A 142,526-nucleotide genomic window follows, 5' to 3' on the forward strand; every position below is an offset into this window, starting at 1 on the left:
CCCTCAGTGTGTCTGTCCCCCAGTGTGTCTGTCCCTCAGTGTGTCTGTCCCCCAGTGTGTCTGTCCCTCAGTGTGTCTGTCCCTCAGTGTGTCTGTCCCTCAGTATATGTGTCCCCCAGTGTGTCTGTCCCTCAGTGTGTCTGTCCCTCAGTATATGTGTCCCCCAGTGTGTCTGTCCCCCAGTGTGTCCTGTCCCTCAGTGTATCTGTCCCTCAGTGTGTCTGTCCCTCAGTATATGTGTCCCCCAGTGTGTCTGTCCCTCAGTGTGTCTGTCCCTCAGTATATGTGTCCCCCAGTGTGTCTGTCCCCCAGTGTGTCTGTCCCCCAGTGTGTCTGTCCCTCAGTATATGTGTCCCCCAGTGTGTCTGTCCCCCAGTGTGTCTGTCCCCCAGTGTGTCTGTCCCTCAGTATATGTGTCCCCCAGTGTGTCTGTCCCTCAGTATATGTGTCCCTCAGTGTGTCTGTCCCTCAGTATATGTGTCCCCCAGTATATGTGTCCCCCAGTGTGTCTGTCCCTCAGTGTATCTGTCCCTCAGTGTGTCTGTCCCCCAGTGTGTCTGTCCCTCAGTGTGTCTGTCCCTCAGTGTGTCTGTCCCTCAGTATATGTGTCCCTCAGTGTGTCTGTCCCTCAGTGTGTCTGTCCCTCAGTGTGTCTGTCCCTCAGTATGTGTGTCCCCCAGTGTGTCTGTCCCTCAGTATATGTGTCCCCCAGTGTGTCTGTCCCTCAGTGTGTCTGTCCCCCAGTATATGTGTCCCCCAGTGTGTCTGTCCCTCAGTGTATCTGTCCCTCAGTGTGTCTGTCCCTCAGTATATGTGTCCCCCAGTGTGTCTGTCCCTCAGTGTATCTGTCCCTCAGTGTGTCTGTCCCTCAGTATATGTGTCCCCCAGTGTGTCTGTCCCTCAGTGTATCTGTCCCTCAGTGTGTCTGTCCCCCAGTGTGTCTGTCCCTCAGTGTGTCTGTCCCTCAGTATATGTGTCCCCCAGTGTGTCTGTCCCTCAGTGTGTCTGTCCCTCAGTATATGTGTCCCCCAGTGTGTCTGTCCCCCAGTGTGTCTGTCCCCCAGTGTGTCTGTCCCTCAGTATATGTGTCCCCCAGTGTGTCTGTCCCCCAGTGTGTCTGTCCCCCAGTGTGTCTGTCCCTCAGTATATGTGTCCCCCAGTGTGTCTGTCCCTCAGTATATGTGTCCCTCAGTGTGTCTGTCCCTCAGTATATGTGTCCCCCAGTATATGTGTCCCCCAGTGTGTCTGTCCCTCAGTGTATCTGTCCCTCAGTGTGTCTGTCCCCCAGTGTGTCTGTCCCTCAGTGTGTCTGTCCCTCAGTGTGTCTGTCCCTCAGTATATGTGTCCCTCAGTGTGTCTGTCCCTCAGTGTGTCTGTCCCTCAGTGTGTCTGTCCCTCAGTATGTGTGTCCCCCAGTGTGTCTGTCCCTCAGTATATGTGTCCCCCAGTGTGTCTGTCCCTCAGTGTGTCTGTCCCCCAGTATATGTGTCCCCCAGTGTGTCTGTCCCTCAGTGTATCTGTCCCTCAGTGTGTCTGTCCCTCAGTATATGTGTCCCCCAGTGTGTCTGTCCCTCAGTGTATCTGTCCCTCAGTGTGTCTGTCCCTCAGTGTGTCTGTCCCTCAGTGTGTCTGTCCCTCAGTGTGTCTGTCCCTCAGTGTGTCTGTCCCCCAGTGTGTCTGTCCCTCAGTATATGTGTCCCTCAGTGTGTCTGTCCCCCAGTGTGTCTGTCCCCCAGTGTGTCTGTCCCCCAGTGTGTCTGTCCCTCAGTATATGTGTCCCCCAGTGTGTCTGTCCCTCAGTGTGTCTGTCCCTCAGTGTGTCTGTCCCCCAGTGTGTCTGTCCCTCAGTGTGTCTGTCCCCCAGTGTGTCTGTCCCCCAGTGTGTCTGTCCCTCAGTGTGTCTGTCCCCCAGTGTGTCTGTCCCTCAGTATATGTGTCCCCCAGTGTGTCTGTCCCTCAGTGTGTCTGTCCCTCAGTGTGTCTGTCCCCCAGTGTGTCTGTCCCTCAGTGTGTCTGTCCCCCAGTGTGTCTGTCCCCCAGTGTGTCTGTCCCCCAGTGTGTCTGTCCCTCAGTATATGTGTCCCCCAGTGTGTCTGTCCCTCAGTGTGTCTGTCCCTCAGTGTGTCTGTCCCCCAGTGTGTCTGTCCCTCAGTGTATCTGTCCCCCAGTGTGTCTGTCCCTCAGTATATGTGTCCCCCAGTGTGTCTGTCCCTCAGTGTGTCTGTCCCTCAGTGTGTCTGTCCCTCAGTGTGTCTGTCCCCCAGTGTGTCTGTCCCTCAGTGTATCTGTCCCCCAGTGTGTCTGTCCCTCAGTATATGTGTCCCCCAGTGTGTCTGTCCCTCAGTGTGTCTGTCCCCCAGTGTGTCTGTCCCTCAGTGTGTCTGTCCCCCAGTGTGTCTGTCCCTCAGTGTGTCTGTCCCCCAGTATATGTGTCCCTCAGTGTGTCTGTCCCCCAGTGTGTCTGTCCCCCAGTATATGTGTCCCCAGTAGAAGCCCAAGAGCTGCCAATTCCCGGGCCACAAGAGTCTCTGACATCGGACTCCCTCCCGTCACTTCCTACTGACTCCTCAGTTTCCCAAAGCTTTCCTTGCCCCGCCCCTCTCCTCTCCCGGCCAGTCAGAGAGCGGCAGCAGCAGCAGCAGACGGGAAAGAGGCGCGGCAGAAACTACAAGTCCCGACATGCCCCGCGGCAGAGCAGCAGCAGCCGACACAGGCTGGGCTTGAGTAAAACAAAAGAGTTTCCCGCACGCTGGTTCGGTCCAAGCTGTGGGCGTGGCTTGGGGGCCGGGGCTGTGTCTGGGGATCGCGTTCCTCGGGCCTATGGAGGGCGTGGCCAGGCAGGAGGGGGCGGAGCCCAGACTCCCCATTCCCCCGTCTCTGTGTGTGTCTCTCTCCTGTGCTGGTGAGTGTGTTTCCCCTTCTTTGTTCCCCAGTCTTTGTTATTAGCCATGCCGAGCCTGCTGCTCTCAGGGATGATGGAGAGGAATGGGACGGTGCAGCTGATGGCAGATCTGGCCGGGAAGGAGCGGGTGGTGCTGGAGGATGAGCGGGCTCTGCAGATCGCGCTGGACCAACTGTGTCTGCTGGGACTGGGGGAGACCGAGGAGGAGAACAATAACAACAGTAACAGTAACAGCAGCAACACCGGCAGCAGCACCGGCAGCAACGGCTCCGGACACCCCCACAAGGGCGAGACCAAGTTGTGTTCCCTGTACAAAGAGGCAGAGCTCCGGCTCAAGACTTGTAACACTACCGAGTGTGTCCCGGTGCCCAGCTCCGAGCACGTGGCCGAGATTGTGGGGAGACAAGGTAAGTGGCTGCTGCTGCTACTGCTGGGGGAGGGGCACCTCTCTTCTCTCTTCTGTACCCCCAGACTTGTACCCTCCCCCCCATACTTCTACCCTCCCCCCATACTTGTACCCCTACCCCCCATACTTGTACCATCCCCTGTACCCCCAAACTTGTACCCCCCATATTTGTACCCCTACCCCCATGTCCCCTCCCTCTACCCCTGTCCCCTCTCATACTTGTACCCCCATATGTACCCCTCTACTCCTCTCCCTGTATCAGTATCTCATGCCCCTCTCCCCTCCCCATGTCCAGCTTCCCATTTCCTGCAACATAATTACATTCTTATTATTATTCTTATTATAACTCCCTCTTGTTACATTGTCCCCTGATGTCTCTGCTCTGACATTTGGGGGCTGCATTCTCTGCTGTCTCTGCATCTCCCAAACAAAGGAACCAGACTGGGGGGAGCCCCGACTACTTCAAACTTAACCCCCACCACCTCCTCCCCACACTGCGCTGACCCCTTAACCAGACCCCCTTTTCTCCAGTCTCGGGGTCCAACTCCTTTTCTTTTGGGATGATGAGACTTTATTTTTTGTCCCCCCCCCAGTGATGGATGTGAGGACTATGACAAATCTCACATGTGCCAGTCCCTTTGTGTTCCAGGGGGGGGGGCTCAGCCGCTGATTTTGTCTTTTCATTCAATCATTTTGATTTTATGGCAAATCTCTTTATTTATATTCTGGTGTCTGAGATTTGAGTTTCCCCTTTAATTCCTTGAAGTCTCTGCAAAGGGTTAGTGTTGTGTATTGTTGTGTGTTATTGTGTGTTATTGTGTGTTGTTGTGTATTGTGTATGAGCGAGTCCCTTTGTCTGGGGCGCATGGAGCAGCCGATACTAAAGTTTATATGAGGATACAATAAGCACAATATCTGCTGCTCTCACATCTCTGCACAGGGACCTCTGTGGTCTATACCAGAGACGGGACATTTATTATTATTATTATTATTATTAGGTAATTGCAGAGCAGCTGCTTCTCTTTGTTTAGGCTGGGGGTCTGTAGGACGGGGGGCTTTGCCCGTAGCAACTTATCATGTGACTCAGCAGGACTCGCTGCACTTCGTTACTTGGGTTGTGTCTCGGCTCAGAATTCGGCTTTGTTCTCGTCTCCCATCATTGTGCCACTTACTGTAGGTTTGCAGAATAGATGCCACACCCACTTTCCCCCCGAGTCTCTGGACTGAAGACTCTCATGCCATGGGGAGCCCCGATATCCCCGGGAATAGCCCCCCCCCTATGCAGTTGGAGAGAATAATGTGTTTTTGGTAACCCAACCCCCGTGGGATGTGCGGCTTTGTTCAGCCGTTCTGTCCATGTACTGCCAATGTCTGATACACGAGATGCTCTAGAATTATGTCTGATACGTTTTATATCTTTCCTGCTGTGATATGAACCATGACCCACAGAGCTTGCAATCTAACGGCAACATCTGACAGAGGTCACCATCAAATGTTTATGCCTTAAATCGTGAGCATCAACGGTGACCTCCGGATAAACTCTCCCGAGCTGAGGGCGACATTGGGTGCCCGGGGGGTAAATATTAAAATAATAAGGGTTTGTAGGAGACTTTTTCTGTGGCCCCTTTTATTTTTGGACTTAAAGGCAGAAGGTCCCTATTCTCCGCATTGCACGCGTTCTGAAGTTTGGTGGGCGTGTGAGCAGTACAAAGAAGACCACGTTGTTCCAAACATGCTGCTCAAATACTCCTTCCTCACACCCCAAATACTCCCTGCAGCCTCAGCCCTCACACCCCAAATACTCCCTGCAGCCTAAACCCTCACACCCCAAATACTCCCTGCAGCCTAAACCCTCACACCCCAAATACTCCCTGCAGCCTAAACCCTCACACCCCAAATACTCCCTGCAGCCTAAACCCTCACACCCCAAATACTCCCTGCAGCCTAAACCCCTCACACCCCAAATACTCCCTGCAGCCTCAGCCCTCACACCCCAAATACTCCCTGCAGCCTCAGCCCTCACACCCCAAATACTCCCTGCAGCCTCAGCCCTCACACCCCAAATACTCCCTGCAGCCTCAGCCCTCACACCCCAAATACTCCCTGCAGCCTCACACCCCAAATACTCCCTGCAGCCTAAACCCTCACACCCCAAATACTCCCTGCAACCTAAACCCTCACACCCCAAATACTCCCTGCAGCCTAAACCCTCACACCCCAAATACTCCCTGCAGCCTCAGCCCTCACACCCCAAATACTCCCTGCAGCCTCAGCCCTCACACCCCAAATACTCCCTGCAGCCTCAGCCCTCACACCCCCAAATACTCCCTGCAGCCTAAACCCTCACACCCCAAATACTCCCTGCAGCCTAAACCCTCACACCCCAAATACTCCCTGCAGCCTAAACCCTCACACCCCAAATACTCCCTGCAGCCTAAACCCTCACACCCCAAATACTCCCTGCAGCCTAAACCCTCACACCCCAAATACTCCCTGCAGCCTAAACCCTCGCACCCCAAATACTCCCTGCAGCCTAAACCCTCGCACCCCAAATACTCCCTGCAGCCTAAACCCTCGCACCCCAAATACTCCCTGCAGCCTAAACCCTCGCACCCCAAATACCCCCTGCAGCCTAAACCCTCGCACCCCAAATACCCCCTGCAGCCTAAACCCTCGCACCCCAAATACTCCCTGCAGCCTAAACCCTCGCACCCCAAATACTCCCTGCAGCCTAAGACCATCACACCCCAAATACTCCCTGCAGCCTAAGACCATCACACCCCAAATACTCCCTGCAGCCTAAGCCCATCACACCCCAAATACTCCCTGCAGCCTAAGCCCATCACACCCCAAATACTCCCTGCAGCCTAAGACCATCACACCCCAAATACTCCCTGCAGCCTAAGCCCATCACACCCCAAATACTCCCTGCAGCCTAAAACCATCACACCCCTAATACTCCCTGCAGCCTAAAACCATCACACCCCAAATACTCCCTGCAGCCTAAGCCCATCACACCCCAAATACTCCCTGCAGCCTAAACCCTCATACCCCAAATACTCCCTGCAGCCTAAGCCCTCATACCCCCAAATACTCCCTGCAGCCTAAAACCATCACACCCCAAATACTCCCTGCAGCCTAATCCCTCACACCCCAAATACTCCCTGCAGCCTAATCCCTCACACCCCAAATACTCCCTGCAGCCTAAGCCCTCACACCCCAAATACTCCCTGCAGCCTAAACCCTCATACCCCAAATACTCCCTGCAGTCTAAGACCATCACACCCCAATACTCCCTGCAGCCTCAGCCCTCACACCCCATTAGTGGATCAGGCACCTCAAGAGACCAGAGTTCACCATTTCGGGGAGATGTTGGGGAATGTGGAACATTGGTGCCCCCAGGGCCGATGGTAAAGGCTTGATATGTTGGCTCCATGGAGGGGCCCTATTGGAGGTTAATGGGTTGAGCAGAAAGAGGGGGGGAATGACTCCCTGTGGATATTTGTAGAAGGGGGTGTGTGTGACCCTTCCATTGCCAGTGATGCCCCCCCCTTGTTGAAAACTCGTCCCCTAACAAACCCCCTGATGCACAATTTTACTTCTATTTGCCTTTTGTGTGACCTACGGCAAACCCCTAATTGGGGTCCAACTGTGTTTGTTTGCTGCACCCCCAATTAATCTGCTGCTGAGTTTGGAGTCATTTCCTATGAAATAAAAAGCAGATGTTTTATTTGGGGGGGGTCAGGCTGCAGGACTTTAGCACACGGCACCAGATAAACTTGAATTACAGCCCCCACGACCTGTCAAGTTGAGTCTTTGTTCAGTCCCACGTGCGCCGCGCATTGTTACAGACTCCTTATAAATAAAAGTGATATCACCGTGGTGATAAAAGCCCCCCCCCCCCACTGCCCCTCTCTCTTCTTCTTTAATATAATAATATATATAATAAATCTGTGGAGACTCCGCTTGGGCAGGTGGGGGGGTGATTGACATTTGGTTGGAGAGAGAGTGGGTCTGTGCCCAACGCGTTCTGAGCGAAATAAAGCGACTTTGATGGGATGTAAGAGCCGATGCTTCTCACTCTGGTGTCACTTTTGGGGTTTATTATGTTGTGTTTTTTGGCAACTCCATCACAAAGCGACCGGGGGGATTTGTTTGTAGTCTTGTGGGGGCAACGTGTCCAATTGTTTGACAGAATGGACTTGTTCAATAATCCAGCAATGTAGCGAGGGGGGCAGGAGGGAAGGCTGGGGGGGACCAGACAGTGTAGTGGTGGTGGGGTTTTTGTGTGCCGCGTGCAGGGGATTGGTCATGAGCTACCTGTGTGTGTCTGTGTATATATATGTATATATATGTGTGTGTGTCTGTGTATATATATGTATATGTATGTGTGTGTGTGTGTGTGTGTGTGTGTGTGTGTATATATATATATATATATATATATATATATGTGGGTTGTTAGTGTGGAACAAGAGGCTGCCGCATGTGTCGGTGCAGGAAGTGATGTTTGCAGGTTTCTTTGTGTAGAACGACACAGACTTTAGCTACACCATGTGCCACAGACATGTACAACCCTCTGCCTGCGCTTTGTCTGCAACAACAAAAACAGACCCTCCGTATCTGCCCCCCTCTCTCTCCTGCCCAACGGCCACTATTTATTCCCCCTTCTGAGTGAACCCCCTTCTCCACTGATCCAATTTCTTAAACAACAACAAAAATAAATGTCAAATATTTGAAATTCGACAAGAAATGTGAAGGTTTAGAAGACAACGGAATTTAACCCTTTCCCGCTATGCTTGGCGAGGGGGGGGCATTTTGGCGCAGAATAGATTCCGCAGGGTTCGGAGAGGGACCATAAATTATCTTGGCTCCCCAATTATTTCTCAATGGGGGGGGGGGAGTGCAATGGAATTGAAGTGCAGTGCCAAGGGGGTTTAACTAAACCGCTTCTGCCTGCTGCTTTTTTTGGGGGAGACTAAGCCCCTCAATGATCTTAATTTTTCGGTAATTTGAATTTTTAAACACATTTTTTTTTTTTAAATAAATTTTTGTCTGACTTTTTTTATTTTTTTATTTTTTGCGAATGAAGCCAGGGGCAAACAGGGTTTTCTATAACTTGCAGCAGAAGAAGAAGCAGCAACTGGCATGCGAGCAATGGTGGCCGTATGTGGTGGCGCTGGCGCAGGCAGAGATGCGCATGTTGTTGCAATAATAGTTGTTGGGGGGTGTGGCCCTCCGTTTTACTGTCTCCTCAGGAGCGTGCTCGCTTTACAAAGACTGCAAGACAGAGGGTCAAATCCACAGACAAAAAGAATTCATTCCAACCCCCCCAATAAAAAAAAAAAAAAAGAAAGAACTGTCTGCATTCAACATGTTACTGAATGTGGAATCGTTTGTGCGCCCATGTGCCAGTCTAGGCGGCAGCGTGCTGATTTGGGAGAAGGTGGGCGTGACGCGGGCATCTCCTGCACCCATTAAATCCGAAAATTATGATTTTTACAAAAAGGTGATATTATTAAAAAAAGATTTCAAGGTGTTATTGACGGCGGGGAGTGGGCAAAGGGGGTCTGTCAGAACCATGTTATGTTCTGCTCAGATTAGGGCCCCAGTTTGGGGTCCCGTTTCAGTAACCCCAGCCCTGGAATGTATCTGGAGAGGGTATTGTGCGAGCGCTTTCAACTGCCGAAACAGAACTGGAGACGCGGAATGACTTGAGCAACACACAAAGCTCTTTCTAGGAATTTGGGGTGGCACCAGCTTGTAGAACGTGCCCAGAATCCCATACCACCTTGGGTATTTCAGAGAGAGAAGATGGAGCTGACTGGCAGCAGAGCTGCCAATCTAAATATGCTGCTAAATCAGAAACTTTTCCGTTTCGAAGGGCCACTCTTTTTAGCGACCCGCACACACATGCACAAAAACACACACACGAGTGGGCACTGCGTCGGCACATCTGCAGCTCTTCTAATAAATCTGGGAGCAATGCCTGCCCCTGTCATCTCCCTGCTTTTATTGGTGCATGGAATGGGCGGTGGCTTTGTGGGGCGTGACGGGCCGATGGCAGAGTGGGAGCCTCACGCGTTTTTTCCGAGCAGGCGCAGTGTTGGTAAACACACGGCACGCTTAGTGGGGACCAGGGTGTTGGTAACGGGAAGGAGGGACGCTTGCTGCATTTTTGGTTAACTTGTTTAGCTGTGCTGGAAAGAGATGCCGCTGGCTCAAGTGGGACTGAGTATCCACAGCCACCCCCTGAGTGGGATAGCGGGGGACTCCATGGACACAATGTTAGGGTCCCCTTCAGTCTCTAGTGTAAGAAAAAAAGCCCTTTCAATACCCTCACAAGCACTTTATGGCACACAGCATTTATTCTTTATATAGCATTAGCATATTCGTACCTGCCCCAGCAGAGCTTACAATCTAATGTTAACCTCTTCATCCCTAGTCAGGTTTAAAAGGCATTAGCCTGTTCCAAATGGAGGAGGGGGGGTCATTCCATCTCTAAATCAAATCATTATTATGTACGACGGGTGCTCAAGGAATTATGGGTAGATGTTCTTGCAATTAAAGTGAAATATTACTGTTCCTATTGTACCATGTGATAAGTGATCCATTCCCCATGGGGCAAAGTGATCTAATTTGTGTTTAAATTCAATTTCAGTTCAGGCAGCGGATAATCACAATGGCAGCTCCTACAGCTCTTCCACGTGGGCATTGCAATTGGGACCATAGTGTGGACGACTGAGCTTGGCGAATATAGATACAGAATCCCATATATACAAAGTATATGTTTGACCAGTTATCTTTTCAGAAGTTGAAGGTCAAAAAAATATTTTTGAACTGTCCCCACCAGGGTAATATTCTTCCCTTACACACGCACCACCATTCTATACACAGGGGCCATTTGTATGTTACGTAAATGCTTTCCAATTAAAGGGAAACTCCGCCCCAAAACTCTTTCTTTGCCTGATGAAAGAAAACATAATTCTGAGCAACTTCCCAGTTTCCATTCATTAAAAATTCTGAATGATTTTAGAGTTACGTGCAAATACAAGTGCAACTGCCAGCAGCTTCTGTGCGGCCATTTCTCTACTCCCGGCTCTGACACAGCGAAACAATGTTGCAAATCTCCGTTCTTCAGCAAAGACTCGGCTGCTGCTGTTACATTGTTGCCAAAGTCACCGCGGGGGAATAGAAATGGCCGGACAGGCAGAGCTTTTAGTTCCAGTTCCATTCACAAATAACTTTCAAATCATTGGGAATTTTTAATGAATGTATATTGGGAAGTTGCTTGGAATGATATTTTCTTTCATTGGGCAAAAAAGTTAATTGTGGGTGAAGTTCTCCTTTAAGCGACTGGTTATATATTTCAACTGAAATTATGTAGAGCTTGTCTACAAGGATCCCCCCATGTCTAAGAGAGTATTTGTGCAGAAGTCATTGCTTGGTGACCTTGGAGAGGGATAATTCTGCCCTTTTTTTGTAGTTCTTCTTCTCCCACACTAAACAGGGTGCAGTTTCCTTCAAAATTTTGGAATGACTGTTCCTGGGTCCTCACAATTGTCACCACCAATGCCTGCTGGGCTCTGTTTCATCCATGAGAATTGATCAAAATAAATTTATTGAGATAGGGTGATCCTAAGCCCCTACTTGTTTTTTTTTTTTTTAAGTCTAACTTATTAAGGGCCTCAAATTTAGAGATTTCTTTCACCTTTCCATAAATGCTTTGTGTTGGACGAGGGGAGTGGGTGCTGCAGTGCTGGTGCTCAGGGCTGGGTGCGTAGGACATATGGTGGATGCGTCATGTGTTGCCATACAAGAAGTGTGGTCAGCTGGAGAGTGCGCCCCCTCTAGCGCCCGCTGGTGTATAGTTACTTGGGCCCGTGCCATCTCTACAGCCCGGAGACCCATCTCATTCCACTGTTGGGCCTTCTGGCTCTTTCATCTTCTTGTACCAAAAGTTTCTCAAACCCACCCTTGAGATTTGGGGCAAATTACTTGTTTTAAAAAAATGCTGCCGGTGATGCTGATACATGAGACCTTCTCCCCTCGTCTCCTGGTGAAAGGGACCCTTCACGTTTTTGGACTTGCCTTCTATTTATTACTTTTTTTTTTCTCCCAGCTCATTTGGGAGTAAGAGGAGATTAGGTTACGGAGCTGGAGAGACGGCGATAGTTTCAGACAAAGGGAATCCCTCTGAGAGAACAAGGCCATGTGCCCAAATACAAGAGGCAGTTACCCACCAGCACCAGAGGAGGAGGAGGAGGGATGAGAGACAGGAGGAGCGGGTAGGTTAAGATTCCCAAAGGAACGGGGCAGAAGGTAATAAGCTTCTTTATTTTCCCCTTTTGCTCTCTATTGGAGGACCCCACCCATTCTCGTCTTATTCCCCTCAGAATCCTCGTCTTGTTGATCTCCCCTTGGCTGAGGTCCAAGGCCGCATTAGGCCAATTTTAGCATTTAGAAACAACACGATCAGGAGCCTCCTCTCTGTCTCTGTGCATCTGTCAACTTGAAGGCTCCAAATCCCCTTGGTCCCGTCCTTTTGTTCCGTTCAAGACTCTTGGAAACATTTCCCATGGCGTTGAAGGCTGATCAGGCCCCCCCTATGGTTTATAAAGGCTGATCCCTCTAGAAGGCAGAAATGTCCTCCCCAAACCTTCCTTACATGCACACCCCCATATTCCTGTTTTTAAGATGTCCCCGAAAATCCAATTCTAAATTGGAAGGGATTGACACCCAGAACACATCAACGTGGTGTAACGATTTGACTCCTCTACTACATTTGTTGGGTTGAGCCATGAGGTCTCCCTTATACCCGTCCATGGAATTAATTTGTGCCTCACTTCACCAACACTTCAGTGTCATATATTCTTGGCCATGTGCACTCAATAAATAACTGTCCATCAAATCTGTCAATTGTGGAGAAATCCTTTATACCCTTAAACTCTCATTCTTTTCTGACTCTTGCCGTGTAGAACAGCCCTGGCCCATCTTTCCTTTTAGGAAGGAATACTGTATATTTTGGGGCTGAATTTGGAGTTGGAAGCACCATCATTTAGGTTGGTGTCCATTGTTCTATAATAACTCAAAAGAATTATGGAAGAATTCTGAGAGAAGATCTGGCCACCCATTGGCCGTACTCACATAGAATAGGGCTAAATCCTATGAAAAAGGTCAAAAAGAACTGGATCTGTCCGATGTTCTTCATGTATCAGAATTATAGAGACCCCCCATTTTTTCCTGGAAATAAGACTTCTTGGCTGTCAAGTTTTTAGGGAACATATCTGAGCCGTGAGCGCATAGGAAGGATCTAATATATAGAAGAGTAATAAGAAGCTCGGCTCCCAGCGTTAGAACAAGAATCTGAGAAAGGCTTTTGTGAAAGGTCCGTGCCCCTCGCTCACTCTCCCCAAGAGAATGGGGCCTTTTCAGAAGGGATTATTACAACCTCCTCGCAGCAAGTGAGACCCACAGCCCATTAGAGTTAACACCTTCCTTGCCTGAGCTCAGGCTTCTCTGCCGAAAACTCCAGCCTTTCCGACCATTTTATACAGGGACGCACCACCTACTGGTCCAGCTCCCCAAAATGGTAAAACCTGTGAGGTGCAAACAAAGAGAGTCAGAGTAGATTTTGGTTTCTTACATTTTGTATATTAGATATTAAGTGTTTTAGATGTTTCATTTATTAGTATAAAATATTTTTATTTATTTTTTACCACCAAAAATGAAAACATTCCTCTAAAACGGAAATTTGAGTTGTGCCGTGGTTGGTTTGGATAAGGTTAGTGAGCTCTATAACATATTGGGCCTCAATTCAGGGCACATTATTAATAATGATATTCTCCAATAGTTTTTCCCACTCTCACAGGCTGATCTTGTTCAGGAGGGACCAGCCTTTATAAAGTATAGGCACACAAGAGCTTACACTCTAGTGGTATAATGGGAGAACTGCATAACTGTATAGTGGTATAGTCCATTGTCTGTGCCGCAAAGAAGGAGTCTCCCAAGAAACTTCACATATAACTGAACTATTTCAGATGTGTTATATCAGAGGAACCATTCTTATAATCTGGTGGTGTAACAGGGGTACCTGCTCCAAAGAGCTTACACTCTAGTGGTATATTGGAACACCCTGCCCCATAGAGCTTACACTCAAGTGGTATAATGGGAGACCCTGCCCCAAGGAACTTACACTCTTGTGGTATAATGGGTGACCCTGTCACCGAGATCTTACATTCTAATTTTATAATTGGAAACCCTGACCCAAGGAGCTTACACTCTACTTCTCTAATGGGATACCCTGCCCTCAAAGAGCTTACAATCTAGTGATATAATAGGAGACCCTGTCCCAAAGAGCTTAATTTAGTGGTATAATGGGAGACCCCGTCCAAAGGAGTTTACACTCTAGTGGTATAATGGAAGACCCTGACCCAAGGATTAGTTCTCTAATGGGAGACCCTGCCCCCAAAGAACTTAAAATTTAGTGGTATAATAGGAGACCTTGACCCAAAGAGCTTACACTCTAGTGATATAATGAAAGACCCTGTCCCAAAGAGCCTACACTCTAGTGATATAATGGAAGACCCTGTCCCAAAGAGTTTACACTTTAGTGGTATAATGGAAGACCCTGATCCAAGGAGCTTACACTCTAGTTGTATAAAGGGAGACCCTATCCCAAAGAGCTTAAACTCTAGTAGTATAATGGGAGAACCTGACCCAAGGAGCTTACACTCTAGTGCAATAATGGGAGACCCTATCTCAAGAAGCTGAAAATGTAATGGTATACTGGGAAACCCTGCCCATAGCAGCTTACACTCTAGTGGTATAACGGGAGACCCTGCTCATAGGAGCTTACACTCTAGTGGTATAATTGGAGACCCTGTCCCAAGGAGCTTACAATTAAGGCCTTTTAGACTTCTTTAGTAGCCTAGTTATGGGGGTATCTGTCCAGTTTAGAGCTATAATGTAATGCATCAATGTCAGCTAAACACCTGCCCGGATCTTTGCCATAAATCATGACTCAACTGCCGTTTATTGTCAGGAGGGAAGAGCCCAAAAGTCATGTGACTGCAAGGAAATAGTTTGCTGCGTTGCTGCCAGGAGTATCATATCATTAATATACTTGTGTGAGCGCATGGAGATGTCCCTCGTTTGTATTGCCAATTCTGTTGGACCAAGTGATAGGTGGAGCCGATTTTTTAAGAACATAAGGACAGACATTAGGAAGGAGTGATTGTGGTAACAAAGTATCTTTATAATGGGTTATATAGGGTTAAATAGTGCTGTAACCTTCCCCCCGGGAGGTTAATCCTTTTCTGGGCATTTGGGGCAGAGTGGAACCCACCTGTGTCCCCCCTATAAGTGTCTCAGGCCCCATTATTGTACAGGAGAGTGAATGCGGGTTTGTATGGGGTATTGGGGGGTCTGCAGATTAACAGCAGAGTGGGTGCTGGCACCTTACAGTCACAACCCTCGGGTGCAGCTTTCATGTGCAAAGGCAGCAGGGGCCCTTGTGAGACTCGGGACAATGGGCTCTTTGTTTGGCACTTTCTGGCCAAGGGGAGGGGATTCGTAGCCCCCTGGGGGCAGGTTGCACTCACCTAGTCAGCTGTTAACCCTCTGTGTGCCAGGCAGCGTCAGTCATCATGGGGCTGCCAGCAGTGCAGAACTCAAGTCACACACCCCATGCGCTGCTCTTATAAAGGATCCACTCCCCATAGTTACTTGTGTTTGTCCAGCAACTGCACAGAACATATTCTGCCTTAGGTTATTGCCATTATTTGCTGTGTAAATGTGGGCCCTAGAGCCCCAGTGCAAAGAATTCGAGTTTCTGGTGGAAATTATGCATGGGGGGTACCAGTATGGTCTATTCAAATACAGCCCTGTCAATGTGAGGCGTTACTGGTCCTTTAAAACCAGTTATATGTCAGGCCCAGGGCTCGGGGTACAGATTGTGGGAGTTGCATATTCCCTACCCCTCCTCCTGTAAACTACCATTCTGTTCTAGTCCCACCCACTACTTGATCTACAGACTCTCTGCCCCTCCCCCTGGAACCTACCATAAAAGTGTTCTAGTTCCACCCACTGCTTGAGTCACAGACTCCTTGCTCCTCCCACAAACTTAGGGACTGTTCCTGCTGAATTGTGCTTAGTACAGGGAATACCTATGCTGCCATAGTTTTATGGGATCTCTCTGTACAGACTATGAGCAAACTTAGGGGCTGTTCCTGCTGAATTGTGCTTAGTACAGGGAATACCTATGCTGCCATAGTTTTATGGGATCTCTCTGTACAGACTATGAGCAAACTTAGGGGCTGTTCCTGCTGAATTGTGCTTAGTACAGGGAATACCTATGCTGCCATAGTTTTATGGGATCTCTCTGTATCCAATGAACAAAATGAGTGACCTGTTCCTGCTGAATTGTGCTTAGTAGATTTTGTCTAGACAACTGAGCGACAATGGTTGCCTTATTCAAGGTTTAAACCAAAAGATGAGCAGGCAATGCATTCATAGAATGTGAGTGAAGTGGTGTCGCCCGCTCTCCTTCAACCCAGGGCTCAATGAAATGTATAGTAACTAGGTAGGGATGCCCCTGAATCTAGGAGTTTGCCTTTTTTAGTAGAATTTAGTACTTTGCTTGTGCGATATGGTTTAAATAAATTTTTCTGCTGTGATGCCACCAGCATGTGTGGGGTTAATTAAATGTTCTTAATCTATTTTCTGTAGTGATTTTACTGGTATGTGTGGTAATTAATTCATCTTTATTTTCTGCTGCGATCATACTAGCATGCCTGGGGTTAATGCAATGCAGGGGGTTTTGCAGTGATATTACTGATATGTGTGGGGTTAATGCAAGTATCCCAATCCATTGCTGCAGTGATTGTACTCGCAAGTCTCTAGTTAATGCAATGCTCTGAATCCATTCTCTGTAGTGATCTTAATGCCATTTGTGGAGTTAATACAAAGCTTCTTATCCTTTTTGTGCAGCGATCTTACTGGTTTGTCTGGGCTTAGTGTTTATTATCCATTTTCTGGTGTGATCTTTCAGGTATGTCTGGGGTTAATGCAGTGCTCCAAAGTTCTGCAGTATATTTACTGGCATGTCTCTGGTTAATGCAATGCTCCGAATCTGCTTTCTGCTATAATCATTCTAGCAAGTCTGGGGGTTAATGCAATGCTCTGAATCCATCATCTGCAGTGATCACACTGGGGTTAATGTGATACATTTTGTACACTGATCGCTCTATGTTTGGGATTTATTTATTTCTCTGAATCCATTTTCTGCAGTGATCATACAACCATTCGTGGGGTTAATGCAATGCTCTGAATCTATTTTCTGCAGTGATTATAATATCCAGGCAGGAGTTCATGCAGTGCTCTTAATCAATTGCATGCACTGATTGTCTCAGGTTAATGCAATGCACTGAATTAATTTATATATTTGCAGTTATCTTGCTGCCATTTCTGGGGTTAAGGCAATGCATTAGTCATCTTACTGTCATGTCTGGGGTTAATATAATGCTAATTATGTATTTTCTGCGGTGACCTTGCTGGCATGTGTGGGGTTAATGCAAGGATCTGTCTCCATTTCTGCAGTGTTTATACTGGCAAGTATAGAGTTAATGCACTGCTCTCAATGCATTCTCTGAAGTGATCTCAATGGCATACGTGGGGTTAATGCGATGCATATTTTCCTTCTTGCGGATATGTCTGAGCTTGGGATTTTACTCAGATGTGTAATCAAAATCTTTACTAGCATGTCTTGGGTTAATGCAATGCTCTAAGTCTATTTTTGTGCTTATCTTAATGGCATATCTGGGGTTCATGCAATGAAATGTCTGCAGTTTTCTTACTGGCATATCTAGGGCTAATGTGCTCTGAATCTATTTTCTTCAGTGATCTTACTGGCATTGTTGGGGTCCTTATGTCTATACTGATAGGGTCTAATATATTTTTTTGGGGTCCAATAATTGTCACCTTGCCCCTAATACTTTGCTGAGATGACCTTCCTTCGACCGAGACTCCATTTCCCCAATTGGTGCACATTTAGCCGAAAACCAGTCCGGCAAACTGAGGAGGGGATTGAAATTTCGTTTGCCAATGACTTTATAATCATTTTGAAAATCTTGACTGTATTTCGGAAAGTCGTTTAGAATTTTTCTTTCCTTTATATAAAGCGCGGCATTTTGATGGCGTTCCCCCTATGTACATTTGACAAATACAAAGAGCAAATAGAACATGAAGTCATGGCGATACTTGTAAATGAAGCAATTGGTGCAGGAGAATATAGTAGAGACACTAACTGGTTCTTCTCTTTCTCTCTCCAGGTTGCAAGATCAAAGCACTACGAGCCAAAACTAACACCTACATCAAGACGCCGGTACGAGGTGAAGAACCAGTGTTCATGGTGACGGGTCGCAGAGAGGACGTGGCCATGGCTCGGCGTGAGATTATCTCCGCCGCTGAGCACTTCTCTATGATCCGAGCATCTCGTAACAAGGCCGGCACAGCATTCGGCAGTGCCCCGGCCCTTCCCGGGCAAGTCACCATCCGCGTGCGAGTCCCTTACAGGGTGGTTGGCTTAGTTGTAGGACCCAAAGGAGCCACCATCAAAAGGATTCAGCAGCAGACAAATACTTATATAATCACCCCAAGTCGGGACAGGGACCCCGTGTTTGAGATCACTGGGGCACCCGGGAATGTGGAGAGGGCAAGGGAGGAGATAGAGACCCACATCGCAGTGCGCACTGGTAAAATTCTAGAATACAACAATGAGAATGACTTCTTGTCTAGCAGCCCAGACTCTGGGATGGAAAGTCGGTACCCGGAGAACTGGAGGGTGCACGGAACTGCAACTGGGTGCAAGCCCCTGTCCACCTTTCGCCAAAACAGCCTGGGCTGCATCGGAGATTGCCCAACAGAGCCCGTGTACGAGACCCCGAGGCTAAATGATCAAAATGATTTCAACTACGGCTATTTGTTCCCCAACTACAAGCAAGAGGTATACTACGGTGTGACCGAGTCTGGGGGGCCGATGTGGGGGGGACAAGAGAACACCAACCCGGCCCCTGGTATCTTTACAAAGCAACAACGTTCTGGGAGCACCGGCAGTGTACAGACCACCACCACCCAGCGTTCACCAGAAAACAGCCTTAGCACCCTGCAAAGGAGAAGCCAAGGGGAAGCTCTGCCCGGCTTCACCAAGCTCACCGCCACCCGGACCTCTGTCTCCGAAAGCCGGGAGTGCATGGTGTGTTTTGAGAGTGAGGTCACGGCTGCACTGGTGCCCTGTGGGCACAACCTTTTCTGCATGGAATGTGCCGTGCGCATCTGTGAAAGGAACGAGCCTGAATGTCCAGTTTGCCACTTGTCGGCAACTCAGGCCATCCGAATATTTTCTTAAAGAGAGACACAGTGGGTGAGGGGGTGGGAAAATGTGGACTCTTGGTGCATAGAGGTCAAAAGACAATATCTCAAAATTCCTCAAAAAAACAAGGAAGGATTGTCCCCTTCCGATGGGAAAGTCTTGCAGACAGAACCTTTACTTTGGCAAGGCCATTGGGGGGTCCTAGACTAGAACACACAGCTGTTTACTGGACATTTAGAGGACTCCACTTTACCCGCTCTCATTTTGCGGTCTTGCCGCCCGTTGATCTGGATATCGAAGTCGCTGATCAAAAACAAAAAGTGCTTTTCAAGAATATGTTTTTGGCAAGTTTATCGAAGCCTGGGAAGAATCAACTTCAGGGAAGAACCAAGGAGGATGGGTTTGCTCTTCAGATTTGGGAAAGAGTCGAGTCGCTCCAGTCGCCAACGTTTTAGTAGCTGCCGTCTCCCAAACAGCCCTCTGTGTTTTTGTATGTTTTTGTGTTACGGTTGTTGGTTTCATGGACATCGACAACGTTTTACAAGGGAAGGAGAGAATAAAAATAAAAAAAGTTCAGAATTGGTTGCAGTTTCAACTCAACAAATTTAAGAGGTTCCTGTAGACAAATGCTTAAAGTGAGGCCAACTTTGGCCTTGTTCCGGTCACATTTCTTGGTGCACAGTTGGAGATAAGCCTCTCTGAAAGACGAGAGGGTAAGAAGGCAGAAGGGCTATATCAAAGGATATTATCTGCCTCTCCTGATGGCAACATGGTGGGCACTCAGGGTTCAATTCAGGTCTCTCAACGCTGGCATCAGCCGGCCTCCTCTTCCTACATTCATCACTACCTGGCTAATGAATAATAGGAATCTGTCTTTCATCAATAATTGCAAAAAAATAATAATAATAAAACACAAACTGTTTATCAATCTCTGGGAACCTTCAACATGAGGACACAACGATTACCTCAAACTCAACTTAAAAAGCAGCTAAATCAACTGTGTGCAGTTACCATGTCACGTGCTGTAATGTTTCATATTCAAAAACAATCCTGATGGGTTTTAGGACCACAATGAAAAAAAAAAAAATACAATAATCAGGACTATGTGCATGTAGGACATTTTTGGTTATTTTTGTTATTTTTTTTTATGTGGCTCTGACTTTTAATTTTACTCTGCACTGCAGTGGGGGGCGCCCTTGCTTGACTTCCTCCACAACGAACACGCTTCCCTCCAGAACCAACCGATTGCATATTTTTTGGTGGGAGGGGATGCTGACCGTCAACGTTCCACTTGTGACTTGAGAACTCTTCCTCAAAATGCAGAATATTAAAAGAAAAACTACAAATATGAATAAAATACGAAAGTTATTTTGCTTCCTGCTAAGCTGGACCAGAACATTTTTACTAGAAAAAAAATAAAAAAAACAAAAATGTTGAGAAATGCAGATGTGCTGGACCAAAGTTACACTCTCTAGGGAATGTCTAGTGGGCATCAGGTTCACTAAATCTGCCCTTGTGAAGATATTTCAGAACATTGTGTTGGAGTTGGGACTGTGGGGTTGTCCTATTCCCCATGCACAACGGATGTCATCCAATACTCTGATAACATTGGTGAGAATTTGGGATATTTAAGGACTGCTCCATGTACACAATTAACACTCAGATTTTCCCCCTTTACTCCAATTGGGAAAAAGAAGTTTTTAACTTTTTATTTTTTTTAATTTATTTCAATATTTTGGTGCTTCCTGGATATATAAATTTCCCTCTCTGCCCGAATTATTTTGAAATCCCCATGTCCATGAAATAATATTTCTTTTTCGGGGGGCTGTTGGGATGGGTGGGAGGGTTTTATCAAATATCCAGTTTCCTGGTTCAATATCGAGACTATTGTCCATTTGCTGAATTGAGAGACATGTTAATCGCTTTCCAATGAAGATGGGCTCAAGTGATCCCATTCCTAGCAGAAGGCCTTTTTCCCCTCAGAAGGCCTCGTTCTCCTGATTTTCTGGGAGGAAGGAGCCCATCTTGAATGCACCTTGCCCAGAGTGAATCCTGCTTCCCTAGCCAGTGAAAAGTGGGTGCCCAACTGTGATTCCCACCATTCTTCAAAAGCTCTCCTTAACTGTGAGGTTTCAGTCTTGCTTTTAGAGGAGACATATTGAAATATTTTTGAAGGGTGGTGGGAGGAAGAGTTTGCCCAGAATGCCTTTATTTTATTGTCATGGCTTCAAACGATGTAGCATCCTTGTTACAGTTTAGCAGTATTTGAAGTTTCTTTTTATTTTAGTTTTTATTTAAAATTTTATTATGCTAAAATGTAGCGATTAACTTGAGAAGAAGGGACCTTAAGTAAAAAAAAAGAAAAAAATCAGGTCAGATTTTTTTTGGGGGGGGGGGGCTGCTTAGACTGTGGCTGAAAGTCTTTGGTGGGAATGTAACCCTTGCACTGAAGCATTCATCTCAGCAGTGAAGTCCTCAGACGCAGCAGCCCTCTCCAATGGAAGCATTGCTTTGGGTTGATGGCCTGGGTAGTTATCTCAGCACCCTTTTTTTTATCAAAGAGATCTTTCCATTGGGTTGATGGTCTGAGTAGTTCTCAACACCCTTTTTTCTCCAAGAGATCTTTCCATTGGGTTAATGTCTCAGCACCCTTTTTTAATCAAATAGATCTTTCCATTGTGTTCATGGCCTGGGTAGTCATGTCAGCACCCTTTCTTCTCAAAGAGATCTTTCCATTGGGTTGATGGCCTGGGTAGTTATCTCAGTATCCTTTTTTCTCAAAGAGATCTTTCCATTGGGTTCATGGTCTGGGTAGTTCTCAGCACCCTTTTTTCTCCAAGAGATCTTTCCATTGGGTTAATGTCTCAGCACCCTTTTTTAAACAAATAGATCTTTCCATTGGGTTCATGGCCTGGGTAGTTATCTCAGCACCCTTTCTTCTCAAACAGATCTTTCCATTGGGTTGATGGCCTGGATAGTTATCTCGGTATCTTTTTTCTCAAAGAGATTTTCCATTGGGTCGATGTCTCAGCACCCTTCTTTTTTTTATCAAAGAGATCTTTCCATTGGGTTGATGGCTTGGGTAGTCATCTCAGCACCCTTTTTTCTTATCTAACAAAGGCAACAAATTTAGCCAGCAATGTGGCTCCAAGCCAAGCTCTAATTTTTTTCAATGGGAATTACATTTTCTCAATGTGAACTACCCTATATTTTAGCCCCTCTAGCGGCTGTAGGGCACGGCAACATATTGCTGGTTTCAGTTGGCATGAGGAGGACTGGCATTATAAATCAACCAGATATTATTGCATTGTGTTCTAACTTGTTCACTGGCAGAGCTGTCTTTAGAGGGTCCAAATAGTATTCTTAGGACCCCCACACTGGTGACTAATGGCAATGTAAGATGCTAAGAGTAGAGCAAAACAATGTATCCGTGTTGCCCAACCTCAGTTCCTTGTTTATTGTTGAAGTGCAATTTCTGCCACTCGCTCATGATCAAATGTGTTGGTAGTTGAACCTCAGTAACAGCTAAAGGGCCATAAATCAATGTAGTCATCTTTTATATAAGGGACTTGAGCCCTGCTAAAGACAGCTCTGTATGTTGGTTCCTCTTCAGCCAAGAAAGCTATGTTTGCCGATGAGGAAACTTTAGAGTGGAGGTATCAACTTAATCAGCATTGCAATGGAAAGATGGCAGGCTAAAAATGTTGCCTCTCTTTGATCAATTTGATCTTTGCATTATTCATTGACCTACTGTAAACTGGCTCTTCTGACCCCCACCTCCCCCCAAAAATGCATTGTTTTGCCATTGCAGAGGTATCCTAATATATTTATCTATGAGAAACCAAAATGTTCTTATGGTATCATCATTAGAAGCAACCTACGCTGAGCCAGATTACTTGCATGGTATTTGTTGGGGGTGGTGGGAACTAATTTATTTTAAAGTTGCCTGACATGTAAGGAACTTTGCCGCCCATGAACCAAAATGGGGTTGTGAAGAAGCAGCATGTTAAGGGGAAAAGTAAGCCAATGGATATTAAGCTCTGTTGGCCACGCTGAGCTCATATATATAAATATATATAAGGCACCTTTTATGGGGTCTCTCATGACCCATTGCTGATCACCACTTAATCTCTATAACGCTTCGCCTGGGAAACACAATATACTATGTCAATACATTTCAGAATTATATGTGAATCTAGTAGGGGACGTGGCATTTTGGAGTGTCTGTTACTGTTCATCCCAGTCTTGGGAGGGGGGGGGCTCATTCATTAACCCGAAAAATAGGGGGATGTCAATACTATGTCCCAACACCACAATGGAATATAGGCGTGGAGGTGAGAGCTGTCCACTCAGAAAACGGATGGCTAGTTCTAGTACGAAATACTTTGTTGACTCTATGAAGATGAATGTAGATAGAAGGGTAGACAACCGACATATTGGGGTGTCTGATTGGTCCATGTGTCCGTGCTAGTCCTCATGGATTGAGGTTATCTGCAAATCTATGGGAAGGTTGGGGTACAGCGGTAAGAATATGTGTCGGGCACCCCAATCATGGGATGGTTTCCAATGATGGGATCCTTAATCCAAGTTCATTGAAGGCATTGCTTGATGCTGGCAGTACCAATGGGAGGAATTATTTTCAATATAAAGTGTGATTCTGTGCAACACATCATGTCTGACTCAGTGACGTTGATCCTACACCAGGAATGTCCAAACCGTGCCCCCGAAACTGTTACTGCACTCAAACACCCATCCAATATGGTGGTTGGAACTCAACGATGACAAGACGTTGACGGTTTGGCCACCCCTGGTGTAAAATCCCTATTCAGATGGGAGAGCTCAGTTGAATTCATTATTTGCCACTAAAGGATGACATTGGGCAATAAGTGTGACGTTGCCCAGTCTCCCGTCTTCGATGCCTTTAACCATTTGATTGCTGGTGAGGACTGAGATGGATTGCCAAGCAATAGTCTCCAAAGTCCTTCTTAACCTAAACTGCACCTATTCTTCCAAAAGCTTTTTTTTTTGCCATTTCCATTTCAGATTTAAATATCTTAATATGTTAACCCCCAGCCAGGGCTACAAAAATAGGCACTAAAAAAAAAAACTTATAGAACAAAATAAAATATACTGTGATATGATCATCAGAAATTATATAGAGAATAGTTTGTATTGTTCTACACAAAAACCAAATTTGTTTTATATTTGAGGAGCAGAATAAAAAAAAAAATTGTTCCCTTTGCCCCACTACGGAAAGGTATTTTAAAGAAAAAATTTAAGAGGAAAAAGTTGTTTTTTTTTTAAATTTCAAATTCTATTACTGACCCGTGAGGAGGCCAAGACTGTTAAAAAAGAAACGAAAAACTGTATTTCATTTGCGAGTTTTTAAATTCAATTTTAAAAAATGTTGAAAACTGTAAAAAAAAAAAAAAAAAAAGACACTGCTTAAAAAAAATGAGATCTTTTCTTTATAATTTAATATTCTATTTTAATAAAATGCATTTATTACGTGTAACTGTTACCAGGACGGAACGAAAAAGAAAAAATACTTTTTATTGGGTAATTTATTAAAAAGAAAGGATTTTATTTTATGATAAAGTAATCCTTGAGATTTCGAAAGCATTATAGTTATGTAGACAGGAGAAAATAAAAATAAAAGTTTTTGTAGCCAGAATTAAACTTAAAGTATTTCTTTTTACATAACAAAATTTGAATTTTGTTTTAGTTGAAATCTCATTTTTGTTGTGTTAGTGCGGGGAATATCTCTGATGACTTAGCTATCGGTTTCTTGTCTAGTGATCACTTCATTGTTGGGTAGAGTACTGAGCAAATTAACTCCTTCATGCCTACATGAAACTTCATTTGATGCCTTGGTGTGAGTGTGCGCTCACACTCGAGGAAATGATTTGACCCACCAGCGATGAAGGGGCTTTATTGCGCGTGTTGTTTTAGTGATGTAAATGCAATATTTTGTAGCTGGGGGAGGGGGCGGGGTTAGGGTCTACTAGGCGCTTCTACGGTGAGATAGATAGTTCAATGTCCGCTTTCATTTCAACATTTTTCTTGGGTGGGTGGGGAAAGGGGTGGAGTTGGGAGAGACAGAAAAATTAAATTTTTTTGTTGCTTTAACAGTTCTGAATTGCCATATATTTTTATTAACCTAAATTTTTTAAAAATATTTTTTTGCGAGCGGGTAGGGTGGGAAGGGTGCAGTTCACGTTCAGGAAAAGCATTTGTTTCGTTCTCGTCTCCCATCTCCAGGCGTCAGTAAGGGGGAACATTCATCCAGAACATAACATTCCGCATGCTATAGACCGTAGTGGTAGAAGTATCTTTGCAACTGGTATTATTTCTTTTTATCTAATTCAACCTACAATTCCAGCTATTTCAGTGGCTTGTATCTACTGATGGGGCTCATTTTGGTCATAATGAGAGTTGCGGTTTATTTTCTATTTGCATTGGGGCGCCACCTCCCATTGGTCGGTGCATACCAGCTGAGAACAGTCATGCAGTGACATTTTTGGCCTGCAGAGGGTGCTATAATTGGAGCAGAAACTTTTTTTTTTTTTTTTTGCCAGTATTAATTTAGTCCAGTTCAAAAAGACACGGGAGATATCACATTTTAATTTAGAAGATAGCGTATTGCACACGTATAAGTGCTGGGCAAACTTTGCTTTTTGTTAATGTTGCTTTATTGGGTGATTAATAACGTCATGCTTCCAGGGGCTCTTTTTGCAAGAGTACAAAAAAGCCAAGACTGTTAAACTTGAGTTCCATCTGATTTTTATCACCCCAGCGTTGGCCCGGAGGCCCACAGAGGCTTCCACCACAGGGCCCCCCACCGAACCCCTTACCTCTGCTGTCCACCCCCTAGAGGCCACCACCCCTCTCTATACCTATGCTGTAGTTGCCATCGGGAAGCGATCTTGGGGCAGCGTGAGCCACCATTTTTTTTACCCGGTGTCCAGCTGGCCCAGTCCGACCCTGTGTCACCCTAACTTGCAGTGTATGTATTATAAGGCAATATCGGGGGACACTTTTTAAAGATTAATGGTACCCAACATTTGGACCCCTTCGGTTGTTGTTGTTGAACAACTTAAATCCCCAACTGACAAAGACTTCAAAGGAGCGCAGGTTGTTGTTAGCTGAAGCTAAAGGGCAATAGGCTAGCATTTCTAAATTTTATATAAACCTTGGGCCCCAATAATGTTAGGGTTGTAAGACTAAAGATAAACGTGACATTAAAGCATTCCAGGGAAAGGATTAAATCCCAATCTTAATGGGTTACTTGTCTGATTTTCACCTCTTCCGCTCCTGGGGATGGTGGGAGCCGTATGTCCAACTCAAGGATAATGAAGGACATGCTTGTGTCGATGCGCATTGATCGGACGTCTAGACATGGTTTAGATATTGTATGTGTGCAAGCAGAATACACTCTTTAATATATTCTACAATTTAAAGCTTTCACGTAGCACCAAAACATTTAAAACAAAAACATTTTTTAAGCTGTTGTGTCCTACAAACAATTCCAGTCCACCTTTCACTAGAACGGGAGCAGTAGCCTTGTGTGATGGGAGAAAAAGAACAAACATCTCAAAAGCCATCCTTGAAGTATTTTTTTAATATATTCCCTTACCCCAAGCCCTATGACTTTAGAAAACCACTTTTAGTGCCCCAATTATATTTCTATAAAGTAAAGCTGATCTAATTTTTTTTCCCGCATAGCCTCTTTACAATTGGATAGCACTTTCAGCGATACGTCGACGACCTTTTTTTGTTTTTTTGGCTTTTAGATGCATCTTTGTGTGGATGGCAGATTTTTTTTGTCTTCTGCCGCTTGCATGGCTTTTTCAAGTCCTGGCACTTTTGTATCAAAATGTTTATTTTTAATCCAAAAAAAAATACATTTTTTACATTTTCAGGTGACATTATTCTACATTAGGTAAAAATGTGGGGAAAGACATATTAGAGCAGATATGCATTCACCTGCATTTATTAGGGGTTAGTAGTTGGGGGGGTATGTTAAGTCTAAAAGCGATTTGAAGACCCTTCTTCAAAACAAAAATTCCATTAATTTCCCCCATTTTTTTTCCTCCAGTGCATGATGATAATCCAATTAAATATCTTACCCCATTTCACCATGTCTTTTGTATGCTAGAGTGAGAAAAAGGAGTGGCCATTGACCATTAAAGTAACAGCCATGCCCCTCCCCTTTGTAAAACTATAGCATTGTAGTGATGATGTCATAATCATGTAGTGATGTCTATCTGCACTAAAGCTCTTGCCAGACTGGAAAGCTTCATTCTATATCTTACTACCATGAAAATGTTACAACCCAAAGCGTTGCATGCCTTTGAAAGTAAAAGGGTTTTTTAAAAACCTTCCTTTTTTTTTTTTTTTAATGATTGCAGGGTGAGAGGGTCATTGTTTGTGTGTTGCTGTGTTTTTTTTTTTTTTGTTTCAACTATGTTACCAAAAGATTAAATAGAAGGATTTAATTAACAAAATGTATATACATTTTTGGAGGATTTTTTTATGTTAAATCAGCAAAGCTGTTAGTAACTTAAAAGAGATGCAGCAGCCCAGCAATAAACCATGTGCACTAAAGTAAACAGAAAAAAATTTGCAAAAAAGAGAAAATATTACCCACAGCCAAATGTATAAAGGTGGGGAGAATGTCTGTAACTCCTTGCATTATAAAGGGTTAAATACCCCTATAAATTGTTTTTTTACTTCTTTTAAAGTGTCTGGGTTTGGAAAGGTTATCTTAAAGGGAAAATATGCCTTTTTCAGGCCTTTCTCACCCTAAACAATGATATTTTCTGACAAATCTTAAGTTATTTTTGTTTTCCTGTAGGAATTTTAAACCAAAAAAAAGTTGTATGTTTTGTTTTGATAGAATTTTATCGACTGTATTCCCGCCGGACAGGTGCGCTTTTGTTTAATTTTTTTTTTTAATATATTATTATAGTTTTTTATCATAAAAAAAGTTCCTAATATAGCACTTAATATATTGGAAGGAAAAAAATTATCTGAGCTGGGTGGCAAATTGTTTTTTTTTTTTTTTTGCCCAGACTTTGTCTAGCATAGCTTTAACATTTAGGGCCCGGAAAATATTAAATTCTGAGCCAAAAAAGAAAAAAAATACTTAGGAGGAAACCTAAACTGTAGAGTAAGCTTTTTTTTTTTTTTTTTTAAATAAAAACAAAACATGAAAAAAAGTTTATATAGAGGATTAAATACGACCTGAATGGCTATGTAATACTTGTATGAAATGGGGGATTTATGACATATATAGCTCTTGGTGTCTATAAGATGATCACAGTATGACGGTAATGTTACAGCTTTTCATTTTTAAAAACATTTTTTTTACCTCATAATAAAAATCCTTTTTATGTTCAAATGATTAAAATTGACAGTGGAGGGATTTTTAATTTTTTTTTTTTTTTTTTTTTTTACTTTAACAACTTGAACAAAAGCTCTGAATTAAATTTTTGTTGATATAATCATACTCCATGCACTTTATATTCTGTTTTAAATTTTTTTTTTTTTAAATACATTTCATTAAAAAAATATAAGATTTGGGGAGAGAAAAGCATATATGCATAATGATAAAAATATATATATATATATATATATATACCATGGATTTATTGCTTGTTCAGGAAAAACAAATGAGATATTTAATGGGTAGTGTTCTTCCGCCTATTTCATATTCTTTGCTCAGAAAAAAAAAGGCACCTGACTTGTATGCCCCCCGTGTCATAACTATTTCCCCTTTCATTTTTTATTGTGTCTATCAGTTCCCCCAAATAATTTTTTTTGTAAGTGACTGCTTTGTATAAGATCAAAAAATAGCAATGCCTAGTGTTTTTATTTCAAGTCTTACCAATAACGGCCCTTGACATCTGGAGAGAGAAGAAGCTGCCATACGTGTTTCTCCAGATAAGGCTAACATTGCTGCACTGATAGCAAGTTTCCTCCAGGTGTCACCAGCGAATCAGTGGGCATCTCATTCCATTTGGGAACTTCACGCCTCCCCACCTTGATTCCTGCACTGAAGGAGACTAAGCCCTTCTAAATGATATCGTATCCTTGAAAATGCATCTCACATGACCCATGAGCTCTTTGCAGAAAGTAGGTTTTTTTAGCCCTGTTTTTATGGATTTTTGTTTTTTTATTATGCAGATAGTTAAAGCATACATGATGTTGCACAAATTGTAGAAAACAAAGAAGGGAAGGGTTAATGTATTAAATGTGCTGAATTGACATTAAGAACTTAATTTTATTAAAGTATTATTACTTAAAAAAGAACAGCGTGTGGTGTTTGTTTGTGAAGGAGAACGTGGCGATGAGTAAATTTCAATTATGTCCCACTGACACCAAAACAAATGTTTTCTTACTCCTGTCTCATGTTTATTGGTGTGTTCAACACTGTACCCAGTATAAGTCTATAGATTCAACAACTTCTCCAGAGAACATTCTTTTCTGTTGATGGTGTTACTAGTAGGTGCCTCATGTCTGTTTCAGGAATCTACAGTATCACTTTTTGGGTTCTATTTGGAATCGGGTCTGTAGAACTGAACCCAGAGCTCTAGGTGAGACCTTACCAGGGATCTATAAAGTGGTATCACTGTCTCTCTCTGTCCCCTGGGGATCGGGTCTGTAGAACTGAACCCAGAGCTCTAGGTGAGACCTTACCAGGGATCTATAAAGTGGTATCACTGTCTCTCTCTGTCCCCTGGGATCGGGTCTGTAGAACTGAACCCAGAGCTCTAGGTGAGACCTTACCAGGGATCTATAAAGTGGTATCACTGTCTCTGTCCCCTGGGGATCGGGTCTGTAGAACTGAACCCAGAGCTCTAGGTGAGACCTTACCAGGGATCTATAAAGTGGTATCACTGTCTCTGTCCCCTGGGGATCGGGTCTGTAGAACTGAACCCAGAGCTCTAGGTGAGACCTTACCAGGGATCTATAAAGTGGTATCACTGTCTCTCTCTGTCCCCTGGGGATCGGGTCTGTAGAACTGAACCCAGAGCTCTAGGTGAGACCTTACCAGGGATCTATAAAGTGGTATCACTGTCTCTGGCCCCTGGGGATCGGGTCTGTAGAACTGAACCCAGTCTCTAGGTGAGACCTTACCAGGGATCTATAAAGTGGTATCACTGTCTCTCTCTGTCCCCTGGGGATCGGGTCTGTAGAACTGAACCCAGAGCTCTAGGTGAGACCTTACCAGGGATCTATAAAGTGGTATCACTGTCTCTGTCCCCTGGGGATCGGGTCTGTAGAACTGAACCCAGAGCTCTAGGTGAGACCTTACCAGGGATCTATAAAGTGGTATCACTGTCTCTCTCTGTCCCCTGGGGATTGGGTCTGTAGAACTGAACCCAGAGCTCTAGGTGAGACCTTACCAGGGATCTATAAAGTTGGTATCACTGTCTCTCTCTGTCCCCTGGGGATCGGGTCTGTAGAACTGAACCCAGAGCTCTAGGTGAGACCTTACCAGGGATCTATAAAGTGGTATCACTGTCTCTCTCTGTCCCCTGGGGATCGGGTCTGTAGAACTGAACCCAGACTCTAGGTGAGACCTTACCAGGGATCTATAAAGTGGTATCACTGTCTCTCTGTCCCCTGGGGATCGGGTCTGTAGAACTCTCTAGGTGAGACCCCATCAGATCGAGTAGAACTGAACCCAGAGCTCGTTGAAAACTAATTGTTTGCAGGGATCTATAAAGTGGTATTCATGATTTAGGTGAGACCAGGGAGGGGTATCTGATGATACTGAACCATAAGACCTTACCAGGATCATCAAGTAAATTCCTGAGGAGTGGGACCTCAAAATCGGGTCTGATTAGATTTCTAGTCCTTGGATCTATCCACTGTCTCTCTCTCTTAATCGGGTCTGTAGAGATGCGATTGGATTTGGCTATAGATCGGGTCTGTAGAACTGAAAGAGCTCTAGGTGAGACCTTTTCTATAATGTGGTATCACTCTCTTGTCAGATGTTCTGAACCAGAGAGGTGAGTGAGATCAACCTCTAGGTGAACTTTCTGGTATATGAGATGTCTGAGCTCACCGGCAATCAAACTGGGGAGTCTGGTTCATTGTAGTTTGTGATTCAACAGTAGTCTATAAAGTAACTAGATCAGGAATCACATCTTCATATCCGTGAGGTACCAGGGTACTAACGTCAGGTTTATCACTGTCTTCTCTATCTGGGATCCGTCTGTAGAACTGATCTAGGGCTATCTTAGCCTGCCTATCACCTGTCTCATCTCTCTGTCCCCTGGCAGAATCAGAACTTGAATTCTAGGTGAGAGGGATCTTTCACTGTCTCTCTCCTGTCCCCCTTGTAGAACTGAACCCAGAGCTCTAGTGAGACCTTACCAGTGGGATATAAATGGTATCACTGTCTCTCTCTCTGCCCCTGGGGGATCGGGCATCTGTAGAACTGAGGCTCTAGGTGAGACACTTACCCTATCCAGGGAGTTCTGTGAACTGAACCAGAGGTGAGTACCATCTATAAATGTATATCACTTCTCTCTCTGTCCCTTGGGGGATCTGTAGAATCTCTAGGTGAGTACCAGGGGATCTATAGTGGGTAATCGGGGTAGAACTGTAGACCCAGACTCTAGGTGAGACCTTACCAGGGATCTAATAAAGTTGGTATCACTGTCTCTCTCTCTGTCCCCTGGGATCGGGTCTGTAGAACTGAACCCAGAGCTCTAGGTGAGACCTTACCAGGGATCTATAAAGTGGTTATCACTGTCTCTGTCCCCTGGGATCGGGTCTGTAGAACTGAACCCAGAGCTCTAGGTGAGACCTTACCAGGATCTATAACGTGGTATCACTGTCTCGTCCCCATGGGGATCGGGTCTGTAGAACTGAACCAGAGCTCTAGGTGAGACCTTACAGGGATCTATAAAGTGGATATCACTGTCTCTCCTCTGTCCCCTGGGGATCGGGTCTGTAGAACTGAACCCAGAGCTCTAGGTGAGACCTTACCAGGGATCTATAAAGTGGGTCATCACTGTCTCTCTCTCTGTCCCCTGGGGATCGGGTCTGTAGAACTGAACCCAGAGTCTCTAGGTGAGACCTTACCAGGGATCTATAAAGTGGTATCACTGTCTCTCTCTCTGTTCCCCTGGGGAATCGGGTCTGTAGAACTGAACCCAGAGCTCTAGGTGAGACCTTACCAGGGATCTATAAAGTGGGTATCACTGTCCTCTGTCCCCTGGGGATCGGGTTGTAGAACTGAACCCAGAGCTCTAGGTGAGACCTTACCAGGGATCTATAAAGTGGTATCACTGTCTCTGTCCCCTGGGGATCGGGTCTGTAGAACTGAACCCAGATTTCTAGGTGAGACCTTACCAGGGATCTATAAAGTGGTATCACTGTCTCTCTCTCTGTCCCCTGGGGATCGGGTCTGTAGAACTGAACCCAGAGCTCTAGGTGAGACCTTACCAGGGATCTATAAAGTGGTATCACTGTCTCTCTCTGTCCCCTGGGGATCGGGTCTGTAGAACTGAACCCAGAGCTCTAGGTGAGACCTTACCAGGGATCTATAAAGTGGTATCACTGTCTCTCTCCTGTCCCCTGGGGATCGGGTCTGTAGAACTGAACCCAGAGCTCTAGGTGAGACCTTACCAGGGATCTATAAAGTGGTATCACTGTCTCTCTGTCCCCTGGGGATCGGGTCTGTAGAACTGAACCCAGAGCTCTAGGTGAGACCTTCCGGGATCTATAAGTGGTATCACTGTCTCTCTCTCTCTTCCCCTGGGGATCGGGTCTGTAGAACTGAACCCAGAGCTCTAGGTGAGACCTTACCGGGATCTATAAAGTGGTATCACTGTCTCTGTCTGGGGATCGGGTCTTGAACTGAACCAGAGCCTAGGTGAGAACCGGGTTAAGTGTAGTCCCCTGGATCGGGTCTGTAGACTGACCAGAGCTCTAGGTGAGACCTTACCAGGATCTAAAGTGGTATACTGTCTCCCTCTGTCTGGATCGGTCTGTCTGAACCGACTCTGGACCTTACAGGATCGGTACTTCGTCCCCTGGGATCGGTCTGTAGAACTGAACCCAGAGCTCTAGGTGAGACCTTACCAGGGATCTATAAAGTGGTATCACTGTCTCTACTCTCTGTCCCCTGGGTATCGCGGTCTGTAGGGATACTGAACCCAGAGGCTCTAGGTGAGAACCTTACCAGGGATCTATAAAGTGGTATCAACTGTTCTCTGTCCCCTGGGGATCGGGTCTGTAGAACTGAACCCAGATTTCTAGGTGAGACCTTACCAGGGATCTATAAAGTGGTATCACTGTCTCTCTCTCTGTCCCCTGGGGATCGGGTCTGTAGAACTGAACCCAGAGCTCTAGGTGAGACCTTACCAGGGATCTATAAAGTGGTATCACTGTCTCTGTCCCCTGGGGATCGGGTCTGTAGAACTGAACCCAGAGCTCTAGGTGAGACCTTACCAGGGATCTATAAAGTGATATCACTGTCTCTCTCTGTCCCCTGGGGATCGGGTCTGTAGAACTGAACCCAGAGCTCTAGTGAGACCTTACCAGGGATCTATAAAGTGGTATCACTGTCTCTCTCTGTCCCCTGGGGATCGGGTCTGTAGAACTGAACCCAGAGCTCTAGGTGAGACCTTACCAGGGATCTATAAAGTGGTATCACTGTCTCTCTCTGTCCCCTGGGGATCGGGTCTGTAGAACTGAACCCAGAGCTCTAGGTGAGACCTTACCAGATCTATAAAGTGGCACCACTCCTCCTATGTCTCCCCCAACTCTAGAAAATACCACATTTCTTTGTGTTCTTTCAAGGCTTTCCTTAGATAACACTGTTAATGAGCCTCTCCCCCAATGGAGCTTGCAATCTATGGTCATATCAAACCTGCCTGTATATATTTGGAGTGTGAGATGAAACCGACAGAAGCACAGTGAGAATATACAGTATAAACCTTCCCCCTAATGACCCCCAGTATAAAGTATTTGTAGATGTGCCCCCCAGTATTATTCAGTCACTGACACGGCGGATGGATAACACGGACCCCGTAACTAAAAAGGTTTTCTCTAATGACACTCGCTCATCTCTGCTCATAACTTTTTCTTCTTCATCAGCAGATTTGGCCTCGCCCGTCACCAACTGTGGGCTTCTTGGCACTGGTGGGACCCGATTGGCTCCCCACTCTATTAGCAGTTGGCGCTGGGCATGACATCGGTGCTTGGCGTGGCCACGGGACAGACAGATGGAGACGATGAATAACGTGGGCCCCTCTGTCTCTGTTCCGAGGCTGATAATCGGTGACAGTTAGTGGCACGCAGGTGTAACTGTGCCCTCTCCCCCGGGCTCCCCATTGTCTGTCTCGGCCCAGAGCCACTCAGAAGTGACAGCGATGGGGAGGGAGAGATGTGACAGACGGACGCTGACTGTTCATGTCGGAGTGAGGACAAAAGTGTGACTCCCTCTTGCCATCTTGTCCCATCGGCAGACTGGGCATCTTGTGCCCGTGATTCCAGCTGGTGTCTAAAGCGGAGCCAAGAACAACTGACTGTCGTCTATGAACAGAAGGAAACGTTTCCACCTGCCGCTCCATCCTCAGTCCTGCTCCAGGCCAGGCTTTCTAGCAGGGCCCAATACTCCCATATTATTCCTTGCCCATAAATAAGGCACTAGCACATGCCACCCATTTGTTCAGCAGAGAATTATTATTTTATTATTATTATTTTCCCCTCTTTATGTTTCCCTCTCACTCTTCTGTCCTCCTCCTTTGGCCAACGTCTGTTCTTTCTCCTTCCTTTGTCCCTTCCCAAATGTTACCGACTTCTGTTCTGTCTTGGAAGTTGGAGGAGGAGAGTTTTCATAAATGAATAGAGTCTTCCTAAATTGCACATTCCATGTGTCCCGTTTATAGGGGTCAAGCATTTGTCTGTTAGTGTGAGTAGTGGTCCCTACACTTGGTTTATCCCAGGTCAGGGAGTGATTCATTGTCTGACAGTGTGACCGTGAGTACAGCACAGAGTCTGTTCCTGACAATATACCCACTGCCAATCTCATGACCAGCTCTCTGCCCATTCTCATTGCAGCACCTCATGCTGCCCAGTCTGTTTGACTAGTTCAAGTAGGTCAGGCCCTAAACCCAAATAACCTGAAGGGGAAGTTACTCAAGGTCTGGGGTTAATTCAGCACTCATTATACATTTTCTGTAGTGATCTTACTGGCATGTCTGGGGTTAAGGCAGCGCTTATTATCCATTTTCTGCAGTGATCTTACTGGCATGTCTGGGGTTAAAGCAGTGCTCGTTATCCATTTTCTGCAGTGCTCTCACTGGCATGTCTGGGGTTAAGGCACTATTTTGGATTCGGCCGAACCCCCGAATCCTTTGCAAAAGATTCGGCCAAATACCGAACCAAATCCGATTTCTAATTTGCATATGCGAATTAGCGGTGGGAAGGGGAAATTTTTTTTTACTTCCTTGTTTTGTGACAAAAAGTCACACGACTTCCCTCCCCGTCCCTAATTTCCATATGCAAATTAGGATTTGGTTTCGGTTCGGCCAGGCAGAAGGATTAGGCCGAATCCTGCTGAAAAAGGCTGAATCCTGGCCGAATCCAGAACTGAATCCTGGATTCGGTGCATCCCTAGTGCTCGTTATCCATTTTCTGCAGTGATCTTACTGGCATGTCTGGGGTTAAGACAGCGCTTATTATACATTTTCTGTGGTGATCTTACTGGCATGTATGAGGTTAAAGCAGTGGTCGTTATCCATTTTCTGTAGTGCTCTTACTGGCATGTCTGGGGTTAAGGCAGTGCCGTTTCTATAGTGATCTTATTGCAATACTCAGAATAAGTTTTCTTCAAGGGGAAAGAGACGCTGAGTCAAATCAGGCCGATCCAACAGTTGGACCAATGATTGGACCCTATAGAGAGACGTACAGTCTCATCGGATGAAGACCAAGTCAGCAGCTTTTGTTGGGCCGTGTTTGGTCACCTTTAGACTCCATTTTTAATGGGTTAACCCCGCTAGCAATGTAGGTTGAGGTTCTGTGTATAGAGTATATAGAAGTATATACAGGAATATACAGGAACTGGTGCTGTTTGATTTTAGGGGTGCGGCTGCTGCAAATATATCGGCAGGGGCTGTACCCCCAAGATACTCAGAGCACTGTGTGTAGTAGGACAAGGGCAGGTCCCTTTATTCCCAAAGACAAACACTAGGATGACCCCCTTCTCTGCTGGAATAAACAGCCCTGCCTCCACTACAACCACATGATGTCATTGTTCTCAGCAGACTCCAGGCATTGACTTTTCAGGTGAATGAGCCGATGAGGTCAGACAAGGAGGTGTCCCGGCAGCTGCATTTAACCCTTACCCCCTTGTTTAGCCTGGGAATTGCGGACAAACAGCAGCTCAGCACCTGATTGGTCCATGGCAATAGTGAGGATTCTTCCCAGCAGTGATGTCATTGTGCAAATATAGAGACTGATGAAATCATGAGACACAATCACATGGGAGAAACTTAGGATTTGTCAATAGACAAGAGACCTTCTGGGGCATTACATGAGCTCTTTTGCCCCCCTGTAGATTGGAGGGAGGGGGTATCAGTGATATCAGCGGGTGTAATAGTCTGAATTAACTGTTAATTAGCCAGTTCTGATTGTCCTGTTTAAGGCTGATGCCGCTGCCGTTTACTACAACTCCCAGAGTTCCCTGACAGCCAAAGCTTTCAGATTAAATGAATCAGTCTTTGAGCGACAGATCCGCTGTCTCATCCCACTCATTCACACAGTTGCAGTTGGTGATTATTCAGTCCCTGGTCCTGTCTGTGTAATTCTATGCCAGGAATAGCAATCAAACAGCGCCACCCAGTGGCAGCAGTAAGTTACTGCAATTCTTATTTTCTTATTGCATGTATGAAAGAGCAGGGATTTGCCCACAAGAGCTTATAATCAAAGATGTATTGAAAGTTATGCTCAGGTTATTTTACAAACAAATACCCAGCAGCACCCTGGGTGCACCCAGGAATTAGGTTGGGCGTTGCAATAGTTAAAGGGACCCAGCAACCCCACTAACTTCTGCTGCAGGGAGAAAACTTAGATTTATATGAATAAATGACATTTTTCCACTTGTTTTGCCTTTTTACTGAATCTCTGCTCCTTTCTGGGTCGTTTGAAACAAAGGTTTGGGTCGTGACAGGAGAGATGAGGAGAGGAGCCGGATCGGTGCCTATGAGTCATTGTGCAATGGGCAGATTAGGTCAGTGATACTCAGTACTGATGAGTAATACGCAGCACACGCATTGATTAACATTGGGATCTCAGTTTGCAGAAATGTCATATTTCATGGTGGGGGTTTCATGGATAGTCTGCCAGTCCCAGGCAACTGGGGCCCCTGGGAGTTGTTGAACTGGGAGGGAGCTGCACTTACTAAAAGGCAGAGGTTTCAGTGTCTCCTCCTGTGACAATCAGTTTTAGCCATTGCTAAAAAATCAAATCAAACAGGTTCAACCACAGCCAGAACCAGGTTCAACAGATTAAACATCACCACTAATAGCAAATCAAAGAGGTTCCACATTCACCTATGGGTTCCAAACCTCAACAGACTCTAAATCAAAATGGTTTGACCTCTGCTAATGGACTCCAAACAGTTTCAACCTCTGGCAATGGACTCCAGGACAAACTGATTTGACCTCTGCAGGTTCAACCTCTGACAATAGGGTTCAAATCAAACAGGTTCAACCTCTGCCAATGGACTCTGAATCAAACAGGTTTGACCTTTGCCAATGGACTCTGAATCAAACATGTCTGACCTCTGCCAATGGACTCTGAATCAAACAGGTTTGACCTCTGCCAATGGACTCTGAATCAAACAGGTTTGACCTCTGCCAATGGACTCTGAATCAAACAGGTTTGACCTTTGCCAATGGACTCTGAATCAAACAGGTTTGACCTTTGCCAATGGACTCTGAATCAAACAGGTTTGACCTTTGCCAATGGACTCTGAATCAAACATGTCTGACCTCTGCCAATGGACTCTGTGTAACACCCGCCGCTGGTTTTGAGCGCCGGCGCATAAGCGCAGGCACGCATCAACTTGGGCGCCGGCATCGAGGCGCCCGTGCACGTCAAATCGGACGCCTGCGCAGGAATGGACGCTCACATACTTAGGAGCAATGACCTCTAATTTAGGCGCCTGGCTTCCTATTGGTCCCTGATGTGTCCGTCTTCCTCAGCCTGCTCCTGATTGGTTCCTGTTCCCTTAAATACCTATTGGTCCCTGATGTGTCTGTCTTCCACAGCCTGCTCCTGATTGGTTCCTGTTCCCTTAAATACCTTCCTCTTCCTCCTCACATTGCCCAAGCTGGCTTCAGTTCCTACTGTTCCTGCTAAAGCCCTGGTTGTTCGAGTTTCCTGGTTTTGACCCTCTGCCTGTTTTCCTGACCTCCGAACCTTCGCTGCCTGAATTCGACCTCTGCCTGCATTTAACTACGCCTTAGCCTGACCCCTTGGTACTTCGCTTCTTTGAAACCCGTCTTCTGGAAACGACCTTTGCCTGCACTTGACCACGCCTTGCCTGATCCCTTGTTACTTCGCTCCTGGTAACTCGCCTGGCTTCTCTACCACCTCCGCAGCAGAAAGCCCGGGGCCCCAAAAGGGCGTCGGTGAATACCGGAGCCGTAGAGAGGTTCCTGTTACCATCAGTTCTCCTGGATCAGCTACCTTCCTCTGGGATCCGAGGTAAACAGATTGTTATACTCTGAATCAAACAGGTTCAACCTCTGCCAATGGACTCTGAATCAAACAGGTTCAACCTCTGCCAATGGACTCTGAATCAAACAGGTTTGACCTTTGCCAATGGACTCTGAATCAAACAGGTTCAACCTCTGCCAATGGACTCTGAATCAAACATGTTTGACCTTTGCCAATGGACTCTGAATCAAACATGTCTGACCTCTGCCAATGGACTCTGAATCAAACAGGTTTGACCTCTGCCAATGGACTCTGAATCAAACATGTCTGACTTCTGCCAATGGACTCTGAATCAAACAGGTTTGACCTTTGCCAATGGACTCTGAATCAAACAGGTTTGACCTTTGCCAATGGACTCTGAATCAAACATGTCTGACTTCTGCCAATGGACTCTGAATCAAACAGGTTTGACCTTTGCCAATGGACTCTGAATCAAACAGGTTTGACCTTTGCCAATGGACTCTGAATCAAACAGGGTCGATTTCCGGCAACAGACTCCAAATCAAACAGGTCTGACCTCTGCCAATGGACTTCAGATTAAACAGGTTCAACCTCTGGGAAAGTTCAGCACCAATACATGAGTTTCAATGTCTGCTTATGGAAACCAGTTCAAATAGGACTGACCAGTAGTGATGGGTGAATTTGTCCCGTTCCTCTTCACCTAAAAATTAGTGAATATCCCTCAAAATTCGCGAAGCGGCCAAAAATTTGCGAAACACATTAAAGTCAATGGGCATCAAAATGATTGGTCTTCAATTCAAGTCAAGTGGATTTTATTGTCGTATCCAGTAATACAGTACATAGTAGAAATGAAATAACGTTTCTGCAGAATCCATGGTGCTACACATAAGTCTATAAGAGGCCATTTCTATACGCGCGCCTATTCTGTTGCATTCAAGTCAATGGGCGTCCGAATAAATTTGACGCGCAACAATTTGTATGCACGCAACTATTCTGATGCGCACCCAAATTTTTTGGACAATGCAAATTTTTCACAGGCAAATTGTATCCGGTGTTTTGCAATTAAATTCGCCAGCGGCGGAAATGAAAATTCGCTGCAAATTTGCACCTGGTGAATTTATTAGCCGTCACTACTGACCACTGCCAATGTCTGTACAAACTGCCATCTTCTCCTCGACTGGCAGATCAGGAGTTCATGTAACATCACATGGGTCAGTAGCAACACCCCAATCACTGCAGGGTTTTCTTTATTATCTTGAGGGACAGACTTTTATTTCAGCACCTGCTTGAACATCATGACATGCTGAACTAGAACTCCCTGTGTCAGTCGATGCTGGGAATTGTTGTTCAGCAATAGCCGTAGATACAGCACAGCCTTCTCAGGGTTAATCCTGATGCAGAGGGGTGATTTAACCCCTTCAACTGGGAGCTGAACCATCTGACAGGGGATGCTGGGAGTTGGCGTTAAGCAATGCTGGAAGGCTGCAGCTGCTGCTTTGTATTCCAGCCCTGTCTGACAGAGAAGGCACAGGATTGGTTACTGGCAGTGCAGGGGAGGAGTCTGTAGGAGATGCACAATCAGCATATTTGCAGCACAAAGCTTTCTGGCTGCCTCTGCAGTTTACTGGTGTTGCCATGGTGATGTGTGTATAATTATTCCAAGGTATTCCCTGTTCCCGTGGTAACAGCTTGGAGCAGAAAATCCCATGTCAGGTAAGTGCGTCGTCTCTGATGTGTCACTTTGTGCCCTGGCCCCTGATTGGATCCTGGCTCAGTGTCGCTATTGGAGGGTAATGGGGCAGGAGACGGAGCTTAACTATAGGGGAAGAACAATATGGAACTGCTGGGTGTCCCAGAGGGATAAGGGGCTCATGTCTCATTCCCAACATAAAGCCATAAAGCAGGACAGGACTGCTGCTTACAGTGGGGATCAGATAGAATCTGTGCAGCCACTGGGACAGAATGTTCTGTTATACAGATAGCTAGAATCTCAGCTGCCATAAAGCAGGACAGGACTGCTGCTTACAATGGGGATCAGATAGGATCTGTGCAGCCACTGGGACAGAATGTTCTGTTATACAGATAGCTAGAATCTCAGCTGCCATAAAGCAGGACTGCTGCTTACAATGGGGATCAGATAGGATCTGTGCAGCCACTGGGACAGAATGTTCTGTTATACAGATAGCTAGAATCTCAGCTGCCATAAAGCAGGACAGGACTGCTGCTTACAATGGGGATCAGATAGGATCTGTGCAGCCACTAGGACAGAATGTTCTGTTATACAGATAGCTAGAATCTCAGCTGCCATAAAGCAGGACAGGACTGCTGCTTACAATGGGGATCAGATAGGATCTGTGCAGCCACTGGGACAGAATGTTCTGTTATACAGATAGCTAGAATCTCAGCTGCCATAAAGCAGGACTGCTGCTTACAATGGGGATCAGATAGGATCTGTGCAGCCACTGGGACAGAATGTTCTGTTATACAGATAGCTAGAATCTCAGCTGCCATAAAGCAGGGCAGGACTGCTGCTTACAATGGGGATCAGATAGCATCTGTGCAGCCACTGGGACAGAATGTTCTGTTATACAGATAGCTAGAATCTCAGCTGCCATAAAGCAGGACAGGACTGCTGCTTACAATGGGGATCAGATAGGATCTGTGCAGCCACTGGGACAGAATGTTCTGTTATACAGATAGCTAGAATCTCAGCTGCCATAAAGCAGGACAGGACTGCTGCTTACAATGGGGATCAGATAGGATCTGTGCAGCCACTGGGACAGAATGTTCTGTTATACAGATAGCTAGAATCTCAGCTGCCATAAAGCAGGACAGGACTGCTGCTTACAATGGGGATCAGATAGGATCTGTGCAGCCACTGGTTCTGTTATACAGATAGCTAGAATCTGGGGGGACAATTATCCCAGGCCCAACAGCTTCTATATGTTAAGGGGGGCCAAAGGAGCCGGGTTGCACTTCTTTCAAACTATAGCACACCTCCCAAAATTTTGGAAGTAAAAAGAGGGACAAAAAAAAATTTCACACGTAGAACAGCGAAAATGTTTGACCACGCCCTTTCTGTGGCCACACCCCCTAATTACCATGTTCATTTTACAAAATTTGGCAGGTTATGAAAGTTTGTAGAATATTTCTCCTTAGCAAAAACTATTTTTTTGTGTCTTTAAATTGATACAAAGTATCTTATTTGCACCTGTTAGCTGTTCTGTGCCCTCTGCTAAAAGCCAATTAAGTGAGAAACGTTTCTTTTTCTGGCTGTTCAGTGCATAGAAAATAAGACTTTCCAGTACAAATGAGGGACTGCGGGTTGAGCTGTCAAAAGAGGGACTGTCCCTCCGAAAAAGGGACAGTTGGGAGGTATGCTATAGTCCGGCCCCCCAACAGTCTGAGGAACCGTGCACCGACCCCGTTTAAAAAGTTTGAGGACCCGATTTATATGGTCACAGAACAACCCCTCAGTGACTTCTAATATCCTTATCATTTACAGTAGGGGGTATATTATCCCTTATAATACATGAGTGATACTCAGAGTTCCCTGTATAACTCAGCCTGCAGCCTTGTGCCTTTATATGGTCACAGAACAACCCCTCAGTGACTTCTAATATCCTTATCATTTACAGTAGGGGGTACATTATCCCTTATAATACATGAGTGATACTCAGAGTTCCCTGTATAACTCAGCCTGCAGCCTTGTGTCTTTATATGGTCACAGAACAACCCCTCAGTGACTTCTAATATCCTTATCATTTACAGTAGGGGGTACATTATCCCTTATAATACATGAGTGATACTCAGAGTTCCCTGTATAAGTCAGCCTGCAGCCTTGTGCCTTTATATGGTCACAGAACAACCCCTCAGTGACTTCTAATATCCTTATCATTTACAGTAGGGGGTACATTATCCCTTATAATACATGAGTGATACTCAGAGTTCCCTGTATAACTCAGCCTGCAGCCTTGTGCCTTTATATGGTCACAGAACAACCCCTCAGTGACTTCTAATATCCTTATCATTTACAGTAGGGGGTACATTATCCCTTATAATACATGAGTGATACTCAGAGTTCCCTGTATAGGAGGCATCACAGACGGTGTCCTGTTTTGGCCATATTGCTGCAGAGTGACACAAAACAAGGGAAGAGAGCCGGAACTCCTCCATCATTGATATCACAGGAGAGTGGAGCACAAGGAGAAGTTAAACATCACGTCTGACATTAATAGCGCTGGGGGTGTATTTAGACAGAAATGATTGTTCCCCAGGGCAGTACATTTTTATTTAAAGGTGGCAGTCTCTAACCTATTGTAATCTCCCCAGTGTATTTGGCTTTGCTTGTCCTTTAATTCTAGTTCAATAATACTTTGCTGCAGCATATACATGGGTGGGGGCGCTGTTCTGCTTCTGTCTATGGAATGGCTTGGCCCCTAACATGGTGAAAGCTGGTACTGCAATGTGTATCTGACCCCAAAATAAAGTTTTTTTCAGGAGACACAGTGCAATGAATATGTATATAGACCAGGGAGGGGACAAGCTAACACTCATTTCTAAGTGAGTCCAGTTCCCTCCGGTACCAGTCCTGCTGTGCAGTTGGGTCTGTTGTTGTGGTGTACGGGGCAGAGACAGTGAGACGCAGTCTGCAACGACATCTCTACGACACACGTGAGTGATACGGCCCAACCCTAGTCACCAATTAGACACTTTAATGCCTTTGCAGTACAACCTTGTGACACGCCCCCAACAAGCTTTGTCATACAAAAAAAAACTACAGAGGGCATACATATCCCAGAAGCCTTTGCAGTATGAGGCCAAACTTCCAAAGCCACACCCAAGTTCATTTAATTACTCCCCAAAACTTACCCAGACAAAGAACTGTACTGCTGCTTCTGGGCTGCTCTCTTTCCCATGGTAAGTGTGGGGCCTAGGCCCAAGTAACAGGCCTAACCTCCTGCGGTGCTTTCTATAGGCCGAGGGAAGCAGAAAAAAGGTGGAGCAAAGCCTCCCTCTTACTGTGAAACTCCACCCCCTGCACTACAATCCCTATATAGATATCAATGTGATGGAGAACCCACACAACAGGCTTGGCCATGGGAAAGAGAGCAGCCCGTGGGGGATTAGATTCACTTACCCAGTGGGATGTAAGTAATAAAGCTAAATGAAATGCTTGCCTATTAATAACACATGATCTAAGCTGAGTAATATTAATGGTCTGCATACGAGCAAGGTAAGGTTTGTATTGCACTACAATTCCCATCATGCCTGCACTTGTAGCCTAATGTGGATGCATAAAGTTGTAGTTGTACACAGCAGGAAGGACACGGGGGGGGCGGGTAGATATGACATTACTGCAGAATGAATGGGACAAACTGGCAGTTGGATGTGGCAGCTCACCAATTAGACTGGTCACCAATTAGAGACGTCAATGCCTTTGCAGTAGCCCAATTAGTTCCCTCCCTTTCTAAAATCCATACCATGAGACTGTCTATTCTGGGCTGTTCTCCTCCCATGGCTAAGATGGGACTCAGCGAAACCAACAAATAAAATCTAATTACCTTCTCCCCTCCCTGCTGGTTCCACTTCCCGGGTTCAAAGCTCCGGCACAAGCGAGTGGGTCACCGGATACGTCTGCTCAACGACCGGCTCTACCTGGTGGGGGGGCTTTGGGGCGGACTCTGAAATCTAACTGTACCCACAGAGACTTATGGGAAAAACACGGGGGGCTGGCGCTTTAACAGCGGAGCACAGGGAATGAGAACGAGTGTCACACTTTGGGTTTATATTAAAGGAATAGAACAACCAAACTATTGTAATTATAAGTCCATTATAACTGAAGAACATCTTAAAGGCCACATAAACCCCCCAACTCATTTTCCTTTACACCCATAAAAATGTTTGTCAGATCTGCTCCCTATGTAGAGCAGCCTCATCCAGCTGAAGGCAATATACCCATAATCCTCAGCTGTACAGAACATACTAATGGGAATTTTGTTCTGACATTTTACTTACCCTTTAAAAGGGGTAACACAGGCCTTAGTTGCACCAATATACACACAGTTACCCCTCCATTAATCCAAGTACAAATGCACTCACGCGTTTTCAACAAGCAAATATTGTATTGTACACAACCAATGAGATACACAGCCCAATGCTTGGCTCCTCCCCTTTATTTTCTGTATTAAGTGAGCACCTCCCTCGTTCAGCGGCGGCACCCGATGTAGAGGTGTCACATTTTATTTCCTCCCATTAAAGCACCCAACGCAATTCAGGGGTGTCACCTTTAAATTAACTGTCAGTATGATGTAGAGAGGGATATTGTTGGACAATTTGCAATTAGTTTTCATTTTTTATGGTTTTTGAGTTTTTTCGCTTTTTATTCAGCAGCTCTCCAGTTTGCAATTTCAGCAATCAGGTTGCTAGGGTCCAAATTTCCCTAGCAACCATGCATTGATTTGAATAAGGGACTGGAATAAGAACAAAGGAGGGACGGAATAGAAAGTTTGAGGAATAATAAGTAGCAATAATTATGAATGTGTAGCCTTACAGAGCATTTGATTTTAGATGGGGTCAGTGACCCCCATTTCAAAGCTGGATAGTGTCACTAAAAACCTATAAAAAAAGAAAAAACGAACAACTAATGAAGACCAAATGAAAAGTTGCTTATACAGTAACTGCCCATTCTGTAACATGGTAAAAGTGAACTTAAAGGTGAAGCACCCCTTTAAGAAAAGGCAGCAATTGGCGACTGCTGTCTAGACACGCCCCTTGAGACACGCCCTTGTTGGGTGCCGCCTGTATGTGACAGCTGAAATGTTCAAAGTAAAATAAACCTGTAGAGTTCACATAAATACCAACTTTGTGACACGCCCCCAATAAACTTCGTCACGCAAAAAAACCCAAAAAACTGAGGGCATATATCCCAGAAGCCTTTGCAGTACGAGACCAAACTTTCTAAGCCACAGAAAGTTCATTTAATTCCCCCACCAAAACTTACCCAGACAAAGAACTGTACTGCTGCTTCTGGGCTGCTCTCTTTCCCATGGTAAGTGTGGGGCCTAGGCCCAAGTAACAGGCCTAACCTCCTGTGGTGCTTTCTATAGGCCGAGGGAAGCAGAAAAAAGGTGGAGCAAAGCCTCCCTCTTACTGTGAAACTCCACCCCCTGCACTACAATCCCTATATAGATATCAATGTGATGGAGAACCCACACAACAGGCTTGACCATGGGAAAGAGAGCAGCCCGTGGGGGATTAGATTCACTTACCCAGTGGGATGTAACTAATAAAGCTAAATGAAATGCTTGCCTATTAATAACACATGATCTGAGTAATATTAATGGTCTGCATACGAGCAAGGTGGGGTTTGTATTGCACTACAATTCCCATCATGCCTGCACTTGTAGCCTAATGTGGATGCATAAAGTTGTAGTTGTACACAGCAGGAAGGACACACGTTCCCCATCCTCAGAGTAAGGAGCAGGGAGATATTATTGCAGAATGACTGGGACAAACTGGCAGTTGGATGTGGCAGACAAATATGGCATTGTATGAAACTCCAGGCACCAGAGGGACAGACAGAACTGAAATGCACATTAAGTTTAAAGTCCACCAGAAATGTCCTTGGGTGTAAGAGCGTGGAAAGGGGAGGAGTCTGTGTAAGGTTGTGTCCAATGGTAGAGGAGCTTTACTCTGGGCAGGTAATAACCGGACACACGGGGGATCAGGACACCAGGACACCCGCAGAACTGGGTTTGGAGCCGTCGTTATCCCCGCCTTCTTTGGGGGGCTGCTTTGCCTCGTCCTCCCCCATGATCCGGATGTTGTGCTTTTCCCGGAATTCATTCAGCTCCCGACCCTTGGTCTGTAGTTGTGTGTTCAGCGACTCCAGGATCTTGTCAATCTGCAGAGAGACGAGACGTGGGGGAGCCATGTTTAATTCAGCTGCTGGTGGGTGTGTGTGTATAAACTATTCAAACTGGTATCCTACATTACTATTATCATGTATTTATATAGCGCCAACATATTGCGTAGCGCTGTACAGTAAATGTGTTTATACAACTAAATCACATGAATTACATACATAGAACATATGGAGTTACATACATCACATGCGTCCCGTAACGTAGCCTTATATTGCACTACTTTGGATTTAAGTAACAAACCCAGGGATAGGCACATATGGACTTTAAAAGACTTTTCTGGACACCAATACACAAATGGATGATCACTAGACTGGATTTGATCAAAGTATAAAAAAATTTAAAAAAAACGGACACGTCTTGTATTTTTTGCAATTTGTTTGCAATTATGTTGATTTCACTTTAATGAGGTGAATGGGGGCGGTTCCTGGGTGGGAGGAGGGTATTTAATCCCATAATACCCTGCACTTGTATACGATTGAGAAAGGGTTGTACCCGAAACACGTACACTGCTAATAAATGAACACTTTTAGTTTGAAATACCGCCTTGAAGCGGTTTATTCCAGTTTCTATTAGGGATACACCGAATCCACTATTTTTGTTTCAAACCAAACCCTTTGCGAAAGAATTAGTTGAATACAGTACCGAACCCTAATTTCCATATGCAAATTAGGGGTGGGAAGGGGAAAACATTTTTTACTTCCTTGGTTTTTGACATAAAGTCACGTGATTTCCCCACCCTGCCCTTAAATTGCATATGCAAATTAGGATTCGGCCGAATTTCAAATCCTGCTAAAAAAGGCAGAATCCTGACTGAATCCTGAAGCGAATCCTGGATTTGTTACATCCCTAGATTCTATACTTTATCCTGAGTCCAGGATCTTGTCAATCTGCAGAGAGAGGAGACGTGGGGGGATAGTTACATGGAAGGACCAAATCAGCCCTCCACAAACAACGTCCCCACTGACCCCCTCACTTGGTCTCACCCACTTCTTACTAAGGTTTATGCCCAATTAAAGGGGATTTTCATCTTCCAACACTTGTTTCAGTTCAGTTGGTGTCAGACACTTCACCAGAATTAAAGACTTTTTCCAATTACTTTCTATTTTCTATGTGTGACAGTTTTTCTAATATTAAAGTGTAATGTGTCATTTTTCACCTTCTAAAGCAGCTCTGGGAGGAGGGGTCGCCGACCCTGTAACCTGTTCTAAATTGATACATTTAGTTGATACATTTCTTATCTTTGTCCCTGCTGAGTAGAATCTCTGAGTTTCATTACAGGTTAGACTTGATACAATAGTTACTAATATTCCAGAGATGCTGCTGAGAAATGGATCAACTAATTGTATCAACTAAACGTGTCAAATGTTACAACTAAATGTATCAACTAAACATAACAACTAAACCTATCAACTAAACGTGTCAAAAGTAACAACTAAATGTAACAACTAAACGTATCAACTAATTGTATCAACTAAACGTATCAACTAATTGTATAAACTAAACGTAACAACTAATTGTATCAACTAAACGTATCAACTAATTGTATAAACTAAACGTAACAACTAATTGTATCAACTAAACGTATCAACTAATCGTATCAACTAATCGTATCAACTAAACGTAACAACTAATCGTATTAACTAAACGTATCAACTAATCGTATCAACTAATCGTATCAACTAAATGTATCAACTAAACGTAACAACTAAACGTAACAACTAATCGTATCAACTAAACGTAACAACTAATCGTATTAACTAAACGTATCAACTAATCGTATCAACTAATCGTATCAACTAAACGTAACAACTAAACGTAACAACTAATCGTATCAACTAAACGTAACAACTAATCGTATCAACTAAACGTAACAACTAATTGTATCAACTAAACGTAACAACTAATCGTAGCAACTAAACGTAACAACTAATTGTATCAACTAAACGTAACAACTAATTGTATCAACTAACCGTAACAACTAATTGTATCAACTAAACGTATCAACTAAACGTAACAACTAATCGTATCAACTAAATGTAACAACTAAACGTAACAACTAATCTTATCAACTAATTGTATCAACTAAACGTAACAACTAAACGTAACAACTAATTGTATCAACTAAACGTAACAACTAAACGTATCAACTAATTGTATCAACTAAACGTATCAACTAAACGTAACAACTAATTGTATCAACTAAACGTATCAACTAATTGTGGCAAAATTGTAATAGATCAGATGCAGCTGAATTACTGAGTTGTCAGACAAACACCAGGGACATTAAATTTAAAACATTAAAGTTTAGAATTTTGCAAAAATGCTAAAAAATAAAAAAAAATGTTACGAAATTGAAAAGAGTCTATTTCGGGGGAACAATGTGAAAAGCCGTTGAGTTCACCAGAACATTACCTGCTCCTTGTTCTTCTCCAGAGCCGGGAGCACCTCCTTGACCGTGCGTTCCACCAGCACCCCCCCGACCATCCGGTAACACTTCCTGCCCTGATCCACGTCCTTCAGGGTGTCGATAACCAACCTGCGCAGCCAGAGAGACGTATAGTAACCCTACTATGAACTGGCAGCACACAGTGCGACTACAGAACAAATGTAGCACGAAAGAGAGAAAAGGACAATGAGGTGGAATGAAGGAAGACTCACGTGTGCTCATTGAGCTCCATCTCCAGTTCCGCTGCCTTGGACGCAAGACCTCGCTGCTCCTGACGCAGGCGATTAAACCCGGCCACCACCTGCAGCCACAAACACAGGAGAGTTCTTATTAAAGGGGGTGGTCTCCTTTAAATTAACTGTTAGTATGATGCACAGAGGGATATTCTGAGACAATTTGCAATTGGTTTTCATTTTTTATTATTTGCGGTTTTTGACTTATTTAGCTTTTTATTCAGCAGCTCTCCAGTTTGTAATTTCAGCAGTCTGGTCGCTAGGCTCCAAATTCCCCTAGCAACCATGCACTGATTTGAATAAAAAACTGGAATATGAATAGGGGAGGGTCCAAACAGAAAATATTTATATTGCAAAATTCTAAAGTTTGATGTTTTAAGTTTAATGAATAGCAATTACAATTTAATTACGTTACCCCGGGCAAATGCCCCTAACTTTTTACTTACCCCTCGGTGTCAATTTACGGCATCGGAGTTGACGTGCGCCGTGTTCTTCTGGCGCTTTTATGACTTTCAGCGCATGCGCAGTTAACAGGAATTCAAAGACTGCTCCAACTGCGCATGGGCCGAAACGCAACTTACTTCCCGATGAAGATGGCTGCCGTGAACTCGGATGCCGTGAATCTGCTCCGAGGGGTAAGTAAAAAGTTAGGGGCATTTGCCCAGGGGGCAGCTAGGCTGGGGGGGGGTGGATGGAGGGGGTCTATGGGGTAGGGTTTTTTTAATAAGGGGTTTACTTCTCCTTTAAGTTAACACTTAGTATGTTACATAATGGCCAATTCTAAGCAACTTTTCAATTGGCCTTCATTTTTTTCTTTTGCAGTAGTTTTTGAATTATTTGCTTTCTTCTGACTCTTTGCAGCTTTCAAATGGGTAGGTGGAGGGGTCACTGACCCCATGTACAAAACAAATTCTCTCTAAGGCTACAAATGTATTGTTATTGCTACTTTTTATTCCTCATCTTTGTATTCAGGCCTCTCCTATTCAAATCAGGGCATGGTTGCTAGGGGAATTGGGACCATAGCAACCAGATTGCTGAATTGTGAAATCGTGCCTGAATCTGCACCGAGGGGTAAGAAAAACGTTAGGGGCACTTGCCCAGGGTAACACTTAGGCTGGGGGAAGGAGGGAGAGGTGGGGTCTATGTAGGGGGGGGGTTTAAGTTAAGGGTTGCATTCTCCTTTAAGTCTTTAAGAAAGCTGTGTTCAAAGGGGTGATTCACCTTTAAGTTAACTTTTCGTATGTTATACAAGGGCCAATTCTAAGCAACTTTTCAGTTGTTTTTTATGATTTATTTGTTATAGTTTTTGAATTATTTGTCTTTTCAAACTTTTTGAATTATTTGCTCTTTCCGCCTTACAACGGGGGACACTGACACCATCTTTATTATTCAGGTTTCTATTCAGGCCTCTCCTATTCATATTCCAGTCTCTTATTCAAATCAGTGCATGGTTGCTAGGGGAATTTGGACCCTAGCAACCAGATGGCTGAAATTACACACCGGAGAGCTGCTGAATAAAAAGCTTAATAAATTAATTAAACCTTAGAATTTTGCAATATAAATATATTTTTGTTTGGACCCTCCTATACATATTCCAGTTCCTTATTTAAATCAATGCATGGTTGCTAGGGGAAATTGGATCCTAGCAACCAGATGGCTGAAATTACAAACTAGAGAGCTGCTGAATAAAAAGCTTAATAATTCCTAAAACCACAAATAATAAAAAATGAAAACCAATTACAAATTGTCTCAGAATATCCCTCTGTACATCAAAGTAACAGTTAATTTAAAGGGGAACTATACCCTTGAGGAGGAAAGAAAGAGGCCCAAGCAATGTAGCAGTGGAGGATTGTGGGAGATGTGTCTAGTTTGTGCAGGAAGTGAATGTCGGTAGAAGAGCTGCTCCTGATGTGAATATAAAGGGAGTCAATGGCAGCACATGGCTCTATATATAGAAACGAGTGACAATGGCAATTAGTTTAGAGGGTATAGTTGCCCTTTAAGTGCAGGTAAGAGCAGATATAAGAGAACAGCGGCACACACATCCCAGTTGCCGTTATTCCCTCCTCCCCGTGCCCGGTACCTGCTCGGCTGCCGCCTGTTTCACCGCATTAGACGCCATCGTTCTCTGACACTGCGCAGCTTCACAGCGCAAAGGGAGTCTATCCGTTATAACGTCATTTCCGCCTGGGGGAAGTTCTGCCGGCGCCATGTTGAGAAAGGGAGCGGCATGACCGGAAGCGCCTGGTTGTTGGTGGGGCGGGTTAGCCGTGTCATAGTCGGGCCCTGGTGAGTGACGTGTGCGCAGTGGCAACTAAGGCCTCCTGGGAAAATGTAGAGGAGCGTGAGCTTCGCGGGACAGGACAGGGTCTTAGGCTCTGCCTTGTGTCCACACGCCCTTGTGCAGACTGCTATAGACTGTGACTTTAACCCTGTGTCCGGATATAGGGTCGGTTCCCTCAAACGGATTGTTCATCTTTATAATAACTGTCAGTGTGATGTACTGGGGGATATTCTGAGACTATTTGCTATTGGTTTTCATTCTTTATTATTTGTGGTTATTCAGAAGCTCTCCAGTTTGTAATTCCAGTAATCTGGTTGCTAGGGTCCAAATTCCCCTAGCAACCATCACTGATGTGAATAAGAGACTGGAATATGAATAGGAGAGGCCTGAATAGAAAGATGAGGGATAAAAAGTAACAATTAACAATACATTTGTAGCCTTACAGAGTCTTTGTTTATTACATGGGGTCAGTGACCCCCTCTATTTGGAAGCTGGAAAGAATCAGAAGAATTCAAACAGAAAAAAAATGAAGACCAATGGAAATGTTGCTTAGAATTGGCCATTCTCTAACCTACTGAAAGTTAATTTAAAGGTGAACCCACCCCTGTAACTACATATCCCAGAATGCTCAGCCAATGAGTGACATCCAGTACAGACGTGTGGCAATTCTCCTGCTGTGTCTGCTCACTAGTGCCCCTGTTATTGCTCAGTCACCTGTTATACTACATTTCCCAGCATCCCCTGTGTTACAAGAAGGCATCACAGGTGCAGATTACTGTATAAACTGGGGATCCCACCCAGTCCCTCTCTCATCCCCATACATAAGAGGGTGTTATGGGCCAACTGGGTCACGTGTTTAGGAGGATGCCCTTTATTAAAGTAACAGTGTTTCCTACAGTAGAGAAGAATATATATATATATATATATATATATATATATATATAATTGGGGGTGCCCTAACATTTAGACACCCCCTATCGATTGCTCTTTTTCGTCTCCATTAAAGGACCAGTAACATCAATTTTTTTTATTAAAAAATTCTTTAGTGTAGAAAAAAAAAAAAAAACACGAAGACATAATAAGCTTTTAAATCGCTAAATATTTATTAAGAAATAAAATTCAGTTTGCGCTCCTCTTCAGAAAAGGCGACAATCCATCGTGCGACGCTCGATTTCTCCTCCCTGCCTTCCTTATAGGAGATAGCCAGGGAGGAGAGATCGAGAGCCGCACGATGGATCGTCGCCTTTTCTGAAGAGGAGCGCAAGCGGAGTTTCGGTAAGTTATTTTTTAATAAAGACTTAAAAGTTTAATATGTCTTTGTGGGTTTTTTTCGTTCTACGTTAACAAATGAAAAAAAATTGATGTTACTGGTCCTTTAAGTGAATCCAATATGGCAACTGCAATTGTGTGGCCATTGCCGCTATAGGAAAGGCACTGGGAGACTGAACCTCATCAACAGGCAATGACTCCTATTGGTGGGAGAGATTAAATGCTTGGACTAAATCTGATTGGACTAAATCTGTTGCCCAATTACAGGGTTAGAAGCCTGAGTGCAATGGCTGGTGCCCACAAGCCCCTGATTGCCGTGTGCCAGATGACTTCAACCTCTGATAAGGAGAAGAATTTCGCCACGTGTTCGCGGCTGATCCGGGAGGCTGCGGGGCGTCGCGCTTGCATGGTGTTTCTGCCGGAAGCCTTTGACTATATCGGGGGCAGCATTGAGGAGACGCTGAGTCTGGCTGAGTCTCTACATGGGGACACCATTCAGCGTTACACCCAACTCGCCAGGTATGTGCCACCACTAGGGTTGCCACCTTTTAAAATAATCTATACCGGCAGGTGGAAGGGGCGGTGTTAAAAGGGCGGGGCCGTGACGATAAAGGGGTGGGACCGTGACGCGCTATTGGCTGGCCGGGTCGTGATGTCAAAGGGGGCGGAACCATACACGTGAATTTGGCAAGAAGCCCAGGAAAAAGGTAAGTTTGGAGCAGGCTGGGGCACGCCACGGGCTTTTTTTAGGTGTATTACAAATTTACCGGCAGCTACATTGCCGGTAAATTTGTAATACCGGCCTTGGCTGGTGTTTTACCGGCTAGGCCGGTAAAATACCGGCTGGGTGGCAACACTAGCCACCACCAAATCCACTATTTTGGATTCGGCCGAATCCTTCGCGAAAGATTCGGCTGAATACCGAACCGCATCCTAATTTGTAGGGATGCACCAAATCCAGGATTCGGTTCAGGATTCGGCCTTTTTCAGCAGGATTTGGATTCGGCTGAATCCTTCTGCCCAGCCGAACCAAATCCGAATCCTAATTTACATATGCAAATTAGGGGCAGGGAGGGAAATCGCGTGACTTTTTGTCAGAAAACGAGGAAGTAAAACATGTTTTCCCCTTCCCATCCCTAATATGCATCGGTTCGGTATTCGGCCGAATCTTTCGCAAAGGATTCGGGGGTTCGGCCAAATCCAAAATAGTGGATTCGGTGCATCCCTACTAATTTGCATATGCAAATTTTTTACTTCCTTGTTCTGTCACAAAAAAGTCACGTGATTTCCCAACACACCCCTAATTTGCATATGCAGATTCAGATTTGGTTCAGCCGAATCCTGCTGAAAAAGGCCGAATCCTGGATTCGGTGCATCCTTAGTGCCAATGCATCTGGGGTTGTGTATCCATCGCTTGGCTCCATTATACAGTGTGTCTTGCTGGGAGCCCCCCGTGTTTGATTCCTAACTCCCCTCTATTGCTGCTTTATATTAGGGAGTGTGGGCTCTGGCTTTCCCTGGGGGGATTTCATGAGAAAGGACCCAACTGGGACACGGACCAACGCATTTCCAATTCTCACGTGGTTGTGGACAACACAGGTAGGGCCCCTTCTCTTGCTTTTTGGGCATAAAGCAAAGCGTTTGGGGGAATGGGGCGGAGATCATTTAGCCACACCCACTCTATTCTATATGGGTTGGGTAATTTTGCAGATGTCACTCAATGTAAAGGGTGTCGTGTCTCTCAGCAGGAATACAGCTGCGTTTAATAGTCTCTGGTGTGACCCCTGAGCTCAATAGAGCCCTTGGCTGGAGCTGTTGCTTAAAGGGGTAGTTCACATTTAACGGGATATTAAATTAAATACATATTTCAAAACACATCAGTTAATAGAGCTGCTCCAGCAGAATTCTGCACTGAAATCCATTCCTCAAAAGAGCAAACAGATTTTTTATATCTAATTTTGAAATCTGACACAGGGCTAGACATGTTGTCAGTTTCCCAGCTGCCCCCAGTCATGTGACTTGTGCTCTGATAACCTTCAGTCACTCTTTACTGCTGTACTGCAAGTTGGACTGATATCACCCCCCCCCCCAGCAGCCAAACAACAGAACAATGGGAAGGTAACCAGATAGCAGCTCCCTAACACAAGATAACAGCTGCCTGGTAGATCTAAGAACAGCACTCAATAGTAAAATCCAGGTCCCACTGAGACACATTCAGTTACATTGAGTAGGAGAAACAACAGGCTGCCAGAAAGCAGTTCCATGCTAAAGTGCAGGCTCTTTCTGAAATCACATGACCAGGCAAAATGAGCTGAGATGCACCTACACACCAATATTACAACTAAATACACTTGCTGGTTCAGGAATGACATTTTATATTGTACAGTCAATTATTTGCAGTGTAAACAGTGTCATTTACATATACAAATTATGACAGAATCCCTTTAAGTTAACTTTTAGTATGTTATAGAATGGCTAATTCTAAGCTACTTTTCAATTGGCCTCCATTATTTATTGTTCTTGTTTATAGTTTTTTTTTAAATGTTTGCCTTCTTCTTCTGACTCTTTCCAGCTTTCAAATGCGGGTCACTGACCCCCATCCAAAAAACAAATGCTCTATAAAGTTACAAATGTTTTGCTGCTTTTTATTCCTCATCTCTCTATTCAGGCCTCTCCTATTTATATTGCAGTCTCTTATTCATATCAATACATGGTTGCTAGGGGAATTTGGACCCTAGCAACCAGATGGCTGAAATTACAAACCGGAGAGCTGCTGAATAAAAAACTAAATAAGTCAAAAACCACAGATAATAAAGAATGAAAACCAATTGCAAATTGTCTCAGAATATCCCTCTCTACATCCTACTAACAGTTAATTTAAAGGTGAACAATCTACGGTATATATATAATATAATATCTTTTCCCATGCTCCTCTGATACAGGGCACATAGTATCGGTGTACCGCAAGGCTCACCTGTTTGACGTAGACTTGCAGAATGGAGTGTCACTCAGAGAGAGCAGTTCCACCCTCCCCGGAGCAGAGCTTATTCGCCCCATCACTTCTCCAGCAGGAAAGGTAAGGAGCGCTGGTTTGGGGGAGCAATGCATTTCCAATCAGCACTTCAGTTCCCCCCCTCTCATCCATAAATATAGGGGGGCAGCAATAAATATCGAATTAATTACACTGTTCCCACATACTGATTTCTCAGCACTTGCTCTACGTTTCTGCTTCCCCACATCCCTTGTACCATCATTAATAACCATCATTAATAGACATCATTAATAACATCATTAATAGCCATCATTAATAACCATCATTAATAGCCATCATTAATAGCCATCATTAATAGACATCATTAATAGCCATCATTAATAGCCATCATTAATAGCCATCATTAATAGACATCATTAATAACCATCATTAATAACCATCATTAATAGCCATCATTAGTATTACAGCAGCTGAAAGGAGCAGACACTGGTTACACAGGAGAGATACAGTTATACACAAACTCCCCGGCTGTGTTATTGAGAAAAGAGATTGTGTTGCAGGGCCATTCCCCTCCAGCAGGTGTCACTGTATTTCTGTGTAGCCGATACAATAGAGTAACATTAATATCTACTGCTGAATCACATGACTTTGTATCATATCTGAGTAGGGTTGTCACCTTTTCCTGAATAAAATACCGGCCTTCCTATAATTTTATGCAAATACTGGGCAAGTGGCAACCCGATATCTGAGTAACAACAAAGCAGGGCCGGAACTAGGGGGAGGCAGAGTAGGCACGTGCCTAGGGCGCAAAGCTGGGGGGGTGACAGGCACGTACCTGCTGTGTCGCCGACCCCGTGTCCAGTCCCGTCTCTCCCCTAGGGCACCTGGCCGGGTAGGTCCGGCTCTGCAACAGAGACAAACATATTGTTATTTGTTTCCTATACAGATTGGCCTGGGGGTGTGTTACGACCTCCGCTTCCCAGAATTCTCCTTGGCTCTGGCCCAACAAGGAGCAGAACTTCTCACTTACCCTTCTGCCTTCACCCTCACTACTGGTCTGGCACATTGGGAGGTTTGTATTGAATTTGTATTCTGCCAACATAGAAACTACCTACCCACATACCTACTGTACCTACTGTACTGGGACTGTGTATCCCTCCCCTCTCCCACCTGCACACAAACTACCTACCCACATACCTACTGTACCTACTGTACTGGGACTGTGTATCCCTCCCCTCCCCCACCTGCACACAAACTACCTACCCACATACCTACTGTACCTACTGTACTGGGACTGTGTATCCCTCCCCTCTCCCACCTGTACACAAACTACCTACCCACATACCTACTGTACCTACTGTACTGGGACTGTGTATCCCTCCCCTCTCCCACCTGCACACAAACTACCTACCCACATACCTACTGTACCTACTGTACTGGGACTGTGTATCCCTCCCCTCTCCCACCTGCACACAAACTACCTACCCACATACCTACTGTACCTACTGTACTGGGACTGTGTATCCCTCCCCTCCCCCACCTGCACACAAACTACCTACCCACATACCTACTGTACCTACTGTACTGGGACTGTGTATCCCTCCCCTCTCCCACCTGCACACAAACTACCTACCCACATACCTACTGTACCTACTGTACTGGGACTGTGTATCCCTCCCCTCTCCCACCTGCACACAAACTACCTACCCACATACCTACTGTACTGGGACTGTGTATCCCTCCCCTCTCCCACCTGTACACAAACTACCTACCCACATACCTACTGTACCTACTGTACTGGGACTGTGTATCCCTCCCCTCTCCCACCTACATGCAAACTACCTACCCACATACCTACTGTACCTACTGTACTGGGACTGTGTATCCCTCCCCTCTCCCACCTGTACACAAACTACCTACCCACATACCTACTGTACCTACTGTACTGGGACTGTGTATCCCTCCCCTCTCCCACCTACATGCAAACTACCTACCCACATACCTACTGTACCTAGTGTACTGGGAGGAAGTCTCCCAATGTTGAATACATAGGAGTGACTGAGTCCCTAATTTGTTGTATATGTTCTGTACCAGGTGTTGCTGAGAGCCCGTGCCATAGAAACCCAGTGCTACGTAGTTGCAGCGGCACAGACAGACAGACACAATGAGAAGAGGACGTCCTATGGTCACGCTATGGTGGTAGACCCGTGGGGGCTGGTCATTGGCCAATGCCAGGAAGGAACAGGAATATGTTATGCTGAGATTGACATTCCCTACATGGAGCGTGTGAGGCGGGACATGCCGGTGTGGAGGCACCGCAGGACTGATCTGTATGGGAAAATCTCCTTTAATAAACCCGACTGACTCCATAATGGATCACCTGCACCTATGGGGGCAAAGACTTTCCCCTGATTGCTGAAATTCCTCAATCTGTGACTGTGAATGACAATGAACGTGACTTGGAATTGCCGGGTTATGGCACCGGCAATGATTCTCTACAGTAATTCTCAATAAAAGTGCTGAACCTAACACTCTGAATCTCCTGTTTCATACATTAAGGGGCAGATTTATTAAGGGTCGAATTGAAAATCTGAATTTTTGAATTTTTTTATGGTCAAAACTCTCAAATTCAAATTGTGAATTATCTGAACTCGATTAGAATTTTAATTCGAATTTCAAGATGTATCATACTCTGGTTTAAAAACTCGAATGTAACTATCGCCACCTAAAACCTGCCGAGGTTTTAGGTGGTGTCCAGTGACCATTTTTATGCTGTTAGTAGCCATCCTGACATTCAAAGTTTTTTCGGAAAAAAAAATGAATCGATTTTAGTAGACTAATTCAATTCCAGTTTTCGGGTTGGGAATATTCATCCAAGCGTTACAAATTAGATTTTATTTTTAATAAATATCCCCCATTCGAATATTGAGTATAATAGAATTAAATAGAGTTTTAAAAAAACTCACATTAATTGAGTATTTCCACTTCAAAAGGCAAAAAAGACTCTGTATAAAATGACACAGTAAATGTCATTCAGATGATGATGTCATAATTGACTTGTGGTTAGGGACCATACACTTTGCAGCTGGGTCATGTGATGTTTACTGAGGTTGGAGATGGTGATGTCATAATTGACTAGTGATGTCACAATGACCCAACATGCAGGTGTTGAGTGGGCAGTTTGTTGGCAGATCAGTTGGTGTTCGGTTGCAGTAGAGGTAACATCTCTGCTGTCGCTGGTACCAACACTATTTCCTAGCGCCAGTGAGTTTTCTTGCTGTGTGTCAGGAACTTCTTATAGAATCCAACTAGAATCTGTAAGTACTCGGCTATATATGGATATATTACAGGGGGATTGTCACGCTATTGTTAGTACAGCTATGGGACCTGTATTCCAGAATGCTCAGGGGTTTCCAGATAATGGATCTTTCTATAATTTAGATCTTCATTCCTTAAGTCTATTAGAAACTCATAAAAACATTAAATAAACCCAATAGGCTGGTTTTGCTTCCAATAAGGATTAATTACATCTTAGTTGGGATCAAGTACAAGCGACTGTTTTATTATTATTATACAGAAAAAGGAAATCCGTTTTTAAATTTGGATAAAATGGGCTCTATGGGAGATGGCCTTTCTGTAATTCGGGTTTGTGGATAACAGGTCCAATACTTGTAATTAATAATACTGAAGTTAAATTAAAAACTGTGAATAAGAAGCACCGCCCTAGGCTTTTTTTTCAATGTCCTGTTAATTTCAGCATCATATTAACTGTTTTGCTTGTCATGGTTAGAATTTCTTCAAGTGAAATAGTCAAATTCTTAAATTCTAAAACACCAATAGGAAGTCTTGGGCCATTTCTTTTTGTGGTTTGGATAATCTTCAGCAGAACTTGGTTCTCTCAGCTCAGTATTGGCCTATTTATTAGATATATTTCATTTGGAAGTATTGTGTCTGCTAATTTAATAGTGGTTAGGGACCCTACACTTTGCAGTTGGGTCATGTGATGTTTACTGAGGTTGGAGATGGTGATGTCATAATTGACTTGTGATGTCACAATGACCCAACATGCAGGTGTTGAGTGGGCAGTTTGTTGGCAGATCAGTTGGTGTTCGGTTGCAGTAGAGGTAACATCTCTGCTGTCGCTGGTACCAACACTATTTCCTAGCGCCAGTGAGTTTTCTTGCTGTGTGTCAGGAACTTCTTATAGAATCCAACTAGAATCTGTAAGTACTCGGCTATATATGGATATATTACAGGGGGATTGTCACGCTATTGTTAGTACAGCTATGGGACCTGTTTCCCAGAATGCTCAGGGGTTTCCAGATAATGGATCTTTCTATAATTTGGATCTTCATTCCTCAAGTCTATTAGAAACTCATAAAAACATGAAATAAACTCAATAGGCTGGTTTTGCCTCCAATAAGGATTAATTATATCTTAGTTGGGATCAAGTACAAGCGACTGTTTTATTATTACACAGAAAAAGGAAATCATTTTTTAAAATTTGGATAAAATGGGCTCTATGGGAGATGGCCTTTCTGCATTTCATTACTGAATGTAACTGGGAATAATAATAATAATTGTGTTCGGTCCGAGCGTTCCTTTGGGTTTCCATTTGTTTCCAAATACAATGAGAGCTAATGAGACATTTTCTGTTTATGTTGCAGAATTAGAACCATGTTGAAAAGAATTCGTGGATGTGTTAGAACTATCCAGAAACAATTTCGTCGTAATAACAAGGTAAGGCGGCTCTGACCCTTTCTCTATGTGACGTGAATGAGACTTGGGTGGAATGAAGTGACTCAGGGCTCAGGCTATAGTCCTGCGCAGGTCGGGTACCCGCGGGTCACTGCAAAAGCCTGCAGTACCCTGACGGTTGCAGGTAGAAGTTCTGGGTGCGGGTATAGAAGCGGGTCGGTGGGTCGGTGGGTTGGGCCACTTCTGATTTACAATGACAGCACTTCCTGATTCTTAATGGTCAGTGGGTCCAGGTTGCGGATAAGTTACTTGCAGGTCAGGTAGTGGGTCCACGCGGGTAAGAATGCGGGTTGTGGGTCCGGATTGCGGGTACGGGTCGGTTATGGGTTCCAAAAAATGGACCCGCGCAGGACTCTATCCAGGCTACAACTGATTAAAGGGGCAGTGCAGGGCAATTATTCCTATTAAAGCAAATACTGTTCTCTGAATGCACATTTCCTACTGACACCTCTTTATTCTTATTTACAGGTCCATCATCTGATCTCCGAAGACAATGTGAGTCCCACCGCCATTTGTTTTGTCTTCTTTTTAACAAATATTACTGTTTATATATCCTTTATAGTGCGCCGGTATATTGACACTAAGGGACGGATTTATCAAGGGTCGAATTGAAAATTCAAATTTTTTTTTTCTGGTCAAAACTGTCAAATTCAGCTAAGGAGTTATCCAAATTCTATTCGAGATTTTTTTTTATAAATTCTAATTAGATTTTTGAGATTTATCATACTCTGGCCCTTTAAGAATTCCAATTTGACTTTTCGCATCCTAAAACCTGCCGAATTGCTGTTTAAATGTCAATGGGAGAGGTCCAGGGATCAATTTAGAGATGTTTGCAGCCTTCCTGACATTAACTCGAATTGAGTTTGATCGAATATAATTTTGAGTTTTCGGTCGTTTTAATTTTTCCGAGTATGAAAAATTAGATTTTATCAATAAAGTTCAATTAGTCTAATTTATGGGAGTTTTAAAAAACTCACATGAATTCAAAATTTGACCCTTGATAAATGGGCCTCTAAGTGATCTCACCCACAATTTCCATTTCCCATCAAGGCATAAACACTAATAAACAATTTTGCATAACTATAAATCTTACTGTAGTGTGAGATATATATACCAGCCTGGTGCACTCAACATGCCCGGGTGCTGGTACAATATTCATACATACAAACTAAAGAACCGCACTCCTAGGATTTCATAGTGAAAAAAAATTGTGTTTATTTCAATGTTTCGGCCCGAGTGATGGAACCGAAATGTGGAAATAAACTCAATTTTTTTTCACTATGAAGTCCTAGGAATGTGGTTCTTTACATACAGGTGATACCCGCACTCCTTCACAATTTTCCATTTTCTGGGTGCTTGGCAAAATAATATGTAGGGAAAGTTCTGCTCACCACTATTTTTTAAAACCATTAGGCGGGGGTGCAATGAGGCTGTTACCACCAGATACACTGAATTGCTGCCTTATAGTGATGGCAAATTTGTCCACGAATTTTGCAAATTTCCCATTAGAAATTCACGAAACAGGCAAAAATTAGCGAAAGACAATTTTGCGGCTGGCACCCATTAAAGTCAATGGGTATCTGTCAATTGTCGCCTTCGTCTATAATTGTTGCCAGCGTCGCTTCCGTCGCTGGCGTAAAAAAACTTTGACACCAGCGAATTTTCGAGGCAAATTAATAAAATAAATTCGCCCATCACTACTGTGTTATTATGTTTCTAGCTATATATGATTGTAACAAAATCCTATACCTGTTCATTCCATTCAGGAGCCGATGAACCACAACGTGCCGACCCCTGTTCATCTCTTCCAAGTTGCACCGGTGGTGAGTCCAGAAGCACGGATACAGACACAAGGACACAAGGAAAAGGAGATCCAAACAGAAGTCGCAATAGAAGAAATAGTAAAGGAAGAAATCAAGGTGCTTTCCCACCCCCAGAATAAGCATTTCCTATAAATGATTTATATTATAAATACTGTATATGTATGAATATTGTGTGTTGTGATTAGGGCTGCCATCTGGTCGGTATTTTACCAGCCTGGCCGGTAAAAATGATGGTTGATCCCAATGTTATTAATAGGGAATAAAGATAAATATATAGGAAGGTCAGTGATCCCAATGTTATTAATAGGGAATAAAGATAAATATATAGGAAGCTCAGTGATCCCAATGTTATTAATAGGGAATAAAGATAAATATATAGGAAGGTCAGTGATCCCAATGTTATTAATAGGGAATAAAGATAAATATATTGGAAGGTCAGTGATCCCAATGTTATTAATAGGGAATAAAGATAAATATATAGGAAGGTCAGTGATCCCAATGTTATTAATAGGGAATAAAGATAAATATATAGGAAGGTCAGTGATCCCAATGTTATTAATAGGAATAAAGATAAATATATAGGAAGGTCAGTGATCCCAATGTTATTAATAGGGAATAAAGATAAATATATAGGAAGGTCAGTGATCCCAATGTTATTAATTGGGAATAAGGATAAATATATAGGAAGGCCGGTATTTTTTCCCAGAAAAGGTTCCAACCTTAGTTGTGATGCTAATGTTATATGTTTGTATAAAGTTTGATTTTCCTCTAAACGACTTTCTTTTGAACTGTTTTTAGGATTGTGAAAGCAGCTTCTCTGACCCAATTCAAATGATTCCGAATCCCGGAGCTATATTCCTGGTCGTAAAAGAAGCGGAAATGCGACTCGGTATAGTACAATATCAGTAGTATCTGTATCCTATAATGTGTCCTATAATGTATCCTATATGTTATTCCTTGCTGTATCGGCTCTACCCACACCCCATGCCAGCCTGCTATTAAGAATACACTATGCTAGATATTACAGTATTCCAGTACAACTATGATATAAATGAATCCTTGCCCTTTTGTAAATGTTCCTGGAGCAAGTTCCCCGAGCCCTGGTCACTAATCAAACCTCCATGTCCGGCTCAGCCTCTAATTTACTAACAGCTGGTGGGCCGCCAGAGACATATCACAGAAAAATCAAACTAATACAAGTCATTAACTTTACACTTCTTATTGAAATTCCTAATTCCCTCCATACTCAGTATAGAGACCCACTCACTGTATAACTTCTCTATAAGCTCAATATTTCACAATATTTCAATAGTTCCCAGTTGTACTCCTAATGGATGATCTATTGGTTTTTACAGAATACAGTGAAGAAATAGCCCCTGCTGTTTCCTTACCTGCCGACTGTTCTGAACTACTGGAGACATATGAGAGCCGTCACTTAGACGTGAGTATATTCAGAAAAGGAAAACCCGAGAAAGGTTAAAAGCTACAGTTGCTGGTTCTGTCACTTATAAAACACTGGTACAGAAGCACAGCAATCACTTTAGTTTATTTAGGGGGTTATTTACTAAACTCTGAAAAATTTCGCAATTTATTTCGTTTTTTTATCCTATATAATAAAGTTGAAGTGTCTCTGCGTCCAGTCCCTGTGTCCGTGGGATTGCGCTACTGCGCATGTGCCCCATGGACCGTCGCGCCTGTTAATTTAACGGGCTTAATGTCTAGTATATATATAAAACGGGACTTTTAAAAAATCACAAATTTATCAGAATTTATTAAACTCTGAGGATGGAAAAGTCAGAATCTGAAAATCTGGCATCTCAGACCAGTCGAGGTTGCATATAAGTCAATGGGAGAAGTCACAATGATTTTTTGATGTGCGATGGGTTTCGCAAAGTTTTCATTGTTTTCGGGTGAAAATTCCAGAATAAATGGTGAAAATCGTATGAAAAAATCCGAAATAATTGTGAAAATCTGATTTTTTTTTTTCCCTGGTATAATGTATTAATGAAAAACCTGAGCGGATCTGATCGGAGTTTGAAGCAGAAAATATTGAGATAAATTTGGACTTTGATAAATATCCCCCTAAATGTCATCTGATTCCCAGGAAACTCTTGGGAATCCCAGTCTGTCCTCCTGCCAATCAGAGCTGCCGGCTGATCTTTATATAATTCTCTTTACAGGATCTTATAGTTGAAGAGATCAGTAGTTCATTAGAGATGGGATATCAAGCAGAAGAATCCGATGCAACTACAGGCAGTGTAAATACATTAAAGAGCGACTATTCTTCAGAAGAAAGTGATGATAATTTGGATGCGATATCCAAGGATCTGCCTAAAGACTCATATACCAGATCAGGCAGTGTAAATACATTACAGAGCGTCTATTCTTCCGAAGAATCATATACAGCAACGGGCAGTGTGAATATATTGCAGATCGACTATTCTTCAGAAGTCAGTGATGATACTTTAGATGCGATATCCGAGGAGCTGCCTGAACAGTCATGTTCAACTGCAGGCAGTGTAAATATATTAAATATGAAGTATCCGTCAGAAGGCAGTGAATATAATTCAGATTCCCTATCTAAGAATCTGCCGGAAGAGTTGAATGTAAGTGTAGGAGTTCATTCTCTTTTGCACAATAGAAAGGCTAATGATTCTTGTCTGTATTCTCCTTAGAAACCTACTAATTGTGGTTATAATGATACAGTTGTAACAGTGGGATTATAAGAAGAATATTGATAGAACATTGTGACAGGACAGGTTTTTTTGTATAATAAACCTTATCGATGTTCTGAAATGTCTTTTTCCATTATAGGTTCCCCGGGCTCCTGCAAATTCATTCATTCAGAAGGCGCTGGCTGAGAGAACAGAGACTGGAGGTGCTTGTGCCTATCAGAAACAACCTGATTTTGTGTAAGTTAAACTGTAAACGGTACCAATACTGTTACATAGAAGAATATTCACTGATGTGACTAATCGTGACTTTTATTTCCATTCAGTCGTCAGACCTCTTTGATCTCCACTGACGACTTCCAGTTCTGCCGATGGCTTGGCAGCGGATGTTTTGGACAGGTGAGTTACTCGCCCCTGGTTGACATTGGGCTGTTAGTTGTCACTTGCAGAGAAATATAAGGCTCTCGCTCTCATTCCAGGTCTATCAGGCAAAACATAAGGAAAGTGGGAAGATGCTCGCCATCAAACTCGTTGACAAGGCTTCTTATTATGAAAATGAAATAATTGAAAGGTAAGAAGAGTTTTTGTCTTTTAAAGTGTAGGGACTGATTTAGTAACGTCGGAGATAATTGCACTGGAGCAGTTTCTCATAGTAGCCAGATCTTTGTTTTCATTGTGTAACATGTAGTAGACTAATTATCCCAATTGCCAATTAAGTGCTATGGTTGAAGCAAATCAGCCCTGTGCTCATAGCATTTCCTTGGCTCGTTCCTGTCTGTCCTGACATGTTGGTGTCTGTTTTAGGCTTTTCCTGGAGAGAGACATATTGAGATTGGCGAGGAACTCCAGGAACCCTTTCCTCGTGAGTCTATTCTGCTCTTTCCAGAGTGAGCACCATGCCTACATAGCCATGGAATTCGCTGCTGGAGGCAGTTTAGCATCCCGGCTGGAGAATGGAGCTCTCCCCTATGAAAGCACTTTGTAAGTATCACTGGTTGGGTTCTGGGGTCTCACGGCACCAAAGCAGAGTCATTAGTATGAGACAAGCTATCATTAGCAGCTATAGGTTTTTCCTCTACTACAATTTGTGTATATTCCCCAACTTCTCTACTCTTGGGAAAGGCTAGTTCCCTTAGGGTGCCAATATGTTACACCCCCTCCCACTAAGATTTAGAGAAACAGCCACACTGTGTTCTTCCTATAGATAAATGGAGCTGCCTATGCAAAATAACTGATTTTGTGTTTATTTTCACAGATTCTATTCTGCGTGCATCGTCCTAGGGATCAAGTTCTTACATGAGAACCGTATTGTCCACCGGTAAGTACTAGAGGGAGAGGTAACGGGCTTGTAGCTCGGGGGTCAGTGACTTATATCAGGGTGACTGGGAGGATTTTACTACATTAATAAACACTGTCTAACATAGGATTTATAAGCTGAGTCGATGTCAAGCCTAGTGTGAATGAGAGGACTGTGAATATAAAGGCTGTGCCAATAATAGCAGCAGGGCTCATTATATAGATGCCTTATCCTTATGTATAGGGAATATATCACTTGTGCTTCAGCACTGCTGGGGAAAGGAGGGCTTTGGCTTCTATGAACATTATGCTGACAGGCCACACATAAGGCTGGGGATTCTCTGGTTATGGGAAACCACATACCGTGAAGTGGGAGTTAAGGGTTGTATCAAGCACAATATTACCAATAACTTCATTTCTCTTCCTGCAGAGATTTAAAACCGGACAATGTTGTTATAGACAGCGCTGGATATGCCAAACTGGCAGATTTTGGAGTGTGCAGAGCAGGTAGGATATACTGGTATAATGATATACGCTGGGCTGTATTTAAGTGTAGTGCACCGGATCTCAGTCCACCGCCTTCACTCGGCCATCAGCTCATACGCAAACAGTCTTGTACTGTACCCCCCTTCCGATACTTCCAGTTGGTTGTAAGATAACACCGATTTGTTTTTGCTTGTATTTAAGGTATTGAATACCGATCTGAAATGAGCTACCCGTGTGGAGACTGGCGTTACGCAGCTCCTGAAATACTCAGAGAAGACCCCTATAACAGATCAGTGGACTGGTGGGCTTTAGGTGTCACTATGTATGAAATGGCTGTTGGCGAAGTAAGTACAAAGCACCCACTGATGGATCCCATTAGGCTCTAGAATTCTGTCTTCTTTTTATTTGATTGTGTAGAGTATCCTCAGTCCCATAATCCCTCTTGCAATAGTCTCCTTGTTATATTTCCTCTATATAATAATAGAATCTGCTGCTATTTTCCAGCTACTAAAGTGATGTCTTTTTATTTGTGCAGTTGCCATTTACTGGAGAAATGGAGGAGTTGCGTGAAAAAGCTCTTAATTCAGAACCAGAGTATCCAACCCACCTGGATAACAGAACCGCTGCAATAATAAGAGAAGTAAGTGTCACATGGTATTTTGGACTTACCTACTGGGCTGACATTTGTCCCGTATGTCCATGTGAGATATATACACACTAGGCTTGAATTATACGGTAGAAAGTATAAGTAAACATCATATAATTAGCACTGATTGAGTTGTTAAACTGAGGCTTCTGTCTAACTATTATTTCCTTTGTGTAGCTCCTACAGAAATACTCCGGATTCCGTCTGGGATCAAATAGAAATGATGGGGAAGAAGTGCAGAAATTCCATTACTTTGAGGTAAGTTCACGTTTCGGACACTGTACGGGGCAGGTGTATTTAGGAATGGGGGCAGGTTTCACTCGTCACAACTGGAAGGGAGTTAATATTTTGTGTTCATTTACCATGTTATAATGCTGGGTTATTTCATATGACAATAAATCACACAATTCAGTAGGAGATGAAACTGATTTCATCTGTATTTCTAGCCAATAGACTGGAAAGCGCTGAAGGACAGGCAGTTGCAAGCGCCATTCATACCCATGCAAGATGTCCAGTCTACAGAAGAGGAGCAAAGGGATGATGGTGTCGTAACACCCACAGATAGTATGCAGCCGCTTCCCTCAGACGTGCACAAGGCATTCACAAAATTTGAAGAGATGCCAGAAGTCTTATAAAATAGTAACAGTGCACAGGACAATACCAACTGTCAGGAGTAATACCCTCAGCTTGTGGGACTGGAGAAGATTTCAAACTCCTAAAAATTCAGCCTCAACCTATTAATACCATTTATATTTTTGTACTTATTTATTTATATATATATTTTTGTATGTATATTTAGAAATATATTTTTATAATAAAACAAATCTATTTTGTGATGTATTTTATTCTAATGGTGCTATTAAGCTAAGCGGCCTGGCGCCATTATTTTGGTCAGTCAGTGTAGGGGCAACGATGGAATCAGAACGATTTCCACAAACTGAACCACAGATTTGGGTTGAAAAATAGACAATGTGCAGTTTATTTAAATCTAGATACACAGTATGTGGCCAGATATTGTTTTGGCCTTATATACAGGTCAGGCCTGGATGCCAACTTGGCCTGTTAGTTGGCCTGTGCCAATGGCAAACCAGCAGCAAGGTGTGTGCTTTATGCTGCGTTCTTCTTTCTGTTGCTGCCATTAAAGTGATTTACAGCTCTTTTTGGACAACATAAAAGTTGTGTGCACGTTTAATCCTGTTTACTCATGCGCTGTATTGAAGCTATTGCTTCAGTGACGTGCTCAAGTCAGGGGGCAGTTTAATTCGGCACATGCCCACATAGTTAGCTGCGGTCATATTGATGACGCCGCACTCGGAAACATGGCGGCTGCAACTGAAGATGAATGGGTGAAATTATCCGAGGGCGCAGGAGGATTTCTGGAAACAGTTTTGCCAAAAGAATTTAGCGATCAGGTACACTAAGGGGGTGGTACAACATAATAACAAGTTGGGATAAAGCCTTTCCTTGTCCTTTAAACTGCCAACATATTCAGCAGCGCTGCACAATAAATGAGCCTGTACGACAAATATTTCTGGGCCCCATCCACAACCATAGGCCCCGACTTTTGGGGCTTCAGCTTCGCCTCCTTTGGTTACTTCAGGCCTTTTTGTGGCTTCGGCTCCATTCGGGGCTTTGGCTGTGTTCCCGGCTTTGGGTCTTCGTCTATTAGGGTCTTTGTCACTTCATGTCTTCGCTGCTTTGGAACTTCTGGTTCAGATTGCACGCTCTTTAGGCCCGGGACGACTGTACCCCCCTGATGGCGGCCCTAAGTCTATACACTGAACATACAGATTTACTTAGAAAACAACCAATAACCAGTACAAGAGGTAAAGAGGGCACTGCCCAAACGAGTTGCAATTGGAAGGTTTAGTATTTATATATAATAACTAAGTGCCTAGTGATGGCTATGTCCAATGGCATATGTGCAGCGAGAGGAAAGTAAAAGGCAGCAGAAAGGTTATATTAGCAGCGTATGTTGGAGGGGGTTACACTAGGGATGTGGAAGGGTGTGGGACACTTGCTGTTGGTCCATTACTGCTCTAAGAAGACCTTGACTGGCTTATTGGCACAGGTATTGACAATTGGGAAGGTGCTGCCCAAATGATACTTCTGAAACATCTGATTAAAAAAAAATTTCTCAATCTGTGTTTGAAAAGTGTTTTTTTTTTCTAAATAAATTTTCATCTTGACCTTTATTAAATTTTGCTATAAGTAAATATTATGTGAATTTGCTTTTAGGGTTCTTTATGGTACTTGAATTTTAACTATTCCCTAGTTGAATTACACTAAAATAAACTCGAAAATTCCAATTTGAAATTCGGCCCTTGATAAATCTGCCCCTTAAGGTTGAACTTGATAGACGTGTGTCTTTTTTCAACCTAACTTACTATAACTAAACTAGGGATGCACCGAATCCAGGATTCGGTTTGGGGTTCGGCATTTTTCAGCAGGATTCAGATTCAGCCGGGCAAAAGGATTCGGCCGAACCTGAATCCTGCTGAAAAAGGCTGAATCCCGAATCCTGGATTCGGTGCATCCAAATTAGAGGATGGGAGGGAAATCGTGTGACTTTTTGTCACAAAACAAGGAAGTAAAAAATGTTTTCCCCTTCCCAACCCTAATTTCGGTATTCGGTTCGGTATTCGGGCGAATCTTTTTCGAAGGATTCGGGCGAATCCAAACTAGTAGATTCGGTGCATCCCTAAACGAAACATCAACGTATTATATGTTAGCATGAGGGAAACAATGTTTAATAAATGGGACAGTTCTAATTTAAACTCCGCTCCTATCAGGCCGGTGAATTGATAGTGACCCGGCAGCCCTGGAGGAGGATGTGGCCTCTCGATGACATCACTGTTACACCTTTCAGGCAGCCAATTCCCTCTGCTTTAATAACAAAGCAAAGCTTTACCGCTCAGGGGTGAGACTTATTAAAGTGGCCTCCCATAGGGCATCAGGTCCAGGAGATGAATCAGATCCAATATACTTAATCCACCCACTGATCATTCTCTCTAGGCCGCCCCACAAACATGAGGGACCATAAGAGCCAGTTACCTTGCCATGTCCCTTCTCTATCCCTGCTGCTGGCGCCCAAAGACAGGACCCTGGCACCTCCGTTAGCTGCCCATTCAGACGCACACAGAAAAGATGGGCTGTGCTGATCCTAGAAGAAAATACATGAAAAGGCCCATTAGTGAAGGCAATTTTCAGATAAAATCACCACAGGATTCTCCTGACAATACAGAGTAAAAGTTGCCAAAAACTGCGTCCAACGTGATGTACTAATAAACGCACTCATTAGCGCTGTTAATAATAGACTTACAGATCTAATGGCAGATTCCAATGAAGTTTCACTTTAATGTTACATCTTAGCATCACACAGACGGGGATTCTCAATGGGCTCAATGTCAGTCTTATTATTTTATTTTTCCTTATTTTCGGAGGAAATGTTTAGTGTGTTGTGGAGAAGAGGCCCCTTTATATGGCTGGTGACCAGGGGAAATACAATGATTTTTGTTCAGTTACACAGAGGCAGAATGACTTATAGTGACTACTCAGTTATACTGGATGTGAATTCATCTATTTCTTCTCCAGTCTCCAGCTGTCAGTAGCACCTCAGACACAATGAGCTACAAACCCTGTGAGCGGGAAATCTGACTCACTGAGGCCTTTTCTTCCCCTCAGAAAATTGGGGCGGGGCAAGCAACCCCCTGTGTAAGTCAACCAATTAAGCTGATGCTTTGCCTTTGGTTCTGCCTCCTTACCTCACAACTGAAACCAATCAGCTACCTGTTTAGCTTTACACTATACCTTGTCCTTATTGGATCCCTGGATGGGGAAGATGTAAAAGTCAGTAAGCAAGAGCCGGATTGGTTCCTCTGTCTTTCAATCACTTGTGTCTGAAAGCCAATTGGCTCCCCATGCAGAACCCAACTTGGATGCCTAATATGAAGCTGTCTCTGCCCTGACTCATCTCTGTCACTTCCAGTCAGTCAGTAACAAGTGAAATGGAGGAGAGTCAGGGCAGCAGAAGTAGTGAATAAACATGTAAATGCTGCTGCTGCTGCTGTTTGGGTTTATGTATAAATATTACCCGTGACTATAGATGTAGCAATTGATACTCAGCCAATACTGGTCATTGCTAGGCCATTAGTAATGAAGGGTTGAATAGTTTATGAAGTAAAGTTGCCTGCTTGACTTTTAGAAAGGGGTTGTGACTCCTGAAATGTATTGGCTATTGCTAAATGGCTGCTGGGAGTTTGTTTTGCCTCAGGAAGGGCCCCGCTTGCTGGCCACTCCCACTGTGGGGCCTAAGGGTAGGACTACGCCAGAGTTTTCGGCACAAAAAAAAGCTCGTGGAACTCAGCGTCTGCATCTGACAGTCGTGTCGCGTCGGATCAACAATGCGACACAATGTGACAATTCTATTATTTACCTTATTTTTCTCGCACACGGCAAGTCGCATGCATTTGTCGCAGTGCGTTGGATTGCTTCGAAAATGCTCGTGGAGTCCTACCCTAAGGGCAAGGCCAGATGTGGCGTTTTTGCAGCCTTTTTACGTTGCGTTTTTAAAAAAGAACAGCCAGGCCTAAATATGCCACTGAAACCACATGCGACCCGTCAACATGCGTTTTTCAGCATGGAGGATTCTTTTCCCTACATGCACTTTTCATTGTTTTCATTGAATTTGGACGCCAAATTTAAAATACGCTACGTATTTACGTAAAGTGTGGTTTCAAACGTGCAGATCCCATAGAGTCTATTGATTTTGTAGTTTGTTGACGTATTGGCGTTTCTGCTAAAAAATGTCAATACTGGCGTCCTGTGGCGGATTTCAGCTTGTAAGCGCCCTGTGTGAATTGCCAGAGAGCGTTTTCCATTCGTTTCAGTGGTAGTGCAGTTTATGCGTATTTACGCCTTCTTTATAAAAACGCAGCGTCTGGCCTTGCCCTAGGGGTTGAGAGACACGGGCAGAAATGATGAGCTGGGGGCAGGGCTGCTATTACAGGGGTATTTGGATTCGTTTATGGATAAATATCTCATTTAATGACAAATAATTGGCTGGTTAACCCTTCCCATCCCAGGGTGTGCCGGGGAAGAGTGGGATCAGACAGGGTAACACCTAGGGTTGCCACCTGGCCAGTCTTTTACCGACCTGACCTGTAAAAATGAAGCTTGACTTGACAATGTTATTAATAGGGGAAAAAAAATCTAAATATATAGGGAGGCCGGTATTTTTTTTCCAAAAAAGGTGACAACCCTAGTAACAAGCCCACAGTAATTTATTCCTTGACATAAAACAAATGATGAGTTTATTTGCTCACAAATCCCTGTTTGTACTGCGCTGCCACAAACTCAATGAAAGGCCACTACAAGATAAACTCACAGGGGAGCCAATTTGTTACCATTTGAAGCCCTTAGCAGAGACCCTGGGCCTCATGCCTCTTATTTAAAGAATGCACCAGCCTTTTGTTCATTCTCTTGTCTGCCCTGTGTTCCTCTGTGTTGCCCGGGGTGAGTGCAGAACAGCACAGGAATTGCCCAGTGGTTTCTATACTGTGAGTGCACAAACCTTCATTCAGTACAGAGAAACACTGGGAAGAAGAAGAAACAAAATGGCCACAGCATGTGCTACAGAATGATCCCCAGGCCAGAGGAACACCGACCTGAAGAGAAAATGTAGCAACTGGATTTACTTGGGGGGCTGATACTGGAACCTTTCTTATTGACTAGGGGTTTCACTGTCCTCACCTTTAAGTGAATGTTTAGTATGTTATAGAATGACCAATTCTAAGCAACTTTTCAATTGGTCTTCATTATTTATTTAGTTTATATTATTATTTATATTTTTTTAATTAATTGCTGTCTTCTGACTCTAGCTTTCAAGAACAAATGCTGTGTAAGGCTACAAATGTATTGTTATTGCTACTTTTTATTCCTCATCTTTCTATTCAGGCCTCTCCTATTCATATTCCAGTCTCTTATTCACATCAAAGCATGTCCAAATTCCCCTAGCAACCTTTAGTATATATCTTGTCTGAATTCAGCAACGTCACCTCATGGCTGCTGTGCTATCCAGCCAGGCGGCAGGACACAGACACGGGCCCCATCCTAAGTGCATCTATATCTTAGTGGCTCCTGGTAGGTGGAGCATTTAATGGTTGTTCTGGTGATTGGCTGTGCTAACTCCCATGATCCTCACACACAGAGGTGATGGTACATCTGAGGGTACAACTGAGCGGATACAGTAGAATCAGACGTCTCTGGGGACACGGTGCTTTGGGTGAGTAAGGATGAAATTCTAAACAATCTTATGCAGCAACTGGTTTCTTCTCCATTCTGGGAACTTCCAGTATTGCTCCATGCATCCAGGGCAGTAAAATATTTTTAGCCCACCACTCTCAAGTCTCGAGTATCCCATCATGTCCAAAAACAGTCCTGGCAGTAGTTATGGCCACACAGCAGGGTACAGGGTCTGTATGGATCTCACAGCACAGGTTAGTTTGTCTCTCACATCCATATGAATCTTCCCTGAAAAAAGTGGAAAAACATAACTGAACATACATTTTTTTCCATGAAACCCTCTGTGTATTTTACCCCACTATGGGCACAATCAGTGGCTGATCAGTCCCCCTCCCCACAAAGAAAATCTTCAGGGGGAAAACTGAGTGCGCCCTCAACCCCTGCTGTATTTAATGGTGAACATTATGCTCATTGGGTGCTACTAAGAACATGAACGTTATGCTCATTGGGTGCTACTAAGAACATGAACGTTATGCTCATAGGGTGCTACTAAGAACATGAACGTTATGCTCATTGGGTGCTACTAAGAACATGAACGTTATGCTCATTGGGTGCTACTAAGAACATGAAAGTTATGCTCATTGGGTGCTACTAAGAACATGAACGTTATGCTCATTGGGTGCTACTAAGAACATGAACGTTATGCTCATTGGGTGCTACTAAGAACATGAACGTTATGCTCATTGGGTGCTACTAAGAACATGAACGTTATGCTCATTGGGTGCTTCTAAGAACATGAACGTTATGCTCATTGGGTGCTACTAAGAACATGAACGTTATGCTCATTGGGTGCTACTAAGAACATGAAAGTTATGCTCATTGGGTGCTACTAAGAACATGAATGTTATGCTCATTGGGTGCTACTAAGAACATGAACGTTATGCTCATTGGGTGCTACTAAGAACATGAACGTTATGCTCATTGGGTGCTACTAAGAACATGAACGTTATGCTCATTGGGTGCTACTAAGAACATGAACGTTATGCTCATTGGGTGCTTCTAAGAACATGAACGTTATGCTCATTGGGTGCTACTAAGAACATGAACGTTATGCTCATTGGGTGCTACTAAGAACATGAACGTTATGCTCATTGGGTGCTACTAAGAACATGAACGTTATGCTCATTGGGTGCTACTAAGAACATGAACGTTATGCTCATTGGGTGCTACTAAGAACATGAACGTTATGCTCATTGGGTGCTTCTAAGAACATGAACATTATGCTCATTGGGTGCTACTAAGAACATGAACGTTATGCTCATTGGGTGCTACTAAGAACATGAACGTTATGCTCATTGGGTGCTACTAAGAACATGAACGTTATGCTCATTGGGTGCTACTAAGAACATGAATGTTATGCTCATTGGGTGCTACTAAGAACATGAATGTTATGCTCATTGGGTGCTACTAAGAACATGCACATTATAAAGGAAGGCACAGAACAAACACAATGCTCCCAACAACTGTAGGACTGTTTAGAAAACTATAGAAACTCTAGGAGTAAATAGTATCTCAGTGATATGTAGGTCTATACATGGGAGCCCGGCTGCAGCTGAACAAATCTTACCCAGATATACAGATTTATAGCAGAACATGCCCCTGCCAATATGTACCAGGATCAGGACTCCCATTTGGCTTTACAAAGAATATCAAGCACTTAATATACTGTATATATATATATATACAGGGCAGCCATCAGGAGGGGACAGGGGGGAGAGTTGTAGGGGGCCCCACCACGCCACACTTACTTGATTAACCGGGCGCCTCATCTTTCTGAGAGCTGCTGACTTCGGGAAGGCATGGACATTTAAGGGGCCCTGGCCACCAATTTTCTCATAATGTGGGGGGGGGCTGGCCACCAATTTTTCTTTTCTCATGTGGGGTCCTAGCCACCATTTTTTAATGGGGGGCCCTGGCCACAAATGTTTTTTTATGGGGGGCCCTGACCGCCAATATCTTTTTATTTTTTATTAACATGTGGGAACCCTAGCCACCAATATTTTTTTACTGTGTGGTGGGGAGGGCGGACCTGTGGGCTTGCGGTGGGTGCAGCCCAGGGGGCCCAGGAAATTTTGTCGTATGAGGACTTTTGATGGCCTGTATATATATATATATATAATACACAAAAGCCATGAATATCTTGTAAATTATATCCTTATAAACGGTGAGTTCTGATGTCATCAGTTGTAAACGGTGAGTTCTGATGTCATTTCTGTCACATGACTCACTGAAATTTGTGTATTATAATAAATAAAGTACCCCCAGTTGTAAAATATGAGGATATTAGAAGTTACCTCGGAGTTTCATGACCTGTATAAAAACACTCGGCCTTCGGCCTCGTACTTTTATATGGTCATGAAACTCCTCGGTAACTTATAATATCCTTATAATTTACAATAGGGGGCACTTTATTCACTATATAAACCTATTTGGCACAGCCAAAATATTCTAACTGTGGTCCTAACTGCTTATTACACTAGGCAAGAAAAAAGTTTGTAGATTTTAGTGGTTTTATTGGATTTCGTGGTTGTATTGCATTCCACGCTGTTCTTTGTGACTTGTCTGGTGTATATATACAGTGTGACTGTATGTGGGTGTGTTGTGTGTGTGTATGTGTGTGTGTATGTACGTGTGTGTGTTATGTGTGTGTATGTGGGTGTGTGTGTAAAGGCAACACAAGATGGTGAAAAGCTGTGAGCTCAGGTAATAATATGTCCTTCCCTCCAAAGGACAAACAGCAGAATGTCTGTTTATGTAACATTCCCTTACACTGGCAACACAAGGGTTAATGACTTACAGTTCAGAGGGGACCTGATTCTCCTCACACTGGGACTCTTTCCTTATCAAAATGGCTGACACCAGGCTTCACTCCTGGATCCACTTAACAACAGTCTCTCTCTCAGGCCTCTGATGATTGGCTGGAGAATCATTTCCTTCCCACAGGTTAAAGCATGAACTAATTCCTCTGTACTGTAGTGGAAGGCACAGGGAACTGCATTACCCAGCAGTCTTACACGTACAAACATTAAGTGTGTTGCAATAGATTGTCAGCTCTTCTGGCAAGGGTGTGTAGGGCAGGGCCAGAACGAGGGTTGCCATCTTTCCCCTGATGAACTGCGGAGGGAGGCGGGGCTGTGATGCAGCGGGGGGTGGGGCTGTGACATAGTGGGGCGGGGGCCGTGACATGGGGTGGGACTGTGATGTCGTGTGGCCGTTGCCAATTGGCTGATCCCCTCGTCAATCTCAGGAAACCCTGCCCTTGGGTGCCTGGCTCACTTGGCCCAGCACTGGTGTATGCGATCAGACACACCTACCCCCCGTTCTGCCTGTGACATCACTGAGTCCGGTTACAGGCAGGGGAGTGATTGATTGGCTGGAAAGCCCAGAGGATGTCTGGGAAAAGACGAAGATCCAGGAAGAGTCTGGGTTGGAGCCAAATCCACTAGGTTGGCAGGGAAAGATTATAAAAGCGCCTCTGCTGTAGCATCCAGCCAGAGCCAGTGTGTGTGTGGTACTGATGTGCGGGCCGACCCAAAACCTACAGGTTGGGGCCAACTGCTGCATCAAGTCTTCGGGTCACGGGTGGGTTTGGGTTGAGAGGTTCCTTCCACTCTACCCGCCTGCAACCTAACCCTTCCGGCTCCCGGCTCCTCCATTTATAGATTTGCACCTTCCCCTTTCATGACATCACAGCAGGTCAGGTGCAGGTCTTTATATGGAGGAGCTGAGCCAGGTGCGGGTTGGGTGAAGGTGGGTTAGGGTCGGGTGCGGATACAGAAAATTTGGAACTGCACATCACTAGTTTGTGAGACTGTCCAGGAGTGCAGATAGGCTGCAGATTCATGCTGTGCAGATCTGGAGGAAAGGTCTGTGGCCCCAGATGTACAGAGAAAGCCCATCCCACTCCCTACCAAGCTCAGAAGATGCGTTGGGCTGACGGATTTATTCTGGTCTACAGTATCTGTGACCACAACAGCTTCAGTGTGGTCAGGCAGCAGCTGCAGAGGATCTGACAGATAAAGAAACGCCATGGCCTGGTGCTGGTCATCATTGTGGGGAACAAAAGAGACCTCCAGCACCAAAGAGAGATCACCAGCGCAGAGAGACGCATGGTTGCCCTATCTTCAGACTGTGGCTTCGAGGTCTCAGCAGCAGAGACCTATCATGGCTCCCTAATGGTCTTCCACTAAACTGCTGGAGGTGCTGAGAGAGAACAGGAGCTCGGTTAAGAAAAACACCGGCATTAAGGGCATTGTACAGAGCATGTCGGCCGTCTTCAGCAGTAGAAGGACAGAGTGATGGGATATAGGATTCACCCTCTGCTTTCTCACCTGTTGGAATATCAAGCCATCAGCACCTGGTGTGACCCAATGTAGTCCAGCCAGAGAAGAAGTCATGGGGAATTGAGGATCTTTGTCCTAGAAGGACCAGTTGTGGTACATGGTGGGACATTCTACTCTATATAGGAGATCCTCTGAGGTCCTTGATATCAAAATGGACAAAATTATTCTGCCTGCCCGCTGAAGGGTCCATAATATCCAGACTATTATCTTTTAACTGCACTGAACTGACCCATCAGGTACCGGAGACCTCGAGAAGAACCACTAGTCTGTGTATAAAGTCCAACCAAGAGCAGAGGGGGCTCAGAGGAGAAATGATGTGGAACTCCAATAAAGGGCTAATAATTCATTGGAGCATCTTTTCAAATGTAATAATAGTCTGGATAAGAGAACTCTACTTGATAGTGATGAGGGGCAGATATATGGGCGAGTTACACTGGGAGTATCATTTGCACTAAATGAGAGGAGAAGGCTGTGCCAATCAGTCTCAAAGGGGAACTTGTCTAATACTAATTATTAAAGAGGGAGCAGACATAATGATTTCACCATCGCTCAGAATGGACCATTAAACTGCAACATGCTAGAAGCTCATGCCAAGCCCCTATAAATGCTCCATTTAATATTATATTCACATTATCAGTTGGACACCTAGGCAATGAGTCCATCTCCATATGGCATGCACGGATGTAAATATCACATTATATATATATATGTATATATCATTGACTGAGTAACATGGAACTAAACTAGAGACAGAGGGCATTTATCAGAGGGGGGAGTATGGATCTTCCCAGTACCCCAGAGGGAAATGTATTTAAGATTAAGATAAAATAAGATTTTTAAGGGCATATTTATAAAAGAGAAAAAGAGAGCTACATTTTTAGCCCATGCTTGTGCATCAGAATAACACACGTTGATGATGCTTTCCAGCCCTAACTCATATACCATGTATGTATGTATGTATGTATGTATGTATGTATATTTTTATTTGTAAAGCGCTCCTTGAGGGCAAAGCACTGTACAGCAAAACAATAAATTAGTAGTAACAAACAAGGGGTCATTGGAATAAAAAGTAACAATAAGTGGCACATGTGGCACAATAAGTTGGTTGGTTCTCAATGATTGGGACACACTCGCGCTCTATTATTTGCTATGTATTGTTCTTTTTATTAGTATAAATATGAAGAACAGGGAGAGGCAGTTTGCACATTGTCATTATAATAAAACATAATTTTTTTTTATAGAGATTGGTAAAAAATATAAACATGTAATTGCCCAGGACAAACATTGAGAGAAGATACAGAGCCTAAACATATAATGTAATATAATATATAGAGCAGCACATTCATTATTCACCAGCATAAAGAAAAGGCACTAATCAATACCCAGAGAATATGCACTTTCACACCCAAACAATCAACAATAATTTTACAATTTACATTTAATACAATTTAATTTACTATACACAAACCACAATGGTTACCTTCCCAACTTCTCTCCATACAACCTCCTCCCACAAAATCACTTTATTCTCCTACAGTTTAAAGACTGTTCCCCCCACACCCTTATAAACCAACTTGGTTTCCCATGAAATGAATCCATAGACCCAGCAGAGCCTTAGGACCTGAGTGGCCATATGGATATCCCAGTAAATATATTGGTCACATGAATGAAAGCCGAATGTATCCTGATCCCTAGTCAAGGAGTGGCTGAGCTTCACCAGGAAACCCAACCTCAACAAAATAATATTCAATTCAGAAACATAGGATTAAAGCCATAGAGCAAACTTTTTTTGTACAAATGCCTCAACCAAGGAAAGTCTGCTGAGAGGCCATGGAACCCTCCCTCCACTGGAAGAAACATTCCCTGCACTGGAAAGAAGGGCTGCAATTGTTCAGATGGAGGCACACGAGACCCAAGGACCAGGGGGAGGTCACTTTACAGTAGGCAGGGTCCCCTTCACCTGGCAGGTGTGAAACTGGAGGACTTTGATGGGCTTAAAGGAACAGTAACACCAATAAATCAGTGTATTAAAATATAATATAATGTTGCACTGCACTGTAAAAACTGGAGTGTTTGATTCAGAAACTAGCTGCTGTGTAGCCGTGGGGGCACCCATTCAAGCACAGGATACACAGTAGATAACAGATAAGTACTACTATAGTTTATATAAACAAGCTGCTGTGTAGCCATGGGGGCAGCCATTCAACCACAGGATACACAGTAGATAACAGATAAGTACTACTATAGTTTATATAAACAAGGTGCTGTGTAGCCATGGGGGCAGCCATTCAAGCACAGGATACACAGTAGATAACAGATAACAGATAAGTACTACTATAGTTTATATAAACAAGTTGTGTGTAGACATGGGGGCAGCCATTGAAAGCTGAAAAAGTAAAAAAGGCACAGGTTAAAGGCCTGAAACCTTGTACTTTTATATAGTCACAGAACAACCCTTCAGTGACTTCTAATATCCTTATCATTTACAGTAGGGGGTACATTATCCCTTATAATACATGAGTGATACTCAGAGTTCCCTGTATAACTCAGCCTGCAGCCTTGTGCCTTTATATGGTCACAGAACAACCCCTCAGTGACTTCTAATATCCTTATCATTTACAGTAGGGGGTACATTATCCCTTATAATACATGAGTGATACTCAGAGTTCCCTGTATAACTCAGCCTGCAGCCTTGTGCCTTTATATGGTCACAGAACAACCCCTCAGTGACTTCTAATATCCTTATCATTTACAGTAGGGGGTACATTATCCCTTATAATACATGAGTGATACTCAGAGTTCCCTGTATAACTCAGCCTGCAGCCTTGTGCCTTTATATGGTAAAATGTCTCACTCCTCCTTATCTGTATCTAAAGCAAGTTTATCAAAACTATTTTTTCGTTGCTTCAGCTCCTCATGGAACATTTGCACCTTGTGGCCCCGGTGGTCCCCAGCCAGACAGCAGGACAGACAGACAGGGGCCCCATCCTCAGTGCAGAGATATCGGAGCAGTTCCCTGTGTGCGGAGCAGTGTGTGAGGCCGGGGGAAGCGCTGGGTTCAGATGAGACATGTTCTGCTGACTTGCTGTGCTTGGGTACACAGGAGGGGTCGTGCTCAGGGGGAGGCACAAGTAATGGCACTATGTTACACAATGTGTTATTCTTTCTCAGTTCCATTTCTCTCATGTATTTCACTCCACATTGAGGGCAGGAAGGTTCTTCTCTCCTCTCCCTCTGCTCTTCCCATGTTCTCACAATACAGACCAGACAGAAGTTATGGCCACACGGCAGAGTTACAGGCTCTGTATAAATCTTACAGCACACGGAGCAGCTCAGTTTGTCTGAAAAACCAAAATAAAGAATAGAAAGTGAGGGATGTGTATGAGTAACACAATGGGGCAGTGACATTGGTTCATTCTCATACATCTCATTGTGTTTCAGTGACTAACATTAGAATGTTGAATATCACAGTCCCATGCACAGAGCAATAGGCACCAATGAATTTACACACAGCAGCCAATTAGCTATTGGGTTTTATTCTGCCCTTCCCCAGAGGAATCAGACCCTGCTGGCCCAAGAGTGAGGCTCTAATTAATCTAAAATGTCAATATATATTAATAGAATGGTTCAACTCAGCAATACTTTAGGGCACTAAACCAAATCTGCTGTGGGCCCAGTAGCATCCAGTTACCCCACTCTATGAGCAATAGTTGGATAGATCCTCTGTTGGATAAAGGTGTCCTTGTTTAACCCTTTAAGTGGCAGCAGAATGTTTTCTTTAGTTTTCAAACAGTAAAATGATCATTGAAACCTATGTTTTGTGTATTTCTACATGTGCATTAAGATTTTGAGCTCTAAATTTGAAAACAAATTAAAAATTGTTTATTTTTCATAACATAGGGAGATATATATGGTTACCACCTGACCCGATTTCACCTGGACAACCCGGTTTTTGGAAAGGCTGCCCCGGTGAAAATCCTGACAGGACACTGAAGTGAATGACATGGTGATCAGCCAATCGCAGATCACCATGTCATCAGACCTGGCCCCATGTCATCTATCCCGCCCCCTACATCACCCACACCACCCCTGATGTCATCCTGATGGACAGGCAGTTTTGACCCTGGCAGCCCTTCAAAAAAATGTGCTGTCTTAGGTGGCAACCCTAGTCCCCCACGCCGCTCACACTGGGTAGGTAAGAGAATGACTGGGGAGGGAGGATTTCTTACAGCTATAAAGGGGCTCCCCATCTTCCAGACCCACCAGTGAGTGCAGAGTCTGATCCTCTATAGTTACACCACTCTGTAATGCTTGTGCCTCACTAGTCTGTCATGAAATACATGAGATATAAATGGTGCCCCAGTGGATAAAGGCACATGGGTCTGTTTATGTTCCTGTTACATTTGCCCAGTGTATTGAGAGATAAGGGCAGAGTGATATTAATATATTAACTCTCACCCAATCTGCTGCCCCAGCAATTAGTTGTTATTATGTGTAACTGACTATGTTTAATTGCGTATGCGCAGCAACTTTTTTATCTTTCTTTTTTATTTCCAAAATGTTGGGAGGCATGAGGGCCTCACTAACTAACTTGCTTGTGATGACTATCTACCTAACTAAAGAAGGCAAAGTCCTTTAATGTCCTTCCACAAAAGTCTCTGTATCTTCAGTGCCTCTTTAGATTACTGTCCCTTTAACCAGGATACTCACAAATCCTCCTCGGATACTTTAGAGCAGTGATCCCCAACCAGTAGCTCATGAGTAACATGTTGCTCCCCAACCCCTTGGATGTTGCTCCCAGTGGCCTCAAAGCAGGAGCTTATTTTTGAATTCCAGACTTGGAGACAAGATTTGGTTGCGTAAAAACCATGTGTACTGCCAAACAGAGCCTCCAGTAGGGTGCCAGTCCACATAGGGGCTACTAATAGCCAATCACATCCCTTATTTGGCGCCACCCAGGAACATTTTTCATGCTTGTGTTGCTCCCCAACTCTTTTTACATCTGAATGTTGCTCACGAGGGAATAAGGTTGGGGACCCCTGCTTTAGAGTCTCTCCAGGTGAGTCCAGCACAGTCAGTCATACAGTGAGACTAGCAGCCCCTTTGGATGCTCAGATAGGAATCTCCTGCTGGTTGTTCCTCCAGTCTGGATTCCTTTCACACTCTCGGTCTCTCCAGACACAGTATGTGGCTTCCCTGTGCCAGTCTGATCCAAATTAATGTGGTGCAGCCTCTCAGCTCTCTGGGCCCACCAGCAGCTCTCTGGCCTCTCTCTCTCTGTCCACCATGCGGCTCTCTATGCCAGGCTCTCTTCTTTTGCCAGTCTCTGTGACTTCCTCTTCCTGCCAGCCACTCACTAGCTGCTGTGTCACTTCCTGTTGCACTGAGGTCACTGAATAGCTGGTTGCTAGGTAACAGCTTACAGCTCACACACTGGCTCTGGGCTTGATCTCATACAGGGATAAGTGAAATGGTTTTGCACTAATTCCCTACACTTATGTGTGATGTCACTTCCTCCCATCTTCTTTTGTGTTCCTGCCTTCCTTGAATGAGGAGCTGCTCCAGGGGTTAAAAAGGTAAATGTTTCTTTTGACCTCCTGCATTTATTCATCCAACCCAAATAAAGCAGCTTTGTGGATTCCAAGAAAGCAAGTCCCTGGTTAGTGCAGGTATCTGGCAAAAAATGCTCATTGCAATGGTTGGGGAGGTGGCGCAGTGATGTTCGGGGGCAGGGACGTGCTGTTCAGGGGTGGGGCTATGACATGGTGATCGGCGATTGGCCAATCACTACATCAATCTCTGGGAATCCTGCCTAGTTTTCCTAATTTTGAAAAACAGGCAGGCAGTTTGGACCCGGGCAGACCTTCAAAAAAACCAGGGCTGTCCAGGTCAAACCGGGCAGGTGGCAACTCTACCCACCCTCCATAAATGAGTTATTGTCAATGTAGGGATGTGTAAAACAACAATCCCCAGTATTATTTAGCAGGCAGTCCCTCAGTTGGGAGGGGGAACTGTTTCCTATTCCTGCTTTGAGCTATGCCCTTTGTTGTTTCTCATAGTGACCAGCAGATGGCAGTGTGCTAGAGTATAAAAGCTTCTGAAGCCATGCTTTCAGTGTCCATTTTGTGTTAGTCCTGGTCTGAGCAAGCAGACAGGACCCCTGTGGAACCTAAACTTAAATAGAGTTTAGTCAGTATAGTTTATATCTTTAATAGGTCGCTCTAGGAGGGACAGACAGATCATTTATCTGAGCAGTTTGAGGCTCCTACGAGGATTGTAGTGGGATTAAGATCCCGGGAACTAATTGCCCAGAAGTAGGGACTACGTGTACAGACCTAGGGTAGAATATTCCCCTCAGGTTCCACTTAGGGAAAAGGCTGAAAGCTGGGTGTACCTCCTCAAAGCTGCATGTATTGTTCTTATCTCTGAGGAGAATCATCTGACCAAAGGTGTTGTGAGTACTGCCTATTCAATGTACTGTATGAACCTGAAATGTTCTCTTTATGTACACTCCACTGAGGATTGTATATTGTGTTCAATAAATCTGTTCTATGGTTAAGTTATAAGAACCACTGGCGCCCAATTATTTGCACCCTGAATACAGTTATAGTTGCACTACACCCTGCCTCCACATCGCTGCGAGGGTTCACTCCCTAAGATTTTAAGCATATATACTGGGAGTGAAGCTTATAGGAGAGTAAGGTGAATAGAAAAGAATGAAGGAGCCCGTGCCCCTGTCACTGAGTGGGAGATCCTTTATTGAACCCTATGGAGATTAATAAGCTTCTGTGATAATGTCTGGGGGGATTTAGAAGCCATAATTAGAGATATCAGCACACACATAAACACAGTTTTGTTCCCTTTTATTTACCTTGAATATTTCTTATCTCTGAAGCCTCATTCAGCAGCTCCAGCTTGTGGCCCCGGTGCTCCCCAGCCAGACAGCAGGACACACAGACATGGGCCCCATCCTCAGTGCAGAGATATCTCAGCAGCTCCTGGTGGGCGGAGCATCTTGCGGCGGGTTCAGTTAATTCATGTTCTGGTGATTGGCTGTGCTGTGTCACATGATCCTCACACATAGAGGTGGCACAGTGCAGGCAGGATTTAGTTGCTGGTACAGCTGAGTGGAGACAGTAAGTGCAGAAGACTCTAAGGAAAGTATCTCTCTGAGTGACTCTCTGCACCATGTGACCCAGACTGGGGTTCTTGTACAGCCCGGGGTATATCCAATATTTCTCTCTGCATTCAGGGCAGTAAGGAGCTTCATTCTTCTCCCTCTGCTCTTCCCATGTTCTCACAATACAGACCAGACAGAAGTTATGGCCACACGACAGAGTCACAGGCTCTGTATAAATCTCCCGGCACACGGAGCAGGTTAGATATGAATCCTGCTTCACTGAGAGGAGAGAAAAGAGAATGTGAATTATTTCCCTGAAACCCCCTGTCAGAATTGTACCCCACAAATGGCAAAATGACTTTATATATCCCTGTATCACTGCTAGTTCCTACTCATGAATAGCAGCACATTAGTGACCAACATATAGTCTCTTTAATGTCTCCCCTTATAGACCCACTCCCACCTCCTCTCCCCTGTGTCACCCTGTAATGTCTCCCCTTATAGACCCACTCCCACCTCCTCTCCCCTGTGTCACCCTGTAATGTCTCCCCTTATAGACCCACTCCCACCTCCTCTCCCCTGTGTCACCCTGTAATGTCTCCCCTTATAGACCCACTCCCACCTCCTCTCCCCTGTGTCACCCTGTAATGTCTCCCCTTATAGACCCACTCCCACCTCCTCTCCCCTGTGTCACCCTGTAATGTCTCCCCTTATAGACCCACTCCCACCTCCTCTCCCCTGTGTCACCCTGTAATGTCTCCCCTTATAGACCCACTCCCACCTCCTCTCCCCTGTGTCACCCTGTAATGTCTCCCCTTATAGACCCACTCCCACCTCCTCTCCCCTGTGTCACCCTGTAATGTCTCCCCTTATAGACCCACTCCCACCTCCTCTCCCCTGTGTCACCCTGTAATGTCTCCCCTTATAGACCCACTCCCACCTCCTCTCCCCTGTGTCACCCTGTAATGTCTCCCCTTATAGACCCACTCCCACCTCCTCTCCCCTGTGTCACCCTGTAATGTCTCCCCTTATAGACCCACTCCCACCTCTTCTCCCCTGTGTCACCCTGTAATGTCTCCCCTTATAGACTGACCCACTCCCACCTCCTCTCCCCTGTGTCACCCTGTAATGTCTCCCCTTATAGACCCACTCCCACCTCCTCTCCCCTGTGTCACCCTGTAATGTCTCCCCTTATAGACCCACTCCCACCTCCTCTCCCCTGTGTCACCCTGTAATGTCTCCCCTTATAGACCCACTCCCACCTCCTCTCCCCTGTGTCACCCTGTAATGTCTCCCCTTATAGACCCACTCCCACCTCCTCTCCCCTGTGTCACCCTGTAATGTCTCCCCTTATAGACTGACCCACTCCCACCTCCTCTCCCCTGTGTCACCCTGTAATGTCTCCCCTTATAGACTGACCCACTCCCACCTCCTCTCCCCTGTGTCACCCTGTAATGTCTCCCCTTATAGACTGACCCACTCCCACCTCCTCTCCCCTGTGTCACCCTGTAATTGTTGCGCCGTGAGGCGGAATGGATTTTTCGTTTGAATACGATAGCTCCGTCAGGGCTTAACGACATATTAAACCTATCTTGCTTTCTACAGACTAGATGAGGGGCCTGTCATGTTCTCTTGCTCGGCCTCTACATATGCCATGATCCTCTGATTCGGAGTAAGTATGGAAATTTCCCCCTCATTTTTACTAATTTGTTTAATTTGTTCGTTCTCTTTTTCCTTCCTTTTTTCTTTTTTTCCTTTTTTCTTTTTTATCTAGCATATGTGGATGAGAATATAGCGATCCTTTGGAGAGATTTTGCCAGTCACTTGTTTTGAATAAGAAGTATAATGCTTTATGTTCCCCTAATTTCATGATATATGTTAGTTTCTTTTATTGACGCTAGAGAGGGAGGTTGCATAAATGACTTCTATTATCTTTAATTAATTTGAATAATATAGATTTGTTCAGTATTGACTTCATTAATTTGATTTATTATTAAAGCTTTTTTTGTATTTTGTTAGACTTCAGAATTACAATTGATTGTGACTGTCATTTTTGCGCAACCTCTCCTGAGCGTGCAAAGTAACTACTTTGGGGTGGAACGCATATGCGTCTCAGCTGGATCTCCTAGCGACGCTGAGGTTTCTGTATATGTTCGGCTTACCGGAAGTGATGTCATGGCAACGGTCCGCATCTGCTGATGTTAAAGGATTGGCACACGCTGCATTGGAACGCATGTGCGTTCCACTAAGATACCAGGTGACGCTGCTCTTCCCCCTATGATCAGAGGGGCGGAAGTGACGTCAGACGCCGGATTTCCATCGAGTGGACTCAGCATGGACTATAAAATGTCACAGACAGTAAGGCTCGGTCTGCCTTTTTGATTTTTTAATTTTCTGTGCCCCTGATGAAGACCCTTAAGGTCGAAACGCGTTGGGCTCATTATGATTTGATTTTTGTTCTGTAATTTTTGTAATATTTTTTCTTTTTGTCTAATAAATTAATTTGGTTTTTTCAAAATTAGGTGTGCGATCCATTCCTTTTTCTCTTAAAGTGGACCCGTCACCCTGACATAAAAATCTATATAATAAAAGTCTGTCTTAAATTAAACATGAAATCCAATTTCTTTTTTTTATTAAAGCATTCATAGCTGTTGTAAACTCATTTAAACATCTCAGCTGTCAATCAAGTATTGCCTACCCCGCCTCTATGCCTAGGCATAGAGGCGGGGCAAGCAATTACTTTCACTTTCCATTCAGCACTTCCTAGATGTCACTGCTCTCCCTACATTCCCCCAGCTCTCTTAACGATTTAATTGTGTAACCAGGACATGGGGATGGACATCAGGTCCCCCATTCTGGTGCACAAACAAGATTCTGAGATGATACAAGACTTGTCTTAATAACAGTGTCCACAAAATGGCTCCTGCCTGCTTGTTATAATTATGAATTCCCAGACTGATGGAAACAATATTCAAATAATTTTACAGCGTAATTAAAGTTAATTTTGCTTGACTAACATGATAAAATAGGATTTGGATAATTTTTTTTGGATGACGGGTCCCCTTTAAACACCCCCAGCTACACAACAGTACTCCGTAGTTACTAATTATAGAAGTTGTCAGCACATTCTGGGCTTTGCCAATAAATACATTTTCATATAAACCTGGCATCACCTTAGCCCCCCACCAGCTCCCCTGCACACATGTTATTATATGTTGTCATTTATAATCTCTCCCATTAGTAAGAAGGGCACATACACAGTGAGTATTCAGTGACGAGAGAAAGCCATTCCCAGATATATATTCTCAGAGGTATCTCAGCAGTTTGCAGTGTATGGAGTAGTAAGTAAGTAAAACAGATGTTACTAGATGTTCTGCTCTGTCCCACACATTGGTGACACACAGAGAAGCCTCACACACAGACAGGACTTACCTGCAGGCACAGGGCAGGTCCCTTTCTTTCTGTAGATAAGGAAAAGCTTCGTTATGTTACTCAGAGTCACATTTCTCTTAAGCGGAGGCTGTTCCCTGTATCTCACTGTGCATTCATTGCAAAAATATTTCTCATTCCTCAGCTCTTTCCATGTTCTCTCAATACAGACCCGGCAGAAGTTATGGCCACACGGCAGAGTTACAGGCTCTGTATAAATCTCCCGGCACTTAGAGCAACTCAGTTTGTGTTTCAGATCGGATATGCGCATCACTGAGAGGAGAGGAAACAAAACAGGAAATCAATTCTTCCCCTGAACTATTGTATTGTACCCCTGTGAGTAGTGTACCCCATAAAGGGCAGAATAAATCTAAATACCCCTGTATCACTGCTGGTTCCTACTCATGAATCCCAGCACATAGTCAGTGAACAGCATAAAGGCTCTGTACAATAAGCATACATCGCAACTGTCCCGTTTTTTGCGGGACAGTCCCGATTTTGATTATTGATTATCCTGCAGTCCTGGATTGTTATTGTAAGTCCAGAGTGTCCCTTTGATCCTCTGCACCGACAATATACAACATTTCTAAAACTTAATTAAAATAAGTGGCTTTATGGCAGAGAGCCTCAACAGCACCTGCACTTAGATACATTTCTATTTCAGATAAGCAAAGAAACAATTGTAATGATTTAAGACAAGCAGGTTCTTTGGGAGAACTGAGACTCACAGCTTAAAGGGCAATTTCACCTTCATTAGCAAAATATATAAAAAATTACTCTAAAACCCCCAAAAATCTGTTCATATGTTCCATAACGGTACATTTTGTAAAATGGACATAGTAATTAGGGGGTGTATCCATAAAATGGGTGTGGTCAAAAAGATGTGCCAAGCTGCGCTTTTGTCCCTCTTTCCGTATGGAAATTGTAGGCATGAAACTGAATTTTCTTCCCAGAATCCCCTATATGATATTCTATACAGTGTATCTACTATTTGCTATACAGGTCCCTATGGAACAGTTCACACTGTTTAAAGGAACAGATCAGTATAAAAATAATAACTGGATAATTTTTTTTATTTTGCACAGTCTATTTACCCAGTTTTTATTTTTACACTGAACAATTCATTTAAGCTTATTCATATAAATGGGATTGTTTTCTAATCCCATTTATATGAATAATCTTAAATGAATTGTTCAGTGTAAAAATAAAAACTGGGTAAATAAATAGGCTGTGCAAAATAACAAATGTATTTAATAGAGCTAGTTAGCCAAAATTTTAATGTATAAAGGCTGGAGTGAGTGGATGTGTAACATAATAGCCAGAACACTACTTCCTGCTTTTCAGCTCTCTTGGTTTCCACTGATTGGTTACCAGGCAGTAACCAATCAGTGCCTTGAGGTGGGCACATGGGTTGTTGCTTTTGAATCTGAGCTGAATGCTGAGGATCAATTACAAACTCACTGAACAGTTATGTCCCATGTGGCCCCCCTTATAGTCACTGACTAACTCAGAGTTAGAGAGCTGAAAAGCAGGAAGTAGTGTTCTGGCTATTATGTTACACATCCACTCACTCCAGCCTTTATACATTACATTTTTGCCTATATTTTTACACTGAACAATTCATTTAAGATTATTCATATAAATGGGATTGTTTTCTAACTAGCTCAGGGTCAGACTGAGGGGCCCACCGGGACTGCTGATTCAGGATCCCCCAAACAGTCTCCCTGCCCCAACTACAAAGACACCCGCAACTCTCTCTGGCCCCCCCTATGCGTATCTTTTTGCCTACTTGTGACCCAGAGGGAGGTCGGGGGACACAGCAATAGCAGGTCTGGGCTGATGGGACCCACTGGGTTTTTTCCCTGGTGTCCCACCGGCCCAGTCCGACCCTGTACTATCCTCCTTGTCCCACATAGGGGTGCCACCTTTTGTAAAACAAAAAAAAAACAACAAATTAATAACATTGGTATCAAGCACCACTTTTACTGGTCAGATGGCAACCTAGTCCCACAGTACCAGCCAAAGTAGAATGGCTCCCCTGAATCACACTTTGTACCCCAATGTTTTTTCCTGCTTACCTTCAAGAATTCTTTGTTTTTTTTCTTGATTCTCCTGAAGTTCTCTTAGAATTTGCTCAGTTCCCTTGTTCAGCTTCTCCAGCCTGTGGCCCTCGTGTCCTGGGACACAACCCTCACAGACACAGGCTTCATCCTCCCAACAGAAATACTCCAGGGGCTTCTGGTGAGTGCCACAAACTCTATGTCTGAATATCGTCCTGGAGTCTATCAGTTTGTGTTGTACTGACTGGCTGTGTTTTTGCACATGATAATCACACAGAGAAGCCTCACAGTCCAGACAGAATTTAGCAGCACGTACAGAGAAGTCACAGTAAGAGCAGAGGGTCCCATGTTGTGGTTGAGTACGGAGGAAATCCATTGCTATGTAACACAGAGTCATATTATTGTTCAGTTCACGCCTTTTCTTGTATCTGTGTTGGCATTCAGGGCATGAAAAATCTTCTTCGAATCCCTTCCTCCGTTTCCATGTTCTCTCAATACAGATCAGACAGAAGTTATGGCCACACGGCAGGGTTACAGGCATTTTATAAATCCCCCGGCACATGAAGCAGGTCAGCTCAGATCTCATCCCAGCGGCCGCCATTGCTAAAAGCAAAGAGAAAAAATAAAACCAAAGTTTGTGATGTGTCTCTGAGTTGGATGTGTTTTACCTTCTGCTCATTTCTTTAGCTTCCCAACATTTTCTCAAGAACCATTATTCCCTAACTGACTGGCACAGGGATTAATTGACCCTACAGGCTTCTCTAATCACTGCCACAGTTACTGTTCAGACTATCATTTATGACGGGTAAAAGTCTGTATAAAGAGAAACCTGAAATCCCACAGTATCCACTAGAAAGACGGTATAAGGCAGATGAGAGAAAATGAGTTAAAATGTAAAATATATCAGTTCAATATGCCACCTTATAAACCATATGATAGTTCTGACCAGTTCAATTGTACAGCTGGAACTAAAGAGAAGTCTATATATATATATATACACACACATCATACTTCACTTCAGAATCTGCACTCTCAGGACTTATAAAATAAAATAATAATTTATTAACAGAACTTCAATCTGACGTTTCGGCCCTATCCAAGGCCTTTCTCAAAGTGCTGAAACATTGTAAGTTTGCCTTAAATCTACACTTTTGGTGGTAAATAGTGATGGGCGAATTTGCGCAGTTTGGCTTCGCGAAACGGCGCCAGCGTCTCGTTTTTTACGCCGGCGTCTGTTTTTTGGAGAAAAAGCGCCGGTGTCCAAAAAAACGGACGCCGGCGTCCTTTTTTTTGATGCCGGCAAATTTTTGCCAGAGAATTTTCGTGGCCGTTTTATGAATTTATCCGCCGGCGGCGAATCGCGCAAATTCCACGCAAATTCGCACCTGGGGAATAAATTCGCCCATCACTAGTGGGAAACCACAATGATGTGTCAGTTAAGTTAAAATACATTAACCCTCTAGTTACACATACCTCAACAAACATATACCCCACAAAACAATCCATCAACAATAATACATATAAAGAATATCAATGGTTAAAAACAAAGCCCAAAGTAGCACGTTTGTATCTAATTGTTAATAACAAGTTACACATAAATGACAAAATATTGCTACAGATATTGTAAAACTCTTGAGCAGATAAGTTTGATCTACTAAAAATATCTCAGGCTGTCTATAATATCTCTAAAAGGCTAAATATATAGCGATTTGTACACTTCCTCGATTATTTGAATCCATTGGATTAACCCATTGCAGGCTACTCCATTCATTTATTAGTATGGCCCTCCCCACGCCCTAAAAAAATGTGTTGAGACCCCTCCTTGTTAGTGTATTATAATAAATGTAATGGGTCATGCTGGAAATAGAATGTGCCGGAAAAATTTGACACTGTTATTGTTAGTCGGGGGCAGGCCCGGACTGGCAATCTGTGGCTTCTGGCAAATGCCAGAGGGGCTGCTATTAAGTGCCATAGAAAGTCAGTATTTAGTGGACTGGTGTGGGCTGATTGGGCCTCTATGTACCTGAAATGCCAGGGCTTATTTCAATTCTCAGTCCGGACCTGGTCGGGGGATTCAATTAACCCCATCTACTTCCAATGACTACAGGGATCAAATTACTATTACACAGCCAGAAATTAGACTGACCAGTCTCTGTGTTCTACATACACATCAAAATCATCATAAAGTGATGGAAAATATATAAATCAGTGAGGCCAGTCGCATCTCTATACATCAAGACCAGAACATCATAAGTGAATTAATCCATTTATCATAATCTCTATATAACATATCACAATGTGGAACCCGCCTATAAAAAACAAAATTATATTAATCACCCCAACGACCGCTAATTGCCCCATACTACATAAACTTCCTTTATATCCTTTATAACATTTCTATTTTTGTTTTAAGCTTTTGTGTTAATCTTTAATAATAAGTAAGTAGTGTCTCCACTTAAAATGTTTATAAAATGATAAAAGACAAATAATAGACAAAAAATGAAATAAATAAAAAATAAAAATGTTCAAATGTTATGAATGTCCATTAAATAAGAACCCCGCAGTCAAATCCGTTAAGTTTATTGAGGAAAAATCTTCCTTGCTGCAGCCCTGTTGCTACCCTCATGGGTGTATAGCGACAAGCGACTCAGCACTGATTTTTATTTGACCAAAGAACAAACAAAGATGCTGGAAAGTGTTCTCAGCTCCCCACGAGTTAGATGTATAGCCTACCCGCTATATATATATATATATATATACTATTAGTATTGATCTATAGGGCTTCTCTAAGCTGTAACTTATCAGTTATTAGCAATATAAGTGACCTATAAAAGCTGGAACAAATAAGGACTCATGGAAGCGGTTTATGACACATTTCAGTCATCGGTTTGTGTTGCTCAAAGCTTCCGAAGACTCTGTATTTAATTAATCAATAAAGCATCAATTATGCAGATAACAGGTCCCTTGGGAAAAGTTAGACTCACAGCTTAGAGGGCAAATCACCTTCATTATCAAAACTGTAATAAATGATAAAAAAAAAAAACACAGAAATGTAACCTGCAAAATTTTGTAAAATGAACATGGTAATTAGGGGGTGTGGCCACAAAATGGGCGTGGTTAAAATTGCTACTCTACACACGACAACTTTTTTGCCCCTCTTTTTATTTCCAAAATGTTGGGAGGTTTGGCTATGAATGCTCACACTAGGTATTAGATCCCTACAGAGAAAACATTTATAGATGGAATGTGGTTTACTGGAATTGTAATAAACCTGGTCACTTTTTGTGGATGCCACAAACCTACATCACTCTCAGCAAGAATCATTTTTAAAAATTTGAATTATTTGGATACAATGGAGTCTATGGCAGACAGCCTTTCTGTAATTCAGAGCTTTCTGGATAATGGGTTTCCGGATAACGGATCCCATACCTGTACTGTAAGCTTGCAGTTGCAATTTAACAAGAGGGGGGTATAATGAGATCTCTCTAGTATCATTATATATATATATATATATATATATATATATATCTATCAAACAAGGGAAAGTTGTGCTCACCACTATTTTTTAAAACCATTAGGCGGGGGTGCAATGAGGGTGTGACCACAAAATACATATAGTCAAACACAAGAGTCCTCTGCACTCAACCCATTATCAATATATTTAAGACAGAGACATTTTGTGCTACTGCTACTGAAAAATGCCTTACCCTTTAAACAACACAGGGATTGTTTGTCCATATATTGCAATATATTTAAGCTGAACAACTATGTCACACTCATGCCATATCTGGCCAGTCCTATGCTCAATTTTCATCTGATTCATTAAGAAATCTATTGCTTCATTATACATTTTAATAGCTCCCACCCCTCCCAGCTATAGTCGGGTGATCCCACTGGTGTCTAATAAAAGGGCAGCCAAGTTTGGGAGTTTTACTTTGAAAGCAGCTAGTAAGTTGCAGGTAAAACTTAGTCCCTTTGTAAAATGTATAATGAAGCAATAGAATTCTTAATGAATCAGATAAAATTGAGCATAGGACTGGCCAGATATGGGATGACTTTGACGTAGTTGTTCAGCTTAAATATATTGCAATATATGGACAAACAATCCCTGTTTTGTTTAAAGGGTAAGGCATTTTTCAGTAGCAGTAGCACAAAATGTCGCTGTCTTAAATATATTGATAATGGGTTGAATATATATATATATATATATATATATATATATATATATATATATATATATATATATATATATATATATATATATATATATATATATATATATATATATATATATATATATATATATATATCTATCTCATATGATGTGTCAGCAGCACATTACATTTTGTATTTGCACATGTAGGACAATGCATCGCTGTACCCCTACAAAATCACATTTATTACCTGCTAATCCCTCCATCAACCTAAAGGATTTACTAGTGTTTCCAACTGACATCACATGGAACAAACATTATATGGCTGAAAAAAACAGATAGCGTTGTGACTAGGGTTGCCACCTGTCCGGTTTTGACCCGGACAGCTCGGTATTTTGAGTGGCTGCCCGGGGCTAAACTTCCTGCCCGGTTTTCCAAATAAGGAAAACCGGGCAGGATTACTTTGATTGGCACGGCATTAAAGGTGGCTATAAATGGGCCGATAAAAGCTGCTGACAGACCGAGTTGGCAGCTTATTGGTCTATGTATGGGGCCCTCCGACGGGCTTCCCTGGTCAATATCTGCCCAAAAGTCGCAGGCCACATCTGTTTGTTGATACAGCCACGATCTGACCGCCCACATTCCATTCAGTATGATCCGATAGTTGGACCCTAGAGCCCATAATTGGATCAGTCCAATATCCCCACCTCAATATCAGGGCGACAACATCACCAAACAAGCAGATCTCTGTGTATGGCCCACCTTTAGGTAGCCCACTAATCTTGTCATATTGATGAGACTACAGCACTACACAGTGCTTGAATTGGGAACAAAAAGGTGAAGGGATGGGGGTGTGGCATGTGTACCCCCAGAACCCATAGCAGGGAGGGACAGAGGCAATTTCATGAATAAATATCCCAAAAATTCATAGTAGGATGGTACAAAGGCAATTACATCTATAAATACCCCCAGAATTCATAGTAGGATGACACAGAGGCAATTACCTGTATAAATACCCCCCAGAATTCATAGTAGGATGGCACAATTCAACAACAAACAAAGGAACTGTAAGGTTACAAATGTATTGTTATTGTTACTTTTTATTACTCATCTTTCTATTCAGGCCTCTCCTATTCATATTCCAGTCTCTTATTCAAATCAATTCATGGTTGCTAGGGTAATTTGGACCGTAGCAACCAGTGTGCTGAAATTACAAACTGGAGAGCTGTTGAATAATGCGTAATGCGATGTCACGACTTCCCGAAGCCGGCTTTGTGGTGCTGACACTACAGCTCCACAGAAGGAAGTGCATTAAAGGAGCGAATTAAAGCTCCGGTATGCAAAATCTTAGCAATTTGGTTGAAAGAAAGAAGTGGCGGGATGGCATCCCGCCACATCCCGCCCCAATTCAAGCACTGGCACTACAGAATCTCGCCGGTTCATTTGTGCATTTATCTAATTAACTCATGGGAGGGAACTGTGTGTGTGAGAAGGGGTTGGCACCTATGGTGGGATATACCAAGCAGACGAGCTGAAGGTTATGTGTATAATTATTGAAATTAACCAACCCACTGCCTAGTTAATCTCCCTGCCAGTAGCCGGATTTTAATTCACACACACTGGACAAATTGTTTTAAGTAATAATTTATTAAAAGTTATATTTTAACCTTCTTCATATATGAGTCTTCGTATGCAAGGGATTGGAGGGTGCAACTAAATAGGTCCATTCTTTCTTCTTTTTTGTTAATTCTGTTAAATCATTTGGCCCTGCACACCATCACCTATACAGTCAATATTGATGGTTGGTGCTCCCCAATCCTTATTTTGTACGTGACACTATATCTACTTACCTGCCTCTATACACTTCTTGGGTGCTAATGATAACTCCACGTAATATTCAGAAAAAGTTATGTAAGAACTTCTGTGAGTCTCTGTGGATAAACTGGTATAAAGATATTGGGGTAGAACTCAAGACTCATTATCATAAGACTAGTCATCATAGTCCAAATGACCTTGTCCTGATAACTAACTCTGAGTTGCTTATGTTTTTCTCTCTACTATTGTCATGTATGGAAAACCCAAACCCTAGGGCAGTGACTGGATTCCAGTCTATGGGTGATTTGTTGCCTATAACTGACACCTTTGGCTTTGGGCCTGGCCCTCAGCTACTCCGGTTCCACCAGGATTTATTGCATGGAAATCAAGGGCACCAAATGTATGCTCTAGGGAAGGAGCTTGAGGCAAACTCAATGTCAGGAACAAGCTGGGTCAGAACCAGAACACAGGAGCAGAATCATGAGGCAAACTCAAGGTCTGGAATAAGTCGGGTCAGAACCAGGAAGTCACACAGGACATAGGAACAGGGGACTGGAGTCAAAGGTAACAATCTCAGAGAACAGAGCACCTAGGACCAATGGTGCTTGACCAATAATTGGCAGTGAGTGAGTGCAGAGCAGTGGGCTATATGTGAGAATGTGATAGAGACATTAGATTGTAAGCTCACTGGGTCAGAGACTGATGGGAATGTGATAGAGACCTTAGATTGTAAGCTCACTGGGACAGGGACTGATGGGAATGCAATAGGGACCTTAGATTGTAAGCTCACTGGGGCAGGGACTGATGGGAATGTGATAGGGACTTTAGATTGTAAGCGCACTGGGGCAGGGACCAGGTCCGGACTGAGAATTAAAATAGGCCCTGGCATTTCAGGTACACAGAGACCCAATCAGCCCACACAGAGGCCCAAACAGCCCCCACCAGCCCACTAAATCGTGACTTTCTATGGCACCTTATAGCAGCCCCTCTGGCATTTGCCAGAACCCACAGATTGCCAGTCCGGGCCTGGCAGGGACTGATGGAAATGTGCCAGAGATCTTAGATTGTAAACGCACTGGGGCAGAGACTGATGGAAATGATGTGGGGATGTCCACGCTGGAGAAGAGGCGCATAAGGGGTGATATGATGACTGTGTATAAATATATAAGGGGATCATATAATAATCTCTCTAATGATTTATTTACCAGAAGGTCTTTCCAGCTGACACGAGGTCACCCATTCCGATTAGAAGAAAAGAGGTTCCGCCTAGAGCTGTGAGAGCTGTGAAGATGTGGAATTCTCTCCCTGAATCAGTGGTACAGGCTGATACATTAGATAGGTACAAGGAAGGGTCGGATGCTTTATTCACCAGTAGCTCCTCCCAGCAGACAGGAGGGAGCCAATAAGATTAGAGGAGGGAAAGGGGTGTTACAGGGAGAGCTGGGAAGTGAATCAGGGGTACAGGCTGATACATTAGATAGGTATAAGGAAGGGTCGGATGCTTTATTCACCAGTAGCTCCTCCCAGCAGACAGGAGGGAGCCAATGAGATTAGAGGAGGGAAAGGGGTGTTACAGGGAGAGCTGGGAAGTGAATCAGTGGTACAGGCTGATACATTAGATAGGTACAAGGAAGGGTCGGATGCTTTATTCACCAGTAGCTCCTCTCAGCAGACAGGAGGGAGCCAATGAGATCAGAGGAGGGAAAGGGGTGTTACAGGGAGAGCTGGGAAGTGAATCAGGGGTACAGGCTGATACATTAGATAGGTATAAGGAAGGGTCGGATGCTTTATTCACCAGTAGCTCCTCCCAGCAGACAGGAGGGAGCCAATGAGATTAGAGGAGGGAAAGGGGTGTTACAGGGAGAGCTGGGAAGTGAATCAGGGGTACAGGCTGATACATTAGATAGGTACAAGGAAGGGTCGGATGCTTTATTCACCAGTAGCTCCTCCCAGCAGACAGGAGGGAGCCAATGAGATTAGAGGAGGGAAAGGGGTGTTACAGGGAGAGCTGGGAAGTGAATCAGGGGTACAGGCTGATACATTAGATAGGTACAAGGAAGGGTCGGATGCTTTATTCACCAGTAGCTCCTCCCAGCAGACAGGAGGGAGCCAATGAGATTAGAGGAGGGAAAGGGGTGTTACAGGGAGAGCTGGGAAGTGAATCAGGGGTACAGGCTGATACATTAGATAGGTACAAGGAAGGGTCGGATGATTTATTCACCAGTAGCTCCTCCCAGCAGACAGGAGGGAGCCAATGAGATTAGAGGAGGGAAAGGGGTGTTACAGGGACAGCTGGGAAGTGAATCAGGGGTACAGGCTGATACATTAGATAGGTACAAGGAAGGGTCGGATGCTTTATTCACCAGTAGCTCCTCCCAGCAGACAGGAGGGAGCCAATGAGATTAGAGGAGGGAAGGGGTGTTACAGGGAGAGCTGGGAAGTGAATCAGTGGTACAGGCTGATACATTAGATAGGTACAAGGAAGGGTCGGATGCTTTATTCACCAGTAGCTCCTCCCAGCAGACAGGAGGGAGCCAATGAGATTAGAGGAGGGAAAGGGGTGTTACAGGAAGAGCTGGGAAGTGAATCAGTGGTACAGGCTGATACATTAGATAGGTACAAGGAAGGGTCGGATGCTTTATTCACCAGTAGCTCCTCCCAGCAGACAGGAGGGAGCCAATGAGATTAGAGGAGGGAAAGGGGTGTTACAGGGAGAGCTGGGAAGTGAATCAGGGTACAGGCTGATACATTAGATAGGTACAAGGAAGGGTCGGATGCTTTATTCACCAGTAGCTCCTCCCAGCAGACAGGAGGGAGCCAATGAGATTAGAGGAGGGAAAGGGGTGTTACAGGGACAGCTGGGAAGTGAATCAGGGGTACAGGCTGATACATTAGATAGGTACAAGGAAGGGTCAGATGCTTTATTCACCAGTAGCTCCTCCCAGCAGACAGGAGGGAGCCAATGAGATTAGAGGAGGGAAAGGGGTGTTACAGGGAGAGCTGGGAAGTGAATCAGTGGTACAGGCTGATACATTAGATAGGTACAGGGAAGGGTCGGATGCTTTATTCACCAGTAGCTCCTCCCAGCAGACAGGAGGGAGCCAATGAGATTAGAGGAGGGAAAGGGGTGTTACAGGAAGAGCTGGGAAGTGAATCAGTGGTACAGGCTGATACATTAGATAGGTACAAGGAAGGGTCGGATGCTTTATTCATCAGTAGCTCCTCCCAGCAGACAGGAGGGAGCCAATGAGATTAGAGGAGGGAAAGGGGTGTTACAGGGAGAGCTGGGAAGTGAATCAGGGGTACAGGCTGATACATTAGATAGGTACAAGGAAGGGTCGGATGCTTTATTCACCAGTAGCTCCTCCCAGCAGACAGGAGGGAGCCAATGAGATTAGAGGAGGGAAAGGGGTGTTACAGGGAGAGCTGGGAAGTGAATCAGTGGTACAGGCTGATACATTAGATAGGTACAAGGAAGGGTCGGATGCTTTATTCACCAGTAGCTCCTCCCAGCAGACAGGAGGGAGCCAATGAGATTAGAGGAGGGAAAGGGGTGTTACAGGGAGAGCTGGGAAGTGAATCAGGGGTACAGGCTGATACATTAGATAGGTACAAGGAAGGGTCGGATGCTTTATTCACCAGTAGCTCCTCCCAGCAGACAGGAGGGAGCCAATGAGATTAGAGGAGGGAAAGGGGTGTTACAGGGAGAGCTGGGAAGTGAATCAGGGGTACAGACTGATACATTAGATAGGTATAAGGAAGGGTCGGATGCTTTATTCACCAGTAGCTCCTCCCAGCAGACAGGAGGGAGCCAATGAGATTAGAGGAGGGAAAGGGGTGTTACAGGGAGAGCTGGGAAGTGAATCAGGGGTACAGGCTGATACATTAGATAGGTATAAGAAGGGGTTGGATGGTGTTTAGCAAGTGAGGGAATACAGGGATATGGGAGAGAGCTCATAGTACAAGTTGATCCAGGGACTGGTCCCATTGCCATTTTGGAGTCAGGAAGGAATTTTTCCCCCCTCTGAGGCAAATTGGAGAGACTTCAGATGGGTTTTTTTTGCCTTTCTCTGGATCAACTGGCAGATAGGTAGTTAATAAAAAAAAAAAGTTTGAACTCGATGGACATATGTCTTTTTTTAACCTTACTTACTATGTTACTATGTATGTATAATCTCTGCACAGCAGGTAAATAACTATGGGAAAAATCTCATAATTTACATACTGTAATTACAGAACTCTGACTTGACCATCTATGTCAAAATTTAGCAGCTCTGACTTCATGAGAACTGTACCTTTAAATAAAAGAACACTTTTCTCACTGGAATTAGTTTACCTTGAATATATTTCTCCTTATTATCCTCATTCAGCAGCTCCACCTTGTGTCCCCGGTGCTCCCCAGCCAGACAGCAGGACACACAGACAGGGGCCTCATCTTCGGTGCAGAGATATCTCAGCAGCTCCTGGTGGGTGGAGCATTTTGCATCTTGAAATGAAGCATTTGGCACAGTTAATACATGTCCTGGTGACTTGCTATGTTCCTGCACATGTCTGTCACACAGAGAAGTCTCACACAACAGACAGGATTTAGCAGCAGCTACAGAGGAGTCACAGTAAGTGCAGAGAATCTCAGTCCTGCCATGATCAGGAGCAGTCACATGGAATCGCTCTGTTATGTTACATAGAGACAAGTTAATATTCAGTTCAGGCTGTTTTCCATATATGTGTCGGCACATAGGGCAGGAAGGCTTTTCCTCTATACTCTTCTGCCAGTCCCATGTTCTCTCAATACAGACCAGACAATAGTTATGGCCACACGGCAGAGTTACAGGGTCTGTATAAATCTTCCAGCACACGGAGCAGTTCAGCTCATCTCTTACTCCAGCCGTCGCCATCACTGGGAGCAGGAAGTGAAAGTGAAATAGAACTTCTGTTTCCCCTCTGGAATACTGCGTCTCTGCCCATTAAGGAGCATCCAGCCCATGGATCTGGTTTGGGAGTTTCCCATTATTCATAAACATCTCTGGCTTCATTAACAATAAGCCTCATAGAGTGGGTATGCAGGTACGCAGAGGATTAGAAGCACACAGACAGGGACACCACAGCTCTTCAGGCAAAACCCAGGTTTATTTTCCAAACTTTCCAATATAAAGTTGCTGGCTCTCAGTTTATCGGCATCATGCATTTGCCTTTCCACATGTAGTCAGTTTATTCAGACCCAGGGGTGACCATTTCATCACAAAACTAATCACTGCCTTCACACATTTGAGGAGGTCCCTCATTAAACTGGGCCCCTTGTGGACTACCAGCAAAAACACATAAGTTGGGGGTCACCCCTGTACTCAAAATACTTATTTGGGAATCATTCAGCTTCCTGGATTTCCTCGATTTCTCAGACAGACTCTTGTTCACAGTCACGGGCTCCCTCTGCTCCGTGCAGTGTCAGGCAGCACCCCAACCCCTCTGGGACTTCCTTACACTGTCTGGACCCCTTATTCCTCTGTGTCCTGATCAGACACTTTCCTAACACTCTCATTAGATTTAAAGGGATACTGTCATGGGAAACATGTTTTTTCAAAACACATCAGTTAATAGTGCTGCTCCAGCAGAATTCTGCACTGAAATCCATTTCTCAAAAGAGCAAACAGATTTTTTTTTATATTTAATTTTGAAATCTGACATGGGGCTAGACATATTGTCAGTTTCCCAGGTGCCTCTAGTCATGTGACTTGTGATTTGACAAACTTCCACCTTTTAATGCAAATTGGAATAATATCACCCCCTCCCTTCTTCCCGCCAGCAGCAAGTCAGCAGAACAATGGGAAGGTAACAGCTGCCTGGTACATCTAAGAACAACACTCAATAGTAAAATCCAGGTCCCACTGAGACACATTCAGTTCCATTGAGTAGGAGAAACAACAGGCTGCCAGAAAGCAGTTCCATCCTAAAGTGCTGGCTCTTTCTGAAATCACATGACCAGGCAAAATGAGCTGAGATGCACCTACACACCAATATTACAACTAAATACACTTGCTGCTTCAGGAATGACATTTTATATTGTACAGTGAATTATTTGCAGTGTAAACAGTGTCATCCTATATAATAAAGTTGAAGTGTCTCTGCGTCCAGTCCCTGTGTCCGTGGGATTGCGCTACTGCGCATGTGCCCCACGGACCGTCTCTGCCGAATTTTTTTTAGACTAGATCAATTCTGTTTTTATAAATCTTTGACTACATATGTTCTAGCGCCCGTTAATTTAACGGGCTTAATGTCTAGTTTAGAAATAAAACGACATCATAGGAATAATGACAGTATCTCTTTAAATACCTTTCCACAACACAGCCTTCCTATGGGAAGTGAGTTTCAAAACATAAACTGGATTACTGGATCTCCTGTTCCTTCCAGAATACTCCTGTTTCCAACTAAAGTCTTTGAATAAATAAACCATTCTCTGTTTATTGAGACCATTCCTGGAGCCTCCTACTGGGGAGAAATTAAAGGAAAAATGCACCTTTTCTTTAGTCGAAGGCAGCACAAGTGAGTTAGTTTACTTGTCCTGCTGTTTGGACAGGAAGAGAATTAAGCAATTAAACAGTTAACAAGTCAGAGCCCCCCCCCCCCTTCGGAAAGATCAGGTTTCTTCCCTGGATTTTTCCATTCTTGAAAAAATAAAATGAAAAACGTTTGGGCTTTTTATATGAAAAAAGGGCAAAGTATCATTTCCTTCATAAAGAAAAATGTGTGAGTTTCAGCCGATACCTACCTGAATAGTTCAATGGGACCATTGTGATTGGATATTGTTTCCTTTAAGGGGTTAAATGGCTTGTAACCTTAACTGCCTAGCAAATAAATATGCCTTTCCTTCTTACTGGAGTTCTGCCTTCATTTGTATCACCACTTAAACTGCAGCACACGTGTTTTTAATATATTCCCCCTTTCCTAAGGTACAATGGGAAGTCTTAGCAGAATTACTATGGGTCATAGGATGTGAAGAACCATTGCCTAAAGACTATCCCCACTCATTATGTAAATCATCTACTCAGAGGGGGACCCAGTAAAAAAAAAACCCTGAACAGATAATTAGCTGTTTCATGGAAATGTTCTCAAAATCCTTTGAAGAAGTTAGATCAAGTATTAAGACAAGGGGGGTCCAAGGAGGACCATGTGTGTCTATCTTCGCAGTCAGTCACAATAACATACATACAACATACATTCAATATACATTCAATATACATACAATTTACATACAATATACATACAATATACATACAATATACATACAATATACATACAATATACATACAATATACACACAATATACACACAATATACATACAATATACATACAATAACTTGCTGTTTACATCCAAACAGGAGTATGGGGCTCTCCTCACTGGGATCTCTGCAGTCTGACTGATACCATTCACATTGTGCAGCCTTATCAACTATAGTGGATTGGATCCACATCATTATGGAAAGTTTTATTCCTTCTACAACTACTTAGTATCTCTCTTCTAGGTCAATCCAGCTACTATCACATCCCAACTTCTGAAGTATTTGTACTGTGTTTGTGGCTTTTTCTGTGTTTCTATCCTACGGTGTAATCTGTAGGTTATCTTGACTATGCTCAATAGCTAAGTATATCAACACTAACTGTACGACACTTATAGATGCAGGGTTTGGCAGGTTATCTGTTAATTACAAAATATATGGATACTGGATAGATAATGCTGTGTCTTATTCTAATGATACAACTACCCAGTTGTAAGTGACATATAGATCCAAACATCAAAAATTTAGTCTTACCTGAAATTTTCCTTTTCTTTAGTCCTACAGGCAGCACATCACAATTGGGTAATAGATTCCATTCCCCCTGATAGGACAGAATAATAAACAAGCTTAATTAACCCCTATAAGAGTCACCTCCTCCCCCCAGGCATCAGTGTTCATTTTCTAGCTTCTTAAATAAAAACACACCACTACTTTAAATTTATCGGGAGGGATTATTGTGCTGCCTTTCGGACTAAAGAAAAGGAAAATTTCAGGTAGAACTAAATTTTTGATTTTCTTTACGTCCTACAGGCAGCACATGACAATTGGGATTTAGCAGCCTAAACACAGGGAGGGAACATTATTTCTCTGCCAAGGCCGATACCCAAACTGTACTGCTAAAGGCTGATACCTGAGAGGCTGACATGTCAAGCTTGTAGAACTTTACAAAAGTCTGTACATGACTCCAAGAGGCTGCTCTGCAGATATCTCAGATATGCACTTATGATCTTTCTGCCCAAGAAGTGGACACTATCCTTGAATATGCTTTTAACTCTGCTGGAGGTTTCCTCCCTGCCATATAAGCTTTCCTGTCCAAGGATCTTTAAATGGTGACTCTTCCACAGGAATTGTTGTTCTTTTAGAAAGTCTTGCGATCAAAACATCCACCTGAAGTGGCTCCTCCCAGGGCGCCTCCTTAGCATCTATAGGAAATATCAATTAGAACCTTTATTAATTTGGGTGTCTTTTCAACCTGAATTAAATAAAACTGTTCCTTAGATTTGTGTTGTACTAATGAGGAAGAATCACTATCAGCAACTGAATCAAGATTCTAAACTAGATTACAAATCTCTAGAATGTCAGCAGGTGACATACGTGTATTTATATTTGATCTGACCTCATCAACATATTTTGACAACAGTTTCTTGAACCCGCTAACAAACTGTTCCGTGTTATTTACTGGGTCCCCACTTGAAATACAGGATTCACAATTGGACTGAGAATAATCTTCAGGCAATCACATCCTGAACAAATATTAAATCTGGACTTTCGCTTTTTCCTGGAAGATCTTTCTCCAGACACCTAAAATATATGAAAAGTGAGCATAAGTACATATTAACTTTGTAAATGTGACCCCAGTAAATCTGTTACACATAGTACCTTTAGCAGCCTAATTACAGTCTAGCTTCTTCCGCTACAGGAACGGACACACAAATGGCAAATGCTGCACAATACCTGCTGAAGGTAAACCGCACTCTTAGCTGTGAGTTTCCTGGAAATATCTTAAACTCCTCATACTCACCATATTTTGCATGTTGTATGAATGATACTCCCTAACCAGTAGCAGTTTTATACTGGTAAAGACAATAGAATGCAGGACAGCCTAGGAATGGTAACAGCAATGATAATTTGCAATCATTTGAATATCACGTTATGACAGATTTCTAAGCACTCATTTGAAGTGGTAAACTGCAGATGCAATACCATTATAATATAACTGTAAAGGAGTAATAGGATATTTGCAACCCCTATATCTTTGTAATATAGACGATAAAATTCAAAGTTTCCTGAATGCACTGCCCTTGTACTCTACAAGGTCATGATTTAATGGTGGTGAACTGCAGTGTCGTATAAAAACTAATGCAGCATAATGGACAAGGTACCACTAGTTACAATCTACACCCACATACCTCACATGCTGAGGGATTATATGGACTATAACTACATTATATTAATAACCCCTTAACTAGAACATTAGTAAAAGTACATCTCTGTATTCTGTACGTTTGGATCTACATGTCACTTACAACTGGGTAGTTGTATCATTAGAATAAGACACAGCATTATCTATCTAGTATCCATATATTTTGGAATTAACAGATAACCTGCCAAACCCCTGCATCCATAAGTGTCGTACAGTAAGGGGCCGATTCACTAAGGGTCGAATTTCGAAGTAAAAAATACTTCGAAATTCGACCCTCGAATTGAAATTTAGCGCTAAACGTTCGTTCGATCGATCGAAGGATTTTAATCCAACGATCGAAGGAAAATCCTTCGATCAAAAAAAGTTTAGCAAGCCTATGGGGACCTTCCCCATAGGCTAACATTGACTTCGGTAGGTTTTATCTGCCGAAGTAGGGGGTCGAAGTTTTTTTTAAAGGGAAAGTACTTCGACTATCGAATGGTCGAGTAGTCGAACGATTTTTTGTTCGAATCGTTCGAATCGAAGCCGAAGGTCGTAGTCGAAGGTCGAAGTAGCCCATTCGATGGTCGAAGTACCCAAAAAATACTTCGAAATTCGAAGTATTTTTCATCGAATCCTTCACTCGAGCTTAGTGAATCGGCCCCTTAGTGTTGATATACTTAGCTATTGAGCATAGTCAAGATTACCTACAGAGTACACCGTAGGATAGAAACATGGAAACAGTAGAAATACTTCAGAAGTTGGGATGTGATAGTAGCTGGATTAACCTAGAGAGATACTAAGTACGGTAGTTGTAGAAGGAAATAAAAAGACCTGAAGCACTATGTTAATATGGTGCATAAACCAAAAAAATTCAGAAAATCCATCATGAAACTATTTTCACCGCTGTAATGTCATAGCAATGAACTTCCGAAAATGTTTACTTTTAACATAGCTATTGTAATAGTGCTCATGTCTGCGGAAATTGCTACAAAATGGTAAACACATTGTATTTCTGGAGTGCCCTTTGTATTCATCTGTTTAAATGCCGTCAATTGTAAAGATTGCAATATGTTAATATATTGAATTGCACAGTACAAATAATTCAGCGCCTCGAATGGTTATACGATAACTTGGGTTGCAACCGAACTTGTAGTATAGTAACAGTGAACTGCAGTCGTGCACATAAGATCCGTAAATTGAATGTATGACTTATGGACAGGTTACATGCAGAGGTCATAGTAAGGCAACAAGTGAAGTAAAGGGTGCCCTTAGTATAATGCAAGGGGGTGTTAGTAAAACTGGTTATATCATGATAATACTGATGTTTGCAGACCTATATAGTTGTATGAACTACAGGACTTCAACTGGCCTCTGTATTCTCAATGACTATCCTGCTAGTACTGGTTAAATGCAGACGTTCCAATATGGTTATATAGAGAACTGTAGGCGAGTATTTAGTACAACACTCTGAAAAGCTATACAATGAGAGTTTTGATGATATAATTACATAAATTGTAAATAATAATGAAACACAGAAGTGCACTTAATATCCATATTACTGGTAAAATGCAGACGTGACGATATGGTATTATAGCGAACTATACACTGAATGGCCATACAATGATAACTTTGATTACCAATAACATATAGTTACATAAATTGTAATATAGTAATAAGTATCTGCAGAAATGCACTTAATCCAAATGCTGATTGACTATTCTGCGAATCCGGTTTGTTTGCAGCCATTACACTATAGTAGAATAGGGAGCTGTAGTTGAACATTTAGTAGAACAGCCTGTGCAGAAGTGCACTTACTCCATACACTGCAGGGCTATTCTGCTAATCCTGTTTGACTGCAGCCATTACACTATAGTAGTATAGGGAGCTCCATATGTTACATGGCAGCTTCATGGTATCACAGGTTAATGCAGATGTTGCCGTATGGTAGTAATGAAGATAGCCATGCACTTAGTTTGAATGTGGTCATTACATATGATATGTTGTATTATGATACTGCTTAATACAGGTATTGTGGTACAGAATCCTGGTGGAGAGCAAGGGTGTGATTAGTGTAACACACTGTATGGCTATATCATGATAGTACTTATGCCTGCAGACATAGTAATAATAATAATAACCATATATGCTGGTAGAATTCATATGCTGAATGGCAGACATTGTAATTCAGGAATGAACAAACATTTTTACACACAAGAAAAACTGCAGGTAAGAACCACCGCCTGAGGATTAAATCCTGCAATACTCACTGCTTCATGGTGAAATTGGAGTCTCATGTGGTCATTTACTAAACATTTCCTACTAACCATAACTAGTAACCGGTTTAGTAGCCATATTGTTGGGAAACACGGTGTTGAGAAAGTGTCAATACTGTGTATATCCCAGGATTTTGGTTAACCATACCCGCAACAGTTTCAATGCCTTTACTGAGATAGCCAAACAGCTAATTTGTTACGTCAGGCTCAAATACCTGCAATCCCAAAAAGCTCATTTGCATGCCAGAGGCAATTAGTGCACCGGCTCCTTTGCTTTAGGAGCCTTTCCCTTAAGGGTAGGGACACACTGGACGATTTGTCGCCAACGTTTTTAAAAAGCAAAGTCACATGACATGGGTTAGCTGGGAAATTGACAATATGTCTAGCCCCATGTCAGATTTCAAAATTGAATATAAAAAAATCTGTTTGCTCTTTTGAGAAATGGATTTCAGTGCAGAATTCTGCTGGAGCAGCACTATTAACTGATTCATTTTGAAAAAATTTTTTGTCCCATGACAGTATCCCTTTAAGAAGCTAGAAAATTAACACTGATGCCTGGAGGGAGGAGGTGACTCTTATAGTGGTTAATTAAGCTTGTTTGTTATTCTGTCCTATCAGGGGGAATGGAATCTATTACCCAACTGTGATGTGCTGCCTGTAGGACTAAAGAAAAGGAAAATTTCAGGTAAGACTACATTTTTGATATATCCTGTATACTGCAGTAATAAAGCAGCTACTGTTTTTGCAGTAGACAGTAGACTTAGCCTACACAAACAAAAACATCACCCTCTGCCTATGACCACATATATCCAATCAGAGTGCAACTTATCTCTTCAGCATCGTGGTTTGGAGGCTAACCTTAGCTGCCCATCCATGATTAAAGGGTCAGACAGGTTTGAGGATGCTTAGCCTCCCCTAGCCTTATTTAAAATCTGCCTATGAATGTGACTCCCATAAGGCATTTTAGTCAAGCATTAATAAGGAATCCCAGGCAGATGTACCTTGAAGTGGTCCGGATCCCACCCAGTGGAGGGATCAGGGAGATGGAGTCTAAGTCTGACACCTATCCACTGTGGTCCCTTCACTGAAGGCAAATCAAGAAGCCTTTGGGAAGCTCCTCCTGCTACAGATCCTTGATGGAGCACAAAGCTGCTCTTGCTATCTGTCCTCTCTATCTCACTCTCCTAACAGATATAACCTAATTCTAGCTAACCTCATTCATGGGGTTCCCTGGTCCCCGACTTAGTCGCTAAAGGTACAGGCCCATTTAGGGCAATGGCTTTACTGGGTCTTAGTGTACCCAGGCTCAATGGGCACATCCAGTAGGTAAGGACACCAGCAGCCAAAGAGGAAGATCAACCCCTTTCCACACTTTATATTGAAGTGGGACAGGAAGTGGTCATTACACCTCTTGGCCAATAATAAGATAGGTGAAAGCAATAGGAGCCTAGCAGATCCTATAGGTCCCTACATTTGTATTGGAGTTTGAATGGGCAGCTTAACTTCCAAAATCCTTTCATACAGCCTCCTCTTTTTGTTTGCCCATAGCTTACAATGCTGAATTCCCTGTTCCATTATATATGAACCTGCCCTGTTTCTGATGATCTTTGGTTCTTATTAAACCTACTGAGCAGAAGGAGGAACAGTGAGAATAAAATACAACAGAACATTCTTTAGTTTCTCTTTCTGAGGCCTCACTCAGCAGTTCTACCCTGTGGTCCCAATGTTCTCCAGGCAGCAGCAGGTACAGATACAGGCACTAATCTCAGTGCAGTGATCATTCAGGATCTTTTTATGAACAGAGCAGGTTCTGTGGGCCAAAGAAGCTCTGGGTTCAGTTAATACAAGTTCTGCTGACTTGCTATGTACCTGCACATGTGGATCACACAGAGAAGTCTCACAAAACAGACAGGATTTAGCAGCAGGTACAGAGGAGTCACAGTAAGTGCATTTTTCCCTAACACAGACCAGCAAAGAGTTCCAGGTACCAAAGTGATCTATAAGTTTCTTTATTTTAAGTATAAGAATCTTTAAAGGGATCCTGTCATCGGAAAACATGTTTTTTTCAAAACACATCAGTTAATAGTGCTGCTCCAGCAGAATTCTGCACTGAAATCCATTTCTCAAAAGAGCAAACAGATTTTTTTATATTCAATTTTGAAATCTGACATGGGGCTAGACATTTTGTCAGTTTCCCAGCTGCCCCAAGTCATGTGACTTGTGCCTGCACTTTAGGAGAGAAATGCTTTCTTGGCAGGCTGCTGTTTTCCCTTCTCAATGTAACTGAATGTGTCTCAGTGGGACCTAGATTTTACTATTGAGTGCTGTTCTTAGATCTACCAGGCAGCTGTTATCTTGTGTTAGGGAGCTGCTATCTGGTTACCTTCCCATTGTTCTGTTGTAAGGCTGCTGGGGGGGGGGGAAAGGGAGGGGGTGATATGAGTCCAACTTGCAGTACAGCAGTAAAGAGTGATTGAAGTTTATCAGAGCACAAGTCACATGACTTGGGCAGCTGGGAAATTGACAATATGTCTCGTCCCATGCCAGATTTCAAAATTGAATATAAAAAAATCAGTTTGCTCTTTTGAGAAATGGATTTCAGTGCAGAATTCTGAAATTTTTTTTCTTCCCATGGCAGTATCCCTTTAAATATTGTGCTAAAATGTAAAGAATATAGGCAGTCAAATATTTAATTCACCACCAGTAGCGTAACCAGTGTAATATGTCTGTGCGTCTGCATGGGAGAGACTGTCTATCAGGTTTCAGTGCTGGGGACACTTTGGGGGTTATTTATTAAAGTCCAAATGCCGAAAACTCGAGTAATTAGTGGGTTTTTTACTCGAATTTTTTGGGATTTATTAAACCCAGAGGTTAAAGTCCAAATAAAAAAGTACTTCAACTCAGACCTGCCGAGTTCATGTAGAAATCAATGGGAAAAGCAAAGTCGGACTGGCCTGCCGGGGCTCCGGGGAAAAACCCGGTGGGCCCCAGCTTTGGTGGACCCCTAGGCCCTTGCTTTAGTTATTTTGCTATTCTCATAATAAAATAATTCAGCAGCACATCAGGAAGATGAGTTCTCCAGTCTCCCAGGTGGCACATCATTCCTAACTTAAAGATTTTACTTGCTGCAGCATCACAGAAGTTGGCACAGGTACTGACTGACTAAACAAAAATACAAAAAAGCTATTAAATCATTTATATAAATGTTCTTTGTTTCACTGTTGCTAGGGTGGGGACGAGCAAATAAAAGTTACAAGTTTTTTTAACCTCTTGGGGGTAGTTTACCTTTAAAGGGGACCCGTCACCCAAACAAAATGATTCCAAATCCTATTATATCACATTAGTCAAGCAAAATTAACTTTAATTATAATGTATAAATTATATGAATCTTGTTTCCATCAGTCTGGGAATTCATAATTATAACAAGCAGGCAGGAGCCATATTGTGGGACACTGTTAATAAGACAAGTCTTGTATCATCCCAGAATCTTGTTTGTGCACCAGAATGGGGGACCTGATGTCCATCCCCATGTCCTGGTTACACAATTAAATGGTGAAGAGATTGGGGGGAATGTGGGAAGAGCAGTGACATGTAGGAAGTGCTGAATGGAAAGTGAAAGTAATTGTCTAAGGCATAGAGGAGGGGCAGCGATATTTGATTGACAGCTGAGATGTTTAAATGAGTTTACAACAGCTATGAATGCTTTAATAAAAAAAAGAAATTGGCTTTCATATTTAATTTAAAAAGGACTTTTAGTATACAGATTTTTCTGTCTGGGTGACGGGTCCACTTTAAGTTAACTTTTATTATGTTATACAATGGACATTTCTTAGCAACTTTTAAGTTGGTCTTCATTTTTTATTTTTATAGTATATAAAATACCAACGCCTGGTTGCTAGGGTAATTTAGACCACGGCAACCAGATCAGTGCTGAAATTCCAAACTGAAAAGTTGAACAAAATGCTAATTAATCTAAAAGACACAATTAATAAAAAAAAAGAATACCACTTGCAACTTGTCTTAGAATATCACTCTCTGCCAGTGGCTGAACTACCGGGGGAGCAGGGGGTGCGAGCGGGCCAGGTCCCGCCCCCTCAGGGCCCCCCGGCAGCTTGAGCGCCACTGAAAATGCAGCCGTATGGAGGGGGGCGGGGCCCGGCTGCACCAGGGCCCGCCCCCCTCTAGTGACACTACTGCTCTCTGCGTCATACTAAAAGTTAATTTTAAAGTGATTCGGTCAAAGTGATTTTTATGATGTAGTTTTTATTTCTAAATGACACTGTTTAAATAAGTCACTGTACAATATAAAATGTCATTCCTGAAGCAGCAAGTGTATTTAGTTGTAATATTGGTGTGTAGGTGCATCTCAGCTCATTTTGCCTGGTCATGTGATTTCAGAAAGAGCCAGCACTTTAGGAAGGAACTGCTTTCTGGCAGGCTGTTGTTTCTCCTACTCAATGTAACTGAATGTGTCTCAGTGGGACCTGGATTTTACTATTGAGTGCTGTTCTTAGATCTACCAGGCAGCTGTTATCTTGTGTTAGGGAGCTGCTATCTGGTTACCTTCCCATTGTTCTTTTGTTTGGCTGCTGGGGGGGGGCTGATATCACTCCAACTTGCAGTACAGCAGTAAAGAGTGACTGAAGTTTATCAGAGCACAAGTCACATGACTAGGGCAGCTGGGAAATTGACAATATGTCTAGCCCCATGTCAGATTTCAACATTAAAATCAAATCTGTTTCCTCTTTTAAAAAACAAATGTCAGTGCTGGAACAGCATTATTAACTGATGTGTTTTTAAAACAAAAACATGTTTTCCAGCAACTGTTTCCCTTTAAGTTGAACGACCCCTTTAAAAGGAAGTTTCACTGGTAAACTAATATAGTAAACGAGGAATGGAAGAGTTAATCTACAGTGAGATGATTAAAAGTGGCGCTTGCTGGGGACGTGATTATTATTTAGAAATATATATTAGAGCACATTATTGATCTTTTATCACATATAAGAGAAGAAAGGAAAAGTGGTCAGTGAGGTGTAATGTAGATAATGTAGATTATGTAGATTATGATGTAGATAATATAGATTATGATGTAGATTATGTAGATTATGTAGATAATGATGTAGATAATGATGTAGATAATGTAGATAATGGCAGATCCACTGTAAAGGTCAATGACTACTGACAATGTAAAATGGATGGATGTGCATTAGAATCTTATGCTCATTATTGTGCCCCTTGTTTAACAAACCCAATCATTGTGCCATATTTGTGGGCGCTATTTTGTACTGAGGGCGATGTGGGCCCTTGAGATGAGGTTTCCTGGTGGGCCCCAAGTGTAATACAAATTTTACCTGCTGTTCCAGTGGTGCGGCAGGGACGCTCCTCTTTGGCCTCAGGCGGCAGCGCCAGACAGGATTCCAGGGGCGGCAAAAAGCCGCTCCTGCACCTTTAAGAGCCGAATTTCCGTTTTTTAAACCGGAAATTCGGCTGCGCTATTGCGAGAGAGCGCAATTGCGCTCTCCGCAATCATGTTCCTGCCTCCCCTCGCCGACAGGTAAGTCGGTGCAGGGGGCGGCATTGAAGGAGCCGCCTCAGGCGGCTCCTTCCCCAGAAACGGCGCTGTACTTAGGACGCGCGTGCCTGCATCTCGTGGGCTTTATTGACGCGCTGGCGCATTGGCGCGAAATTGAAATGGGTATTTAACGAAGCTCAGTTACTTCATCATTGCCCGTTATAGGATTTGTTTCCTGGTGCTGTTAGCTGTTCTATTCTGTTTCAACCTGATTCTGATTCTGATGACCTGGTTTGACCCCTGCCTGGCTTTTAACGAATTTACATTCTGTATCCTGAGCCAGTGTTGGACTGGGACACCAGGGGCCACCCAAATCCTTAGACCAGGGGCCACTCTAAGTACTACTGTGCTTCCTCTCCTCACTCAACCTCTTCTCCTAGTCTCTTTTCTTTACAGACTATAATCTATTATTCCATCTATTTAGCCTTTTTGTTCTCATAGAAATAGGCCAAATGTTTAGCAGCCTGAGGCCCCCCGGGAGTTTTCCTGGTATCCCTGTGGGTCAGTCTGACACTGTCCTGACCCCTTGCCTGCCTGACTACGTTTATTCTATGCCTGCCCCAACCCGGCCTGATCTGATTACTCTATTGCCTAATGCCTTGTACTACAGCCTTCTGCCCAAAGACTTTATTACAGTTGTGCCCCTCTGCCTGTCTAGAAGCCCTCGCCTTGCACCTCTTATTTAAGTTCTGGTGGCATCCAAGTAGCCGAGGGCTCCTCCCAAGACCAAAGGTGGTCACACTACTGGTGAAGCACGAGCCGAGACCAGGGTGCTTAGTGTTTGTTCTGGTGTTGGGTGCCGACCGTGACCCCAAGCACCCCAATCCGACACTGGGGAGAAGTCCCAAAGACCCTGATCTGCACTGGCTTTCATGCAATAATCAAAAGATTTTGTGGTTTTCAGGAAAAAATCCAAAAAAAAAATCTGGGTTTTTGGGCATCAAATCCATATAATTCGTACAATTCGTTTTTTTCACAATTTTTTCCCCCACAGGAAATTTTCGGAAAACTGTATTGATGAATAAGGGTAGAAAAAAAACCTGTGTGGATATGGTCGCAGTAGTTTTTAGAAACTACTCTGATATTTTCGGATTTTGATAAATAACCCCTTAATGTCAGTGCCACTTATCTGTAACCTTTGTGGTTGTGCCCAAAAAATCCAGTGCTCATGTCTGTAATCATAGTAACATAGTAACATAGTAAGTGAGGTTGAAAAGAGACACATGTCCATCAAGTTCAACCTTAAAGGAGAAGGAAACCCCCAGGGCGCTAAACCCCTCCCCCCTCCCCTGTGCTGCCCCCCTCCCTCCTCCCCCCTGGCCTACCTGTCCCCCTGGGCAAATGCCCCTAACTTTTTACTCACCCCTCTGCGCAGGTCCTGTCCACGGAGTACGCAGTCGCCATCTTCTCCCACGCGCGTCTTCTTCCTGCTCTGATCGGCGTTTTCTGGCGCATGCGCAGTAGGAACAGGTACCGGTACGGCTCTACTGCGCATGCGCCGAATGTCACGAAGTGAAATCGGAAAACTTTGTGACATTCGGCGCATGCGCAGTAGAGCCGTACCGGTACCTGTTCCTACTGCGCATGCGCCAGAAAACGCCGATCAGAGCAGGAAGAAGACGCGCGTGGGAGAAGATGGCGACTGCGTACTCCGTGGACAGGACCTGCGCAGAGGGGTGAGTAACAAGTTAGGGGCATTTGCCCAGGGGGACAGGTAGGCCAGGGGGGAGGAGGGAGGGGGGGCAGCACAGGGGAGGGGGGAGGGGTTTAGCGCCCTGGGGGTTTCCTTCTCCTTTAAGTCTATATATAACCTGCCTAACTGTCAGTTGATCCAGAGGAAGACGAAAAACCCTCCTGACCCGACTCCAATTCCTTCCTGACTCCAAGATGCAATGGGACCAGTCCCTGGATCAACTTGTACTAAGAGCTCTCTCCCATATCCCTGTATTCCCTCACTTGCTAAACACCATCCAACCCCTTCTTATACCTATCTAATGTATCAGCCTGTACCACTGATTCACTTCCCAGCTCTCCCTGTAACACCCCTTTCCCTCCTCTAATCTCATTGGCTCCCTCCTGTCTGCTGGGAGGAGCTACTGGTGAATAAAGCATCCGACCCTTCCTTGTACCTATCTAATGTATCAGCCTGTACCCCTGATTCACTTCCCAGCTCTCCCTGTAACACCCCTTTCCCTCCTCTAATCTCATTGGCTCCCTCCTGTCTGCTGGGAGGAGCTACTGGTGAATAAAGCATCCAACCCTTCCTTGTACCTATCTAATGTATCAGCCTGTACCCCTGATTCACTTCCCAGCTCTCCCTGTAACACCCCTTTCCCTCCTCTAATCTCATTGGCTCCCTCCTGTCTGCTGGGAGGAGCTACTGGTGAATAAAGCATCTGACCCTTCCTTGTACCTATCTAATGTATCAGCCTGTACCACTGATTCACTTCCCAGCTCTCCCTGTAACACCCCTTTCCCTCCTCTAATCTCATTGGCTCCCTCCTGTCTGCTGGGAGGAGCTACTGGTGAATAAAGCATCCGACCCTTCCTTGTACCTATCTAATGTATCAGCCTGTACCCCTGATTCACTTCCCAGCTCTCCCTGTAACACCCCTTTCCCTCCTCTAATCTCATTGGCTCCCTCCTGTCTGCTGGGAGGAGCTACTGGTGAATAAAGCATCCAACCCTTCCTTATACCTATCTAATGTATCAGCCTGTACCACTGATTCACTTCCCAGCTCTCCCTGTAACACCCCTTTCCCTCCTCTAATCTCATTGGCTCCCTCCTGTCTGCTGGGAGGAGCTACTGGTGAATAAAGCATCCGACCCTTCCTTGTACCTATCTAATGTATCAGCCTGTACCACTGATTCACTTCCCAGCTCTCCCTGTAACACCCCTTTCCCTCCTCTAATCTCATTGGCTCCCTCCTGTCTGCTAGGAGGAGCTACTGGTGAATAAAGCATCCGACCCTTCCTTGTACCTATCTAATGTGTCAGCCTGTACCCCTGATTCACTTCCCAGCTCTCCCTGTAACACCCCTTTCCCTCCTCTAATCTCATTGGCTCCCTCCTGTCTGCTGGGAGGAGCTACTGGTGAATAAAGCATCCGACCCTTCCTTGTACCTATCTAATGTGTCAGCCTGTACCCCTGATTCACTTCCCAGCTCTCCCTGTAACACCCCTTTCCCTCCTCTAATCTCATTGGCTCTCTCCTGTCTGCTGGGAGGAGCTACTGGTGAATAAAGCATCCGACCCTTCCTTGTACCTATCTAATGTATCAGCCTGTACAACTGATTCAGGGAGACAATTCCACATCTTCACAGCTCTCACTGTAACAAACCCCTTCCCAATATTTAGGCAGAACCTTTTTTCTTCTAATCGGAATGGGTGACCTTGTGTCAGCTGGAAAGACCTACAGGTAAATAAATCATTAGAGAGATTATTATATGATCCCCTTATATATTTATACATAGTTATCATATCACCCCTTAAGCGCCTCTTCTCCAGAGTGAACATCTCCAATTTGGCCAGTCTTTCCTCATAGCTAAGATTTTCCCTTTACCAGCTTAGTTGCCCTTCTCTGTCCCCTCTCTAATACAATAATGTCCTGTTTGAGTGCTGGAGACCAAAACTGTAGGGCATATTCTAGATGGGGCCTTACCAGTGCTCTATACAGTGGGACCCCCTCCTCCCGTGACTCTCTGCCCCATTTAATACAAGTCAAGACCTTATTTGCCCTTGATGCTGCTGACTGGCATTACTTGCTACAGACAAGTTTATTATCTACAAGGACTCCAAGCTCCGTCTCCATTATGGATTTGCCTAGTGCAGTCCCATTAAGGGTATAAGTGGATATTGTTACATCCCAGGTGCAGGACTTTACATTTATCAACATTGAATCTCATTTGCCACTTAGCTGCCCAGATTGCCAGTTAGTCAAGATCCTGTTGCAAGTGCCACATCCTGGATGGAATTAATTGGGCTGATAGTTTTGTCTCATCTGCAAACACTGATACATTACTTACAATCCCCTCCCCTAAGTCATTAATGAATACGTTTGTGAAGATTCTCGTTCATCCAGGTCATGGTATATCTGTAGAAATAAGTCAAATCAACTGGACTTGCTGTGTTTTTTTTGACTTGAAGACATTTCACCAGTCATCCAACTGACTTTTTCAATTCAGAAGATGAATTGAGAAAGCCAGTTGGATGGCTGGTGAAATGTCTTTAAGAAAAGAAAAACAGCAAAAGTCCAGTTTATTTGACTTATTTATACAGATATTAATGAACAAGTTAAATAAAAGTGGACCCAATATCGAGCCCAGAGGAACCCCACTAAGAACCTTCTTCCAAGTAGAGAATGTGCCATATATTATATGCAGTTAGACAATCACTCCATGGACCTTTAATGGATAACTGTACAGTATTTTCATGGATTGCAGATTCCAGTATTTAGTTCTAACCCCAATGGGTGCTGGAACCTGGGGTGTAACCTACTCTGATCAGAGAAGGGACCTGACTAATGAATCTTCTGCTTCGTATGGAAGAATCCCCTGAGTCCATAACTGGCCCTAGATCTGCAATGGCTGGAGGGAAGGTCTATTGGAACAGGAATCTTTCTATTAGTGGATTGTCTAAGGCTCCTCTCTGCAGCCTGGGGACAACCATTGCCCAGTCCTCCTCTATGTGCCTAATACAATACACAGATATCTGATACTGGAACCTGCAACACATTGGAGTCACGTTAATGAGAGTTTGCAACGTCAATGATGGAACTATGACAAGTAGAATGGAAACCAGCACAACAAGGCCGTGTATTGATTAGATACAAGTGATGTAACATTTGGGGGCGAGCCCCTTCATTGGACACGGAGGATTGAAGTATCACATAAATATTGTATCCAATCAGGACTGAAGTTATTTTTCCCAATCAGAACTAGAGGTGGTCTACGGGTCAGTTCCAGGCCACGTCTGATTAATGGCAAAAACCTCAAACCCGTGGAATTAAAAGTCTCACCAGTCAGATTGATGGTTGGCGCCTCCCCACGTCATGATTTAATGTGGCACCTGACCCAGTACTGGGAAACATTGCACCCCACTGAGATAGGCTCATGCCACACAGGGAGATTAGTAGCCGTGTCCTGTTCCTTGGGGCTGGGACTCATTAGCGGTACCTAGTTGCACAATTAGAAAAGGTAGATGGGTGGAGCCAGTTTAAAGGAGAACTCAACCCCCCACTAATAAACCCCCAAACCCAGTACCCTACATAGTCTCCTCTCCCCCCCCCAAATAGATATTAACTCCTATAAATCCCCCTAATCCATTACTTACCTACCAGTGCAAAGTAAGTGCAGCGGATCTCCTGGGCGCCATCTTCTGGCTCTTTGGGTTTTTTCGGGAAGTGAGTGCCAAAAGTGATTGAAATTGCTGAAGGGAAGGAAGAGGACCAGAAGAATAACGAAGATGGTACCCACAAGCTCCACTGAGTTTACTCTGCACCTATACGTGAGTAAAGGATTACTCCCCACCTATGCGGAGGGGGGCAGGAGAGGGGACTGTGTAGGTCATTCGGTAGGGGGTTTTATTAGTGGGGGGCTGAGTTCTCCTTTAAATAAAAATACAGAAACGTTTGTAATGATTTATTGCCTATAAGTGAAGACTGGAAACAAATGCGTCTCGACAACAAAACGATAGCAAATAGAATCCCATTCAGTAATGGAGTGGTACTAGCCATGTATTAATTGCCCCTTTTCAAACAGGAATATAAATAGGAATCACACGGAAATTTGTTTTTATTATATAAAGTAACATTTGATTGTGATTTTTTTCTTTACAGATCAGTGACGTGTGTTTCACATGTAATGTCCCAGTATATATCATCCAGTGCCATCTCTACCCTGTAATTCTGCAAATGTCTAAAGGGGGTGGGTGTGAATGGTGTATTAGTTGTTTCAGGGTGAATTAGGAAGGACAATAGGCCTCTATGCTGCTGCTGGGGTATTAAAGGGCCACCTATGTGCTCTTGCTTTATTGTCCCCATGGACCTCTCGGCCACAGCCTTCCCTTTCCTCTAGAGACTCCCACCACTATAACATCCCACCATGTCCCAGTATTCATGGGCCGAGCGACTACTCTGGGTGCTCTCACCACTTTGGGTTCTTTTATTAATGTACATTGTGTCCAAGAATAGTGAGACATTTGTAGTGCCCATATTCCTGCCCACTAACATGCCTTGAACACCCTCAGAATGGAACATCTGCATAACTAAAGTCCCTATTTCAGTTAAGCCTGTGAGTAATATATGGGTCACCTGATCCACATATAAATCCTCTACAGCAGGGACCTCTATATCATCTCTCCCTACCTGCTTGTGTGTGTCCTTACTATACGTAATTCCCAGACCCCTAGAAAATGAATACGCCATTGTGCCCATTATATCACCCCCATCAGAGTCATAACATTGTGAGTGCTCAGAGTTCTCTGATTCCCGTTCCTGTAGGACAGTGAGTGGATCTGCCATGTTGCACAGCTCCTCAATGTGACGGATCTTCCTGGACAGCTCGTCCTTCTTTATTTCCAACTGTTGGATCAGATCATGGAGTTTGTGAGAAGCCTTCTCTTGTTCCCTGGAGATGTCACTCAGGAGTTGCCTCTCTAGGGCTCCCAGCTGTTGCCTGATGTCTCTAAACAGGGCAGTGATTCTCACTGTCTGACCTGCTGATTTTTCTGCCACTTCTCTCCTGCGCTTCTGCAGTCTCTGGATTTGCCCCTCAGTCTCCTCTCTCTCTGGGCTCAGTTTCTCCAGAACTTTCCTTAGTTTCTCTTTCTTCCACTTAGAGGCCTCACTCAACGACTCCACATTGTGCCACTGATGATCTCCATGCAGTGAGCAGGAAGAACAGATACAGGTATTATCCTCAGTGCAGTAAAACTCCAGCATCTTCCTGTGTACGGAGCATTTTCTGTCCTTAAAGGAAGCTTTGGGTTTAGTAAATACATGTTCTGCTGACTTGCTGTGTTTTCTCACATGATAATCACACAGAGAAGCCTCACAGTGCAGGCAGGATTTAGCAGCAGCTACAGGGGAGTCACAGTAAGTGCAGAAGATCCCAGTCCAGCCATTCTGTGGATCAGTCAGATGAAATTTCTCTGCTATGTTACACAGAGTCACGTTTCTGATCAGTTGAGGTTGTTTCCCATATCTCTGTCTGCATTGAGGGCACGAAGGATCTTCCTCTATCCCCAACTGCCAGTCCCATGTTCTCCCAATACAGACTCGGCAGTAGTTATGGCCACACGGCAGAGTTACTGGGTCTGTATAAATTTCTCGGCACACGGAGCAGCTCAGTTCAGATCTCACACTAGCGGTCGCCATCGCTGAAACCAGGAAGAGAACGGGAAACTGAAAGTAACTGCTTTGCCGGAAAATCTGTTTAACTCGTTGCAGCTGCTTATCTGAGTTCTGTTATGTGTGTTGGAAGAGGAAGTAAACTGGCTCCTTTATTTCCTGCTTTTAGAAATATGTGTAGCCTTTTTTTTAACTTTGTTAGAAAGAGATTTAGCAGTTATGGAAAAACCTTTCCTAATACTGTAGGTCTGACCTGATTTTAGGGTTTTGTTTTTTCTCTGGAGGCAGGAGAGTAGAAGAGAGCTTAGCTCTTCCCCTGGGATATATTCTCTGTCTCTATCTCTGTTCCCCAGTTCTTTTCTTCTGCCTTGGAGGTGAAGGACAACAACCTCCTTAGATCAATTTGTTATTCCTACTACACAATATACAATGTTGCCCCTATACGTGGCCATACCTGCACCTGTGTGTATATGGGGGTCATTGCTCCTTCCTGGTAGATCTTTGCTACACCCTTGGGTGGAGTGGCCGGGGGAGGAAAGGCAAATATATGACCAACATTTATACATACAGCACATGTGATATTGGTACATTACAGCAGAACCTTGCATGTCATGTCTATCTCAGGTGTCCCCACCTCTAACTATACCACCTTGCGTAGGGACCATTCTTCTCGATCAATCATGCTCAGGTAACCCAGATCTGAACTCCAGGAATAAAGATGGCTAATATTAAGGAACATTTCTCCCCACCCTGGTAATAATGTTGGACACCTCTTGCACGGCTGTTCAGCAGCATTTGCCCCCCCCCCCCAAACCCTACTTGTTAAGATCTTCACCTGCCATGGCATTTCCGTATTGAATCCTCACTGGTAATGTTCATCTGGGAACTCTTACTTATGAAGAGTAAATTCTGCCTGTCCATTGTGTCTTTAAATGCTGCTTCTTCAGCTTCTGCCTCTATATCTGCCTATAACCAAATCTTAGGTGCCTTGTCCCATTCCTTTATAACAGGGTAAATATCTCTCAACCCTCAACCAGACGTCCCTTCTGTCTCGCTGTCCCTCTCTGTTTCATTACAATATTTATTTGAAGATGGTTATTATCAGTAGCACACCTAGGAATTGTACAGAAAAAGACCTACAATTGAACCTTCTAAATTTGCCTTTTAGAATTAATTTGGTACCAAAACGCCACAATCTGCTGATGTCGAGTTATAGCAATTGAAATATTGGTTTGCACCAATGCAATTACCCTGACATTACTGCACTCCCTCTCCATAGAGACCCCAATATATATATATATTTTTCTGTTGGACACATAGAGCTCTAAAAACCTTTACAATTGTTACTGTGTCTTTAATCTCAAGTGTCCATCTTTGAGAATCTTTCTGGAAAGCCGAGGAACTTGCTTGAGCTGCAGGACCAATCTTCTCCAGACACTTTTCCATCCTTCTTTTGGATTGTTTACTGGATTTGGCTATAGAGGTTTGGAAATGGATGGCCGTCTTGTGATTCTATCTGGGAAGGAGAAGGTTTTTCTGCATACACTTATGGCAGTGCCAAGGTCTTGTGTGATTACGAGGAATCATGTACAATGTAGGAAATAGGACCGACTCCGGTATCTCTTTGCGAAGAAAGGATAGTTGCCTCTTGAATAGTCTCAACAATATCCCTTTCCTTAAAGTCTGCTTCCATTTCCTACACCTGGTTACTTCTTTTTTTGGCCACCTGAGGTCTGATTTAAGTTCTTTGAATATATATTAAAGCTGTGTTTCTTGTCATTTTGTACTTTTTACATATATTTATACGAGTTGAAACCAGTATGAGGAGATGATAATGGTCAGGGACGTGTGACCTTTTTTAACCTGAATGTCAGAGACAGAAGTTGACTGTTGGGAAAAAGCAGGAACGACACAGTCCAGTAGAGAGAGGTATCCAAGGCAGAATACAAGGATGGGACAGGGAGGCAGCAAGAACAGGCAGGGTAGGAAATATGTTAATCAGAATAAAGTAGCACTACTGGGAATTGTACAGAGAAAGACCTACAATTGAACTTTCAACATGTGTCTGGATTTGCCTTTTAGAATTAATTTGTTACCAAAGCTCCATAATCTGCTGATGTCATGATGTAGACTTATAGCAATTGCAAAACTGGATTGCACCAATGCAATTACCCCGACATTACTGCACTCCCTCTCCACTGAGACCCCAGGACTGTACCCCCTCTCCACACAGACCCCAGAACTGTACTCCATCTCCATAAAGACCCCAGAACTGTACTCCATCTCCATAAAGACCCCAGAACTGTACTCCATCTCCATAAAGACCCCAGAACTGTACTCCATCTCCATAAAGACCCCAGAACTGTACTCCCTCATCATAGAGACCCCATGACTTTACTCCCTCTCCATAGGACTGTATTCCTTTTCCATAGAGGGCCTCCTCAGGACCAATCCTTTTCAGTGAATAAAATATTGCAAATGATGGAGACCCTGGAGTAAATCTTTTGGAACTCCTGTTTTTTCCATTCCCTATGACAGAGGCAGGATCTAGCAGAGAACAGGAGAACTGGTTTAACAACAAAGGTTTGGCAAGGGTTACACAGAAGCCGTTACAGATGAGTTATGAAGCTCTAGTCTGGTGGCAGTAGGATTGATAGTAGGAAAGCAGTTGCAGACTAGGTAAGAAGGGGGGAAGACTTACTAGGCAGCTGGTAGAAGCTGAAGATCTCCGGGGATTATAGGCAGGGAATGATGTGGAATTTGATGGTGGAGGTGGAACACGGGTTCTTTGTTGGATAAGGCGGCAGTTTGAGAAGTAGCTGAGGGTTATCAGATACTAAAGTGGAAGATGGAAGAGGGACTTCGAGCCTCTCTCAAGCTTGTCCATCGCAACTCTATAAAGCTTTGATTCTATTTGAGTTACTCTAGGTCTCAGTGATTCCTCAACTAATCCATGACCTCAATAAACTGTTAGGACCATGTGGTCTTTCCCCGTTTTGGGCAATTTGGAGACAACATAAGATGGGGGTTTCCACCTGTGGATCAGGTACGAATAAGGCAGGACTTACATGGGCAGTGATATGACCCAAGCAGCCAATAGGTAACAGAACTGGGTGTGAAACTAAATCTGAAGGAGGAGGATCATGTGTTTATAAATTTATGTTAAAAAACCCCAAAAAACTGCATTTGTCACATATAAAAACATTAGCGCTGGAGTCGTGGGGTGGGGGGGATATTGGAACGAGGAGTCTGGTGGCTGCAGAGGGTCAAAAAGGAATCCAAGTCTGTACAGAAATGCAGCTGTGTTTTTCCTTTTATATATACAAGACATTTATCCATTAAATTTAGAACACAGTACAAAAAAAACCACGTCAACTAATTAATCATACAATGGAGGTTTGATAGCAATCCATTCTAAGTATACAGAGAGCGCTCGCTGGAGAGGGGCAGGTCCTTTCCCCCTCTCTTACCTCTGCAAAAAGAGGTAATAAAAAGGAGAAACAAATATATATATATATATAAATGAAAACAAAAACAAATAATAATAAAGACCATCCCTCCCCTAAAATTGCAAACATTTCAATATCAGACTGCAGAAAAATGTGGAGAGAGAAAAAAATACAAATTCTATATTACATATAAGAGGGAGGATGGAGACGGGGGAGATTTGGGATTCTGCTGCTCCTCTTGTCTCTGTCCGGCAAACAGTGGCCGGCGGCTAGTTGCTCCCCCAGCTGTAGCTGCTGTAGGCCGATTTGCTGGCTTGGGATTTCTGCGTCATGGAGGCACCTTGGTTCCGCTGTCCGGCGCCGCTCTGCGGAGAAAGGGTTAACGCTCCAGTTAGCTGAGCCGAAAAAGGTGCGGCTGAACTTGTCCTACTGGTAAAACCAACGTCGGAGGAGAAACTCGCTCCAAGTTAAATGCAGATTGTGAAACGGTGCAACTGTCACTTTTCTTCCCTACGGCCCTTGCAGTCCAGTTCCTGCTTCATTCACTTAGTATCTATTCAAGGACCAGTAACAGCAACATTATTTGTTAAAAAAATCGTTAGTTTGCTACGAAAAATACACCAACACATATTAAACGTTAAAGTCGCCAAGTTATTAAGAAATAATTTACTGAAACTCCTCTTCAGAAAAGGTGATCCATTGTGCGGCGCTTGATTTCTCCTTATAGGAGACAACCAGGGAGGAGAAATCGAGCGCCGCACAATGGATCACCTTTTTTGAAGAGGAGCGCAAGAAAAGTTACTTCTAAATAAAGCGATTTTAAAGTTTTAATATGTGTTGTCTTTTCACCTATGGTTCCTACAGACCAATCCGAAGCAGATATTTCTGAGGTACGGATACAGAGACTCCCCCACTGGGATGGGAATATTCTGGGAGAATTCATACCAAGCAGACTTACCCTTTAAAATCATGATTATAATGAATGTGAAATGAAGCAGAAATGGCCTCCCAGTAACTATGTGGCCAGCACCAGACTAACAGGGCAACCTTGTGGCACAGCAGTGAGTGTGAAGTGAAAGAACATGTGAAAGAGGGGGTGCAGGTCTGTGACACCCCTGAGCTCTCCACCCTGTGCTGGGGGTGCAGTTGGGATTTACCTGATCATCCTGCAGCAGGTGGTAACACAAAATCTGCATATAGGGCAGCTGGTGCAAAGTGTCCGGATATGCAAAATAAAGGGACAGACATTCAGCATGGGAAGGGCACCGGATAGACTGCGCCAAACCCACGAGAGCGAGGGCATGAACAGGCCACGGTGCCACTTATGGGAGCAAAGAGTCCAAATGTTAATATATAAAATGACACTTTCATCAAACCTCCCAACATTTTGGAAGTAAAAAGAGGGAAGTAAAAAGAGGGACAAAAAATTTTTTCCCGCACGTAGCGCAGCAATTTTTGACCACACCCCTTTCTGTGGCCACACCCCCTAATTACCATGTTTGTTTTACAAAATTTGGCAGGTTATGAAAGTTTGAAAATATTTCTCCTTATCTAAACTGTGTTTTTGTGTCTCAAAATTGTTACAAAGTATCTTATTTGCACCTGTTAGCTGTTCTGGGCTCTCTGCTAAAAGCCAATTAAGTGAGAAACTTGGTTTCTTTTTCCGGCTGTTCAGTGCAGAGAAAAGAGGGACTTTCCAGTACAAATGAGGGACTGCGGGTTGAGCTGTCAAAAGAGGGACTGTCCCTCCGAAAAAGGGACAGTTGGGAGGTATGCTTTTACCCCTATATCCTCACTATGGAGTGTGCAGGGCTTCAGTATGTCCTATAGCAACTGTAGAACATTCAAAGCTCCGCACACACACACAGTCAGGGACGTGGCCCCTCTTTTTATTAATAAACCACCAAAGGGCCTCAATGAGACTTTTGTTTTCTTGAACGGAATGGTATTAAACGGATCCCTTTTCTTTCTTTATTTTCCTGTTTCATTTCAGATGAGAAATACCCGGGTGTAACTAAGGAGTCTGGTGGTGGAAACAATTACTCACTACCGGTCATTTTTAACTAGGGATGCACCAAATCCACTATTTTGGATTCGGCCGAAACCCCGAATGCTTTGCGAAAGATTCGGCTGAATACCGAATTCGCATATGCAAATTAGGAGTGTGAAAGGGAAACCATTTTTCACTTCCTTGTTTTATGACAAAAAGTCACGAAATTTCCTTCAACGCCCCTAATTTTCATATGCAAATTAGGATTCGGTTCGGCCTGGCAGGAGGATTCGGCCAAATCTGAATCCTGCTGAAAAAGGCCGAATCCTAAACCGAATCCTGGATTCGGTGCATCCCTATTTTTAACCAATTATGGGTAATTAATATGGTCGATATATCTTTCTACTATTTTTCTAATGCTTTTTCTACTATTTATTAGGATACACTGAATAAAACGATTGGATTGTCACTATGAATGATGAGACTTTCTCAATGTGATGGGATCTATACCCTATTTATGGAATTGATTAAATGTTTAATTGATGTTTAAGGAATTGGATTGTGGGAGAAAAGGCGGGTATTGCACATATAGGTGGGTGTATCACACTTGAGATTGTATCCTTGATGACGGGAGGTTAAATCCCCCAAAACGTTGATCATTTTGGTGGTATATTAATACAACGAGGGGCCACATCCCAGACTGCAGATAATAGTGTGTGCGGATCTGTGAATCTTCTACAGTTGCTAAGGGACCTTTCCGGGTCGACGGAGGAGCAGCAGTTCCATTGCAGTGAAAGTGGAGTTGTGGGAGAGCGGTAGATCTAACACATTATATTCAGTGTGTCCTACCCCAGCTGATACCAATCCTACAGTTGGGGGGGGGGGGTGTAATGTCCCGTTCTGAATGATGCGCTAAAGCTACTAAAGCCCATGATGTTGCCCTGGACATGAAAATGAAATGCTTGGATGATAAAGACCACGATTGATAAATGAACTAATTACCCATCCCTTATTACTTGCACGGGGGTGGCCTAGAGCTTGTTTGCTGCCCTTGTACCTCCATATTATCTACTGAGCTTGTGTAGCACTCGCTGTTTATTGGTCTGTGTGTGAAATGGCTCCTCCCCTGCAACATCATCATTTCCATTGGCCAAGAGAATTGGCCTTTGTGTGGTCGCTGCTGCTCCAGGTTTACCTGAGCCTCCTGCTGGAGGTGGTGGTGCAGGATCTGAGAGTGAGGCTGCTGGTGCGGAGCCAGAATGTGCATGAAGGGAGCCGGTTGGTAGGCAGCTGCTGTGGCCGGGTTGATGGGGCCCGCGCTTGCCAGGGCAGAGGGAAGGTTAAATGATGTGGCCGGTGTGCCCGTGTGGAACCCCTGCTTCTCAAAGGACTGCTGAGGAGGCAAGAGAGGGAAACATCAGTCTACTAGCCAAGGGCCTAATAGATGAGCAGCTTTGTCCATGCACTGCCCCTAGTGGCCACTCAGTGTCATATCACTTGCAGTCTGAGCCCATTCAGTTAAACAGGGGGACACTGACAGTAGCAATTCATCTACAGCAGGAGTCGCCCACACTTTACTAATGTAGGGTCTACTTTTAGTGATGTTGTCCCATTATGATCTACATCCATAAGTATTGTTAGCATTCTGTTCCATGGAAACTATTACATTGAATTGAGAGAATTTATATTGCTAAATTTAACAAACAACTATTTCTATGTAATGTAACATAATAAATATGTGAATAAAAAGCAAGACGCAGGCCGCTGATTTAGACAAGCCTTTGTTGACAGATCAGCTAAACGTCGGAGATCCCCCTCTATCTCTTGGGCAGCCCTGGTTTAGTGTAACCAGAGACGGGCTGATTAGCGCCACTAACCAAAATGGGGAATGAAACCTACCTGCGTTTTGGAGTAGACCGAGCCGGAAATGTCAGGGACTCCTGTGTTGCTGGAAGTCACCGACACCCCTGTGGGGGGGGGGGGGGGGGGGGGAAAGAGAAGGATTTTAGGGGGGTCCAGCAGGAGGCAAAAAAAAAATGGAGCCACAAAAGTGTCCCCCAGTATTACAGCTATACTCCTTCAACTAGCAGTTGGGCAGGTTAAAAGGTTGAACTTGATGGACGAGTGTCTTTTTTTCAATGTTTCTATGTAAAGTAAACCTTTAAAATAAGTGAATGTAAAATTGATGAGGGGGCTATTCTAAGCACTTTTGTAATGTACATTCTTTATTTATTTATTTATTCCAAGATATTAAGGGATACATGTACTGTTAATATGAATGAATTGTGTTCCAACAGCGCCACCTGCTGGTCAGTTTCCCACCAGTCTGACCAGCAAGTAGTCAAGGAAGTTGTCAGGAGAAAGAAAGAGGCTGATGTTCTTCTGCTTAGGAATAAAATTAGAAACCTTTCTCACATCTTTCCTAAGCAGAAGAACATCAGCCTCTTTCTTTCTCCTGACAACTTCCTTGACTACTTGCTGGTCAGACTGGTGGGAAACTGACCAGCAGGTGGCGCTGTTGTAACAAAATTCATTCATATTAAAGGGATACTGTCATGGGAAAAAAGTTTTTTTTTTCCAAAATGAATCAGTTAATAGTGCTGCTCCAGCAGAATTCTGCACTGAATCCATTTCTCAAAAGAGCAAACAGATTTTTTTTATATTCAATTTTGAAATCTGACATGGGGCTAGACATTTTGTCAATTTCCCAGCTGCCCCAAGTCATGTGACTTGTGCTCTGATAAACTTCAGTCTCTCTTTACTGCTGTACTGCAAGTTGGAGTGATATCACCCCCTCCTTTCCCCCCCAGCAGCCAAACAACAGAACAATGGGAAGGTAACCAGATAGCAGCTCCCTAACACAAGATAACAGCTGCCTGGTAGATCTAAGAACAACACTCAATAGTAAAATCCAGGTCCCACTGAGACACATTCAGTTACATTGAGAAGGAAAAACAGCAGCCTGCCAGAAAGCATTTCTCTCCTAAAGTGCAGGCACAAGTCACATGACCAGGGGCAGCTGGGAAATTGACAATATGTCTAGCCCCATGTCAGATTTCAAAATTGAATATAAAAAAACCTGTTTGCTCTTTTGAGAAATGGATTTCAGTGCACAATTCTGCTGGAGTAGCACTATTAACTGATGTGTTTTGAAAAAAAAAACATGTTTTCTGATGACAGGATCCCTTTAACAGCACATGTATCCCTTAATACCTTTTAATGAAAACAAGATAAATAATAGATGTAAATGACAAAAGTGCTTAGAATCAATTTTACATTCACTTATTTTTAATGTTTACTTATATTATTAAAGGAGAAAGCACCATGAGGGTTGCGACGATAGGCCCTGGGCAATAGATCTCTGGCCCTGAAGGATTTAGTTGCCATTAATAAGAGACATTCCTGTAAACACAAATCCAAGGAGCGGGAAGCACAAGCAGGCGGGGGGGGGGGGAGCGGGATAAAAAGCAAAGAGGAAAGGGAAAAGCAGGAGTGGAACAAACGGAGCTGGAAGCAGAAAGACAGAGAGCACTTACCAGCGCCTGGTCCATTGGTGGCGACAGCAGCAGCTTTATTCTGAGCAGCAGCAGAAGCCCCACTAAATGCAACTTTACAGAAATCCCCCACGCTGGAAACCTGGCCCATGTCATCAAAGCCTGCGAACAGACACAGCCCTCAGCACAGGAACTGACACTCACTGCCAACAGCCACGCCCCCATGCCAACTCTAACCACTCCCACCCAGCCCTGAGTCCCGCCCACAAGCAAGGCATGAGCAGCCGCTCCAGAGACTGGCAGTCAGAAACAATCAGATCTGCGAGGCATACTTGTAATAAGGGGAGAGCAGCAGCCATGACAGATTCCCAATTCAGTCTCTCAGTCTGGGGGGAATGTGGGGATCCCCGTGAGAAGGAGGAGGAGCTCACCCCCTGCTGCTGCTGCTCAGGCCACCAGGGGGAGTAGACGCTCAGTTGCAGGAGAGGGAAGGAATGAGGCAGATAAAGGGGGTGAAGGAAGAGAGACAGGCGAGTGATCAGCCAGAAAGGAGGGGAGGAGGTTGGGAGGGACAATACTATAGTTTGGGGTATCCTGGATGTACAGCCAAATAAATCCCTTCACACCAGACTAAGGGCCCCAATCACAAACTACAATTGCCAGCATTCTGCCCCCAGTTCTTCCCAACCTGTGCCAAAGATCCCACCTATTCCTGGGCATTCGGGACCTCAAAACTTCAGTGACGTGTCCTAGGCACAGGCAGCTACAGAATTGATACTGATTAAAGGGCAAATTCTACCAGAAATCAATCATTTCTTGGCATTCTGGCCAGGGATATGAAAAGGAATGGGCCAAGATCTCTGCGGGGGAAACTTGAGAACGGCTATAAATAAAAAGGGATTCGTGCAGGAAACACATAACTGAAAAGTATCTGCTTCATTATTTGGGCTTCAAGTGGTCATTGTCCCACCCATCACTAGAGAATTGGTACTTCACCTTCCAATTAAAGAACACAAAGGGCAGTACTAGAGTATATTCCTGGTAGTCATGTGACCATAAAAGAAAACTGCAGTCCAGCGTCACTTTACTGCACGTGCCTTAAAGTCCCATAACCGGGATGCTGGACCACAAGGCTTTCATTCCGCATCCCAACTAGGTGAATATGCTTCTCTTACCCGTGTTGTATCCATGGGAGCCATAGCTGGGCGCTTGCTGGAAAGCGGCGGCTGATGTGTTAACGCCGACATTCACCCCGTGCTGTTTGGAAGAGGTAGGAGCCACCTGGGGAGAGAACGGATATGTGAGCCGGACTCTGCGATTGGCTGAGGGATGGTTTAGTGCCCCAACCACTTGCTGCCCTACAGATTAGATTTGCTTGAGCCAAAATTAAAACAGAGCCTCGTCATTTGCCAGCGCTCCGCCTGATCAAGCTTTGCCTTTAATCAGATCATTACTCATAAGCAGCAAACACAGAGACATTGTCTGGCTCATTAGGGCAAGATTAGGGAAAGCTCGTTAGTCTCAATGTGAAGGCAGTGGTTAAGCAACTTGGTGCATTCCGTAACCCCACGAGGCTGATGCATCGGTGATACTTCCATGACTCTCGACATGCTGGCGCCATATTGGATTCCTTCGTCAGTTCTTTGTATGGGCTATGGGGTGAGAACACTACAAGAGCGAATGTCCGACTCTAGAGGATTATGCGTGATATTTACCAGTATCTAGAGGATTATGCGTGATATTTTCCAGTATCTAGAAGTGTAAGTCTCACCCAACTGGACTTGTAAGATTTGACCAATCCAGGGAGACTTAGTACTAGTAGATACTCATTGGAATCAGGGCACTGAGACACAACAGGTGAGTAAGAGGCCATTGCTAGTGAGAAGCAGAGCGAGTAACGTCACGTTAGTAAATACTGGAAAGCAAAAAAATCTAAAGGAAAACGACCCCCCTCCCCAACAACTGCCCTAATACTAGTGGCAGATACAGAAGACTATCATGGATCTCACCTGAGAGAATTGTGGGACGTACCTGGAGTGTCTCCCCAAAGTATAGTCTCCCCTGATCAGTGAATGGGGAACTCAGAAGGGAGGTGGAGCACACCATCACCTCCAAGGGAAGGGGGGGATTCAAGTTGTGAAATGGGGACGAGGAGGCCGAAGGTTGAGAGAAGTGCAATTGGCCAAGTGCAGAGTCTTCCACAGAACTAAGGGAGCAGGCAGGTGCCTCAAAGCCTCGGGAAAGTTCTACTAAGCTGAACTTTTGCCTCAACACCTCCCTCTCCGACAGCTTTACTGAACCATAACCAGAGGGATATCCTGGGCAATCAGGGGGCCCCTTATCCAGACACCTATAAATCCACTGGGGGCCTACGAACATAAACACGACTGAGGCTAAAACCCCCAAAGCAATAAGGACGGCTCAAGGAGAGCAGATCGGCCAATGTTTATTGAAAATACTTTTTATTTCGATATTTACAGTGTGGCAAAAATATCAACACATGTTGTACAAAGAGACAGAAGAGACCGGCGTTGAGACTTGCTACAAACAAGACATAAAATCAGGGGATGTAAAATGGGGGTTCTACTGTATTTCTACGTTTTCCCTCATTTTACATTGTTGTTTTGTGCTCAGACCTGTATATTATACATAATACATTCCCTGATACTTACATTTTCCTGGATTTTACACCATTTTTTTCTGGTCCCCTGAAAAACGTAAAATGGGGGTTGTACTGTAGTTCAGCTGCCTGCACTTGGGACAGAGCTTCCATCTTGCTAATGGAATACGTACACACCCCCTAAACTGCAGCTTCACATGGGGATGACCGCTCCGTGGAAGAGAGGGGGAAAAACAAAACAAAAACAGAGGCCCCAAAATCCCACCCCCTTTCCAAAACCAATCGGATGGTCCTCAGAACGCCTCATTGTAAGAACAGACCTGCTTCTTGAAAGACGTGTCAGTCAGTGACCAGTTCCTGCCTGGGCACAAGCCGGTAGCCCCATTTCTTTACGCCTCGGTGCACCCCAGTTGGCAACGTTAAATGCATTGGACCTGGCCCTGGATAAACTGCCGAATCCACTCGGATTCACTTATAACAGATACACCGGACTTTGGTGCCGCACATCTAACTGGGGCTTGTTATCAGACAGTATTTGCAGGGAAGTACAGTTCAGACTCACGCGTTATTATTAAAATACAGTTCAAGGTCAGTATAATGAATGATGGGCTTTTAGGAGGATGAAACATTAGGAAATTCAGCAGCATCACAAACTAAGGTGCATTTACATTTGAAGGGACATCCAACCATCTCCCACACACCCACAACAACCCCCAAGCTTGCAGGAGTCACGGGTTACTAAGAGTAAGGCACACTCACTGGAAACACGGCCGGCCCGTACTGGAAAGTGCTGGGAATCCCGGGTACGCCGGTATAGTAGGGCAAGCTGGTGTAGCTGTAGCCTGGGGGTAGAGCGGCGTTAAGGAATGTTTGTTGTGTGGTGTGGTGTCCCTGCGCTTGGCTCTGCTGAGGTTGGGCCAGTGTTGTGGCAGGAGCTGGGGAGGAGGCATCTCCACGGCCAAACTTGGCAAGGTCACCTGCACGGGGGGGAGAGAAGGGAAAAGAAGTCACATACACGAAGCTCTTCATCAGGTGCATCAGCTCACACATTCTATCAATTGACTCCCATTGTCTCTTAGGGTTATGGCAAATGCTGCTCCGTGAATACTTTGCCAGGGGTTCTAGGGTCCATGTCACGTGCAACAATATTCAGCTCCACCAGGACTTACCTGAGTACGGGTTATTTGCCAGGCTCCCATCTCTTCCAGTAAGCGGAGCGCTGGGCGTGGGGAATGGGATGCTATAATAATCCTAAAACACAAATTCGCTCTGTTAGTGGGCAATGCTAAATGAAAGGGGTCGTTCACCTTCCCAACACTTGTTTCAGATAGTTTAAAAGAAATAGACTTTTTCCCAATTACTTTTCGTCTGTTTTTCTAATATTGAAGTCATTTTTCACCTTTTAAAGCAGCTTGAGGGGTCGCTGACCCTGTAAACTGTTCTAAATTGATACATTTAGTTGATCCATTTGTTATTTGTCGCTGCTGAGCACAATTCCTGAGTGTCATTAAAGGCAACTGTTAGAATTGATACAATAGTTGCTGATACTCCAGAGATACTGCTGAGAAATGGATCAACTCAATGTAACCGTTCAGAGTCTGCACCTGAATTACTGAGCTGTCAGACTCAAACATCAGAGACAGGGACATTAAACTTAGATAGTAGAAAAATAAAAGATGGCAAGTAATTGAAAAAAAGTGAACAATCGCAAAACAAAAAAAAGTTTGGAAGGTGAACTTCCCCTTTAATGGACATTAAAGGGCAAGTCAACCCCAAAATAAAAATTTGCAGAAAAAAAATCATTCTAAGCAACTTTCCAATAAAAATTCCACTTTCATTAAAAATTGTCAGTGCTTATAAAGTTATTTGTAAACATGATTGCGGAGGGACCAAAACTTTTGCAACGTAGTTTAAAAAGTAACAACCAGACATTAAGCAAATGCTGCTTTGAATAGCAAAGACAGGTCTGTTAATCAGCTGCCTTGTCTTACACGGTTATCCACAGTCTTGGCCATCAGGACAGAGAATAGAAAGGGACAGACAGACGCTGCTTTCGATAGCAATACATATACAAATTACTTTAAAACCATAGAAAATTTGTAATGAATGTATATTGCAAAGTTGCTTAGAATTAGGTTCTTTTATTATGCAAATTTTTATTTTGGGGTTGACTTGCCCTTTACAGGAGACGGCTGTGCCATCAAATCAGTACTCACCAATGGGAACCTTGTCTGCAGCATCTGAAGGTCCTCGTAACCATATACCTGCGGCTGGGAAATAAAAGAAGCGAGTATAAGCATCTAGGCACTAGGAGGGTGCCATTACTCTAGAATACTTAAACATGGAGGAAAGTGGTTGTGTACTCATGGGCTTCTGTATCAGACTTCCTGTTTTCAGCTTAAACCTCCAGGGCTTGGGCTTGAGCATGCTCAGTTTGCTCCTCTCCCCCTCCCATGTCTGATGTAATCTGAGCTCAGAGCTATGAGTGAGCAGGGAGAGACTCAGGCAGGAAGTAATTTCAGAACAAGCTAATATGGCAGCTGCTATCCTAAACAAACAGAGAGTGCCTAGAGATGTTTGCTCAGGTATGGAAAAGCATTCTAAAGAATAAAAATGGCGTTCTAGCTTGCACTATTGTGGCTCATCTGTTGGCAATGAACTACCTTGATAGCTTTCCTTCTCCTTTAATGCCTCCAGAACAGACCAACTTAATATCTGAAGTCTTGAACTGATGGGGTAGGGCCATAGAATGAAATGATACTTACAGGATAGGCATGTAACAGACCGGGAGCCATGATGTATGGGTTTGGTAGCAGTGGAGGAACACCTGGAGGCAGATTTGGGGGTGCTTTACCTGCAAGAGATAATGAACACATGTGACTGCTACATATAATAATGTAATGTATGTGGCAAATAAAGAAAAAAACATGGATTGATGGCAATAAAATCTCAGCAACCAAAAGTTCGTAAACACATCTATTGCCTTCCGATGGCTAAATGAAAGCAGTAAGGAATCCTCACCCTTTCACCTGGATGGATTGTCTCACCTGAAGTGGTTGCAATGGAGCTGCGTGTGGATGGGGCTATGGTGGAGCTGCTGCTCAGGCCAAGCACCAGGTTCCCCACATTGATACTGGAAGAGGCAGGGGCAGACGGAGTGGTGGGGACTGTGCTGGAGGCTGAGGAGAAGGTGGTAACAGACGGGTGCATGCTGGTTTCCGTATCCACGCTGGTATGCTGCAAGGAATAGACACATGTATATAGTAAACAAGTGTTCCCAAATAGCTGAACCTCACTCTGCTGCTGAATCTACAGAGAAACTATTGTGAAAAGTCAACCATTGAACATTTCCTTTGGGTGCAACAAGGACAAAGGTGTGAGAATCCCCAGGAAGACCCAACTGTAATGAGGTGTTTATAGAGCTCATTGCTTTATATCATATTGGAGCCCTGGGCATTCGCTTACACTCACCAGAGGCGTCGATACTGAAGTTCTTACAGAGGACGAGGAGGTGGAGGTCTGATGTTGGGAAGATAATGTGCTAAGGAAAGAAGTGAACATTTAGAAGATTAAAGTGGACTTGTCACCTACACATAAAAAGCTGCATAATGAAAGTCTTTGCAAATAAAACAAGGAACACAATTTAGTTTTTTCATTAAAACATTCATACAGGTTATAAAGGGGTTTAAATATCTGAGCTGTCAATCAAATATTTCCCCCGCCTCTATGCCCGAGGCATAGAGGCAGTAACTTTCACTTTCCATTGAGCAATTCCTATATGTTACTGCTCTCCTAAAATTTCCCCCGTCACTCCTCAGGCTTTATAATTGTGTAGGGAACTGCACATGGTGATTGGGTCCCCCATTCTGGTGCATACACAAGATTTTGGGGTGATACAAAATTTATCTTAACAGTATCCACAAAATTGCGCCTGCCTTTTTGCTGTGATTGTGTTTTCGTTTAGTCTTGGAATTACACAATTTAAATAATAAATATAGTGTAAGTAAAGTTTAATTTGTCTAACTAACATGATAGCAAAGAATTTGGAATTATTTCTTAGGGCGACAGGTCCCCTTTAAATCAATGCACTTAATAAATGCAAAGCACCACCAATAAGGAAATATTTGCTTAAATCCCAACTGCTTCACCACAAACAAAGCCCATGGACAATGAGAATTTCCAGTAGAAACAAATGAGGATAGAAGAAAACTGTGCGGCTCCACCAGCAGGAGGATCAGGCAGTTGGAGGTCTGATCACATGTCTGGTGGGCTTGTTACTTTTGCACGCGCTGTCCCCTCTTTAAGACTACAGGAAGCCAGAAGAGGTCAACTGGCGTGCGGTATTGTATAATATACTGTAACCGTAATATAGTGTGACTGTTCAGTGCTATGTAACTCAAAAGCCGTTCACACAAGTCAATGCACAAATCCCTGTCCACCCTACAGACAATTAACACCTTCTGAACGCATCATGTGATTGGTCGATGTCCTTGGATCAGCTTACATTCCATTCATTTCCCTCAGTCATTGCCAGCAGGCATAGCTAAGAATGCTGCGATGTGCGACCCACATGAAATACAGGGTATATAGAGTTGCCAGATACCTGAGTGTTGTGGGGGCACTTTGCAGATCCTCAGAGTGAGCGAGGCTGCTGATTTGTGAGGAATGGGGTCCGGCCGTGGTGAGGAGGGAGGATGTAGACACTGGGTCGCTGAGAGGGACAATGCTGGAAGCAGAGGGTGAATCTGCCTTCACGGTGGGCACAGAGGGAACTGGAAGAGACAATGAAAGCAGATGCATCAGCATGAATTTGAGCTGCCTGAAAACAATGAATCTAAGTTTGCAGTAAACAGATTCCAATGCTGAAAAGTTGTACGCACCCAGCAAAATCATCCACCCAAGGTAGTGATGGATTGCTTTCTTAGCCAGGAGCAATATTTATTTAGCACACATTGTCCCCCCTTTATGGCTACAGAAAGTCAGAAAGGGTCTACTAGCGTGCACTGCCACCGACACACAAGCAACACGAATGCTCCCTTATTGCAGCTGTTTGGTCACATGACTATTTGCAGTCAAACTGTCTGACTGTGGTGACTAATCCGTACAGTAATAGTTAAGATTGTACTTACCTTCGACTGACACAGGGGCTTGCAACGTAGGAGCCGACACGGAGCTGAACCCATTCTGCAGAGACACAATCAGTGGAGATGACAGTTAGTAGGGATAGAGATTTCCTGATCCAGTACAAGCAGCTTTGAGCTGACTCAGAGCAATAGTCTACCCCAACAATCTCAAATGCTAAAATATGGACGGCCATAGCTTCCCACATTTGCTCAGGCAGTTTGCTGCATTTCAACCACAATGTCCAACTGACTGGGGCACATATGCCAGATTGGGAGGTGAGATTTAAGAAATCCAGCAATACCGTGGACACTCATTCAGCCTACAGATACCTCCCAGGACTGCCACATTAACAAACAAGAAAATAAAGGGATATTTATATCCATTTATTTATATGAATATTGGCAAAACCCTAAAACCAACACTGTATCCTGAAGGATCTTACCTTGGACTGGCTGAGGTCTTTCTGTGGGGAGGATGAGGAAGATGAGGTGATGGGGTTGGGGTATCGCCGGGTCTGTGTGGCCCTCTGTTCATACACTGGGCCTTGAGTGCTGCTCAGAGAGTTAAATGTTGCAGACTGTATACTGCTGCTGCCCTGATAGGCAGACTCTGGGCTCTGATTGGCTGTGATGGTGTTAGGGGATTCACTGTGAAGGTAGAGAGAAGTTTTAATGGCTGGACACAAAGCAGCTTGGCTCTGGGAGAATGTGGGTGCAGACTCAAGATAAACCACCAGGTATTTCTGATGGGTCTCCGGTCAGCACCACATTACTGTGCCATGAAACTGTCCCCCCTTAGTGGCTACTGATACAGTCAGAAAGGGTCTACTGTCATGGCATTCACATAAGGACCCATGCTGCCCACCTTCAATAGAGTACAGTACTTTCCACAGGAGAACACAACATATAGCACAGGAAGGATGTAGGAAAGGAGAGGGGCCAACTTACCTTACAGGACTGGTATAAAGGCTGTTTTGGGACTGGCTCACAGCCACGTTTGTAGTGGGCGAAGATTCGTATTCTGGGAGGACAGGCTCCGATCCAAACAGCAAGGCTCCAAACTGCAGGTTTAGCCCTGAGATGTCAGAAGAGCCAGGCATTTCCACTGCCAGAGCAGGTATCTGTAAGCAAAGAAATCACTAAATCGGATGCATCTGTCAACGAGCAAGTGTGAGCTCTTTAGGTAGACAGGAAAAGGGAAAGACAAGGATGTATGTATAAACAAGGGGACAGCAAGATGGCCATATTGGGGGGAGCAAATAAGTCTGAGCTCTTTAAATACCTTTGATGTTAACGATGCTTTCTTTTTCTGCTGCTTCATCTTTTGCTGAGCAGGCTGGGGGCTGCTAGACTGGTTCTCTGAAGACACCGGAGACATCGGGGGGGCAGTGTTGCTTTTGCCAGTGAGAGGAGAAGATGGACATACAGACACAGCGGAGGAGGTGCTAACCACAGGCTGCTTCTCTTGCAGATACACTTCCATCATGGTGGAGGCCTGGGGAAAGCTTGGACGCTTGCTGAACGGGTCAGACGACCTCTTCATATCTGAAGCAACACATAAAACAGACGTCTTGTCATTAACCCTTGAAACGATTAATCACAATATGTTAAAGGCCCATAAACATTAAATGATCTGGAAATGTTGGATCTCTGCAAGAGAATCTGGCCAGATAAAACCAGAGTCACTCCATACTTGGAACAACTTTACTTTAGCATACACTGTCCCCCCTTTATGGCTACTGAAATAACCAAAAAGGGTCTACTGGTATGCAGGGCCTATAGTACGAGTAATGATAACTTGAGACGAGTAACTTACCATACTGCCCAAGTGAGGGGGACTGTGATGCAGCACCAAGGTCCCAGGAGGTGTTACCGGTTGCTTCCGACTGGGAATGTTGAGCTGCCAGTTGGGCAAGGGCCTGGGCAGTTTTGAACTGCTCTAGGAACTGGGAGCCTGTAGTAGTACCACCTTTAGGCTCGCTGTCACTGAAGCCCTTACCCAGCATGCTGACCTGAGAATGGAGATGTTGTTACTCAAACTATAGAATTAAATAGCTGCACAGGAACTACATGCTAAGGTCATAATGGGGAGCAGTTTAATTTAGAATATTTTTTAGCCATGGGCATCAAACTGTGGTTGCAACAGGCTCATTAGGCAACTGAAGTGTCTAAAATGCCTGCAGGCAACTCTGCTTTACTTTTGCATACACTGTCCCCCTTAATAGTCACAGACACAGACAAGAAGGGTCAACTGGTATGCAGAGAAGAGCTGGGTGCGAGTGCAGGTTCTGTTTGAGAGTGTAACATGTGAGTACAGGTTAGTGTAAAGCAAGCATGCAGCCTAACGTACCATGGTGTGATGGGAGAAGCTGCTCCCAGGACTGGTCTGCGAGACGGGGTTCTGCTTGGAGTTGCTGAATACGATAGGCCCGGCCTGAGACGGTGCGGTGTTCCGATTAGATTCAAGGCTGGACGTCTCATTCTCTAAAGATGACGGACTTTTCCCCAGCAACACGGCCAGGTCGATCCTGCAAAGAGCACAACCATTCTCAGTGTTAACACCTGAAACACTTGTGCTTCCGCTCCGTGGCCTGTTGGGTGGCTACTTACCTCTGGCCTGCGGTGATGGTCACATTCTCAGAGGGGACAGGCACTGAGGATACACTGGAAGCTGTGAAAACCTTTGTTTCTGAGAGCTGGCAGTGAAAAAAAAAAAGGAAAGTCAAGCACCAAAGCCACATCCTATGCATAGCAAGAAACAGACCATGCAAAGAGTGTAGTAGTGTCCCTGGTTAGTTTTATAAGCAGTGTACAAAGGGTGCAAGTACATTTACTCCTTCTATTTACCCCCTGCTGCAATCTCTCACGCTACTCTGCGGGGGTAGATACTGCCTTGGTTTGTTTTTCCATAATGTTTTTATTTCCTTTACAAATGTAATTATACATAGCAAACAATTGTCAAGTACATAATAATAATAAAAATAATTAGCGCCTCTAGATCACAGTGACTGTCAATACATTTTAGGTGTACCTCTACCTATTGAGAGTATAAACAACTTTATCGGTTTGCTTCATGTAGGTAGTGTGCAAAGTTACTGGTATCTTTATTGTTGCAATGAGTTACTCATGAGGGGTTCCACTGTGTTTAGTTGTTTATGTAGGTTAACCAGGTGTCGGATGCTGCCTGTTTTATGTGCAACTACAGCCCCCCCGAGTTTCACATGCTCAACCAGATACCTACATCTTCATTCCAGTCCTCCGTGCCCCACTCTTCAGTCGCAGTCCTCCAAGCACCTAGCACACAGGGGGAGAGAGAGAGCAGGTGGCAGTTAGAGATGGGCACTTGGGAAGAGGAAAGAGTAGCTGGACTGGAGGGGTAATCAGCAGCGGCTCAGCACGACAGGTTAGTGCTCGTCACCTGTTATGTGATCAAAGGGAGACAGGCAGGAATGAAAGCTCTTTTGCCCACCCCTCCCATGATCCTAGCACGTACAGGACTACTACGAGTCAGATTAATCCTCAGTGAGGGGCATGGCGCTGGCTATTAGGTATATACGGGAATTGGGTATATATTAGGTATATACTGTGTTTCATGGGGAGCCACGTGTACAGCGTCCACACTGACATCTACACGTGTCACATAACATGTAAGAGAGAAAGTCAATTTTGAAGGACAAAAAATGCCAGTAATGGAGGAGTGCCGATTGGTTAGGCACCTTCCACTGACCAATTAACTTTTCCACTGGGCTGGTGTTCCTTTTCCTTAAAAGGGAACTATCGCAAAAATGAAAATTTAACATAAGCTTCTTCATACTGAAGTAAGAAACTTTTTAAATATAATTATTTAAAAATCCTGCATTGTTTCTGAAATAATCAAGTTTATTTTCACTATTCCTCTCTCAGCATCTGTTTCTCTTCATTCTCTCTTCATGCAGCAGTTGGGTGTCAGATATTCACTGACAGTTACATCCAATATATCTTATAGGGGGGCTCCTTTTGCCTAAAAGATGAATTAGAGTCTAACAAAATCTTTAGCACAAATCCTGCATGTAGAGAGACATGATGTCTGGTGAGTTTAATAGAGTGAGCTCTAATACACCTTCTAGGCAAAAGGAGCCCCCTATAAGATATATTGGATCTAACTGTCAGTGAATATCTGACACCCAACTGCTGCGTGAAGAGAGAATGAAGAGAAACAGATGCTGAGAGAGGGATAATGAAGATAAACTTGATTATTTCAGAAACCGCACAGAATATTTAAATTGACTGTATTTAGAAAGTTTCTTATTTTTAGTATGCTGAAGCTTATATTAAATTTTCATTTTCGCAATAGTTCCCCTTTAACCAGGCCTGGTGTTGCTTAGAATTCACTACAGAGGGGACGGAGGCCATATTTCCTCAGTATCCCAGGCATCCCTTGACCTAGTTCTTCAAAAAAAGTTCCACTTTGCCATGTGCCTGAACCTGCACACAAGATGCCTGGAAAGCCAAAGCAAGATGGCGGCAGTCAGCCCTGCAACGATGCATGGAATAAAACGGGAGTGATTAGTGCATAACCAACTTGGCTGAAGCTTTCCTTGTCCTTTTATAAGAGCTCAGTGTAAGGTTCACTCCCAGCTGGGCCGGCTTGTAGTCAGATAAGCTGCGTGGAAAACTGGATCCAATGGTTTCACCTTCACTTTTTGCTCGAGGGAGTTAAAGCAAAAAGAGCAAAGGGCGTATTTGTTGCCAGGGTAATCGTGCCCAAATCTCCCATGA

The 142,526-nt window shown here is 43.9% G+C and overlaps 8 protein-coding genes and 2 pseudogenes across 32 annotated transcripts in view; 6 read left to right on the forward strand and 4 right to left on the reverse strand.

Moving 5' to 3' along the window:
• The first annotated feature begins 2,690 nt into the window (after positions 1–2,690).
• LOC108706262 lies at positions 2,691–28,986 on the forward strand (annotated as a pseudogene). The gene is made up of 2 exons (XR_005963785.1): positions 2,691–3,309; positions 17,636–28,986. The product of XR_005963785.1 is annotated as an RNA-binding protein MEX3A-like (transcript).
• Positions 28,987–44,490: 15,504 nt separating this feature from the next.
• On the reverse strand, positions 44,491–51,207 carry LOC108700410 (prefoldin subunit 2). The gene is made up of 4 exons (XM_018233564.2): positions 51,076–51,207; positions 48,972–49,060; positions 48,726–48,849; positions 44,491–46,291 (listed from the first exon to the last, which is right to left on the reverse strand). The coding sequence occupies exons 1-4, from the start codon at positions 51,202–51,204 to the stop codon at positions 46,112–46,114; spliced, it is 522 nt and encodes a 173-aa protein (XP_018089053.1). The 5' UTR covers positions 51,205–51,207; the 3' UTR covers positions 44,491–46,111.
• nit1.S (nitrilase 1 S homeolog) lies at positions 51,158–58,066 on the forward strand. Of its 3 annotated transcripts, none has more exons than XM_018231904.2 (6): positions 51,158–51,281; positions 52,813–53,064; positions 54,041–54,144; positions 55,488–55,621; positions 56,484–56,609; positions 57,632–58,066. In XM_018231904.2, the coding sequence occupies exons 1-6, from the start codon at positions 51,223–51,225 to the stop codon at positions 57,899–57,901; spliced, it is 945 nt and encodes a 314-aa protein (XP_018087393.1). In that variant the 5' UTR covers positions 51,158–51,222; the 3' UTR covers positions 57,902–58,066.
• A 1,964-nt stretch (positions 58,067–60,030) lies between these two features.
• LOC121397656 lies at positions 60,031–64,793 on the forward strand. The gene is made up of 6 exons (XM_041574715.1): positions 60,031–60,277; positions 60,764–60,790; positions 62,062–62,214; positions 62,917–63,007; positions 63,474–63,559; positions 64,299–64,793. Exons 1-6 carry the CDS (start codon positions 60,215–60,217, stop codon positions 64,791–64,793), a joined length of 915 nt encoding a protein of 304 aa, XP_041430649.1. The 5' UTR covers positions 60,031–60,214.
• LOC108700411 (serine/threonine-protein kinase N1-like) lies at positions 64,782–66,994 on the forward strand. The gene is made up of 6 exons (XM_041574564.1): positions 64,782–65,189; positions 65,270–65,361; positions 65,595–65,771; positions 66,046–66,108; positions 66,517–66,593; positions 66,774–66,994. The coding sequence occupies exons 2-6, from the start codon at positions 65,303–65,305 to the stop codon at positions 66,956–66,958; spliced, it is 561 nt and encodes a 186-aa protein (XP_041430498.1). The 5' UTR covers positions 64,782–65,189; positions 65,270–65,302; the 3' UTR covers positions 66,959–66,994.
• A 34-nt stretch (positions 66,995–67,028) lies between these two features.
• LOC108700691 (serine/threonine-protein kinase N2-like) lies at positions 67,029–67,957 on the forward strand. The gene is made up of 3 exons (XM_018233862.2): positions 67,029–67,212; positions 67,396–67,476; positions 67,665–67,957. Exons 1-3 carry the CDS (start codon positions 67,126–67,128, stop codon positions 67,851–67,853), a joined length of 357 nt encoding a protein of 118 aa, XP_018089351.2. The 5' UTR covers positions 67,029–67,125; the 3' UTR covers positions 67,854–67,957.
• An 8,936-nt stretch (positions 67,958–76,893) lies between these two features.
• Positions 76,894–79,432, forward strand: LOC121397599 (annotated as a pseudogene).
• A 1,198-nt stretch (positions 79,433–80,630) lies between these two features.
• Positions 80,631–101,846, reverse strand: LOC108700412. The gene is made up of 5 exons (XM_018233566.2): positions 100,779–101,846; positions 90,492–91,076; positions 88,417–88,686; positions 84,736–85,263; positions 80,631–81,205 (listed from the first exon to the last, which is right to left on the reverse strand). The coding sequence occupies exons 1-5, from the start codon at positions 101,335–101,337 to the stop codon at positions 80,715–80,717; spliced, it is 2,433 nt and encodes an 810-aa protein (XP_018089055.1). The 5' UTR covers positions 101,338–101,846; the 3' UTR covers positions 80,631–80,714.
• Positions 101,847–119,370: 17,524 nt separating this feature from the next.
• Positions 119,371–124,234, reverse strand: LOC108700417 (E3 ubiquitin/ISG15 ligase TRIM25). The gene has a single exon (XM_018233581.2). The coding sequence runs from the start codon at positions 121,117–121,119 to the stop codon at positions 119,815–119,817; it is 1,305 nt and encodes a 434-aa protein (XP_018089070.1). The 5' UTR covers positions 121,120–124,234; the 3' UTR covers positions 119,371–119,814.
• A 153-nt stretch (positions 124,235–124,387) lies between these two features.
• LOC108700413 (ubiquitin-associated protein 2-like) overlaps positions 124,388–142,526 on the reverse strand; it is a 29,812-nt gene continuing 11,673 nt past the window's right edge. For 6 of the 22 annotated variants that reach the window (XM_041574569.1, XM_018233572.2, XM_018233570.2 and 3 more), the window contains 21 exons: positions 141,010–141,062; positions 140,379–140,464; positions 140,119–140,296; positions 139,585–139,780; positions 139,051–139,313; positions 138,717–138,889; positions 138,212–138,416; positions 137,775–137,829; positions 137,249–137,417; positions 136,117–136,186; positions 135,693–135,882; positions 135,411–135,499; positions 134,862–134,915; positions 133,815–133,896; positions 133,405–133,622; positions 131,201–131,306; positions 130,068–130,187; positions 128,431–128,498; positions 127,727–127,924; positions 125,699–125,746; positions 124,388–124,906 (listed from right to left, as the gene is read on the reverse strand). In XM_041574569.1, the coding sequence (XP_041430503.1) occupies positions 124,811–124,906; positions 125,699–125,746; positions 127,727–127,924; positions 128,431–128,498; positions 130,068–130,187; positions 131,201–131,306; positions 133,405–133,622; positions 133,815–133,896; positions 134,862–134,915; positions 135,411–135,499; positions 135,693–135,882; positions 136,117–136,186; positions 137,249–137,417; positions 137,775–137,829; positions 138,212–138,416; positions 138,717–138,889; positions 139,051–139,313; positions 139,585–139,780; positions 140,119–140,296; positions 140,379–140,464; positions 141,010–141,062 (2,717 nt within the window). In that variant the 3' untranslated portion in view covers positions 124,388–124,810. The remainder of the gene's footprint in view (positions 124,907–125,698; positions 125,747–127,726; positions 127,925–128,430; positions 128,499–130,067; positions 130,188–131,200; positions 131,307–133,404; positions 133,623–133,814; positions 133,897–134,861; positions 134,916–135,410; positions 135,500–135,692; positions 135,883–136,116; positions 136,187–137,248; positions 137,418–137,774; positions 137,830–138,211; positions 138,417–138,716; positions 138,890–139,050; positions 139,314–139,584; positions 139,781–140,118; positions 140,297–140,378; positions 140,465–141,009; positions 141,063–142,526) is intronic. The other 16 variants (XM_041574572.1, XM_018233575.2, XM_018233573.2 and 13 more) reach the window with 8 other exon arrangements.

The sequence above is a fragment of the Xenopus laevis genome, chromosome 8S (genome assembly GCF_017654675.1).
Source record: "Xenopus laevis strain J_2021 chromosome 8S, Xenopus_laevis_v10.1, whole genome shotgun sequence".
Lineage (NCBI taxonomy): Eukaryota > Metazoa > Chordata > Amphibia > Anura > Pipidae > Xenopus > Xenopus laevis.

Bases quoted from the DNA above. Each gene is read 5' to 3' on its own strand.
- LOC108700410 (XM_018233564.2), bottom strand. From the start codon at position 51,204: ATGGCGCCGGCAGAACTTCCCCCAGGCGGAAATGACGTTATAACGGAT. The intron at 48,850-48,971 runs GTGAGTCTTCCT...CTGGCTGCGCAG, and splicing joins ATGGAGCTCAATGAGCACAC to GTTGGTTATCGACACCCTGA. The intron at 46,292-48,725 runs GTAATGTTCTGG...GTCTCTCTGCAG, and splicing joins TGGAGAAGAACAAGGAGCAG to ATTGACAAGATCCTGGAGTC.
- nit1.S (XM_018231904.2), top strand. From the start codon at position 51,223: ATGACCGGAAGCGCCTGGTTGTTGGTGGGGCGGGTTAGCCGTGTCATA. The intron at 54,145-55,487 runs GTAGGGCCCCTT...CCTCTGATACAG, and splicing joins CGTGGTTGTGGACAACACAG to GGCACATAGTATCGGTGTAC. The intron at 55,622-56,483 runs GTAAGGAGCGCT...TTTCCTATACAG, and splicing joins TCACTTCTCCAGCAGGAAAG to ATTGGCCTGGGGGTGTGTTA.
- LOC121397656 (XM_041574715.1), top strand. From the start codon at position 60,215: ATGTTGAAAAGAATTCGTGGATGTGTTAGAACTATCCAGAAACAATTT. The intron at 62,215-62,916 runs GTGCTTTCCCAC...AACTGTTTTTAG, and splicing joins TAGTAAAGGAAGAAATCAAG to GATTGTGAAAGCAGCTTCTC. The intron at 63,008-63,473 runs GTATAGTACAAT...TGGTTTTTACAG, and splicing joins AGAAGCGGAAATGCGACTCG to AATACAGTGAAGAAATAGCC.
- LOC108700411 (XM_041574564.1), top strand. From the start codon at position 65,303: ATGCTCGCCATCAAACTCGTTGACAAGGCTTCTTATTATGAAAATGAA. The intron at 65,362-65,594 runs GTAAGAAGAGTT...TGTCTGTTTTAG, and splicing joins GAAAATGAAATAATTGAAAG to GCTTTTCCTGGAGAGAGACA. The intron at 66,594-66,773 runs GTAGGATATACT...CTTGTATTTAAG, and splicing joins TTTTGGAGTGTGCAGAGCAG to GTATTGAATACCGATCTGAA.
- LOC108700691 (XM_018233862.2), top strand. From the start codon at position 67,126: ATGGAGGAGTTGCGTGAAAAAGCTCTTAATTCAGAACCAGAGTATCCA. The intron at 67,213-67,395 runs GTAAGTGTCACA...TCCTTTGTGTAG, and splicing joins CCGCTGCAATAATAAGAGAA to CTCCTACAGAAATACTCCGG. The intron at 67,477-67,664 runs GTAAGTTCACGT...CTGTATTTCTAG, and splicing joins AGAAATTCCATTACTTTGAG to CCAATAGACTGGAAAGCGCT.
- LOC108700412 (XM_018233566.2), bottom strand. From the start codon at position 101,337: ATGGCGACGGCTGGAGTAAGAGATGAGCTGAACTGCTCCGTGTGCTGG. The intron at 88,687-90,491 runs GTAAGCAGGAAA...CTCTCCTCTCAG, and splicing joins AAAACAAAGAATTCTTGAAG to TGATGCGCATATCCGATCTG. The intron at 81,206-84,735 runs GTAAATAAAAGG...TTGGTTTTTCAG, and splicing joins AGAGATAAGAAATATTCAAG to ACAAACTGAGCTGCTCCGTG.
- LOC108700417 (XM_018233581.2), bottom strand. From the start codon at position 121,119: ATGGCGACCGCTAGTGTGAGATCTGAACTGAGCTGCTCCGTGTGCCGA.